Here is a 119,376-nt window from a genome sequence, read left to right on the forward strand (position 1 = left end):
TCCCTTCCCAGCAATCTGAGGTGATTCTTGTGATCCTGGAATCTAAACATGGCATCATTATCATATTCTTGACCAAATGCAGTTCGTACAGGAGGGATGCTAACCTTCTAGATGTTACATGATAGCAGCAGCAAGTAGGAGACCACATATCTTACAGTTTTTATAAATAGGAGGGGACATGTTCACCTTATGGTTTTGAACATTTGGAGTTCTTCCCATTGTCAAGGTGCTGGATAGCACTGGTGACGTTCTGTCTTTCAGACTCTTAAATTTAATGGTGGCCAGCCTGATGTTTTGTCACTCTGCACACTTTTGTCTCTGGGCCAGGGTGTCTGCAATGTTCAGAGTAGGCATTTCAGTGTTAAGGAAAAAAGAAGGGAATACGTGGGTTGTTTACAGCCTTTGTTTCATCTCTCGGCTTTTGGGTGTGATAGAACAGAGGACAAGAGCAGAGAAGAGACGTGAAGAGCAAATCTGATTATGGTGTTCTCTCTGACATATCCAACCACAGAGTCACGTGGCTCCTCTTCTTTTTTTAATTTTAAAGGGAACATGAGTCAATTCACTGTTATTTCAAACAGTTCGACAGAGTTTAAGGTGTTTGGTGTGTTTTATTCCTCCTTCCACAAAAGAAAGGAGTCTGGGGTGATTCCTCGTTCCTGTCAGAGAATGTGTTCCCAGGAAACCCCTCTGGATCCTTCCTGACTGGCCACCTTCTTCCATTTTATGAATGCAGTATGTTTTCTGTGACAGTGCTGCCTCCACTGCTGATGACAAAGCTTTGTGAACTGGACACTACAAGTGCCGGGGACATCTCCTCAGGGTCTTCTGTCTCTGGTTGGTGGTCCCCACCCACAGGCCCTTGCAGGCCTGTCTCCTGCGAAGTCAGTTCTGAGTCTGTCTCTCCACACTGTAGCGGGAGCAATGCCTGGTGTCTGCTCAGGGTCTCGTTGCTTCTCTGGGCCTCCAGGGAGTTCTGATGCGTGGAATTCCTGTGAGCCATGGCACTTTTCTGAGGCTCGTCAAAGCTCAGTGAGAAGGTGACGGTGCCACTGCCAAAGATGACCTTCTGCTTGCACCTGGGCTGTGGCTGCGGCTGTGGCTGTGGCTGCTGCTGGAGGGTCAAGGGTTGCTGTGGATGCTGCTCTTGCTGGGTCAGGGCCAGTGGCTGCTGCTGCTGCTTCTGCCTCTCGGGCTGTGGGAACGGGTCTTCACTGTTGCTCTTGCTGCTGATGGAGGATGAGGGCGTGGAGCCCGTGGAGCCCCCGAGGCTGCTGGACCGCTTGCGGGAGACGTTGCTGCGGCGCAGTGTGGCCCGGGCTGCCACCTTGAAAGCATGAGCAGCAGTGCTGCAGCGCACCTCCTCAATGGTGTTACGGGATGGCTTGAAGAGGATGATGTAGACCTTGTTGAAGAAGATGCAGGCCAGCAAGCCAAAGCTGGCTGCCAGGATAGCAATCACTTCCACGGCAGAGACAAACTTGCCATAGGTGCTGGCGTAGGCTGGAATGAAGGAGATCCAGACGATGAAGAAGATGAGCATGCTGAAGGTGATGAACTTGGCTTCATTGAAGTTCTCTGGCAGCTTCCGGGACTTGAAGGCAAAGAAGAAGCAGATGGCAGCCAGCAGGCAGGTGTAGCCAATCAAGAAGCCCAGTGCCATAAGTGAGCCCTCATGGCATGTGATAAAAATGATCTCATCCTCCAGCTCATGGTTGCGGTAGCTTGAGGGTGGGGCGGTATAGAGCCAGATGACACAGATGACAATCTGCATGAAAGTGCAGAGGAAGACCAGCAGGAACTGCAGGTTGAGCCCCCACCACTTGCGGTGGAAGCTCGTGGGGATTTTGGCTTCGAACACCAGCAGGACACGGTTGGTTTTCACCAGGATGCATGATATGCAGAGGACGAAGCTGATGCCAAAGGCTGGCTGGCGCAGGCGGCATGTCCAGTCCTGGGGCTCACCAATGAAGAACAGGGAGCTAGAGAAGCAGCAGAGCAAGGAGAAGAGGAGGAGGTAGGAGAGCTCTCGGTTGGTGGCCTTGACGATGGGTGTGTTACGGAACTTGATGAAGACACCCAGCACGAAGGCTGTCAGGAAAATCCCCAGCACAGCAAAGAGAGTGAGTGCAATCCCAAAGGGCTCTGTCCAGGACAGAAACTCAATCTCTTTGGCAATGCAGGAAGTGTGGTTTTCATTGGACCAGAAGTCATCGGGGCACTTGTCACAGGCACTTGCATCTATAATTATTTCAGGAAAGAGTTAGATACTGTATGGCATAGACTGTAATTTGTGAGTTTGAGTGTGGTGGTAAGGGTATACAGGTTATTGGATGTGGTCACTTTAACTTTTCTTTGTTGATGAAATAATTGTGATTTTTACATTACAAACACACTGAACTCTGACTTATGTTTAATAATATACTTGTTTAATTTCATGTATTTATAATAGTTCTGTTATTTTTTCCTTTATACACAGTGGGGGGGGGGTCATGCCACATGTTTTCTTTAGCACCACTTGCTGATGGCTTATAGCAGGGAATGATCCATCTTTCCGGACAGGTGGCTACCTACACACTAGGTGTCTAGCATAGTTCATCAACTTTCTATAGTGATATGCACTCAGCCTGACTCATTTTGCATATATGGATGGGCTCTGTGGACATGTCAGAATAGACTTCCTCTTAGAGCAAGGGAGAGTATCCCACACAAAAGACCTTGCCTTCCTTACTCCCTATCTATGCCTTTCCAGTGAACTGCAGACTCATTCAGACAATAGACATTTATTAAGTCTCTTCTATGTCTCAAACAGCATGCAGTTTTGGGGAGTAAAAGGAGCATGGGCTTTCAGTCAGAGATTTGGATGGGAATCATGGCTCTGCCATTTACTAGCTGTGTAGCTTTGGTCAGGCTCCTTAACCTCCCTGAGTCTCAGTTTCATCTCTGAGTCATCTCTGTAATGGAAAAAATAATCCCATTATTGTGGTGAGGATGAAATGAAATAATAACAATAATAATAATTATAGTTAATATTTACAGGGTGCCTCCGATATGTTAGGTAAGGTTTTTATTTAATATTTATCTAGAACTTACCATTTGCTAAACTAACTAACATTAACTCATTTGATTTCCCAAACTCTATAAAATGGGCTTATTTTTCCCATGTTATAGATGAAGAAACCGAGGCACAGGAAAAGCATAAGTAGACAGCAAATGCAATGCCAGACACCCAGCAGGCAATATATCATGGCCTATGAACTCTGTAGTCTGGAACAGACAGAACTTTGTCTGTTCAGGGCTCCTGAGCTGTAAGAAAAGGAATACAATGTTGAAGAGTGGTATCAAAGTAAAAGAAAGATGTCTAAGCTTTTTTGTATTACAAGACATCTAATATTTCTTTTCTATCCCCCTCAGTGCTCGGCCCAATGTGACTTTCAGACATACCTTGTTCAGTGAGACACTGTGCTAAGTACCTGCTCAGCGTAGCCCTTTCAGGGACATCACTGACCCCAGGGCCCCAAAGTGGACAAAGCTTTGCATGGTGTCCATGAGGGCATGTCCCTTTACCTGTTTCATCGCTATATTCCCCATCAGGACACTCCACACACTCAAAGCAGCAAGTGGGCTCCCCCTCAATGATTCCTTTCCTGGTCCCTGCCAGGCAGTCTCGACTGCAGTTGGAAAATGGCACCTGGAGAACCGAGAGCACAAAAGTGAAGGGCTGCAGCTGTGGGATCAGGTTCACAGCTCCTTTGACGTAAGTACAGGGGAGGAGTTTGTGCACAAGGACCAGTACAACAGACTTCAGGCCCATTCCAGACAGAGGAAGCCCCAGAGACCCTTGTTCCTGTTATTTATGAAAAGGAGAGATGTCCATGGGCAAGTGCCTGCACATGTGTGTGCGCGCGCACACACACACACACACACACACACTCACTCATGGGATTCTGGAAAGATTAGTTGTTGTGACTCCACACAGTGACCAAAATCCACTTTAAATAATCCCCTGTTCCATTCCCTCCAAGTCTCAGAATGGGACACCTGTTTACTTTCCATGGAAACAGTAGTTTAAGACAAACTAAAAGATACAGGGATATGGACCTACACACAATAGGACAATTACAAGGGGAGATGCTGAGATGAGAAATTTGTTTGAAAATGAGACTTTGAATTTTGTAGTGAATTGTAATTCCTGCAATTTTATTTTAGGCTTTATAGGGAGACTTATGAGATACTTGTAACCATTCAGCAAGGAAGGCAGGACAGGCATAGAGAGGTCAAAAGTAAATGGATCAGAAAGATATGTCAGGCCATTAATATCCAAAAGAAATCTGCAATAGCTATATTAATTTCAGGTAACAGAGATTTTATTTATTTGTTTATTTCCCTAGTGGACTAAGGGTGCATGGAATTTGATTGAGCATAATCCTTGTTTTTTTTCCCCCATCATTATTTATTCATGTTTCAATCTCTTTTAGTCATTTTTAATGATTACCACCAAAACAAAAGCTTGGACCAGGACAATAACCTACACCTAACTGTATGGTTTCCTCTACCCCTTGCTTCCTCCCCTACCACATATTCATAACCGAGATGACCACTCCGTTTCTATGTTTACCACAGGCAAATAACACTAAACTTTCAAGGAACAGATGAATTTAATCTTACGTAAACTCTGCCAAAGGTTTAAAAAAAAAAAAAAAAGGAACATCTAACTCATTCTTATAAGGGCAGTGTAACCCTGATTCCAAAACTGGACAAGAGCAGTATGAAAACAAAAAAAAAAAAAAAAAGAAAAGAAATTACAGGCTCATCTCACTACTTTGTCTTCAGAAGCATACCTGAGTTGAGAATCTGTGTGCAAGTAATTTATAAAGAAAGTTCTCTCAAGGGAACCAGGAAGAGAATGGAGCAAGTGAGACACAGAAGGGAAGAAGACAACAAGGGTGTGATCTTGAGCAAAGACCCTCAAAGATTAGCTTCTGCCTGATCCCACAGGAGAACCCTGGACTCTAAGTTATTCCTCAGAGCTCTCCTGACCTGAGGAAAAGGGAGCCAGGGCTTTCATACTTCCACACCACTCATTTTTAAGGGTCATCTTAGGGAAATGTAAATTCCTAGGCTCTTCTACCTCTCTGAGCCTGTGGGCAAAGTGGGTTCCATTAGCCTGCTGGTTGTCTCCTGAAAAAGAGTGATGAGTTCTGGTTATTGGAAGGAAAAATACACAGAAGTCTGGAGCTATATACTAAGTATAAGGAATCTGAAAGGATCTGGAAAGAATGTAATGGTTTTTCACCACTTGAAAAAAGATGAAAAGTACCAAAACAATTAACAAACTCAAAGGACATAAGAAACAATATATATCATGATCATGTTGGGTTTATGCCAGGAATGCAAACAAGTTTATCATTAGGAAAATCTATAAATGTCATCCCCTGCCTTAATAAGTTAATGCAGAAAAATCATATGATCATCAATAGATGAAAAAACATTTGATGAAATTCAACACGAACTCATGATTAGAAACTTAACTGAGAAAGGAGTTAGGAAAAAACATCTCTAACTTGTAAAGGGTAATATAGAAAATTCTTAGGTAAACATCATTCTATATGAGAAAATATTGGAAGCATTTCTTTTAAAACAAGAATGCCCACTATCATCACTATTATTAAACATTGTGGAGTTCATAGTTAGTGGAATAAGACAAGAAAAATAAGGGCATAAATATTGGAAATAACTCAATAAAACTTATTATTTGCAGATGATATGATTGTCAACATAGAAAACTTAAAAGAAACAGCAACCAGATTGTTAGAAATAACTGGGGAGCTGCCCGAAACTAAAATGCTAGACTTCTCATATCCAAATTTTGTTAGTTTTTCTTAAAAAGACACTTCACCTTTTGTTTGATTTTGGTTGACTGCCAGATCCTTAAATGGTTGTTTTTGACAGTTTTGTCTCATTTATTGCTTCACCATTTCAGAAGCTCTACTTCTGCCTCATTCCATATGATCATGTCAGATAACATGGAAGAGCTCATGCCATTTTCAAAGTGTCTCTTTAATAAGACTCTTCCCTTCTCCTCCCACCTCTCTGCCTGGTTTGGAGACATCTTAGAAAGTTAAACACAGGGAAAACAATAAAATATTTTTTTTTGTTCTAACAGAAAAGAAATAACTGGTTTGACAAGAAGTTTTTTTAAAAAAAACTCAAATAGAAGATGATTGGCATTATCTTCTAATGAAAGAGGGATAGAAAGGGCAGTATTGGACCTGAGGATTTCTAAGTTTCCTGGGACCCTGGGGAGGGAAAGAAAGGAAAAGAAATAGTGAAGGATGGTACACATTAGCACTCTCAAACATAGTAACACAGTACTCTCAGAGATCTTCTCTCTCCCAAGTCACCAACCCATATATCTTCTAAGAAATTGTCCTTTTGATTTATAAGTCTGTCTTGAGCTATTTGGATGACAGGGAACTAACTCTGAATAGTCCAGGCTCTGCCTTGAATGATGTTTATGTTTGCTTAAATATTTTGCACTAGTTGGGGAAAGTTTTAGGCAAGAAAATTGTTAGCTATTTAGCCAAGGAGTCAAATCTATAAAGAATAACAAATTTTCCAATATAGTAGGTATGGGGCTCAAGTTCTGAGGATTCTCCTCTTTAGTGTACTAAACACTGATAGATTTCACAGAGAACCTTGGCAGTGCACAGTTAGTGAGTTGAAGGAAGTGGACTTACCATTTTTCAAGTCCAGTGGTGAAGCCCAACCCTCTTACCCCCAAGGCCGAACACAATTTCCTGCCCATGGTAGAGCCATCTGTTGTTCTGATGGAGAGCACATACCTCCCTGGAGAACCCACTCCACAGGATTYTCTCCTCATTGATGAAGAGCACATACCTCCCTGGAGAACCCACTCCACAGGATTTTCTCCTCATTGATGAAGAGCCTTTCTCCTTTCTTGGCATAGACGTTGTAATAGCCGACTTCCTTAAACACTATGGAACCATCCTCTGGGGAGAGGTGCCAGTTGATGATGGAATAGTTCCCCATCAGGTCACCACATTCATCGAAAGTCACCTGCTCCCCCATATTGTTGGTAAAGTTTAGGTGCCGTAGGTGCTTCAGGACCTAAAGAGGAATGAAGATTCTGAGTACAAGCCACAAGGCTGCCATGTATGGTTAAATATTTTGGGAAGAGACACTTTTTCTAATTTACACTAAGGTACTTATATGTGTTAGCAACAGCCCTGGTAAGCCATGGGCTTTACTTGGTATTCAAATTGTAACTGGGGGTAGGAAACACTTTCTTGAAGTCAGGCAAATAGTACTGTCACTCCCATTTTTTTGATAGGGAAAGTGAGGCATAGAAATGGAAGTATCTTGTTTAGGGTCACACAGTTAGCAAATGGTGCAAAGCCTGCGTTCGTAACAGCTGTGCTCTGTTGTAACATCATTAGGCTTCTGGCTTTGCTTCCCGTATGCCCCTGACATGGCTTGGAGGAGGCAGTGGACACTCAGCCCCTTTCATGTGGAACATGCCAGGGGTCACTGAGCCACCAAGAGAGATTAAGACACAGTCCTGCTTATGAATGTAGGGATGCTTGCTTCTGCTGCACCTCACAAGTCACAGGGCTTTATCATTCTCTAACTCTGAGCATGTTTCTTCGCTTTTGTAAGGAGAGTGCTGGGCCAGAGAGGCTACAGGGTCTCTACAAACCTTGGTATGGACTTTTTCTATTCTGTGGTTTGGTGGTCCCAGAAGTACATCTAGAAGCACTTCTCCCTTTTTTCATAAAATCCAGCATCTAATTTGACACTGGGAAAAAATTTTGGGTTGAATTTGTCTAGTGGATAGTCTGACTGGGGCCTAGCACCCATTATCCATATTAATGTGCATGACAAACTGAGCTGATTGAGCTAGACCTTGAGTGTTCCACTACTTGAGGGCCACTTTAATGTTCCATTCCATTCCAGAGTTGACACTGGTTTTTAATACATTGGTAATGAGATTATTTTCAAATAAACACTTACTATAAGGAAAATTAAACTGGGAAAACGAGTTACCTGAATTTTCTCAAAACAACTCTGGGACAAGTTTGGGGACAGAGTCTATGGCAGACCACATATGCACACAAACATAGCACCCTGGGTGCCTCACCTAACCTTCTCTGTGTGATTTACTCCTTTAGTGTCCTCATTGCTGTCCTGCTAGACTCTGGCTGCCCTAACTTTTGTCCAGACCTATGGAGGAAAGGGGGTACCTCACTCCTTGCTACCTGTTCTTCTGTTCTGCATCCAGAACTGCTTAGCTATCCTCAAAAAGATGGAGAATGAATCCTACTAAGGATTCATACCACCTGTGTTCTCCAGAGCTTTCCTCAATGGTCATCAATCTTATATTTTTTCCTTCATTTTTACTGAGCTCTTAATCCTGTCTGCAGAGAGGTGCCCCAGATTTGCTCCTTTTTTATATGTTCAGCTCTCCTTCTTTTTCCTCCTTGCTCTTGGAATGATCTGCCCTCCTATAAAGAGTGGTGTCTGTGGTGTCACTTTTGTCTCTACCCCAACACAACTCTGTCCTGACACAGCTTTCTTCCCCTGAGAGGAATATACAGTCCTTCTACTCTGTGAGGCTGACCCTCTTTTGCAGCACTTAGAACCTCATTCCTCCCACCCACCCTGGAACCTTTCTGACATGGTCAGTATATCTGTCTCCATTCCACAATCATTCTCTTCCCACAACCTGCTGGGGATCTCTCATGTCTCAGATGATATATGCTTCAAACTTCTCTAAGTAGCTTCCAAAACCTTCTATACTTTCATCCCACATACCCACCATTACTTTTCAGTGCAAGGGTTTTATCCTAATTGTACAGGGTTCATGGTCATTTCCACAATTGTGCTAACTCTGTCTTTGTTGTGTGTAAAAGGAGATGAAAAGAGTGGAGAGGCAGGGAACTACCTCTTGTTTATACTTCCTATGTGTCAGGCACTGTACTAATGCTTTACACAATATCTCTTTTAATCCTCACAACAACTCTATTATTATCTTTATCTTATAGATGAGGAAACAGGCATAGAGAGGTCAAGAAACTTGCCAGTCAGAAGCTAGGAAGTTCTTGAGCTATGATTGAAATATGAGCTTTTCCTACCACATCATCCTGCCTCTGATATAAATTGTTTAGAGGGTCCATGGCAAGTATTTGTCAGTAATATCTCCTCATTAGATATATTTTTTTAAAAAGCATCACTCTTATTTGAAGAATAATCTTAAAAACATATATAGCGGTAAAGCTAGAGTCTTTAGTATAAATTTACTCTCTATTCAGGTTTAATTCCTTGGTTCTCAATTATGCCAGGCATCAAGCTGCCTTTATCCTTTTTTTCTGTCTATAGGTTCTCTGCAGTGAAACTCTCCAGATGTCAGTGGGTGAATAGGAAAAGGAACAGGGACAATCATTTTATAATTAAATGGTTTTCTTCTACATTGGTCAAATTGGGCAGAAAAGTGACTCAAAGATCATCACTGGCTATAACCCTTTTGCATTTCTATTGGCCTGGGATGGAGATTTCTACCATAATCTTAATTTGAATGAAGGAGCTAATCAAAAACCATTTTCTTAAAGTTTCCACTAAAAAACTCATTTTAAATATAAGGGGAGATTTGTATGCTGTTAGGATGAATCAACAATAAATATTTATAGAGTATCTACTACGTGTTCTGAACTAGGCTGCAGTAGTATAAGGCTTAGTAATATAGTCCTCTTGGAGTTTACAAATGGGTTAGAGAGATAAGGAATAAGACATAAATATTGGAAGAAATAACAAACCATGTGAGATAAAATATAGTTAAGCTCTAACTTATTGGCTATCAGCTCTAAATACAGTTATATTCTGGAGAGATGGAAATTAAAAAGGGCTACTAAAAATCTCAATGCAGGCTTGAGGCATGGTAGAAATTTGGATTGGCAGAGGACAGAAGGAAGGATGGTGTTAAGAACAGTGGGAAAGGCATGGACAAAGATCAAGTTAGGAATAAATATGAAGTGGTATGGGGGCAATAAAGAAACCAGCTTCTTAAAATTTGTGTATGTGCTAGAGAACAAAGGGAAATAAAGTAGATAGGTAAAGAGGAGCTAAGGCACAGAGGCTAGATTTCATAATAAAAGGCATAGGACTAGATAATAATGGGTTGATGAGAATGTAGAGAAATCAGAATCCTCCATACACTGCTGGTGGGGATGTAAAATGGTGCAGACACTTTGGAAAACATTCTGACACTTCTTCAAAAAGTTAAAAATAGAGTTACCACTCAACCCAGAAATTCTACTCTTATGTGCCATCCCAAGAAAAATGAAAACCTATATCCACACAAAAACTTGAACTCAGCTGCAGCAACTTCTTGCAAGACACATCTCTAAAGACAAGGGGAACAAAAGCAAAAATGAACTATTGGGTTCATTGATGAACATTATCAAGATAAAAACTTCTGCACAGTAAAGGAAGCAGTCAACAAAACTAAAAGTCAACCTATGGAATGACAGAAGATATTTGCAAATGACATATCAGATAAAGGGCTGGTATCCAAGATCTATAAAGAACTTATCAAACTCAACATCCAGAAAAACCCAAATAACCCAATCAAGAAATGAGCAGAAGACACGAACAGACATTCTTCCAAAGAAGACATACAAATTGCCAATAGACACATGAAAAAATGCTCCACATCTCTTGTCATCAGAAATACAAATTAAAACCACAATGAGATACCACCTTAAACCAGTTAGAATGGCTAACTAGTGTTAGCCATTAAGTTAGAATGAACAAGACAGGAAACAACAAATGTTGGTGAGGATGTGGAGAAAGGGGAACCACCTTACACTGTTGGTGGGAGTGCAAGCTAATATAGCCACTCTGGAAAACAGTATGGAGGTTCCTCAAGAAGTTAAAAATAGAACTAGCCTATAACCCAGCAATTGAATTACTTAGTACTTACCCCAAAGATACAGATGCAGTGTTCTGAAGGGTACCTGCTCCCCAATGTTCATAGTAGCAATGTCCACAATAGTCAAACTGCAGAAGGAGCCAAGATGTCCTTCAACAGATGAACAGATGTAGTTTATATATACAATGGAATATTACTCAGCCATCAGAAAGGATGAATACCTAACATTTACACTGATGTGGATGGAACAGCAGGGTATTAAATGCTAAGTAAATAAGTCAAAGGATGACAATATTCATATGGTTTCACTCATATGCAGAATATGAGAAATCATGCAGAGGATCACAGGGGAAGGGAGGGAAAATTGAATGAGAAGAAACCAGAGAGAGAGAGAAACTATGAGAGACTCTTGACCCTGAGAAACCAGCTGAGGGTTGTGGTAGGAGAATTGGGTGGTGGGCATTAAGAAGGGCATGGAATGTGATGAACACTAGGCGTTATATGCAAGTGATGAATCATTGAATACTACATCTGAAAATGATGATGTGCTATATGTTGGATAATTGAATTAAAAAAAACTTGAACACAATTGTTTATAGTAGCACTATTCATAATAATCAAAAAGTGGAAACAAGCTAAATGTCCTTCAGTTGGATTAATGGACAAATTATTATATCCATATAATGGTATACTATTCAGCCATAAAAAGGAATGAAGTACTAATATATGCTACAACATGGATGAACCTTGAAAACATGATAAGTCGAAGAAGTCAGTCACACAGACCACATATTTTATGATTCCATTTATATGAAGTGTCCAGAAATATCCAAATATATAGAGACAGAAAGTAGATTTGTTGTTATTTACTAATGGGGGAGTGAAGGGGGTGGAGTGATAGCTAAAGATATGAAGTTTTTTTAATGTGGTGAAAATGTTCTAAATTGATTATGGTTATGGTTGTACAACTCTGCAGATATATTAAAAACCACTTTAATAGGTGAACTGTATGGTATGTGAATTATATCTTTAAAAAGCTGTTTAAAAGAGGACGTATCAAAAGGGATTTCACATATCCAAATATGACTTTCCTGGTGGAGCTGGTATCTAGCAGCAGGTAGAGACCTTGACAACAAGGTAACCTTGAGCATACTTGATGTTGAGAATTTACTAATGAGACATTGCAATTCTAACCTCAAATGGAACAGGGAAAAAAACAGTAGGCAGAAGGTAAGAGCAGTACAAACATCTTATCCAGAAAAGGAAGCACCCAGAATTTTTGTGGCTAGACATTTTATACCTAAGATTAGACACATTTCCTCTAAAGAAGATTTATTCCTTTCTCTATCCCCAGTGTTTTGTAGAGGGCCTGAATTTTAATGGATACTCAAACTATGTCTGTTGAATGTTTGGTTAATAGTATGGGCATTAAACTAATACTGTTGCATTTGTCAGGTAATGTCAAACCATGATGAGGTTTTCACTAGTCTGAGGATAAATAAGAAAAGGTCAACAGTTTCTGTATTAGTTAAAAGAGCAAGTAGGTAGAAAATCAATAAGGATATAAAAGACTTAAATAATACTTGATCAACAGACTTGATCTAATTGAGATTTATAGAACACTGAAGCCGATAACAGTAGAATACACATTCTTTTTAAGGGCACATAAAGTATTTACCAAGATAAACCATATTCTGGATCATAAAGCAAGTTTCCATAAATTTAAAAATATTCAAACCAAGTATATTTTTTGACTCCAGAGGATTTAAATTAGAAATGAACAACAGAAAGATATTTGGAAAATCTAGATACTCAGATACCAGTAACACTCTTCTAAATAACCTATGCATTTGAGAAGGAATGAAAGGAAAGTTAGAATATATTTTTGAATTAAATGAAAATGAAAACATAGAGTATAAAAATTGGGGGGGGGCTACAGCTAATGCAACGTTTAGAGGGAAATTTGTAACACTAAAATTACTATGTTAGAAGAGAAGAAGGGTCTCAAAACAGTGAGAGTTTTTCTTTCCAAGTTAAGAAACTAGAAAAAGAAAAGCAAGGTAAATTCAAATAAAGCAGGAAAAAGGGAATAATAAAGATCAGAGCAAAAATCAGTGAAACAGAAAACAGGAAAATAGAGAGAAAGTCACTAAAACATAAACTGGTTCTTTGGAAGATCTGTAAAATCAGTTGATCTCTACCCAGATAGACCAGAAAAAAAGGAGAAGATGCATAATTCCAAAAAAATAATGAGAGGAGTGAGATCACTAAAGATCTTGCAGATAGTCTGAGAATATTAATAATAATTTCATCACAATAATCTAAATAAATTTATGTCAATATATTTAACAATTGAGATACAGTCTTTGGAAGACACAAACTATCAAAGCTGTCTTCAGAGGTAACCAGAATAGCCCTATAAGTGTTTTTTTTTGGAAGAGAGAGCAAGTATGCATGTGTACATGGAGAGCTGTGGGGGAGGGACAGAGAGAGAGGGGGAGAGAGAGAATTTAAGCATGATCCACACCTAATGAGATCCTAAAACAGGGCTTATCTCATGACCCTGAGATCATGACCTGAGACAAAATCAAGAGTCAGACGCTTAGCTGACTGAGCCAGCCAAGTGCCCCAGCATTATAAGTTTTAAAGAAATTGAATTTACAGTTCAGAATTTTTCCCACAAAGAAAATTGGCCCAAGCTGGCTTCGCTGATGAATTTTGCCACATATTTCAGGAAGAAGTAATACCAATTCCACAGAAACTCTTTCAGAACATTGAAAAGGAGGCAGTACTTGCTAACTCATTCTTTGAAGCCAGTATTACTCAGATACCAAAACCAGATAAAGATAGTACTCAAAAATAAAACTATTGACCAATATCTCTCATGAATGTAGAAGCAAAATTTCTTAACCAAATGTTAACTATCTGCAAAAAGGAAAATACACTGTGACCAAGTAGAGTTTTTCATAGGAATGCAAGGTTGGTTTAACATTTGACTACATTAACATACTACAAAAGGGAAACCATCTGATCATCTCAATAAATATAGAAAAAGAAGTTGATAACATCCAATCTCTATTCCTGATAAACACTCTCCATAATCTAGGAGTAAAAAGGAGCTTTTTGAATCCTATTAAGGACATCTATGAAAAACCTGCAGTTAACATTATGCTTAGTGGTGAGAGAATGAATGTTTTTCCTCTAAGATCAGGATCAAAACAAGAATGTGCATTCTCACTGTGGCTATACATTGTAGCTATAGAATGGAGGTTCTATCCAGTACAGTTGACTGAATTCTGCTGATTCAGACTGAAAAGATAAAGTTCTAAGTTCTATATATAAACAAAAACAAATAAGCAAACAAAAGGACTTTCAAATAAGGTGAAAAGACTTAGGATTCACTTTTTGAAAAACTTCATTGAAGACCATAAAAATTAAGGCTTTTATATAAACAGTTGTAACTTAAACCTGTTTTTAAAAGCAAAATACTTAAAATTATACTATAGGATTAAAAGCCAACACGATTTTTCCCTTTGAGATATAGCTGTAACTTAAGTTCATACATTCTGAATTAAAAAGAAAAACATCCTGGATTTAAAAAAGGGTAAGTCCCCCAAACAACTGTTTCATGTAATATTGATGACAGAGTATGCCAGAAGGTGAAGGGAGCAGCCAACACCTAAAATGTAGGCCTGGCAGTCCCTTAATAGAGAACCAGAATTATTCAATTAGCTGTGGTAAATTAATTCAAACTAATTGCAGGAAGGACAATCCCCCCTTTAAAAATTTAAAAGAAAATGCGAAAATGGATTTTTTTAAAAAGTGTCTTTTCTCCTTTTAAGGAGATTCGTTGGTACAAATCAGGCTAAAAAATTGTTCCTGATTCTTAGGACTCCTGTGTCAATTAAAAATAAGAATAAAATGGCTAAAAAATTGTTCCCAATTCTTAGGACACTTGTGTCAATTAAAAATAAGAATAAAATTTAATTGTTTCTGTATCTTCATGTATCAATAATCCTGTTTGTACTCCTTTTTTATACTCTTAAAATCCTTACTGAAGTGGTATTTTTCCCATCATTTATCTCATTGATAATGAAGAGGTAAATTTCAGCACAAATTTATGAAGTCCGAGTTATTGTGGGGTTTTTTGCAAGAGCATTTTCTGCTAACTTCTTTCAGACCACTCACTTTCTTTTTTCTGTGCCTATGTCTCTATACTGTTTTGTAGTTATCCACTTAACCGCTGTCTTCTCTCAGTGTTTACCATGTCCCATTCTCTTTCTTTCCTTATTTGTTCATTCAACAAGTATTTATTAAGCACCTAATATGGGCCAAACAGGGACTTTTTTAGTGATAAGAGATACAGTTATATTCAAGATGGACAAAGGGATGTTTGGTATTCTCTAATTTGGTCCGTTGTGTCCACTCTTACTTATTTGCACACTGTACTTTGTCTTTGTGTCTCTATATGAATCAGTTTCAGGATGGTGATCTGCTGATCATCCAGGTTTAAGGTATGGACCACTGTCTTCATTGCGAAGCCATTGGCTGATCCAGCAGTCACTTAGGTGCTAGAAAGCCTGTGCCTAGAGGGACAGTTGGGTACATGGTTCTTTTAACAGTGGCGATATTGGTGTTATCAGGGGAACAGACTGCCTAGGGCAGATGTGGGCTTTCTTATTGGCTAGACATATGACTTTGGGCAAATCATTTTGGTTTCTTTTGGTCTTACTTTCCTCACCTCCTCACCTCCGAAAGAATAATACTCAAGACTAATATTTAATACTAACATGAACACTTATGTATAGGTAGTATCCTAAGCACTTTTTACGTATTAACTAGTGTCATCCTAATAATGAACTTATACATTTCATTATCTCCATTTTTCAGGTGAGGAAGATGAGACACAGGCACATTAAGTGACTGCCCAAGGTCATACAACTGTTAAGTAGCAATTGGGATTTAGATCTAGTTAGTTTGGCTCTAGTGTCCAAACTGTCAACTAGATTCTCAATCTATTACATTGTCTATTGCTAGGTACAACAGGTTAACTAGTGTAAAATTTAAGTTGAGAAGATGGGTTTATTTTTAAAATGGGATCATGGAGACAAGTATAATGCTTGTGGCAACGTAAAAGGCCTTAATCGGGAAAGGGGTCTATACAGAATAACATCCGTCTCCATGCATGGCATGAACTTGCCCACTCCAGGGACTTTTCATTGTTTTATATATATATATGTATATATATATATATATGTATATATATATATATTTTTTTAAGATTTTTATTTATTTATTTGTCAGAGAGAGTGAGCACAGGCAGAGAGAGTGGCAGGCAGAGGCAGAGGGAGAAGCAGGCTCCCCGCTGAGCAAGGAGCCCGATGCGGGACTCGATCGGGATCATGACCCGAGCGGAAGGCAGTCGCTCAACCAACTGAGCCACCCAGGCGTCCCTCATTGTTTTATATTTTTAATGAACTATATTGAAGTATAGTTTACATAGGATAAAATATGCCTATTTTAAAAGTAGAGTTCTGGGTTTTGGTAAATACGCCTGTATAACCACCACTGCTATCATCCCCAAAGTTTCCCGGATGTCGCTTCCGAGTTAGTCCCCACCCCCACTTGGAGCCCTAGGCCACTGTGGATCTGTTTTCTTTCTATCATTAGAGAAAGTGGTTCTTTTTTTCTATTGTTAGAGAAAGGATATCATATAAGTATAGTAATAAAAAGAGTATGACTCCTTTTTAAGTCTGGATTTTTTCACTCAACATGATGTTTTGGAGATTTACCTATGTGGTTGTACATTTGCCTTTGAATTTGACATTTTCTCCAAGGAATAGACCCTTTCCAAAAATCCGGCCCATCCTTCAAGGCCTATCTCAGATGATATCTTTTGTTTTTGTCCTTATTTCAAATCCTAACCAGCATGGTATTGTAGTTTCATCCTCATAGGTGGTGTATAAATAAAATCAAGAGTACTGAATTTTTCTAGTCAAAATTGGTACCTTGTCCATTAAGAGTCAATTATTTGTTTTCTAAGTCATATGTCTAAGTCATCTTTTTAGACATCTTTAATGTTTCTTTTAACATGTTGACTTTCAAGTTTTGCCTTTGAACACCTAATTTTCTACATTAATACCTGTGCATAATAGGGAAGATTGAGATGGAAACTGTTTCACCCTTAAAAGCAATATAGGGGATATTTAAAGTGATATTCATTGACCCACAAAAGAGAATATACATTACAAAATAATTTAGGTATTTCCCTCAGAGCACTCTTCTTCTGGAATTTTAAAAGAAAGGACTAATAATTCCATTAAAAAAGAAAATATAAAATTTTACTTGAGATTATAATCGAGTATAGTATGCTTCTAAATTATTTTATTTGGGGAGAAATATGAGGAAAATAAGAATAAATGTAGGGGAAGAGAAAGGAAAACAGTTAGTGGGAAGACTTAAACATAGAAGATAATATACAGACGAAATTGATGGGCTCATAAAACTAAACACTGCGAAAAGGACAAAGTACAACGTGTAAACACTGAGATGGTCATATACTGTCTTTTATGTGGTACTATTTCCATCTTGTGGCCTTTTAGGGTATTTCCTCTCAAGGATTTTAAAGTCAAACTTGCTCATTATAAGCATAAATGGGAACCACCTCTTGGCACATACTCTAATGTTTAATTGAACTAAACCAAAGACTAGAGACTAGAAACCCCCCACTGTCATCTAGGATTCCAGCTCTTACACTTGGCATCAGAGCACAGAGGGAAAATGGGATGGGATGGTACAAAGCACCCCATTCACACAGGGGTGAATGGGGGATGGTTTACACAGATAAAGAGACTATTGTTTCTTGCCCACTTCTTGTACTAAGAGTGTTGGGAAGATCCAGGACCAGTTCCCTTCTCTACTCTCAACCATATTTCCTTATATACCCCCATCTTTTCTGGTTAAAATTCACCCCCCTCTCCAAATCCCAATAGTACTAGCAATTCCTGGAATGATCAATTCCATTTGACTTCTGTTATCACCGTGGTTCTGTCATTATGCATACCTATTTTTTTACTAGTGAACGGTTGGTTTAAGGTGGGGGAAAAGTATGCCTTATGTACAATCATCCTGAGATAAAGAAGAAGGTGGTTCCATATTTCCTTACATAATGTTCCATACAAATTTGATTGTTGGGCAATGTCACACAGGCTTATCCAATCAGAGTCTAGAGTACTTGGATTAGAGTGATTGATTCAAGGATGGGTTGTTGGATTGAACAGTTTTCTGCAAGGCCAAATTAACTAGATTTCTGTTCTTTCTTTCATTTATTCTACACATATTCAGGTGTCAGGTGTTCTGGCCATAGTTCTGAGCAGTACATTAGAGGAGTCAGAGTGAAGAGAGAGAGGAGCAGTGGAGAAGGGCTTGGCGTCTCCAAGGAGGTCAGGAGGGAATTGTATATTGTATGTTCATAAATTATCTGTTAGTGATACTTTAAGGCATATGAATTGATTGACAAATTTTAGGGAGAGCAAAGATCAACAAAAGAAAAAACTTGTGATTGACCCAGTTTAATGAGAAATTTAATTAATAAGAATTTATTTCAGTCAACTGAAGAGTTATAGAAGCTTAAGTTGAGTATATAAATGGCAAAAATGAGGAAGAAGGAGTGGCCATAAAGAGTGTGTGTGGGAGTATGACTTGCAAAGACTTCTAGGAGAAAGTTTTGAAAAAGGGTTAAAAGTTTGTGGTGGACAGTGGATACAGGAAACAAAAATTGATGGCCTTCAGGTGTGGGATATGATCTAAGCAAAAATGCTATAACAAAACCTCATAGATGCTTTTGTGGGGATGTGTCAGGCTGGTTGGCTTATAAGAGAATTGAGAGAGATGGGGGTGGATCTTTGGATGAGATTACGTATGCTGATCAGGTGATAGGTTTTTATGTAGGTCTTCATAATGAGAGTGAATAATTGTGAGTCCATCTCTTGATAGATACAGACATGGCCAATATCTTAAATTCCAGAATGCCCACCAACTGCGTGGGTTCCCAAGGCTTAAAGGAGACTTACAGCAAGTACATGGACGTTTTGGCCAATGACCACATTATTCCTCCCTAGAGCTGTGCCCCTATTTTCCTATCTGTCTTCTCTGCTGGATGAATTGTGCCAGGCTATGTGTGATCCAGGAGTGCACATCTTAACCTGTACTTAACCTGTTGGCCAAGGTGTCTGTGTGATGGCTCTTTATTTTGCCTACTTCGCCTCTCTTTTTTCCTTCCTTTTGGTAACAGCATCCTGATTTCCCCTTGGGGATCCACTCCCCCTCTTACTCTGTTCATATAATTTGAAAGGATTCCACTCCTAGCTTCAGGGATGGATGTGTGATCCTGGACTGTTCAATCAACGTGGGAAATTCTGGGAATTTTACAAGAGATCTTGGGAAGTAAGAGCCTAACAGTAAAGACTTTATGAGCCTGAAGCTACTGTAGAGACTGAAAACTGCTAACCATGGGGAATAAGGAACATAGATAGAGATGAAAACATCTACTTGTATCTGGAATACTTCTCCAGTTTTCAGTATTATGAGCCTCTAATAATATGAGTTTCTTCTGATTAAGCCAATTTGGTTTGGGTTTTCTACTGTATGGAACTAAAACTCTTGACTATAGCCTCCTTCTTACAGTTTTTTTTTTTTTTTCACATATGCCTAAGCTTTGATTTTAACCATCTGGATCTTACTTCCTTGTTTGGAGAGGAGCCATTGAAGAACAGAACTGTCAAATTACTTACTGGAAGCCTCTTCCCCCTTCAACCTCACCTTTGTCCTATAGGCTTTTCAAGGACTGGAGTCTTCCTTTCAGGGGACATGGAAGGGAAGGGAGGAAAGACAACAGTATTTAGTAAAATATTGTCCCTTTATTCCTCCTTTTTAAAACTCCACACTTGAGTGGAGCTTCTCAAGTCTTTTTTGTTTTTGACTGTCATTAGAATTCCTCCTGGCTTTTTTTTTTTTCTTTTCTTTTTTTTGGCCAGAGTACAGGAAGGGGGTGGTGCAGTGTAAGGAAATAAACTTTTAAGTACCTCATAGAGATGACAAAGTTTAGCCAACAATGACATCTGAGTGAGATTTTCTCTATATAAGAAAGACTAAGAAGTACTTGCAGTCCTGGCTCATTCTGTCACCCTAGAGAGTCACTCCTGATCCCATGAGAGCTCTAAAATGACTGACATAGGTTATACATTCTTTGTTTCTTGGTACCTTTTTCCAAGGGTCTGTGGTAGTTGGTAGTTGGTTTCTACATACACAGTTGTTTTAGTTACCATTTAACCTGATAGCTTAATTAGAGGCATAATACTACTATAATAATCACCATCCACTTAGAGCTTGAAAATTTATAAATTGCTTTCACATATGTCATCACATTTCACCTTCAAAAGAACCTTGAGTGGAAAGTAGGCTAAATATTAGGGCCATCTTACAGAGGAAGAGACTGACTTAAAGCATGGCTTGCTAGGGATGATACAGCTAGTAGATTGGGGAGCTGGAGCTGAAGCTGGAGGCTGGGTGATTCAACTCATGTTCAGGAATGTCCCCTTCCCTTCCCCTTAATGATCATGCACTCTCTGATAGGTCAGTCTGGAACTGAGGAAAATACAAAAAGAGTGTAAAATGAGGTTTGGTTGAAAAATCAAGGTATGCAAGACATAACAGCTATGTAGGATTTAAGTCAGCCAAACTTTTATCTTCAGAATTTCTATGAAATGAAAAAGATTATGATGTCTCTTTATGTGTAATTCAAACAAAAAATACAAAATAAGACTAAACCATAAAATAAGTATAGAAATTCCACCTTCAGCTAATCATTTTCTATGATAACCACTTCAGTGTTTCTTTTTGAAATATCCAATATCAAATCTTTTTAAGAAGAATTTTTTTTCCCTATGCCCTTAATTTGCTAGCGTCCTAAACTTAGTTGGCTTACTGGGTGTTCCAGCACATTATATTGTGAATAATATTATGGTAAAAGTAGTGGCTAAACCCAGTAACACTAGTCTTATGTCCCTTAGTACATGGAATATAATAGGTGCTCAATAAATACTTGCTAAAAGGGAACAATATTTGTAATTTAAGCATTTAAAAAATACTTGACACAGTATTAAATCTGTTCCAGAATATTTAAAATCTTTTAGAGGCCATATTCTAGGTATTCTGAACTACTGGACTAAAGAACAGTTGAGTCAAGTCTTTAAACAGATAGTCAAATTAAATGACTATTAATTTTGTGGAAGTCAGTTGCTCAGATGTTTGAAAAGGCAATTTGAATCCAAAGCTATGTATAGCAATGTCATTTAAATACTGCCTTTCTGAGGAAACCACTTTATCTGTCTTGCCTGGATCCACCCAACTCTGCCTTAATACACAGTGAACTGCTATCTGAGTGAAGGATGTACCTGCCAAGCCTCCACCTTCTTGATATCAGCACAGGAACCATTGGTGAAGAGTCCTCTTCCAGGTAAGCATGTGTATATATCTTGTAGGGCATGAGCAATGGAATAGACCGCTAAGTAGACATTGTAGGATATCCGTAAGTGTGTATAATCCATGTAAGGGGTCTCCACACTGCTGATGTTCTCATCCCCTGTGCAAAGAGGTCGGAAGGCAGTGGAACTGTTACTTATCCTGCCACCACCTTCTTCATGACCTCTCATAAAAGTGTCCATGGACAAAGGCCCTTTAGCACCTTCCTGGAGGTGGCAGTTAAATGTTTCTTCCCAAAACTCCTTGGCAAAACCATTGTGGACAGACTTTCTGGGATGGACTTTCTGCAGGAATTCCCGGAAACCTGGGATCTGCCCAGCCTTCAGAGCGAATCCAATAGTGCCTCCAACCACATGGAAGTACTCAGGCATGGCTATCAAGGAAGAGCTGGCCCAGGCCTCACTGGCCAGCCAGATCCTCCCTGTGATATTACGCCGGACAATCTCCTTGATGAGGGGTTCAAGGTCTGGGCCACTGGAGAAAACAACAATGACTTTGGCTGTGGAATTCTGGATCACCTCTACCACTTGCTGGATCTCTTCCTCATCAGAATACTGGGAGATGAGTTCACTGAAGTCGATGCAGATGTCCCTCTCCTCCGCTTCCTCTCGAAACTTCTCAATCCCTGGCCGGCCATAGTCATCATCAGCTGCAATTGTGCCCACCCAGTTCCAGCGGAAATACTCAATAATGTCTGCCATGGCGGTGGCCTGGTGTTCATCATTGGGGATGGTACGGAGGAAGGACTTGAACTGATTCTTGTTGCTGAGGAGTCTGCTGGAGGAGGCATAGCTGACCTGGAAAGAACATATAAGTGAGTGAAGTACCAGTGAATGAGGCTGTGCAGAGGTGGTTTTTTGAACATTCATTAATTTAATTTATCAAACATGCTGTTCATGGTAGATAGGATGAAAGGGTGAAGACAGCCAGTATCTGTTCCTCTCCAGTGTGAGCCCTCAAACATCTTTCAGGGAGCATTCTAATTCCCAGTGGGTGTTTCTTTAGAGCTACCTTCAGAAATGGGTCTGGCCATAAAGTCAACCCAGCAGTAGTGGAATCTACTTATCCTATCAAGGAAAGTCTTCTATACACTGTTTTGTAGTTGCTCCTAACTTCCTCTGTGCTGCCTCATTGGCTATAATGTATCCATGTTCTGATCTAAACGTTTTAACTTCCCCTTCACTATGACGAACACTTTGTCCATGACTCACTTCTGGAAGGAATGAGGTTCCCTGTGGGTTATAAACCCACAGCTCTTCAGAGGAGCTCCAAGGAAGCTCCTCTTTCCTATTCTGCCTAGTTTCTCTCTCCCTCCATTTGTTCTCTTTGGTAATGAAAGAGTGTTTAATATCTCTTGTTCTCTAGTTTTCTAGAGAGGTTTTAAAAGAAGCCAAGTTGAAAAAATTGGGGGGAATGTCCTTTTAATAATTCTTACCAGTTGAAACAATTTGTTTTCTATGTTCAATGTTTTAAAATGAATTTTCCTTTTTTAGATCTTTTCTAAAAATTTAAATTCAATTAGCCAACATCTAGTACACCATTAATTTTTGGTGTAGTGTTCAGTGATTTATTAGTTGCATATAACATCCAGTGCTTATCATGTCATGTGCCCTCCTTGAATTTCCCAATATATACCTTCTTGTCAATGAATAGTTTCTACATCAAAAACATGAAAGACATTGGTGTATGAAAGATCAGAGCCAGGGCACCTGGGTGGCTCAGTCAGTTGAGCGTCCCGCTTGATTTCTGCTAAGGTCACGATCTCAGGGTGGTGAGATTGAGTCCTGTGTCAGGCTCTGTGCTGGACATGGCACCTGCTTAAGATTCTCACTCACCCTCTCCCTCTGCCCAGCCCAGGGCCATCTTTACTAAGGGGGCATGATTTTTCTGATAAGAGCTTTGATTATGGAAGTTATAATAGAAAATCGACATTTTTTCCTTTTATCAGAGTAAGTTCCTTCTTGCTGTTACGAGAGTTCATGACGTATGGGTAGTTAGGTTAAGTAATTTGTTGAGATGTTACTGTTTTTACAGAGCTCTACTTGCAGACATAAACAGCAAGCTTCGGAATCAGATATTTGCAGATGAAAAACCTACTCAGGCATTTTGTAAATTCATCCATTATTATTTAGTTCTTCTTTTGAAAAGTGGATTGATAAGCACTTTAAAAGGATTAAAATTACAAACAAATATATCTACTATGGATATGTTTCTCTTAAAATTAAGATTTATAATATTTGTCCAGTTTTTTAAAAGGAACCAGAAAAGTGGGCAAAAATACTAGTTCATTACTTGTTCTCCCCACCAAAATACAAAACAGAACAAAAAACCCTTAAAAACACACAAAACTTTTTTTTATTGTAAGAGGGGAAAAGTTCATGAATGATTCAGAAAACTTTTAACCACAACTGTTCAGCTGGTCTGCCTATTGCATCCACTTGGTGGCATGAGTGGCATAAGAAATACCCCTGGGCCTCTGCGTCCACCCTGCAGAGAAGCGGTTCCCAACTTGACTGCAGAGAAGGATTACCTTGGGAGCTTTCAAAATTCCTGCCTCCCAGGCTGCTTCTCATGTCACCTAAACCCAGACCTCTGGGGTGTGAGACCCAAGCATAAGCATTTTTAAAGCTTCCCGTGTGATTCCAACATGCAGTCACAGCAGAGAACCACTGCTGTAGATACACTTAACATTGTTTTGACTGAGAATTATTATAGTTTTCACTTTAATAATTCCAATTTAGCTTAAAGTCATCTTTCATCCAGGCCACAAAGAATTTAAACCTTTACTTTGGGTTCTTTATTTATTTGGTGGTGATTATATCTTATGCCTTGTTGGCTACAAGAACTGATTTTGTGTATTTAAAAAAAATTCTGTACAATATGCCAAAATTATAAGATGCATATTTGCATGTTGCCCAGCACATTTACTGATAAGGGCATTGTTGGATCATTTTGCACAAAAGTTATAGTCAGGGCTTCCCCATGGGAAGCACCTTTAATTCCCTGAAGTAAGGATTTGGGAAATGATGACAAGACTTTTTGAGTTGCCACATGTATATAAAAGGATAATGTCTATCACCAAAGAAATGGAGACTCCCAACATATAAATGTGAATTTATGAAAGGTACTCTTACAAATTTTATATATTAGACATTGAAAATGATAAATTCAATTATCATTTATAATTTGATTTAAAAATTGTCATAAATGATGTTACATTTGAGTTGATTCTCCCATCCATGGACATTTAGGTTGTTTCCAATTTTTCACTCTTATAAAATGATGTCATAGATCTGTGAATATTAACATGCAAAAAGGTGTACTTCACAGGGGGAAAATATGCAACTTTGAATAAATGTTTATGATAGCACTTGTTTCAGTGAACTGTTTACTAGTATTTCAAAATACAGACATCTCTCCACCTAGGCTGAGTTCCTGCGGGTGGATACTATTTATTCATATATGTTTTATAAATATTTGTTGAATGAAATAGAATATTTTCCATTTCTAGAATGTGCAAGGTAATGAGTAAGTTCCTGTTCTGTGAGGAAGTATACTCTTCTTCCCCCTGAGCTAAACCCTCAACCAGAAGATAGAGAGGTAGACTTTTAAGGGAATAGGATTAGGGACAGATATTTTGAGTTTGAAAGGTGAGATTTACATCACATGGTCTCATTCCTTTTAGTAAAATCAGAAGAGTGGGCATTCACTGAAGGAAGGGAGTGAAAAGTAAATAACTGAACACTCTGATAAAAAAAAGACAAAGTTTTATACATGGTATTTTTAAAAGAACTTTGGAAGAGTTATGAAGGTTTAGTTGACATGATTGATGTTAGGGTCTCAGAAATCCCAAATGGTCATGGTACAGTGCCCTGACTAATTAAAAGGCCTTCTGTGCTAATGTAAACCAGAGGTAGGAAAATAGCAAGCTGTATGGACAGTGGGCATGGCAGCTCTTTGAGTCCCGATGACAGCTTACCCTGCTGCCCCACCTGAGGGCAGCTTACCCTGCTGCCCCACAGCTTACCCTGCTGCCCTACATGTACCTGGGGGATGTAGAAGAGGCCCAGCAGGTTTGCCACCGCTGTGGAGATGCCCGAGCCAGTTGCTCCCACTACAGCAATAGTAGAGGGGATGTGCTCTGAGCAGTTGCAGAACTCGTCAAGGTTCAGAGAATCAATTTTATTCTGTGCCACAAAACTCAGGGTAGCCTCCAAGGCTTTAGAAACGGTGTTGCAGGTGTCAAATATTCTGTATCCCAGTGTCATGTTGGGAAGAAGGGCTGGGCTGCTGTTGATTTCCTCAATGGCAAATATCATTGCTTGTAACCAACGAAACCCGCGGAAATTGTACCTGGAAGAAAGAAGAAATGGAAGAAAATGGGAGGCTTTCTGGTCAATGCCTTGAGAGTAGGGACTGGGCAAAGCTGCGCTTGAATCATGCATGGCTCTGTTACCCTTTTGTTTTGTGATGTGTTCTTTGAGACTCCGAGACCTCTCTGTAAAATGGGGACAGTGCCTACCTTTTATATGGTGGCTGTGAACATGAGATAATTATGTAAAATTCTCACTCTAGTCCTTACACAGAGGGAGTAATGATAACAAAGATTGTAGTAATAGAATGAATAATTTGTTTCTGCTTCATCCAGCAAAGAATTTGAAGTTGATAATGTGAAGTATTAAAAAATAATACAGATTAAAGAAAGATTAGAGAAAATATAAATAAGATTAGGATTTTAATAGGTTGGAGCCTAAAAATTACTTGAGGTTTGCAGGGTCACAAATTTAGGTTATGAAATTATTGGAGGTTAAAGGGGAAAGGGAAATGATGAGTCTCATCTTTGTAAACTAACAAACATATCTAGAAGGGCTGTTTACAAACTGGTTATTTCTGGGTGGTGGAGGGATGGTTTTAAAAAATGTGGCTTTCCCTTTATTTATATATTCTGTTTTTAAAAATAAGGGTGCATTGCTTTTCAAAGAACATTATTTTAAATAAATATCAAGCAAATTTAACAAAGAGAAGTAGGGTCAGTGACATAGTTTTCATCTCTCGGGATTTGGCCCAGAGTAAGAGCTAGAAGTTTATGTGGAATCAGTGTATCAGTGCCCAAACGAAGAAATGTAACAACTCCGCAGGTTCTTTCTTTATGTGGTAGATTACAGGAACTCAATGACAGGTGGTAAAAAATACAATTTGCTATATACTCCGCTGTATTGTTTAGGTTCCTAACTTTTAATGTGACATTTTCTCCTAGTTATTTTCTTTATGTTTCCATCATTTATTTTTTTAGTTATTTGTTTTAAACCTGCAAAATTAGAGAGGTTATAGACTATTTCTTTACATAAAACAGTTATACTGCTTTTATTGTCTTTCTTAAATATAACTTAAAAAATATAGTATTTCAGGGTTTCTTACTTGATCTTAAGTATGTATGTAGCACACACAAAACTCTGTCCAGTAGGGCACAACAAAGAGGGTATATGTCCACATAGGTTATGTGAGGTATATAATCAATATAATTGAAATTCTGTACTTAGTTTTTCTGTATTCATGAGAAAAATGTGAAAATTTTATCTAATTTTCCAGCTTTCATTAGAAACATGAACAGAAATCCAGTTTTGTTGGAGCAATTGTAGTTTTCATTTTCATTTTCCAGCAAACAGGAAGAGTAGGAAAAAATGCAAGATCCCTTTTGAGCATTGCAAGTCTTAGTGAGAAAGTGGTATTTTCTCTTAAAAGCTGGGTAAAAACTTGGGGTGCATTCCTGGTCTCTGATACCCTTGTGAAGGGAAGTGATACACAGTCCATTCTACTCCGCAGAAGTCAGATCTTGTTTGAAAGAATTGTGCCTAATTCTAGATGCCGTATCATAGTCATGATAAATTAGGGAACATTAGATGGAGGGCAGTGAAAATGGTGAGGGGTCTGGAAATCATGTCATGAAGTAATTGTTCAGAAAACCAAGACTCAGGCACAGAAAAGAAGTGATTCGATGGGACATGATAGCTGTCTTCCAATAACTGAAGAGAGAGTTCAGTGAGACGCTTAGATAGATTCTGTGTTTTCTCCATTGGCGTTAGGGGTATTCTGTGTTAAGCAGCTGGATTGCAGCCTTCTATAAGAAGGACTTCCAAAATCTTGCAGTCTGCATTTTGAAGATGCCTGTATCATATCAACCACTGAAGTTTCTTTCAACTTTAAAATCTTTTTTAATAAAAAGTGAGAGTGAGGCAGCCAGCACTCAGGTATTACTGACTTTCATACCTGGGGCACTTAAGGTAAATGGGAGATTTTACTACTCAGGTTTTCAAGACCTGTAATAAATTTCCATCTAGGTACTTAGTCTTTCATTCAGCAACACTGCTGCTAGATGAATAATGACGATTCATTTATGAAGTGACTGGACACATATCCCCAACAGGCCATGGATTTATATTTTTGACATTCTACTTTTTGAAAAATTTCTTTTAAAAAGGGAATGGAGTGATTTCAGCATGACTACCAATCACCATCTTTAAAAAGAGAGAACCAAGTTTCAAAAAAATTACTTTGGGTTTGGTACAGTTTTTCTACAGTAGAAGAGAGTCTTTGACTTGGCTCATTTCCTTACCTTATACATTCCACAGACTCCGGCCTTGATTTTAGATCTTGATCTTTGGCTGCTACTCCAAAATGAATAGGAAAGAGCCCCCCGAGGATAATGTCCCCTTTCTTCTGGGCTCGTTGGTCAGGCCCATAGGCAGAAGTGCACCAGGTACTTGCCAAAAGGATGAAACAGCAGCTATAAAACGCCATAGTTCTGCTTTCTCTCCAGGGGGAAAACAAGAGTGCTGGTGGTTTGGGGGCCCCTGGAACTTTCCCCCTTGGTGCAGTTCACTCCCTACAGTATGGGCACATGTCTACAGAGTAATTAATAACAGAACGGAGGCTGTGGTGTTTGAATATCCATTTCTGCCTTTGCCTTTGCAGATTACTAGGTGGGTGGTCCTTGGGTCTTTAGAAGCCACATCACGTAAAGGGTGTCTGTGAGGCTTTCTAAAAGAAAAGAGATAAAATGAATTCAGCTAAGCCTAAATCCCGTCTTGTTATGATGACTGCAACTAACATGGCTTAGAATTTCCATTTAGAGAGGCTGATGGGTAACAGGAGGGTAAGGCATGACTGAGAGTCTCATTTTTATAGCACTCTGTGTAAGATACAGAAAACTTTACTTGCCCATATTGGAGGACTGTGTTCAGTTGTGAGGCCACATTTTAAAGAGGTAATTGATAAGCTAAGGCCTCCACTGATGTCATTGCTGGATTTTAATTCATTCATTCTTCTGCGTGAATAATGCATAGAATTTTCTTAGTAGAAGTAGTTCCTTGCATTATTGTTATATAAATGATATTTTATTCAGCACCTATGTTCTTACAGAAAATACAGAATAGTCATATTTAAGTTTAAATTTGGTTTTAAATCAATCAAAAATGTCAGAAAAGGCCATTTTTTAATTCTTTCTTTATTATAGTAGATTCCCATTTTTGTACCTTATCATAGATTTCTGGTTTCAGTTTATAATACTCTGTAAACTTTTGAGGAATGATTCTTGTAGAAGATGCCTATAAATCAAAGGTCAGATTATGTTGATAAGGCTTAACAGCTGGATCTAGGGAAAAGTCCTTCTGCTAGGAAATCTTTGTTCTTCTCTACACCCTATCACCCACTTTCTGGGTCAATTGCCAATTATATGTTCATGTTGGGTAACTATACAGCTTCTTCTGAGGTTCAGGGCCAGTACTGAACTGTCATGTGGCCATCTCCACCTGGATGACAGGTGCTTCCAACTTGGCAGGCTCTAAACTCACCTTTCTCCCAAGGTTGCTGGTTGCTACTTCATTGTTTTTTAATCTCAGCAAATGGTGTACCACCCACAAAGACACAAAATAAGGAGTCATCCCAGCCTTCTCCCTCTTCTCATCATTGCCTTTCATATTCAAACAACCACCAAGTCCTGTGGATTGTGCTTCCTAAATCTCTGAAATCATCTACTCCTTTCTATGTCCAAGGCCATCTTAAGTCTGCCAGCATTTTGTATCTGGATTTCTGCAACTATTTCCTCATAGACTTTCCTGCCTCTAGTTTCATTCCTTTGCAATCTGCTTTTGCAAATCTTTGGATGCTACGGAACATGTGGTTTGGAGCACAGGGTCTGAAGTTAAACCTGGCTTTGAATCATAGTTTCACTGTTTTCTAACATACGACTTTGGTAAAGTCATTTTCTGTGATCTGAATAAATATGCATGAAGGGTCATTAACACAGTGTAACTAGTAAACTCACGGAAAATGCTAGCTGTGATCCAGTTTCACTCTTGGTGGTCTTCTCTTTGAACTCCATGCTCCAGTCATCCCAAAATGCCTTCAGTTCCTCAAGTACACCAGGCTTTTTGTAAAATTCTCAGACCTCACATATGCCATTCCCCCTCTTTTTGGTCCCTCTGGCCCAAACTTTGCCTGGAAAACATCTAATCTTTCAGTTTTTAGGTGCTCATATCCACAGGGTGTAGCTTGGCAAACTGGGGCCTTTGTGTGAATGGAGAAAAGAACTCCTCTGGGCCAGACACAGCCCTACACTGAGGCATCCAGCTTAGGGGTGGAGCACAGCCTGGATTTCCCATGTCACATGCTGCCTCTTGCCCTTTAGGAACCCTACCTCCTCCAATAGCCATTCTAGCAGATGCTGGTCCCCATGTGGAAGGAGTACCCCGACGGACACTCAGCATTCATGGAATTGTCTCCCATAATGTCTGAACTTCTCCATGACCTCATGTCTGAACATCCATGATCCATCCAGAACTACCATAGTTCTCTGACTCCAGTCCTGCATTTAGATTTTTGGCTTCATTTCTTGAACCTTGGTCATGCATTCATTCATACATTTAATAAGTACATGAGTTAAGGACTGGGAATATAAAGGTAACAAATGTATGCATGTTCCCTGCCCTCAGGAACTCCCAGTCCAGTAGGCAGGCACATTGGTATAGGGGATCAGAATTTATCTCAACATTCAGAAGTGAAAAAAAAAATGATAACTTTGGTTTCAAGAACTAAATTCAGCTGTGTTCCCTAGCATTTAGCCATGTCTGCAATAGTAAGTGCTGAATAAATGTTGAATGAATGCATTAAAAAAAAAGTACTTTGGAAGGAGACAAAAACTAGCATTTATTGAACCAGGCATTGTGTCACGTCCTTTAAACATCCAGTGTATTTTAAATTTCACAACTGCAGTACCGACTTTATTTTCTAGATGGGGGAATAGATTCTCCATATATTCAACTTACTCAAGTGAGAAATTCTGGCACTTGAATTAAGAATACCTCAAGAACTAAGAATTTTAAGGAGTCCGGAGTAGTGTACTGAATTAGGAGAGTGAACATTATTACTAATTAAGGTAGGTCACTAAGACCTGTTAAATTTTCCCTGTGAAAGATTAACTACTTGGAGAAGTTTATTAACTTCATTAGTCCGTTCAAAAGAAAATTCATGGTGAGAAGTAATAGATCAAGGAGAGATTTTGGGTCAATTTGTAGCAGTTAACTCCACCAGTCCAATGCAGTCTCCAAACTGCCCTTTTTAGTCCAATTACTAGGGTCTAATTTGTTTGAAAGCTAAGTCATTCTAAATCCTCCCTCTTTCTTTCCTCCAATATCCAACCACTTTGTCCCGCTGACTCTACCGTCTTTCTCCACCCTGTCTTCCCCTTTCGATTGCTATTGCCATTGCTGTTGCTGCCGCCTTTCCCAGACTCCCACTGCCCCCAGTTTCCTTACTGCAAAAGGTTTCTTTTCCTTCTCCCTCAGTCCTGCTGTCATTGATAGTGACAATCAGAGCAGTATCAACTGTGATCATAGCACAGTGAATTAACACTTGGAGTTCATTGTGACTTCAGCTTGCAGGAATCAAAGTACATAAGTCCTTAGTCACTAACACTTCAGTTGCAGTATCTGCAGTAAAGACATCTGATTGTATCCCTCCTGTCTGTACTCCTTTTATGCCACACTAAAATCGTTTTTAGCTTGACATGTGGTTACCTGACATAAAAACCACTTCCCTCAACTTCCTTTATGACCAGTGGGATGTCAGCTGAGGTGCCTGTGGCGGCCTCCAAGAAACTGCTTAAGAGTTTGTGTTTGTCCTTTGTCTTTTCATCCATCTTCCTTCCTTCTGCTGCATCGGAGGTCTAGGTGACAGCTGGAGCCCATCTTGACCCAGGCACCCTATCTTAGGGAATGATGGTGCCATGAGCTGATGATTTCATGGAGCAGAACCTCTGTATGAGACTGTTCCCAGACTTTTACATGACAGATAGAAAATGCTTCTAGCTCGTTTAAGCCATTGTTATTATATTTCTTCTTTCTGTAGCTATATTAAAAGTATCTATCCAAGAGTCTCAAGTGAACCCATTTGTTTTCCTTACTATAAGTTCATTTCATTTAAATCATATACAATCATGTTTGTCCTCCTGTAAAAAAGTATTGTAAACACAAGCTGAAGCTAGTATTTGTTCTTTATCTCAAAGGCAAATATATTTGGAAGAGGAAATGACCCGTGTACCAGCTGGTTTTATGTTTAGAAGGTCCTTGAAATCATGATGAGTGTTTCAGTACTAACAGATGACTGATTGGTGAGTTCCTAATCCAAGAGATGTGGGATGGGAAATCAGGAAGATTGGTCATGGCTCCATAGGTTCATTAATTTGTAAATTATTGATTCATTCAAAAACAGTTACTGAGCCCTGCCACAATGTGTTAAACACTAGGGGATGTGAGGAACCTAGGAGAGAAAGTTGAGATTGTTGCCTTCAAGGTACTCATGGTTTAAAAGGAGATAAAGATACATATTATAAGTAGTGATGCAAATGCTAGGAAGAGGCATGAAGTAGATGTTGTGAAAGTACAGAGGCAGAAGATACCTCAAGGAGAATTAATTCAAAGTGGGGACCAGAAACTTCTTGAGGGTATGGCCTATCTCTTCTCATCCCTGTAGCTTGGCACCAAGTATAATGCCTAGAATTTAATATGTGCTCCACAAATATTTGCTGAAAGAATGAATGAAACATGACCAGTATAAATGAGCAGTTGTCTGGGGGGAATTGTAGGACAGAATAGAGAATGGTCATCCCACAAGACCAAAGGTTCCTGAGGGGAGGATCTTCATCATGATCACAGTTGCCTTCTCAGTACTGAACATGGTACCTGATACTGAAAAGTGTCAATATCTCTTGAACTTGAATTTGTCCAAAAAGTTCCAGAGTCAGGGGTGAATGAACAGAGGATAGAAGGGCAAGGTTAGAAGACAACATTGCAACATTTCGATTTCCATCAAAGTAAAAACCACCTTGGTTCTTGACCCCTTGGCTTTAACATTTCCAGAAATTGTGTAACTCTAGAGAAGAATGATTTTGTCTACATTTCAGCTAGACAAAACCAAAGCATAGACCTCTAAACATAGAACGACTCAGAAATAAATAAATAAAACAATAAATAAATAAAACCACTCAGTAAATTAGAGGCATGACAAGCTCAAAAACTATTAATTTGTTGATTCCTAACATGCAGACATAAATATTCTAGGTTGCCTAGAGAAAAGGTGGTTATGAAACCAAAATTGATTTCCAGTAGAAATCATTTATCTACATACAGTGAATACATTGATTTGTCTGTGATTTATTATACTATAACCTTTGGCCTCTTTTGTCATACTGATCATAAAGAACAGTAACAGTAAGGTGTGAAGCCACCATTGCAGAAAAGGTGAAATGTGTACACTTTAATGAGGGTGAATAGGGAAAAACCTGAGAAAGTTCAACCAATAATCACAAAACCCATGTACCTGGCTCTGGTTACAGCTTTCTTTACCTCTAGCTGAGGACACATCCACAATGTGGGTTTTTATACACACCTGGGGTGCATTTGTTAAAAAATTAGAGACATCTTATCTGTCATCATTAATGTGACCATCCTCAGATCTGTGTCAGACTTCATTCCTTCTGTATTAAAGCAAGGGACATCTTGTTTTAAAATGAGGGCCCTCTTTCAGCACTGGGGGAACACAAGCTGCCGAGTCACACTCGGCTGCCTCCCTCCAGCCTGGCTTGCTGTTCGCCCGCCAGCTGCACAGGTTCTTACCCTCCATCTCCCTGACAACAGGTGTGACTTTTGGAGAGTCCATGCCTCATTTAGTCCTGGTAATGGCTTAATTGAGCTGGAAAAATGCAAGGACAGGAGCGTGATAAAAACCAGCTGAGCTGGGTTCCTATTAGTCATTGGAAAAAGCTATCAAGGAAGGGAGGAGAAAGGATGAACAAGAGTGGGGAGGAACAGCATAGAGTGTCAAGCAAAATAGGGAGAAAGAGCCGAGGCAAAGCAAATAAAGGAGATAAGTAGGAGAGGAAATGAGCATTCATTAATGTTGTACTATGAGCTCTGTGACAACATGGCCTGGTCTTTCCCATTCGTGGCCCTGAATCCAGAAGGACACCATAAATGATTAGGTGAATGAATATATATGTAGGCTGCCCACATCACAGTAAACCATCTTAGGAGTTTATAAAGCTATTTGAAGAAGAAGGAAAAATACAAAAAAGGAAATGGAATGGGAGTTGAGGGAAGGTGAAAAAGTCAAGGTTAAAAAATGATGAGAAATGCTCATTCTCTGCTGTAGTCTTAGAAGTTGAAATGTGTGCTGGCTTTGGGCTTTGACATTGCCGATGCCTGGTTTCCACAACAGGACAGAGTGAGTTCCTGGGGACACAGGCTATGAGTTAGGAAATTTCTTGTCCTCAAATGATTCCCTTCATGTCTTAAGTAAGCTCTGCTGATGGATGTGTGGACACCTATGGGCATAATTAAATGGTTTAGGTGAAAAACAAAGATATGCAACTCATGTCTTTATAAACAAAAATGTCAGAGCTTCAAGTCCTATATGAAAAAAATATTTCTGTGGAATAATGTCCTGGTACTACTTTTCAAAACTGCAAGGAACCCTGATGAGCCAGGTGTTTTTTTAGCCTGGTGTCCCAAGGTATGCTACTACAGTGTCCTCGGGTAAAGTAAGTTTGGGAATTGATGTACATTCTGTGCCACAAGGACACATTTGCCTCCCAAAGGCTTTGAGAAGTCCTGCATTAAAGATAACTTTAACCCACTCATTCTGAAATTTATTTCAGCATGGGACTCTTATTAACAATGCTGTGAAACACAGTCTTGGGAAATGTTAACCTCATGAAAAGCATAATAACCTTCCCTGGGACCTCCCCAGTCTTTCTGGATGCATTTTTGAATGGGGAGGTATGTCCATCCCTCCTGGGCATAGCATTTCTTATAATCATGGGAATGAAATTCCAAAGGGTGGTATTGGAAAGAGCGGGTGGGGTCCAGTCATTCTCTGATCTTGGGCATAGATGTTCCTCCTCTCTTTTCCTGCAGGTTGTTTCCATGGCATTCAACAAGCTTGTACACCAAACCTTTCTCCCTCCCACTTGCAGCAACTCTAAGCTAGAATAGTGTTCCCCTACAATGACCTTTGGAAAATGCAGGGTGTGCTGGTAAACTGGCTCTCTGGAGGCAAAAATAGGGAAAGAAAAGGAAAAAAAATGAAAGAGAAAATGACCTGATTTGTAGTGTTTGCTGAATGTTCCCACCTTGGCAGATTTCAAGCTACTAATGATTTAACAACCAACTTGCAAAAACCCTTGCTGTTTAGCTGTTGGCTCTCACGGGCTGATAGCAGAAGCCTGTTAAAGCACACTGCTGGGACACAGCTCTAAGCAAATGGAAATGCGGTCTTTGGAAAAACTGGCTCCAATTTTATGGGCATTGTCAAATCTTCTCTTTCCTCCTGTTTGCTTCTCTGCTCTGCCTGCTAGGAAGCTGAAGCCAAATTTGAGTTCCAGCTCTAGAGAATATAGAAATCAAAGAGTGCATTTTTGTGTTCTAACATTACTCAACATATTGCTTTTTCTTTCTGTGCTTATTTCATCCCGCTTCCTCACCCTATTAAATCTTTCATTTTTATAAGCAATGATAGGGATATAAACACAGAAACAAATATATATCGGGGGTTCTGCTATGGGGAATAAGAAGTGCCCCTGGGGACGACTGCAGTTAGGAAGAGGGAGTCTGGGAAAGCCATTCTGCCTCAGTAACTGAGTGGGTAGATTTAAGCGGCTGTTTTGGGAGACCAGGTCATTAATCAACACTGGGTGTTGTTATATGCAACTAGTGAATCGTTGAACACTACTTCAAAAACTAATAATGCACTATATTTTGGCTCACTGAACATAATAAAAAAATTAAAAATGGTATACAGAATTTTAGAGGTGGAAGGGACCTGGGAAGAATAACTGGTTCACCCTGAAACCTTCTGACACCTCAATGTTTGGATCATGGTAGCCACTCTTACCTAGTGTGGGAGTTGGAATTCAGAACCCATGGGGAAAACTGTGAGATTCAGCAGCAAAAGGGAAGGGAAGTCATTTTCTTTTTTCCCCTGTTTATCTGGGCACCCAAATGTATCTTAGTAATAGCATTTTAGGTTTTTAGGAGACTAAGCTACTTTCATTTTCAGCATAAAATCTATTATGGGAATTCCTAGAGTTTTGACTGGCCCTTAGGTACATAGAGTTTTATTAATCATAATCCTTGGTTGGTGATACACCCTCATCACTGGTCCATACCTGCTCTGTTTTTATTTATTAAATTATTTTTATTTTTATTCATGGAAATTTTTCTGTTCATTTATCTTTCCCATTATTCTATCAGAGTTTTGGGTTTTTCCCCTCAAAATTTGAGAGTTCTTTATATATTATGGATATTAGTCCTTAAGCTAATATAATACCTTAAGTTGTGGGATATGCTACAGATATTTTCTTTTTTTAAGATTTTATTTATTCATTTGACAGACGGAGAGAGGCAGCGAGAGAGGGAACACAAGCAGGGGGAGTGGGAGAGGGAGAAGCAGGCTTCCCACTGAGTAGGGAGCCCAATGTGGGGCTCGATCCCAGGACTCTGAGATCATGACCTGAGCCAAAGGCAGATGCTTAACTACTGAGCCACCCAGGTGCCCCGTTACAAATATTTTCATCTAATTTGGCAGTTCTTTGACTTTACCATGCAACTTTAAAATACATTTTATGTGGTCAAATTTATGAATTATTTCCCTTATTGTCTCTGGATTTTGAATTAATATTAGAAAGATTTTCCTTACACTGAGTTTATAGAGGAGCTCACCATATTTTTTTCCACTCTAATTTGTTAATTTATTTTCTATCTAATTTTTTTTATTTTACATTTAGTTTCCTGATCAGTGTGGAGTTTATTTCTGTGTTAAATATGAGATATGGGTCTGATTTTACCTTTGTTTCCAAGTGACTACCTAGTTGTGCCAGCAACATTTATTAAAAAGCTTATCTAAAATAAATAAGTAAATAAATAGCCCATCTTTGCTTTGTGGTTGAAGATACCACTTTTATCTATTCTATCCTTTTCTGTATGGCTATTCTTATAGCAGTGGCAGTAGCTGTTTTTGTTTTTAAGTAGGCTCGTGCCCAGCATGAAGCCCAACATGGGGCTTGAACTCATGTACCCTGAGATCAAGACCTACACTGAGACAAGAGTCGCAGTCTTAACCTACTGAACCACACAGGTGCCACAGTAGCACCTTATTTTAATCAGGGGTATTCATAGTACAGTTTATTACCTGGTAGGACTAGTCTATATTTATAGCTTTTATTTCTTAGTGTGTTCTAGGCTATTCCTGCATGCTTGTTCTTCCTTATAAACTTTGGCATCAACTTGTCCAGCTTCATAAAAAAAGCTTGTAGATATTTTTATGGGGATTATATTACATTGACATCTTTATGGTGTTGAGTTGTCTTATCCAAGAACTTCAAGGATGCCTTTCCTTTTGTTTCAAGAGTAATTTCATGTCTTTCAAGAGTGTTTGCTTTCATTGGTTTTGCACATTTTTCTTAAATTTATTCCTAAGTATTTATTTTTGTTGCTATTATAAATGGTGCTTTCTTTACCATTATGTTCTCTAGCTATTATTTGTGTTTATGGAAGCTGTTGACTTTTGTATGTTAGTTACATATGTTGATAACTAACTGAATTCTTTTATTATTTAAATTACTTCCATTGTTCATTGATTCTCTAGTATTGTCTGGAGATTTTTTTATTGAGATAGAATCGACATATAACATTATGTTAGTTTCAGGTGCACAGCATAATGCTTCAATATTTGTGTATATTGTGAAATGATCACCACAAAAAGTCTAGTTGATATCCACCACCACACATAGTTATACATTTTTTTTTCTTGTGATGAAAATTTTTAAAATCTAATCTCTTAGCAACTTTCAAATATACAATGTGGTATTATTAACTATATAGTCACCATGTTGTACATTACATCTGATGACTTACTTTTTTTGTAACTGGAAGTTTATATCTTTTGATCACCTTTACTCACTTTTATTTCTTTATTTTTAAGTTATTTTTAATAATGAATAAGCATCCCAAAGAACATTAGTAGTACCCTCCCTGTAGGTTCCCCTCCTGCATCCTGTGCTCCTATGTCTTTCCCACCAAATAAACCATCATCCTGAACCACACATCCATCATTTCTTTGCTTTCCCCTCCACCCCACCAACCCTGGCTTTAAAAGTTTTTTTTTTTTAAATCATAATGAAGACTGGGAAGATATACATCAAAATGTTGAGTGACTTGTTCTCAGTGGTAGAATTATGGATTTTTCCCATTTTGCTTTTTGTTTTTGAAACTTAAAAAAATGTAAAATTTTTTAAATCAGAAAACATGTTACTGTAAAATGTTATTTAAAAGGTTGGGATAGGCATATTTGAGTTTTCCTTATCCCACACAAATTCATAATAAAAATAGGTTGAATAAAAGTTAAAAAAAAAAAAGGTTGCCTAAGGAAAAAAAGATGGCTATGTAAATAGATATAAACATTAAATATGAAGGAAAAACACTGCAAAAATGATTTTACTATCTAGTCATACTATATATACTTTGAAATATATTTTGAAAAATATGCTTAACCCATAAGCATACTACTTCTTCATTCTTTTTACTTGCATTTTACTTCTTTTTACTTCCATTTTTACATCCATTCCACTTTTTACTTCATATCTCCCATTCTTTTTAAATACAATTTTTACCTTCCTTTTCTCTCTTCTCTGTCTCTCAAACTTCTAATTGAACTATAAGACATCAAGACATATACACCAATCATAAGTGAATTTTCACAATGTAACACATCCATGAAACCAGAATCCAAGAAACTAGGTTGAGAAATAGAACCAGAACCCCAGAGACCTCACTCATGCTTCTTCCTAGTCATTATTCTCATCCAAAGTAACCAGTAGCCTGACCTTTACCATCACAAATCAGTTTTTCATGTTTTTGAACTTTATACACATGGAATTATGTAGTATATACTCTTTTGTGTCTGGCTTCTTTTTTCCAATGTTACGTTTGCAAGATTCATCTATACTGTTTTGTGTAACCATGGTTTGTTTTCTTCTCATTGTCGTATAGCATTTTTATATGACTATATTGCACATAATATCCATTCCCCTGTTATGAACAGTTTTATTTAAGGATATTATTTATTCATTTTGAGAGAGAGTGCACACAAGAAGGGGGAGGGGCCGAGAGAGAGAGAGAGAGAGAGAATCAAGCTGACTCCAGGCTGAGCACAGAGCCCAATGCAGGGCTCGATCCCACAATCCTGAGTCTGTGACCTGACCTGAAATCAAGAGCTGGACGTTTAACAGACTGAGCCGCCCAGATATCCCACAGTTTGGGGTTTTAGTGAGTAGTGCTGCTGTGAACATTATTGAATATGTCTTTTTGAGAAATACGTTGAGTATATGCCTGAAGTGGAATTGCTGGGTCATAGAGTTTGTGTATGTTTAACTTAGTAGGTAATACCAAAAAGTTTTTCAAATAGTTGTAACCAGTTTATCTTACCATCAGCAGTAAATGAGAATTTCCACTGACCCGTATCCTTGCCCACCGGTGATATTGCCAGTCTTTCTCACTCTAGCCATCTCTTGTTTTCCTTTTATATGGTTATGTTGTATTTACATGTATTCCTAAGAAGCATTAAAATTATTTTAATTGTTTAAAACATTTTAAAAGGGCATCATGCTACATGTAATCTTCTGAGACTTTTTTCACTTAATGTTATATTAATAAGATTCAATTATTATGTGTTACTATATAGTTCATCATTTTGACTGCTTTATAATAGCCCATTGTGTGAATATATCACAATTTATTCATGCACTTTCCCACTGGTGGGCATTTGGGCTGTTTCAGTGATAATGACAATTGCTTCCTTCAGGTTTGCTCTTGTCTGTGCAGGAATCATGGAAGAGTTCTGTGAAAATCCCAGCTTCTGTTAGCTTCTTGCAAAATCTAAGGCCCAAAATGACATACTCCCATCATCCTATTTTAAAGAACATTTTGCCTTAAAGTTAACCAAAATCACATATATTTTAAAAATTAGGGCTATTTCCTTTAGCTTACATTATCACTGCAGCAAAAGTCCAGAGGCAGAAAACTCTAATTCATTTAAAGGTGCAATAGAGTTGCCTTCCTTTTTTTCCAGGCTTAACAATCCACATTTCTTTCAAACCTTTCTGCTTAGGGCTATTTCATATTTTTCTAGAAATATATGTTAATATCCTGTGAACTTTTTCTAACCTCTTCATGTCAGTCTTTAGAGTATGCAAATAAAAATGGAACCATGCTTGAGACTGATTTGAGGTTGACAGGCATTGTGTCCCTGCCCTTTTGTGACAGATCTCAGGACATATTTGCTGCCTTTTGTCCACACACTATAATTTGGGTGACTCGCATCAACATTCTGGTCATCTGAGTTCTCCTTGTTTTTCTAATATACATTTGTTTCACAGTCCTGTCAGAATCTATACTGGTATTTTTAAATATCTCCAGATATATCACATTGCAGTTGTTCAAACTGAATTTTATTTCTGAAGAACTATCGCCTCCTGTTACATTCATTTTGAATTTTGTTTCTATTTTTGAAGAAACGTCCCCCTGGTAAGAAATGCCAGGAAATAACTGGCATCTCTAAATCTGTACTTGTTGGAGGATCATGAGTTGTCATTTAAAAACATGGTACATTAAAAACATGGAACATGCTACATTCATTTGCCCCCATGAGAAGACTCTCCACTAGACACCTGAAGCTGTTTTGGAGAAGACAATCTCAAAGTATAGTAACACTTTCCCCAAATAAGGCCACATATGTTTCCACAAGCCTGACTTTGAAGCTGGATTATCCAGCATACCCTCACATTGTGGTGGAAACCCATCTAACTGATTTCCTGCAATGTGGTAAATCTCAGGCAGAAATGTAATATTGAATAGATTCTCATATCTGTCAGGCACTGGGCTGGGGGCAGGACAGTGGGTCTCAAAGTAAAGTCCCTGGACTACCACATCAGCCACAGCATCACCTGGGAAGTTGTTAGAAACAGAAATTCCTGCATCCCACCCCAACCTAGTGAGTTAGATACTCTGGGAGGGGGTCCAGCAATCTGGTTTTAATAAGCTCTATATCCAGTGTATACTCAAGTTTGAGAACTGCTGCTAGACTATTTTAAACAATTCTTTTTTATCTGCATTAGCATAGGTTAGTAGTCTGTTCTTGGCTCTGGAAAATCTGGTTCCTAAGAATAATTCAAAATGAACCTTTTTTCCCCAACATTATAACTTTTTTTTTCTAAGCATAACCTAACAAGGCAGAAATGCATTGGCGCACACACACAGTAGTTTCCTGTCAGTGTCAATTCTTCAGTTTCTCTGAAATTTTTCTCACGTAATAATTGTTAACATCTTACAACACCAGTATTCCAGGAAACATACTTCATAAATCACCGCTCAGTTGCTAGGGTGACTTTCTGCATCTATAAAAAGTATGCATGATTTGTGAACTATAGAAAATGGCCATTAACCACAGATTGGCCACTTCTTGCCTTCTCTCCCAGCCAGGGGATTTACCTATCTAGTGATCCTTCTCTTCTACCTTTCTCTGGCAGAATCTTGGGAGCTCTAATTTTAAACTTTTTTTTTTTTTTTTTACAGATTTTATTTATTTATTTGACAGAGATCACATGTAGGCAGAGAGGAAGGCAGAGAGAGAGGAAGGGAAGCAGGCTCCTCGCTGAGCAGAGAGCCCGATGTGGGGCTCCATCCCAGGACCCTGGGATCATGACCTGAGCAGAAGGCAGAAGCTTTAACCCACTGAGCCACCCAGGCACCCTGGGAGCTCTAATTTTAAACTTAATTCTTTCATTATTAAATTCCTCTTTCAGATTTGCCAAATGGATATATATTCCTCACAACAGGTGTATTAGCTCCAGATAGGAAGGCCCAGGATCCTGTGTACATGTGGCCATTAGAAGTCACTTTCACAGGGACACCAGGGTGGCTCAGTCTGTTAAGTGTCTGCCTCTGGCTCAGGTCACGATCTCAGCATCCTGGGATTGAGCCCTACATTGGGCTCCCTGCTCAGCAGGGAGTCTGCTTCTCCCTCTGCCTCTGGCCCTCCCCCTCCTCCTGCTTGCATGCTCTCTCTCTCAAATAAATAAATAAAATCTTAAAAGAAGAATAGTCACTTTCACAAATCCCCTCTGTCCTGTACCCCCTGTTGTCTTCTGCTCACTCTGTCAGCCCTTCTGGGGGCTCAGAAACACCTCTCCTTCAGAAGCTGTAACGGTCCTGAACATTCAACAGTCTGTGGCTATCCAGTGCACTACCAGTGTCTCTCTGCTTGCTCCTGAGCCTGTGAGAGGCTCCCGAAGACCTATTGGGGTAAGAGGAGGCCACAGAGGCCTTACAAAGATCTCCTTCCACTTTGATGCCTCCATTCCTCTTTTGAAGTGAAATCCTATTTTATTTTGATTTTCTTCTCTCTTCTTTGCCTCTTTTGCTTTCTTTTGTCTTTCTGAAGTTTCCAAAGTGGGTTATAAGACTTCTCCCAATCTCTCTGTTGAGAAATAAGCTCTTTTAAAAGTAATGGTAAAGGTTATTATTTCTGTTCCTATTCAGCTATGCCCATGCGCTGACTATATTAGACCAAGGGGCTAACTGTGGCCAGATTTGGCCCACCTCTTTTGGTAAACATTTTATTTAAATATATGCAGGCCTATTCACTTGCATATTATCTATGGTTGGTTTGGTGCTACAAGGGCAGATCTGAGTGGTTACAACAGACATTGGCCCACAAAGCCTAAAATATTTACTATTTGGTCATTTACACAGAGAGTTTGCTGACCCCTGAAGTAAACTGAACACAGAGAAGACTTCATCTTTGCTACGACAGTAGGCTGAGAGTGTTGGAAATAGTATGTGCCTGGTATGCACGATGGTTTCTGCAAGTTCAAAGGAGCTGATTCCTTTTCAATTAGGACAATTTCAATTCCTTTTCAATGCCTTTTCAATTAGGGCAATGAGTCCAACAGCCTGTTTTGTGACCAGAGAAACAGGGCACTTCTTCTCCCTGGTTGCCATCTGACTCACTCAGGAGACATCAGGGGTCTTGTTTGTTTGCCATTTTCTCACATGAAGAGAATGGAGTGGGTTGTGTGGTGGGGACTCCCCCCAGTGAAAAAACTGTAGCTAAAGATGGGAAGTCCAAGCTGAGACACTGAATCACCAGCAGCAACAATTTTTACCCCCTTTGATGCTGCCAAATGAGTCAGTTCCCTGGGAACCAGCTACCTTCCTATGAAGATGACCTTAAGGGAGGGTATGATTGGTGTGGTTTGGTTGGGAAACAGAAATACCACTACCTCCCATGTAGTCCATGCCTGGTCTTTGCAGGGTGGAGGCCTGAAAGGAGGAGGCCCAGCACTTCAAGTGAGGGAAGAAGTGTTTGCTTTGGAGATCACTTTCATTCTGCTTTTATCATTGATGGATGCAAATTCCTTTGTGAAGCTGTCCTCTTGCATTTCTCTCATTTTCTTCTCCTCCTCATCACAGCTCCACTTCCCAAGACCCTGAAGCTCAGAGTAGGGCTCTTGATGGGAGATTAGAGAACACTGGAAGGGGAGGGGACTTATGTCAATGCCCTGCAGCCAGGCACCACCAGGGCAAGAAGGAAGGGAGGCACCTAAGGTGCAGAATGGGAGAGGCACTGGTTGTGATGGCTGGCCCTTGTCCTGGCCCTTTTGGAGGCACAGCCTTATGGTTGGACAAGTGTGGTTTGTTACTCACTGTGGAGAAGCAGAACTGTGGGTCATCTCAGAGAAGGTAGTAGGAAGAACTACAGGGCTGAGGCTTGTGTGAGGGGAATTTGGGGAGGGCATCTTAGTGACTCTTGTCTAAAGGGAAGGAAGACTAGAGTGAGGCTGAAGCTGCAGTTGTAAAGCTGCAGTAGTCATCTGAGCCAGGATAGGGGGATATTTGGTTGTTTTTGTGGTTTGGATAATGTTAACTTTTTTTTTTTTTTTTTTTTTAATCTGTGCTCAGACATGATTGTGGAGTGCTTTTTTTTCTGTCTCTGTCCTTCACAGTCACAGACTGGTCTTGTTTGATGGTGATGTTCTATGAAGTTGCTTATGTTTGGCAGGAAAACATCAAGGACTTACTGATAGTGCCACCCATCTCCCCAGTATCAGGGGCCAGTTTTCTCTTTCTCACTGACCAGTTAGTCTCACTGACTCACCCTTTCTCACTTCCTTAAAGTCACAAAAGTCACAGGATAGTGGAGCCAGAAAGGACTTTAGGAAGCTATCTAGTTCGAACCTCGCATGTTTAAGTTAAGGAAATGGAAGATCAGAGATGTTGCCTGCCTTGCTAACACAGCCAGTTAGGACTGTCTCTTTCTCTCTTTCTCACACACACACAGCATCACACAGCTGGTTCTGGGACCCATGTTTCTTGACTCCAGGAGCCCTGCATACGCTGGTCCTGCCTCCTTCAGCAGCCTCATTGTAGATGTGGGGACAGCCTATACCACTTTCCTTCCTGTGCTCTAGTCGGCCCAGCCCTTCCCTTCCTCCAACGGGCCAGGTTCTTTATTGTCTCAGGTCCTTCCCACAAACTGTTTCCTCTGCTTCGGGTGCTCTTCCCCCCACTCTGACCTGTATATCCGGCTTAATTCGTTCCTACTCATCCTTCAGGGTTGGCTCAAATTCCATCACCTCTCAAGGAAGCCCCTCCTGCCTCTCTAGGCCTCACTCTTCCTGGTGCTCTCCATCTTCCTAGCATTTCCCTGCTAGTCCCTCTGAATCTCCAGTCAGTCAGGGATATGGTCTTTCACTGCCCTATGCTCTGGACATTGCAGGTCGTCAATAATGAATGGACAATTTACCCCAAGCCTGGTGGAGTTTCCACCACTAGAATTCTTTTTATAGTATAATTAAAAAGGATTCTGAAATCTTTTCTTTGTGCCTCTATACAAACTTAGAGTCTGGTTGCAAGTAACAAATACAACAGGCTAAAGCAAAAATGCTGAGGTGTTGCAATTAGGTAGAGGATGAATTTGATGATCCCATCCCAATGTCGTCCTTCCTGTGATCACTATCTGGACATGCGGGTGTGCTGGAAAGGCCAGCATGAAGCCAGGAGCCCTTCACATCCCTGAACCAGAGAGGTGTCCTGGAGTCTGAAGCTGCTATTGCATCATTATTTAAAATGCTAGAAGACAGTGTAGAGTAGACTATTTGGCAAGAAAAAGGCTATAAAGATGAGATAGTCCAGACCACTTTTTTATATGCCTCTCTCTGAAATGCCGATGCAACTATGTCTGCTCTTCCCAGAAAAAATGCACATCTGCACATAATTCTGTATGTTTCAGGTGTTTCAGATACCCTAAAAGCAAGGTTATATGATTGGAGGTTTTTCTTCCTGTGGAGAGGTACTACTCTCTTACCTCTGTGAAGAGGCAGGGCAAGAATGGAAGCTAAATTTCCTTATTCCCCATCTGCTATCCTTTCCCTTAAAATCAAAATGTTCATGCCATCATGAGAGACAACAGGGCATAACAGTTGAAGGCACAGGCTCTGAATGAACCCAGGGTTCTCATCTCTGCTTTGACAATGACTAGTTGGTGACTTGGAGCAAGCTGTATAATTTTTGTGCTTTTGTTTCCTCTTTTGTAACACAGGAATGATGGTGGGGTTGCTGTAAGGATTACATTAAAATAATCTTGTTATTTTAGCCTAGCACGCAGTCGATGCTTGATAAATGTTACGTCTTAACATGATGATAGCAATGCCGCTCCCCCACCCCGTCCCTCGCCTTACTTTAATTGAGCAGAGAGGTCACTTTGCTGTTTCTCTCTGGTCCCAGAATACACCGGGTTGAGCTCACCCACGGTACAGCTACCTTCAGATAGCAAGTGTATGATGATGCCGCAGGACTGGAGCAGAAAGTCAGACGTGCCACCCAGCAGCTGGGTTAGAGATGCAGTTAGCATCCTGTCCACAGGGTGGATATTAGCTGTGTGACACACTCTTACAGTGGGATCATGATCAGGACGTTTTCTCATGTCTCCCAGGGTGACCATAGGCCAGAGGATGACAGTGTGAAAGCTGCAGAAGTTCTGAGCTAATGGCAAGTAGAACAAGCAAGGAAGGTCCGCTGTAGATCCCAAAGGGAGAGATGGGTTTCAGGTTTCAGCTGCGCAAATCTCTGACGCTTTATGTATGTCTGATAGGTCAGTGCAACAACTTGCAAGTATGTTTGTGGAGAAACCAAGAAAAAGCCTTTTGGCTGGGAAACCCTGCTGGTGACAGAGAACTAGAAGGGGTCAGGAGACCCTGGTTCTAGTCTCGGCTCTGCCACTCCCCCTGATTGAGTTGGGACAGCACCGATTTGGTGAGTCTTGCGGGGCGGAGCCTCAGCAGAGGGCTGGCCACTCTGCCTAACCCCACCCCTCGCCTTCCACGGGTGAGAGGGTCTCCCTCCTCCCTTCGCCCAGCCCCCTGGGCTCAGCAACCGTCCCGGGTTGGGGGGATAGTGGGCTGGAGAGGATGCCCCTCGCGGAAGCCGGCTCCTTTCTCCGCCGTCGGCAGCCCCCTGCCCGTCGCTCCGGCGCAGCTCCCAGCCTTTTCGCCCGCGCGTCCACGCGCCCGCATGGGCCAGGGGCCCGGCTGTGCTGGAGCAGAAAGATCGCAGATCGATTTCCAGCCTCAGCCTGGCCGTGGCGTCAGCAAGGAAGTGAGGTTGTTTTGACTTGTAATGCGTGGAGCTGGGGGAGAGGTCCTCTATGGCCTTGCGCGCTGGCCCCCCCGGCGAGAGGTGACATTGCCTTTGCACTTTCCTGCTCCTGGCAGGGGACTCACGCAAACGGTCGCCCCTACGCGCCTCGGGCCAGTTTGGGGGATCGCTTCCCCAGGCCTTAGGCTCCTTTAGGAGTCATTGATAATTTAAGACCAGAGACACACTCTGAGCAAAATGAATACATAATCGGAATCCAGTAAAATCCAGGCGGCATGTCTATGTTTAGTCTGAATCTGTCATTTACAAACAGGTCAACTGAGGCTCAGGGAGGGGAGACAACTTGCCAAAGGCACATGGCCAGACTTTGGCAGTGCCAGGAATAGAATGTGAATGTTCATTCTGTCACTTCATTGCTTAGGTAAGGAATGGAAGCCGAAATGCAAACAAACCTTATAAACGCACTCCAGTAGGGAAGTAGGAAATTTTGGTTCTAGTGTGCATCCTGATTTTGAGGGTGGGATGGAACTGGGAGAGAGAAATAGAGAGGCTGGCAAAAAAATGTTTAGCAGACTTAAAGTGTATATTTTAAATTTAAGACTGTTCACAATAAAACAAGTATTTGGCATAGATTATCTTCACTGTATTGTGGGATTATTAAATTTTAACAATACTTTCAGAAAAACAGGAGTTTTTCTATCTTGTAGGCCCTTTATTGCACACAGGCAAGGCTGTGTTAATCAACTGTGGTAACCCAAAGGATCTGAGAGTTAGATCATTTATAATAAAATGCTAAATATGTGATTGGGAATTCCAGATAGGATAAGTCAGTGCGTATCTGGGGGGTGTACCAGAGAGGAGTAGGGCATTGGGGGATGGAACATGTAGATGGGGGAGGGAAGGGAGGATACCTGCTGGGGAGTAGAGAGGGTGAAGGCACAGGAGCAGGTAGTTGTGGTCCCCTCTTAGCTTCCCCTCTAACGCTGGTAGCCAGGAGCGCACATTCAGTTCACCCTTGCTAGGGCGGCCTAGCTAATGTCCCTAGATAATGGGGGACAACCCTTATCTCATAGGGTTGTTCTACAGACATACAAGTGTCTGGTACCTCAATTCCCAATAAACAGATGGTATACTGCTCCTGCCCTGTTCTCCTGAGCCTCTTCCTCTCCTCTAAGTGACCAGTCCTTCAGTCCTTTCTGTCTTGGGATCTCAATTCCCACCAGAGATAGATGAGTCTGTATAAGTATCCCATGAGAGATCTGATCTCTATTCGAGAAGACCAGATTCTTTCCTTTACTCTGCACTTGGCAATACTATTCCTTTTTTTCTTTCCTTCTTCCTCCCTTCCTCTCCTCAATTCATCCTTCCCTCCCTCCCCACTGAGTGAGGAGCCCAATGTGGGACTCAATCCCAGGATGCTGGGATCATGACTTGAGCCAAAGTCAGATGCTCAACTGATTGAGCCATGCAGGTATCCCAATACTATTTATTTCTAATAGCAAAAATGGAACTCCATGTCCCACAAGTGAGGATTGGCATGCCAAGATGGTACAATCTCAGAAGACTGTGCAGTCCTTAAAAACAGGTAATAAAACCACCTAAAGGCATATTAAAATTCTCATAATATGCTGTTAAATAAATTAAAAACAAATTTACAGAACAGCATGTACGGTGAAACTAACTGGTTTTAAAAATATGCATAGACATAGAAAGAAAAAATGGAGCATTATTAACATCTCTGTGAGCTAGACAGCGAAGGGATTCCTAGTGTTAGGCCCATAATGCTGAAAACAAACAAACAACCAGAGCCACAACAAGATTACCCGAGATTGAGGGGGTTTAACTGATTCGCCCAATATCACACAGCTGGTAACTGGCCGAAAGTTTCAGCTGGAACCAGATTCCAGATTCCTGATTCAGTGTTCTTCCACTGGACCATTCTAATCCACTCCTTCCTCAGACTGCTGGTGTCCCTTGTAGGTATGTACATTTCAGGAAGGACTTGTTACTTTGAAGTGGTCACATTAACCTGGCCAGAGAGTCATTTAGATGCTAATAGAAAACCGTTTTGTTTTGTTTGCTTTAAGAAATGATACAGTAATGTGCTCAACAGACATCCTCCTTGCTTCCTGAGCCTCTTATGGGCAAGTGGCGTGGGCAAGCTGCCAGGCACCTATGCACACACCCTGGGTACATGGACTATCAGCGCTGGTGGGAACTTTGGGAATCACTTAGCAAATGAGAAAACCAAGGGTCTAGACAAAGTGAATTGTCTTTACCTCCAGCTGGGCGTGGATCCTCCCAAGGGCCTCCATTACCTCTCTGTAGAATCTGTTCTGAAATAATGACGTTGTCTTTTAGAGGCTTTCTCAGAGAGAGCCCAACCTCACTTCAGTCCTAGAAGAAAGTAGCCAGCCCCGTTCTCCTTTTCTCAGCTAATGTGTCTGTGGCAGGAAGAAGAGGTCTGAATCACTGTGGATTCAGGTGTTTGTGTGGAAAATGTGCTAGCTTCATGGATCTAAAAGGAAGTGGGAGAAGATGGGAGTTAAATGACAGATAAGACAGATGTGAGTAAAAGGTATTTTATATTTGCCATAGTTGTTCATTAAGATTCATTGAGTTCAGGGTTCAGTTCTCAAGGTGGCTTAATAAAAACTGCAGAAATAGAGCCTTTTCATACCACCAGCTTCATTCTTCATATTCATTGAATGAAAGGTTAATGAATTCAGAGTTCCCCCTGAACTCCTTTTAGATCCCCATTCTGTACCATGTAGACCATCTAGGTAAAAATTTGCTATGGGCTGAGATGTCCTAAAGCTGTAGGGAGAGGCTGGAGATGTGCTCAACAGATATCCTCCTTGCTTTATAAGACAAGAGAGACTTTATAGCACCAAGATGGCAGCTGGAATGGTGAACTTTGATGATTCTCCAAGGAAGAATATGAGGGGAAAAAAATAATGATAACCTTAGATTCCCAAAATGTTCTTGATCAAATATATAAGGAAACACTGTGTAAAATAAGAGTAAACATGTCTGTTGACTATAGGGCTTATCAGTGCCTTCAATAGCCTAATGTGAATTGTAGAATCTTCAAGAAAAGGACACAGTAAATAAAGTTGAAAGGCAAGACAAATATAATTTCATTCTGTTAATTTTCTTGTTCTTATTGTTTTTCTTCTCCAGGATTTCAAGTTAATAGTGCTGTAAATCCTTGGTATTCTATGATTGTTCTGTTTATTTGCATTTAACTGTGATCATCAGGGATACTGATGGTGACTAACAGGGATGCTGCTTTGGATTTGTCTAGAAATTTTCAGTCTTGTGTCTCGCTGAATTCCCGATAGTTGGAAATAATCAGTACTGTCCGACACTTCACTGGACCTGACTTATTGGCATAAATTGCCAACCTTTCTGTATGTGGCTGGGTAGCATTAACATTGGCTGGGGATTGAGACTGGAAGCAAGGTAGGAAGGAGAGGTCAGATGCCAGCAAGCTCTGATAGGAGACACACTGCTACTCCTTTGGATTGTTACTAGGATGGACCATCCTTTTGTCTTATGTGCTTTGGGTTCAGGTATCTCTTCTATTTCTCTCTCTAATAAAAACATTTTTATTGAGCATAACTTAATGAAGTTCACAAATTATAAAACTACAACTTGGTGAATTTTTACAAAGTTACAACAGCCATATATACACCATCTAGATCAAGACATAGAATATTCCCAGCATACCAGAAGACTCCCTCATGCCTTCTCCCAATTACACCCTCAAATTCTATTCTGATTTCTATCACTCTAGATTAGTTTTGCTTATTCTTTAACTTCGTAGCAAGCATGGAGATGCTTGTTGCTCTGCAGGTTAATGCACCTGGATGTAGCTATTCCTCATGCCCCAACTTCCACACATGTTTATCATGGTTGACCCAATGTGTGTATAACATATGTACATGCAGACAGAGCAGTATGGCAATACTGAACTGAAACTTCTCACAGAATTCTGAATATTTTACATTATGTGCACAACGTTGAGATGGAGAGAAACAGAATGGGATCAGAAAGGCAAGTAGATTCCTAGGGAGGCTTCCCAAAGGCCTCACACTCTAGAGCAAACCAAGTCTTTAAGGTAGGAGCTCCTCTTGTCTAAATCACAAGAAGCTAAACAACATTGAGTTCATAGTATTTGGTATTCTACAATAGAGCTCACATGTCTGCATCATCCACTAAATGTCTCATCAAACTGGTATCATAGATGGTACCTCTTCATCCTTCTAACCTTGAACTGGTGGGTTTGCCACTCTAACCTTCATTGCTGGCCTAGCCCTGACCAAGGTTTTGAACCAGTTCCCACTCCACTCCAGGAAGGCACCGCTTGTACGCATAAGTATTTGTTTGTGCTTGCTGCCTTCATTGTAAGCTCCATGGGGATGAGAGTGTTGTTTCTTTGGTTCACTGTTGAATCTCCAATGGATGGCACAATGCCTTATATGTAGTAAATACTCAATAAATACATGTTGAATGAATAAAATATAAATTGTAAAGCAATCCAAATGGTGAAATTAAATCTGTATATATAAGTAACATTAGCTCATTATTGCTGAGGTATTCTTTTACGTGCCAAAATTTGCTGACAGCATGTCCTGATGTCTTTATAACTTAAGAGTCTATAAATTCAAATCTTTGTATTAATAATAACACCAAAAATACTAGCTAACATTGAGCACTTTTTATGTGTCAGACTGTACTGGCTACATAAATAGTGCCTAAAATTTAGTCCTCCAAGGGTGCCTGGGTGGCTCAGTGGGTTAATCCCCTGCCTTCTGCTCAGGCCATGATCTCAGGGTCCTGGGATAGAGCTCTGCATCGGGCTCTCTGCTCAGCGGGGAGCTTGCTTCCCTCCCTTCTCTCTGCCTGCTGCTCTGCCTACTTGTGATCTCTCTCTCTCTCTCTCTCAAATAAATAAATAAAATCTTAAAAAAATTTAGTCCTCCCAGCCAACTATTAAGATGGTACAGTTATTATGCCCATTTTTGAGGATGTGATAACTATAGTTTTTAGTTTCTTGCCCTTTTTAATGCATCATGGGAACTCCTAACTGTTCTCAGATTCCCTTGTTCTGTGAGAGATAATGTCAAAAAAATATTTCAGGTAAACGATAAATTGACCAGATCCTTTTAAAATTCCAAAACAGGCATCCCAGACTGAGATCATTTACCACTTCCTTTCCCCCAGGCTTCTGAAAGCTAGAAATGCCAGTGGTGGTGATTTAAACAATGTCTCACCAGTTCTTCTCTGATTTCCCTTGCCTATGCTCAGGTACTGGAAAAATCAGGTAAAATGATCATGAGGTCAAGGGCAAGGCAGACTTGAAGGGATAAACCTCCAGCTGAAGGAAACTAGAAGGGAAGAGAATAGTCCTACCCACTTATGTTTTGATGATGTGGCCGTCCATGGAGACTGTGTGTGTAGGAGGTGTGCCCATCAAGAAATAAGATTAATTTGACACACATACTTAAATAATAGTGCCTTACATTTGTACAGGGCTGGACAGTTTGCAAAAGTGCTTTCATGTCCATGATTGAATTAGATTCTCATAACTGCTCATGAAAAGTGGATATTATGAACATCCCATTAAAGATGAGCAAACAGAGGCTCCTCATGGGTAAGGATCGAGGCCCATAGCTTACATGGGACTCAGTCCTGGCTTGGTTCCAGAGCTTATGGTTCCCAAGGCTTCTGCCACCCCATGTACACATTCTGCAAAGACAGCCTCTCAGAGGATAGCTCTTGGAGTTCAGAGCACTTCTGACATGGGTGCCTCTCTGTCCAAGAAAACCAATTACACCTGACTTGGCACCAAAATCTTGTCACTCAGGTAAATCATTACCTTATTCACCAGACTTAGCTGGCTCCTGGCAACTTTGACCTATTTCCAAAAACCAAATAAAAAACTTTCTCAAAGGTGGAAACTTTGTCAATTGACAAACTGATGAAATTCAAAAGAATGGCGTAGAGAAATTATTGGAATTTACACCAAATATTATGATGGACCTTGAGGTGTTTGAAAAACCTTTCAATTTTTGTTCTTGTCTGAATTACTTGAAATCTCTATAATAAGCCATGTTTTGCTTTAATGAGAAACAATAGAAACAGATTTCTTAAAGAAAAATGTTGAAAGCAAATATAGTGAAATATTAGCAGCTATTTCTAACCTGTAAATATAAATGATTGTCATTTGTGTGCAAGTGTGTTTTCCTGCACCCAAATCCCCCCAAATCTTTTGAGCAATAGAACCCTCATGCAATAAGTGGAAAGCCTTTCAAGGGGCTTTACTTAAAAGGAGACCACATTAATTTGTGCACACACCGGTATGTTGATTTAAAATAAATTTGTAGGTCATTTTATGCCTCATTCATAGCCCAACTGTTAGTTGGGACTTTGGCTACTCTTGGAGTCAGGGGGCTTTAATCATAGCATGGCTCAGCTTTCTCATATGTTTGGTCAAAGACTCTCTATCCATCTGTTATTCAGGGTAGTGAGGTGGCCATATTTGGGAGAATAGCAAAGGCAAGGATAAACCTACTTCCTTTCTACCCTCCCCCTTAGTGGTCCAGAAAACTCTGGTTTATGTCCTTCCAGGGGCAAATATTAGTCTCTTGGTGATGCATTCCACAATCCTGAGGTTAATAAATGACTTAGAAGAAACGCAAGACTTTGGTGTGACCCTTAGTCCAGTCATTGAAAAAATACTGTGCTATGGGTGCTTTTAAACAAAGAACTGACCTTACTGCTCTGTTGTCATGTGTCCAGTTAGGGTACATGGTCTTTTCTTTGTTATTTTCACTCCAAGGACTCCTTAACAGCCAAAAGAGATTTTATTTGGCTAAATTCTCACCATTAGAGTCCAGACTATAAAGCATTCCTGTACAATCCAAGTACAGAGTGAATGACAACTGAGTTTACCTGAATAGTAGTACATCTTTCTCTGTTGGGCCAGAGTTGGGACTTAGATGTGCTCAGCATGTGTCATTTGATGATCTTAATGTTCCCAGTCCACTCTCACCCCTTTTGTCTAGTCCACTATCTCCCTGGGGTTTTTGAACATACTGAACTAAAAGAGAACAGTAAGGTTGTGTCTGCATCCTCTTTTCTTAGTCATCCAAGTGAGAGATTGGAGAACTTGATTCTCTTCCAGCTCTGAAATTGCTTGTCTGTACCCCCTTTTAAGATACCATAAAATTACTGTAGCATATTTTTAGAGAAGTTCTGAAGAAAACATTTTTTTTAGAAGCCAGCGCAAATCAAAGACTTTAATGAGCAAAGTAGTCCCCATTAAAGACTCTTAAAAGGATCTTTAAGTGAATACTGTAGGCAGAAAAAAAGAGAGCAGAGTCATAAAGTAGAATCGACAAACCTAAAAGAGCAACTGAAAGAATCTGGTAAATGAAAGTTCAGAGGGACAAAAGAATAAGTAAATAGTATACTACAACAACAAATATGCAAGTACTTCTAAGAGTCACCTTGGAGTTTTCAAGAAGAGGGGATAACACAGGGTCAAGTGTTGAGGAGCTAAATGTGTAGAAAATGCACTGATAAAGGTCCAGGGCAGTTGGCAGAATTTGGCTAAGAGAAGGAAGCACATGGAAGAAATGAGAAAGGTATCTTCAAGTGGAGGGCTTGCACCTCTTAGAAACCACAGCTGAAATAGTCAGGAACCAGCTTGTGCAAGTCATCTTAAATTATCTTTGACCTCTCTTTGCTATGGTTGTCCAACTGATGGATAAGAAAATGAGTGTTGAGGGGCCCCTGGGTGGGTCTGGGTGGGTTAAAGCCTCCACTACCTGGGTGGCTCAGTGGGTTAAAGCCTCTGCTTTCGGCTCAGGTCATGATCCCAGGGTCCTGGGATCGAGCCCCGCATCGGGCTCTCTGCTCAGCAAGGAGCCTGCTTTCCTTCCTCTCTCTCTGCCTGCCTCTCTGCCTACCTGTGATCTCTGTCAAATAAATTTAAAAAAAATTAAAAAAAAAAAAGAAAATGAGTGTTGATTTGAGTAATTTAGATAGGTGTTTTGATACTGGCTAAGCAACTATACTCCTATAGTAAGAAAAAAGATAGAAGGAGTCTATAGTGTTTATAGCCAATATATGAGTCACAGGGTCATGTGACTACTAAAGCAGTGGGTTGTTAACAAGGACCAGGAGGACCAAGAACCCTATCATACCTACCCTTGGCCTACACTTGCTATGCCACACGGTGTTCAGGTATGTATATTTCAGTCTTAGAGAAGGGGATCCAGATAAGCTGGCTTCTGTCCAGAGAAGGCAAATAGGACAATAAAAGCTTGAAAATGAAGTGATGGGGCATTTGGGTGACTCAGTCGGATAAGCTTCTAATCCCTGGTTTCTGCTCAGATCCTGATCTCAGGGTCATGCAATGGAACCCTGTGTTGTCAGGCCCTGAGCTTGGTGGGGAGTCTGCTTGTCCTTCTCCCTCTGCTCCCCCTGAAATCATGCTCTTTCTTTCTCTCTAATAAATGAATAAATTCTTTAAAAAAAAAAAGGAAATAAAATGAAACCATGAGGAGCAAACAGTTGTGGGAACTAACACTGATTGTTGGGAGAAAAGAACTCTTAGTTGGGACATGAATGGAGTCTTCAGGATGCTGAAAGAGGTCTTGGATTTTTTCTCGGTGGGTACAAAGAATAGGACTGGACAGAGAGGCAGATATTCCAGGGAGACAGATTTTGGTGTGAAGTAAGAAAGAATTTTCTAACTATCAAAACTTTACAAGCTATAAACCTAGTAGGTTTATACCTACTAGGCATGGGAAAAGTTTCCTATTACAACTGTTAGGACAATGCCGCAATGGAAATATGCCTCCCAAAGTGAGGGTGTGAAAGTGATTAGGAAGAGGCTGGAGGAGCCGGTGTGAGGGAAGCAGAGGGGACACCGGGCCATGGGTGAGTGTGGACAGATGATCTCCATGTCCCACTTGAAGAATCTACAATGCTAAGAACTACCTTGAATTTATACTGCACCTTTCTTTCTTAGAAATTAAAGTGTTTTTACTTCTAGCCTCACAAGAGCAATGAATCACAGAGTAATGAAACAACTTGCTTAAAAATTGTTTGAACTAATTTGGGATAAAAATCCTTCATAGGGATATAATTCTCAATGGTTTTTATACACGTATACACATGAAACTACTTGAGTTTACCTAGAGGCAACATGCTACATATATCCAAGGCAAGCTTTTCAGATTTTGTAGGGTAAATATGGAGATACTGATTTATATGTTTTAATATGTAAATAAGTTGAATCAAAGAGTCCTAATGCCAAATATGTAAAATAAAGTAAATGAATACATTTACTCACATTGACTTTTGGTTAGTCACTCCTGCCGTATGGGCCCAACAAGTGAGGACCATCTGTGTGATTCCTTCTAGCTATGAGATGTTGTACACTAACTATCAAAGCCAGAGACAGCTTTCAAACATGATGTCCCAGAGAGCCAGCTAGCCCTTTACAGGAAGTTGGCTGGCAGCAGGTATCGAAGGGGAGTGGAGAACTTACACCCTTCCTATTTTTTATCAGTCGCTTATTTACACTGTAGGTGAGTAAAAACCCAGTATCAATAAGCATCATTTGATTCTAGTCCTATGTGCAGTTAGTCTTTGGCTCTCTCTGGCACCTCTGGTATTGTTTTCCCTCCACTAGGGCAATGAATCCAACTTCTTCCTTTTCCCTGTCCCACCCCTGCCACTTCACTGGCCCCAAGTCCAAGTAAAAGTGTCTCTGGTAGGGACTGCATCTCCTGAAGTAATGAACATGACTTTAAGGCTTGTCTGCTTGAGGTACCTTACATTTTCTTAGTTACTTTAAAAATAAACCAGTTTATCTGCTTAAATCTGTTACTTCCTGGGGCTTAGGTTTCTGATTTATCCAGCACTTACTATCTTAGTTGGCAGGGGCCCACCTCTTTGTGGAACAGATCTTAGCAAAGAATTTTCACTTAAATGGCCATCCCATCACTGCCCTTCCCAAAAGCTATGCAGGTCTCACTGTCTTCCTTCCCCTCCATGTCCTTTGTTGGATGCAGACTGAATAATCAGCACCCCATGATTTATTTGTTTATTTGTGGTCTCCTTCATACTTTCCTATGAGTTCTTTCAATGTTCTGTCCCAAATCTCCCATTTCCTCCTGTGTTTCCCCCTTCTTTCATTTCTCCCATGTTTGGACTGACCATCTGTCATCCTCCAGTCATGGAGTCCAGGGCTGGTATTCACGGTTACAGTCTGCCTCTTTCTTTCTCAAGCACTTTAATAATTTTGTTTCCTTGTCTCTTGATGGTCACTGTTGAGATGTTTTAAGGAGATGGTATTAGGACAGTGTTTTGTTTTTGTTTTTAAGTAGGCTTCATGCCCAAGTTAGGTTTGAATTTACAATGCTGAGATCCAGACATGCGTTCAGACCAAGACCAAGATATGAGCTGAGATTGACAGTTGGATGCTTAACCAACTGAGTCACCCAGGTGCCCCAGGACAGTGTTTTCTAGGTGTGGTGCATGGACCTTCAACATCAGCATTACCTGGGAACTTCTTAGAAATGCAAATTCTCAGGCCCCACTCCAGGCCTGCTGAGTCATAAACTTTGGAGTGGGGCCCACCAACATTTGATTCTGATACTCATCCACTGCATTAGGAAGTGGTTTTGGCTGGGACTCAGAACTACTCAAATCCTGCCCTCAAGGTCTCAGAGGAAAACGTTTGTACAGAGAATATAGGGCTTTGGCTCCAAACCCCAATGTCAAATTCTAGTGGGCCACATAGAAAATCCTTTTACTATACTACATTAGCCTAAGTAATCTAAAGCTAAGGCATATGATTTTGCCTCTTGTTCCAAGTCTAAACTTGAGTTGAAGTCTTCCTAATCAAGTATGAAAAAAGTGTGCTCCAATATAGAAGGCATCTCTGTGCTAGAGATGTCCAACACTGTATATAATGATGAAATGTTAAAAGCCATCCTTTTAAAAATTAGAAACAAGATAAGGATGTCCCATCATCATTTCTCTTTAACATTTTCTCAGAGGTTTTAGACAGTTTAGTAATATAATAGGAATGTATTGGAAATGTAAGATTTAGAAAAGAAAGATAAAAGTATCAATTATAGACAATATGACAATCTTAGAATCTACATACATATAACTAGAATTCATAAGAGAATTTGGCAAAGTTGCCAGTTATATAGTAGATAAAAGCCAATTGCATTTCTATTAATTATCAATAACAAATATATACTTTATAAATAGATACTATTTATAATAGAAAAAAGTAGTTTCTTCAGAAGAGAATGAACTAAAGATGTGCAAGAACTTTTTGGAGAAAATTTCACATTATTGAAAGACGCTGAAGAAAATCTAAATAAATTGAGATCTCTCCTGTATTCATGGAAGACTCAATATTGTTATCATGTCAGTTCTTCCCAGATTGATATATAGCTTCACTACATTCTAATTAAAATCTCAACAGATATGTGTGTGTGTGTTGCATGTACACACCTTGACAAACTGCTTCTATAATTTATATGGATGAACAAAGGCCTAAAATAGTCAATAGTCCCAAAGAAGAAGAAAGGGGAAGGGAAGCTCATCTTACCAGCTGGCCAAAACAATATTATGCTGGAATTATTGAGATAGTTGATAATGGCAGGGAAGACAAATAGCATAGAACAGAGAACACAGAAAGAGACTCATGGATACACAGAACCTTGATAATTAAGATGATATTGTATTGGTGGGAGATGGGAGTGGACCGTACCTAAAAAGTGTTGAGACAACTAGTTACCTGTGTGGAAAGAGTGAATTTGGACCTGTACTCAGATCATACACAAAAATCAACTGCAAATGTCTTGAGGTTTAGGTGTGATAGGCAAAGGATGCAAGGCAGCTGAGTCCCACATACCCACCCCTCCTCCCACCCTCACCTGTACTCCTACTTCCTCTGCCACTAATAAACCCCACTCATTCCGAGTTTCCAGGCAGGCAGGTGCACAGTTGAATCTCAAGCCAGAGTAACCTTGAACTCGTGGAATCTTTTAATAAATGAAAGCAAATCCTGCCACCATGATGCAGCTCAATACCATGTAAATCCACTTTTTAAAAAATGTGACCTTCTTTGCCATTTTTAAGACAAGATTTCCATTAATAAGCCATTCCATTTTCCATTAATAAAGTTTACGGTTTGCACAAAAAAATTTTTAGAAGAAAATGTCGAATGTCTTATAACCCAAGTATGGAAAGATTTCTTAAGGAAGTTTAAAAAAATACAAATAATACAAGAAAGATGACAAATTAACTTTAGTTAATGTAGTTTTAGTTAATGTAGTTTAGCTACATTAAACTAAGAACTGCTCATAAAAAGATCCTGTAAAGTGAAAAGACAGGCTGCAAACAGGAAGGGAATAGTTGCAGCAATGTAACTGAAAAAGGAGTAGTAGTCAGAATGTACAACATTCCTATTGAAAGGAAAATAGAAGCCTCCCAATGGAAAAGCAATGGGCAAAAGACATGAACAGGCATTTCTGAGGGAAAACTTATGAATAGACAAGGAAAGAAATACATACACATTGGTAATCAAATTAAAACCATAGGGGAGCCTGGGTGGCTCAATGGGTTAAAGCCTCTGCCTTTGGCTCAGGTCATGATCCCGGGGTCCTGGGATTGAGACCCGCATCAGGCTCTCTACTCAGCAGGGATCCTGCTTCCCCGTCCCCCCCCCACCTCTCTTTCTGCTTGCCTCTCTGCCTACTTGTGATCTCTGTCAAATAAATAAATAAAATCTTAAAAAAATTTAAAACCATAACAATTTGGCAACCACTCAACTATTGGCAAGGATGTAGATAAATGATAACTCTCATACAATAATTGTGGACGTTTAAGTTGGTAAAATCACTTTGGAAGTCTATTTCACATTGTCTAGGAACCATGAAGATGTGCATACCCTAAACCTAGTATTTTTATCCCTAGGTAGAATGAACTAGAGACTCTTGCAGCATATGTGCCAAGGAGTCATGTACAAAACTGTTTATAACATTTTAAAAATAACACCAGAGAACTGCAAATACCAACTGCTGATCAACAGGAGAATAGATAAACTTTGTTACCCCCTTAGAGTGAAATTCTATACAGCAGTGAAAATGGATGAAGCACAGCTATAGTCATTAACATGGATTACTCTCACAAATATAATATTTTTAGAAGTACACATTAAAGTATGCAAATAGCATGATTCTATTTATACAAAATTCAAAACAATGCAAATTGAACAATAGTGTTAAGGGATACAATGTGTCTCTGATATAATATATATACTAAAAAGCCACTCATTTTGTAAAACCATGCATTAACAATAACAGAGATTATGGACTATTTTCCTCTGGAAAATAGAGAAAAAAATTCCAGATAACTTTGTAAACAGAATATTAATAAAACCAATAAAAATCCTAGTAAAAACATTAGCATAGTTAGAAGACATATTACATTCTTAGTAAATAAAGATGTCTGCAAATATTAGAATTAATCTTACAGAAAAGAGGAAAATAGCTTCTTAGAAGGCTGAAGGAAGGTTGAGGAAGCTGATTTGGGACAAAGATTCTAAAGCCTGAAGTTCAGGAAGAACTGTGTAATAAACATTTCCTAGACAGGTGCAAGCACTTCCCAGACAGAGTGAGGCTAAAATGAGCCAAGAGAAGAACTTGGGGTGGGTAAGTTTTGTGTACAGAAATTCTCAGCTTGCTGCATTCAGCCTTGTGAGCATACTTTACAGTTAGCTACTACTCCTTAGTAGTACAGAACATATATGTGGGGAGAAAAATATTATATAAACAATGTGACTTTTGTGTATATTGACATAATTCCCCTTTTTACTCATTGCATATGAACTAGTGTGCATTAAAGTAACACAAGTTATAGCATAATCAACTGAACATACACCTATATTCCATAAAATTATTAGGTAAGAGAATGTGAAATACAAATTCCTTCCTTTTTGGAGGAAGGAACAGGATGGGTCTGATTAGAGGCACAGAAGGGTTCCAAAGGATTAATTTTCTTAAACTGATTATTTTATTATTACTCTTTAAACCATACATGTATATTACATAGTTCTAGTATGAATGACATACTTCATAATTAATCAAGCAATGTTTGATATTTTCACTGTAAAATGTTAGGAAAATATAAAAGGAAGAATCAAAAATTGAAGTTAGTTTTGTAATGTACTAAGAAAAGAAACTAGGGTTCTTTTTGGTTTAAAAGCAATATTTACTAACTGAAATATATATAAGCAATGTACAAAGGTATAAAGAAGACATCAAAATAAACAAAATTAAAAATCACCCGAAGAGTCCATCACCAGGAGCCCTCCTTCTGGTGACTATAAATACACATACATGTATAATTTTATAGAAAGGGATTATATTATACATTCTGGACTGCAACCCAGTTTTTTTTTTTCATTCAACAAATGTGTTTGTTTCCATAAATAAGTAACAATCATATTTAACAGCTTCATAGTGATTAATGGTGTAACCAGTCATCTATTGCAGGGCATTTAAGATATTTCTTCTTTTTCTCCTATTACAAACAATATTTCAGTTAACTTATCTTTAAATACTTCTTTAACACTTGTCTGATTATCTCTTTAGGATTAATTCCTAGAGGTGGAAATACTGTGTCATGAGCTTTTTTGGCCAAGGATGATTTGCTCTTTTCAAAGATTACTTGCTTTAAAAAAATAAAAAAAACACCCAATATACACATTTTTTAAAATACAGAGAGTGCTAGCTGATGTTTTGTTTTAGTATTTTGTTTTCTAAGGTTAAACTAGTCCTTCTACAATTGATTATGCTCTAAAGAAGAAGGCACGATTCAGAAAGCTCCACATCCCCTTCAGGAGCCTGAGTGGTGAACTTGTTTTAAAAATATCTGAAAAAACACTTCAGAGAAGGTCCAAATGAAAGGCTGAAATGATTAGACTAAGGATTACCAGCTAAATGGAGGATATAAATAGATGAGAGACAGATAGATACATTCTCTAGAAGCAGAAATGGGGACTGGTAAACGGTCAATGAAGGAAGTCAGCAGATAGATGATCAAAGCGATGAGAGCAGAAAGAAAGCAAGAATGGGAGGTGCTTTCCAAAGACACCCTGAGACCTGAAAGAAGGGGAGACAATGTGATAAGTATAGGAGATGTATATGAGTCAGCGGCAAGAGGCAGTTGGGAGGTGTCTCTTGGTTAGGAAACCAAGGTGCCCTGAGTCTAAGAAAAAAACAAATGAAAACCTGCATTAAGAAAAAAAAGTTATTAAGGAAGCTGAGAAGATGGAACTCAACGGTCTGTAGAAAAGGTTTTTGTGGAGGAAATTATAAATATAAAAAGAGCACTGGCAAATATGAACCACAGTCAAAGATCTTGTAATAAAAGAAAAAGAGTGAAATTTTCTTCACAGTGTAAGTGAAGGTGAGGAAAGGTGGTGGCTGGCTCCTGCTTTACAGGAGACATAAGGGTTGCCGGGCACAGAACCAGGCAACAGAAGGAAGGGGAGACAGCATTTAGTTCATTTAGACCAGGAAAAGGATTTGGTTCAAACAAGCTATAAATTTGCTACCTGAACCACAAGGTACAAAATACCAGACAAGAGCTTAGCTTCATGCAAACATTTCCAGCACATACGATCAGCAGCCCAGCTCAGCCCTGCACGGGGGATGGGCCAAAAGAACAATGAGAGACTATGGACTCTGAAAAACAATCTGAAGGGTTTGAAGAGGTTGGGGTGTGGGAGGTTGGGGGAACCAGGTGGTGGGTATTAGAGAGGGCACGGATTGCATGGAGCACTGGGTGTGGTACAAAAACAAAGAATACTGTTATGCTGAAAATAAATTTAAAAAAAAGATAAAAAAAAAAAAGACAATCCAAGAAGTCTTTAGCATAAAAACACAGAACAGAGGGAATGAGCAAGATGCAGTTCCAAAGACTCCATGTCTTCAGACAACACACGGGCATTTTTTCTAATTAAAGAAGGAAAATAAATTTTAAAAAACGTCAGTGTCAGTTTAAAAAGTACACAGATAAAAGAAGAAAATAAAAATTAGTCTGAATTCTATTCCATTAATCTCACAACTCTTCACATTTTTTAATATATATTACATATCTGTGTCTCTAGCTCTGTGTCATTTCTCTTTGACTCTATTGTGTCATATCTGTTTTTATAAAAATGGATGTAATCTGAAATCCTATATCATGAAACTATATCATGAACACATTTATATGCCACTGAATGTTCTCTTTTTCCAAATAATTTATAATGACTACTTGGTATTTCATTACCTCTGTGTATCACAGTTAATTCCCTTCTGTTGGACCTGGAACATATTTCAAATTTTTCGTATTTTGAATATTGCCTCCCTAACCTTCCTTAGGGTTAAACCTTAGCACATATTAATTATTCTTTCCTTAGTATAAATTCAGGCATGGGAATTGCTAGATTAAAAGAAAAGAACATTTTAAAAGCTTATAATATTGTTGCCAAATTGCCTTCAAATAAGGGTGTTTCCATTTATACTGTCATGGTAATACACAAGAGAGCTTTTTGCAAAATCATCATATTTTTTGAAGAATGGAACAAAACTCCCCAAAACTAAATTTTGACTATGGACTTTGGAATTATGTGACATAGGTTTGAATCTAGGCTGTTCTACTAACTGGCCATGAGACCTCAGGCAAGCCATTTAACCTCACTAAACCTCAGTTTTTTCATTGTATTGGGATAATACCTAACTAAAGTTTTTGATGGCATTAAACAAAACAAGTTATAAAAATGCTCAGCACAATGTCTAATACATTATGAACACTAAAGAAACAGTAAATGGTATTCCTTAGAATTTTTTTTTCTTATGGTTTCATATTGAAAGCTACCAACAATAGCACATGGAATGAGGCACCACAGAGAAGGAATTCAGATTACAAGGGATATTAAAGGAAAGCATCAGGGCTACCACGAAACCGCCTCATTAATGTGGGTCAGAAAAAAGCCTTCTTCAATTAGAAAATGAACGGACTCTACAGTTATGTCCTAGTGGTGTCATTTTAGCATCATAGCTGCACCAGGCTACAACACAAACAAATGAGCACTCTCCTACTGATGGACAGGGAGGAACGAAAGCACCATGGGAAAGCTTATCCCTTTGTTAGGAGGCCCCAGCTGCTCAGCAGACCCCTCCTTACAAGGAGATAATGACAAGTTCTGGGAAAATTACAAAAGGAAGATTTTAAGCCCTGACATGTGTAAGCTGTCCTAGCGGGTTGATACCACCACTCAAGCAATAACAGGAATAGTGACCTCAAAAAGAAGGAGGGAGGCAGGCATGGAAAGAGGAAGGGAAGGAAAGGAGAAGGGAGGGGAGAAAATAACCAAAGTGTGCAGACCAAATGAATGAGTCCCACCATACTGACCTAATAGATTTCATTGGGGGGAAGTAGCTCCACAGATGTACAAACTGGGAGCAGGCAGTTGAGAACTCCTGACACACTTGGGTAAAGACGTTCAATGAAGGATGCAGAATGAAATTAGGAAGTAAATAATGGAAATGGAATTTGAGGAAATATGGAAGGAGAGGAGGGTGTCTGGAAACCCTCAAAAAGAACCAGGTGTTACAGGGCATTGCTAGTGCTTCTCTGCCAAACACAGGGTCTCATAGAAAAGTTCCTTCTCATGATACTGTAGAACAACAGGGTAGACACTAACAAGTCACCCATAGCTGCAACACAAGGGAGGGGAAAAAGGGTTAAGGTTGGCTTATTTTTTGACTTCTTGTTGATGTGTCTTGATTTCACCAAATTAGGAAGGGATAAGGTAGAGATGGGGGATAGGAAAGGAGAAGAATAGGAAGGGGGGTGTGGGTAAGGGAAGCAATTAGTCCCCACAATGGCTACTCCACAAGGGATCCAAAGATGCAGGAGATGGGCCCTGCTTTTGAGTAGTTTCAAATTCAGTAGAAAGACAAAAATCCCTTAATATGAAAATGCAAACACATATGATAAATGTCAGGTAGGAACATAAGATGTGGTGGGTTTTTGGCTGTGGGCAGGTGTAGCTGAGAAAGCTTCCTGGTATAGAAGGCCTGGATGGGATCTGGATAGATGATGATGGGAGAGGAGGTTCTCGACTGGGGACTTGGCAGGAACTAGGCAGCTGAGGCAGAAGCCATGTTGACTGGAGACCTGGTGACATGTACCACCAGGGACAGGACAGTGAAATGGAAAGGGTTTGGGCTTTGGGGCCAAGAGGACTTGTTCTTCTCACTTACTAGGAGTCTAGTACCTCAGTTTTCTCACCTCTAAAATGAGGATGGTTGAAAGGATGAAAAAAAAATACTATGAATTAAGCACTACACAGTTACTGGAGCATCATAAGTGCTTGGAAAGTGATAGAAAATTTTAGTATATGACTACTTCTGGAGATAAAAGCACAGCATAGGAAGGAGAGGATAGGAGAACAGTAACATAAAAAACAAGTTGAAGATTTCCAGAAATGTAAATGTTCAAATAAGAAACGTACAATGTAAAGGGTGATTAAAAATTAAAGACGAAATGGATCCGAGCAGGGCTACCTAAAGTGTGGTCCATGGATCAGCATCCCCAGTATCACCTTGGGAACTGGTGAGAATTACAGACATTTGGCTCTACTCCAGAGCTACTTCATCAGAATTTCTGGGGGGTGGAACTCAGCAATCTACATGTGAAGAATATTTCCATCCTTAAAGTTTAAAAGTCCTGGGCTGGAGGAATTAGAAAAATTTCTTGGCCAAGAGATTGGCTCAAAGTAGATACACCTGATTCCAGTTAACTTTGACCTTAAAGTTAATCTTTCCACAAGCCCATGATGGTTATTATTTTATAAAGAACTTTAGAGACTCTGCATGGAATGTAAAACTATGGGAAATGATTAAGATAGATGATAGTTACAGAATATGGGTATAGTAAGTGGGATTAGGTTATGTCAGTTTATGTCAGTTCATTTATGCTTTGTTGGTAATAAAGTTATAAAAAAAACATTAGCCCCAAAGGTTTTCAGGGCTTTTCAGGGCCTTGAGGATTTTGGAGTTGTAAATGATATTGATTCATTTAAGCCATAAAACAAGCCTATGTGGTAGGTACCCTTGTCATCCTCTTTGTGTAGAGGAGAAAAGTAAGGCATGGAGAAGTTTCCAAGGTTACATGCTAATATGTGGCAGAGCCAGAATTTGAACCCAGGTGGTGTGACTCTAGAATCCATGTTTTTAGCTGCTAGACTATGTTGCTTTCCCCCGCCCCCAACTATAACTGATATAACCATTCCCTTTCTATTGGACATATAGGTTGTCTCTAGCATTTCACTTTCATAAATAAACGCTATAGAGGACCTCTTCAGATATAAGACTCTAACCATAATCCTGATATTTTGTTTAGGATGGAGTCCTAGAAACTGAAATCCTTGGTCAAGGTCCACAAAAATTTTAAGACAATTGTTTTCCAGATAATGTGTTACGAGGGTAGCCATTTCATCCCACTCCACCTATATTATCTTTAAAGTCTTAGTATCTTTAATAAACAAACTAGCATACCATTTTTAAAAATTCTTATTTCTTTTATTCATGTAAAGTTAAAATATTTGTATATACTCACCAACCACATGCTTTTCTTTATTTGAAAACTGTTAAATCCTTTGCCCACTTTTTTGAAGCCACAGTTTCAATGTTCTTTCTATTAAATTCTATGTGCTCTTTAGATACTGAAACTTTAAACCTTTTGGCATATATGGCCTGATTTGTTTTAGTTTGCTTTCCTTTTAATTATGACTTTTATACATAGTATTTTAAATGTTTAAGTAATAAAATCTATTAATATTTTCCTTCATGATTCTCTGCTACTTTCACACTTAAAAAGAATTTCCTCATCCCCATAAAAAATCCTTTTTTCCTCCTCACACCTCCAAAAAGAAACTTTCCAAATTTCAAGTTTAGCTTGAAGTTGCAATTTGAGGGAGTATATTTACAGTAAGAAGTTCATTTCTTCAGAAAGCTATAAGAGCTATGTGTGTTCACTTTTGTTAATAGATATCCGTGGAGTTGAGTTCCATGAAACCTGCATACAATCAAGAGACAGTCAGCTAGTGGGAAGAGTCGAGGGCTAGAAATAAATGTACTCAGGAGCGTTAATCCTCTCTGTTATCTATAGTCATGTTTCCTCTGGTAAGTCATTCCACCTTTCAGTGCCCTGTTTTTCTCATTTGTAAGATGATGATGCCTATCTTGTGCATCTCCCTTATTGACCTCCTGAGATGTTCTGAGGATCATATGAGTTAATATTAGGAAAGTGCTTTATCACCACTGAGTGCTATAGCAGTCTACATCTTGAGATTCGTTCCTTCATTCAGCTCCTCCGGTGGACTCTGGAGTTTCAATACAGAATAAGACCTGTTGTCTGTGCTGGATAAGGTTGAACAATGTGTGTTAGCTCTTTTAGGTCTTTTAACAACCAATGGGTGGGCGAAATGAGGTGGGTGAAATGGGTGAAGGGCTTCAAAAGGTAAAAATGTCCAGTTATAAAAATAAGTTACAGGGATGTCATGAACAGCATGGTGACTGTAGTGCATATTTGAAAGTTGCTAAGAGAGTAGATCTTAGTTATCATCACAAGAAAAAAATTGTTCATGGTGATGGATATTAACTAGACTTATTGTGGTGATCATTTTGCAATATATGCAAATATCAAATCATTATGTTGTGTACTTGAAACTAATATAATATATGTCAATTATAACTCAATAAAAAAGCCAATGAAGTAGGTGATATTAATAATCCCAGTTTATAGATAAGGAAACTGGAGCACAGAGAGGTTAAATAACTCACCCAAGGTCACACAGCTAGAAAGCTGTAGAGCTGGGACACAGGCCCAGGCAGTATAACTCCAAAGTCTGGACTTTAAGCCACGAGGCTGTGCTGCTTCCCAAAAGATGAAGGTAATAATTAGATAACTGCAGAGTGAAACTTTATTTGGAATATTTTCATTTTTAAGAATAAAGAAAGAGAAGGCCATATGGACTCCTCACTACCTTTATCTCTTGAACTCTCCATTCACAAACAGTGCAAAAGGGCTCCCTTGGATAGGGGTTTGCAGTATAGGAAGGAGCAGACTAGGATCCTGACCTGAAGGAGCTCTGATGGACTGTGGGTCTGAAGCTGTGGTAAAGAACCTTGGTCTGATGGTTACACTCTCACTGGCTCTCTCTGATCAGCTGGCACGTCCCCTCCTCTCCCTACCCATCCTCTCCCACAAGGGCTACCAGACTGGAGATCTGGGTATCAAGACTGGCCTATCTTTTCTTATACACTAACAATGAAAATACAGAAAGGGAAATTAGAGAATCGATTCCATTTACTATAGCACCATGAACCATAAGATACCTGGGAATAAACCTAACCAAAGAGGTAAAGGAACTGTACTCAAGAACTACAGAACACTCATGAAAGAAATTGAAGAAGACACAAAAAGATGGAAGACCATTCCATGCTCTTGGATCGGAAGAATAAACATTGTTAAAATGTCTATACTGCCTAGAGCAATCTATACTTTTAATGCCATTCCGATCAAAATTCCACCAGTATTTTTCAAAGAGCTGGAGCAAATAATCCAAAAATTTGTATGGAATCAGAATAGACCCCGAATCGCTAAGGAAATGTTGAAAAACAAAAATAAAACTGGGGGCATCACGTTACCTGATTTCAAGGTTTACTACAAAGCTGTGATCACCAAGACAGCATGGTACTGGCATAAAAACAGACACATAGACCAGTGGAACAAAGTAGAGAGCCCAGATATGGACCCTCAACTCTGTGGTCAAATAATCTTCGACAAAACAGGAAAAAATATACAGTGGAAAAAAGACAGTCTCTTCAATAAATGGTGCTGGGAAAACTGGACAGCAATATGTAGAAGAATGAAACGCGACCATTCTCTTACACCGTACACAAAGATAAACTCGAAATGGATAAAAGACCTCAACGTGAGATAGGAATCCATCAGAATCCTAGAGGAGAACATAGGCAGTAACCTCTTCGACATCAGCCACAGCAACTTCTTTTAAGATATGTCTCCAAAGGCAAAGGAAACAAAAGCGAAGATGAACTTTTGGGACTTCATCAAGATCAAAAGCTTCTGCACAGCAAAGGAAACAGTTAACAAAACAAAGAGGCAACCCATGGAATGGGAGAAGATATTTGCAAATGACAGTACAGACAAAAGGTTGATATCCAGGATCTATAAAGAACTCCTCAAATTCAACACACACAAAATAGACAATCATATTAAAAAATGGGCAGAAGATATGAACAGACACTTCTCCAATGAAGACATACAAATGGCTATACATGAAAAAATGTTCATCATCACTAGCCATCAGGAAGATTCAAATTAAAACCACATTGAGATACCACCTTACACCAGTTAGAATGGCAAAAATTAGCAAGACAGGAAACAACGTGTGTTGGAGAGGATGTGGAGAAAGGGGAACCCTCTTACACTGTTCGTGGGAATGCAAGTTGGTGCAGCCACTTTGGAGAACAGTGTGGAGATTCCTCAAGAAATTAAAAATAGAGCTTCCCTATGACCCTGCAATTGCACTACTGGGTATTTACCCCAAAGATACAGATGTAGTGAAAAGAAGGGCCATCTGTACCCCAATGTTTATAGCAGCAATGGCCACGGTTGCCAAACTGTGGAAAGAACCAAGATGCCCTTCAACGGATGAATGGATAAGAAAGATGTGGTCCATATACACTATGGAGTATTATGCCTCCATCAGAAAGGATGAATACCCAACTTTTGTAGCAACATGGACAGGACTGGAAGAGATTATGCTAAGTGAAATAAGTCAAGCAGAAAGAGTCAATTATCATATGGTTTCACTTATTTGTGAGGCATAACAAATAGCATGGAGGACAAGGGGAGATGGAGAGGAGAAGGGAGTTGAGGGAAATTGGAAGGGGAGGTGAACCATGAGAGACTATTTGGACTCTGAAAAACAATCTGAAGGTTTTGAAGGGGCGGGGAGTGGGAGGTTGGGGGAACCAGGTGGTGGGTATTAGAGAGGGCACAGATTGCATGGAGCACTGGGTGTGGTGCAAAAACAATGAATACTGTTACACTGAAAAGAAATTAAAAAAAAAAAAAAAGACTGGCCTATCTGAGTGTGTAGAGCTAACTGAATGCTTGACATGCAGCTGGAGCTCAACCAATGCTGTGGAACTAAACTAAAGGCTTATGTTGAAATATAGAAAATTTAGAAGGACCAAATGGAGGACATGATAATTTTTTCAACCATCAACTTCCATTAAGAGGAGAAAAACAACTTTTTTCCTAAGGACAACAGCTCACAATTATTGTTGGGGGGTGGGGGAAACAATAACAGTGTCTTGGAGCCTGCTTCTTTCTTTCTACATGAAAAACAGCAAGTAAACAAGAAACATGCTTGTTAGGAACTCCACCAACAAAAGACATGGGAGGAAGAAGTCAAGTCACTTCATTTTCTTACTGTTAGTAATTTTGCTTGTATGCATGCATGTGAAAGACTTGTTGAAAGAGTAGCTAAAATTAGTTTTCTCCCTGCAGGTATCACATTACCTTTGCCCCCATCATACCGATAAGCATTTCCCGAGGGTGGAGGAAAACAGGTTTCCACCCCAGTTCCTAGGGAAAAAAATCAATTATATATGAGAAACACATAAAAGCCAATTAATTCAGGTTACTTAACCTAAGAAATCATCATTCTTCCTGCTTTGTCAGTGTAAGGAAAGATCTCGGACAGGAGCTGAGCCAAAGGATGTGGACCAGTCAAGCAGCTACCATATGCCAGGCATTGTGGTAAGCACTTTCCCTATATAGTTCATGTAAACCTCACAACTACCCTTTCAAGGAGACATTACCTCCATTTTACAGATATCTAAAGGAATATCCCCCAGTAAAAACTGGGGCTCAGAGAGGTGAGGTATGTTGCCCAAAGTCACAGAGATGGACAGTCCACTTTCATCCAAATTCTAGACCGTCTAGGGCAGAGGCAGACCTTATTTTTCCTCATTTTACACTTTACCACCTCACTCATTGGCCCTGCCTAATTATAATGTCTGTACATTTCTGTGGCTTCAAGTAATGATACAGTTGTTCAAGCAAGTGAATCCAACATTCAGTCAGCATTTCCTAGGATCCACGTTTGGGGGAAACAGGCACAAAATTCCCAGCAGTGGTTCACCAAGCACTACCACACACATCTGGATAATTTTCCATCTTATGAAATGGATGATGTGGTTAGCAAGACTACATTGCATTATAAAATAGGGATGATCTAAATCCCCTAATTCTCACTGGCTTTAACAGAGGCACCTTAGCTTGTGCATATTGAATTGTGAGAGGGCATTTGAGAAAAAAAAGAGAAAAAATTCAATCAGGTTAGTGTCAGGCAAGAGTGAAAAACAAAACTACCAGGCTTGAGTGAGTGTTGTATGTGCCACTTTATGACAGTGGCAAATGGATGAGATCTAATGTTCACTCACCTTGAACTAAAAGCCTCCCAGATATGAGAGAGACAGACAGAGAGAGAGAGAGAGAGAGAGATAATGGCTTTTATTTGTTCTGGATCAACTAAGCCTTCCTGATATTATTTTATGTTGTACCATTGAAGTTGTCAAGGAGTCTTCTCAATTACAAAAACAGGTTTTCTTTTTTTGTTTTTTGTTTGTTTGTTTGTTTGTTTTGGTTCCAATCATTAAGTCCTCTGCACAGAAGCACATCCTAGATACCTGATCCCTAGTCCTTGTGGACACCTGGTTTCCTTTTGTTATCCTAAAGTCATTTAGATGACAAAACCAAAAAAATGACAGACTAGAATCCTACTCCCCACAAGTAATGAGTAATTGAGTTTTGTGGACTTTACCTTGAAGACATCTCAAGGTTTGGTTCCTTTTCTCCATGGCCACTGCCAGGGCCACCATGGTTCAGGCTATCATCATCATCATCTGAATGGGTATAATTTCTGTAAGTGGTTTCTCTGTTCCAAACTTGTCCCCCCTTTAACTCAGCATCCTTATGCAGCCAGAATGATTATGGTCTAAATAAAAATGCTCATTAAGTCACTCCTCTACTTAAAACCCTGTAGTGGCTTCCTTTGTGTTAGGATAAATAATGAAAAAAAAAAAGCACACCAATAATAACTAGATGCATAATCTGTGCTGGGTACTACATGATTTATCCTTAGTTCTTGCAGGAACCCAATAAGGGAGGTGCAGCCTTCATTACCATTACTTATTGAGATCAAGTTACTTAACCAAGCCTCACAGCTAGAAAGTGACAGAGCTGTGACTCAAACTTGGGTCTGTGTGCTTTCACTGTGCATATTTTAAAACCTGCATTTATCCATGTGATGGCACGCCGGTTCTCCGTGACCTGGTCTGCTCACTACTCCAGCCTCATCCCTTCATGAGCCCCTTTTTGCTCTTTATGCTTCAGCTCTTTGAGCCACTTGCATGTCCTGGACCTTGGCATGCTGTTCCACACTTTGTTTTGGTTTGTTTTTCCACACAAATCCCTTCTTTTATAATGTCCTCTTTCCTCTTTCCTTTGTTTATCTTGAGGAATGTCTCGTCTTTCAAGATTCATCTCAAGTGTTAACTCATCCATGAACCTTTCCTCAACTCCTCCTCTCCTTGGTGAAATAGACCCCTCGGCTCCCTGTGTATCACGTTCCCTAATTATGCTTTAGTTATGGCAACTACAGTGCTTTCCCATCCTTACATGAGTAAGCATAAGTCCCCCGTCTTAAACTTCTATGAATTCCTTAAATGCTGGGACTATGTCTTACTAATCCATTTTATCGATAGTATCTAGCACAGTGCTGGGCATATAGAAGATTTACAGCAAATATTGTTGGATGAATGAAAATATTTGTTCGCATGTGAAGTATGTTGCTTGGTCAGAGCACCCCACGTTAATACATTGTGAAATTTATATTGCTTTTACTTAGAGCATCAATGCAATTAGTAATTGTTTTTCTTTACTAAAGGACTGAATATGAAACTCTGAAGAGGTACTTGCAGCTTTAGAGTAACTGAACATTTTGACATCCTGCCAATTACAGCAGTGGATAAGAGTGGAGAGAAGATATTGTAGTCTATCTGCCACACTTCTTTTCACTGGGAAAGTGATAACAATGAGTTGTCATGTACAAGTCAAATTTGGTATGGCAGATACATGCATATCTACCTTAGCAATGGGAATATAGATGATTCATATTTGAACCACAATGCACATATTTTATTATGCATAGTAAAATAAACTGATAAGAATGAAATTAAACAGTTCATTTAAAAGCAAGAATAACAGCAATGGAAAACCATGGCCAACTCAAGACAGCACAGATGATACTGTGACAGCAAGGAATCCTTTTCCAGATTTTCAGAAATGCTAGTTCTACATGTATGCACATGCTGTATGGCAAACACTACGTGGCAGCCAGACTTCTTGATTACTAGCAGCCAAATGCAATTTCTAGCTGATACATTCTGCTCCTATCTCAAAACCATATATATCTTCAATATTTCCACCTCCTCTGGAATCTCAGCTGAAGGGAAACCTCCTTGAGAAACCCTTCCTTGGTCTTGCAGTACAATCTGTATACACCCTCAAAGAACTTTATTTCTTTACTTTAGGGAACTTATTTTATGTTTGTAATTACAAATTCAATACTTTGTTATTTTATTAACAGTTGTCTCCCTGAAGCATCTGTAAGCTCCAGGAGATCAGAGATCTTCCCTCATTTTTTCACCATTTTTTCCTCCAGTGACTGACACATAGCCAGGCACTCTATAAACATTATGAATGAATGAATGAATGAATGAATGAATGAATCATTGTCATGTTCTCTTAAGAATTATACCTGATTCCTTATGAGACTCAAGCTGGTAGTCAATTCATTCCTCCTCATTATTTCCCTGCTCTACCACAAGGATCAGTCCTTATTTTCAAATCTACTCCCTTACTAACCTCCATTCAAAAAGGCTTCTTATGGGGCACCTGGGTGGCTCAGTGGATTAAGCCTTTGCCCTCAGCTCAGGTTATGATCTCAGGGTCCTGGGATCGAGCCCCATATTGGGCTCTCTGCTCAGCGGGGAGCCTCCTTCCCCCACTCTCTCTGCCTGCCTCTCTGCCTGTTTGTGATCTCTGTCAAATAAATAAATAAAATCTTTAAAAAAAAAAAAAAGGCTTCTTAAAAGTGGCAGCTTCTCCCCAACCTGAACTTTCTGACACATGTGGGATCCAGGTCTAGGTAATGCAACATGAATAAAATGAGCAAAATAAAGGAAATGTAGTGACTTAGAGTACTTATTAGGGTATTTTCTTTACTTTTTATTATTATTATTTTTTTTAAATATTTTATTTGACAGACAAGAGATTATTTGTCAGAGATTACAAGGAGGCAGAGAGGCAGGCAGAGGGAGAGGAGGAAGCAGGCTCCCCGCTGAGCAGAGAGCCTGACGTGGGACTCGATCCCAGGACCTTAGGATCATGACCTGAGCTGAAGGCAGAGGCTTTAATCTACTGAGCCACCCAGGCGCCCATTTACTTATTATTTTTAAAAAGATTTATATATTTATTTCAGAGAGAAGAGAGAGCAGGATGGAGGGGGAGAGGGAGAGAGAGAGAGGGTCTTAAGAAGACACTGTCCAGGGCACCAGGGTGGCTCAATGGGTTAAAGCCTCTGCCTTTGGTTCAGGTCAGGATCCCAGAGTCCTGCATTCAAACCCCGAATAGGGCTCTCTGCTCACAGGGAGCCTGCTTCCTCCTCTCTCTCTCTGCCTGCCTCTCTGCCTGCTTGTGATCTCTGTCTGTCAAATAAATAAATAAAATCTTAAAAAAAAAAAAAGAAGAAGACACTGCCCTGAGCACAGAGCCTGACTAGGGGTTCCATCCCACAACACTGAGATCATAACCTAACCTGAAACCAAGACTCGACCACTTAACTGACTGTGCCACCCAGATGCCCCCTATTAGGTTATTTTAAACATTATGTAACTCCTAAAAAAACCTATTAATTCTTAAAAATAATTTAAACTACTTCTATTTTGTCATATAGATAAAAATGGGTTTATTTGTTGATTTTTTTTTTCATTTCTCAATATATTTTGGCCTTGCCTAGTAAAAGCGTTGGAACAGAGTTGATTGTGCTGATTGTTAGCAAGAAGTTACGCCACATGTGCGGTCTCATAGCAAAATTATCTGGAGATTATTCCTAAATGACAGGGCCCTATGCTTCAGGATTCTTCTCTTCTCAAGAATCTTGGCCTGCTCCTCCCTTCCTACTTCTGTGTTCCTCTCTAACCCTTCTTCTACATCTCTCCCCACCACCTCCCCACCTCCGTTGTCTGCCACAAAGCTATGTCCCTGAGCCCCCTCACAAGTATAAAACATCCTATCTTTTGAGGTTCTTTCAGAGGAAGAATCCTCTGCCTGCCACTCTGTTGGGCCTGGGTGGAGAAGGGAGAAGCTACTCAGAGCCATAATTGGCAAAATTGTGTTTTCAGGAATAGGAACTCCTGAGGTGTTAATTCCTGGAAATCAAGTGCATTTTAGGAAATACCCTTCATCAATTCCCCTCAGTACCAGACTCTACTTAAGTCACACTTGGAAATTCTAGTTTAAGGGAAAGAACATAGTTTAGCCCTCATCATGGACTCTTCCCTAAGGCTGGGAGAGTTAAGGAAAGTAAATGAAGTGTCCTCTCAGTAGTGGGCTCCCTGCCCCCAAAGGGCTACCCCAGTGAAAGACTTTGAAGACAGCAGGGGCTGTGCCAGTGGGGAACACTGGCGATTACGAGATGCAGGCAGTGGCAGTGATGTCATTTTCTTCTGGTACTTTCTTTAGGCAGGAGGTGGGATAAAGACTCAAAAGGAGGGGACAGAGCAAGAATAAGAAAGGACATGAGTAAAAAAAAATAAGCTACAAAGTGGAAGACAATATTTTTGCAATATTTGATTTTAAAAACCAGGTGCATGTGTTATCTGTTAAAATTACAGTTTTAAAATAACCTAAAAAATAATAAAAGACCCCTTACTGTCTGGTACCTTTTATTTTTTCTCCACAGGGAATGTGGCAGCTGGTGATCAGGTCTGACACCCTAATTTGGTGCCACAGAGGCAGTGTCCTCAAGGCACCTGGAGGCTTTGGCTAAGGAGGCTGGATGCTGACACGGTGGCCCACCCTTTCCATTGCGAACATACTAGAAAGCTGCCCGGTCCCTTGTTAAGACACAGGGAAAGGGAGTTCTTTCTGACAACGCCACAGGCAGAAACAAGGCGCAGGCATAGCACACTACCCACAGCCCGTGTCTTGGTACGCACTCCCGTTCAACCGAAAGGGCGACCCCCAGCAGCTTCTGCGGGTAACTGAACAGTCGGTCCTCTGCCTGGAAGTCTTTGGTCTTGACTTCCCTCAAGCCACGCACCCGGTGTTCCTGGAGCTGAGCTGCTCCGACGGGTGCCCTTCGTTTGTTCCGGAGCCCATGCGGTCCCTGGACCCCGCCACTGCCCATCCTGCATTGTGGCACTTTCCGCCCGCCCCCCTCGCGTACCTTGGTCCTACCTGCAGCCCTGGCCCGGGCTCCCTCACCACGGGCAGCGTTGGCCTGTTGGCTGTGGATCTACACGAAGATGGGCAGGAATTTGAGCTCAGGACGCCAGGTGGGCCCAGCTCCCACGGTCTCGGTCAAGGTCTCGGAGAGGCGCCAGCTGTCGGGGCGGCCACCGCAGCCCCCGCAGACCCTCTGGGCAGCCGCCGCGGCTCCGGCCTCCGAGCTCCGCCCCTCTCCCGCTCCCCGCCCGCCTGCCCCCTGGGGATCCCAGACCGCGGAGCCCAGCTCCCTTCGGAGCCCACTCTCCCGCTGCTCCGTAACCTCGCACCCCTGGTAACCCCAGCACCCTCACGGTCTTCCCAGCCCAGATCCAGCTGCGCTAACTCCTCTGGAGCCCAGCGCCCAGGGCGCCTCTTCTTTCTCCCGGGGGTCACCCGTTGGGTCTGGCTCCCGAGAACAGCGGGTCCCACGCTCAGGTCCTCCCCTGTCCTCTCCGCACCAGGAATTTCCCGGACCCCAGATCCTGCTCCCGCAGTCGGAGAGAACCCCTTCCCTCCTCCTCGAAAATGGAAAGAGGCTTTAAGACGTTGGGGGCTTGCGACTCCACCAACGTTCTCTGTGCCAACAGTGGGAAACTTTTTTTTTTTCTTTTTTTGGTAAAAGGCCAGAGAGCCACAGTAAAATAAATACAAATCCCATGCCCAAACTCTTACTCATTCTGCAAGACTCGGGTCAAGCGCTGCGTACGCTGCGAGACTTTCTCGGTGCTCGAAAACAGCTCCCTCCTTGCTTCTGTCCAAGCTCTTGCTCCGTAGGACTCGCCGTCCGGCTCGGCCAGATGCAGGCACCTGTAGCTTGTGGTTTCCTGCACCGATCCGACCTTGCGCTCCTCATAGACGGGGACCGATGCCTTGCTCATTCCAGTGCCGGGCGCCTGGCATAGCGCCCGCCACCTATCAGACGCTCGAATATTTTTTCAGTAGGAAAAATTAATTTCTTTTGTAGAAAACCCGTGTTTTTCTTTTTATTCTCAAACAACACATACCCCTTTGGGTGGGCAGTTTGCTAGCATCTATAAAGAATGACAAAAATTATTATACCTTTGATGCAGTAATTTCATTCTTGGGGAAATTTCCAAAACAAAATAATGTTTATGTGTAGATGTTTGTAGCAAGATTATTATCTTTCTCCATAAATTAATGGTAATAAAAAACACAAAAAGCAAACAAACAAAGCCAAACTGTCAACAATAGGAAATCGGTTAAATAAATTATGGGAGGATAACTTAATGAGATATTGCACAATCCTTAAAATGAAAAACATCAAGGCATGTGTGCCTCAAAATGTTTTTAGAACAAGAGGGGAATAGTTATTTTTAAAGGAAAAGATGAAGTAACATGGTGAAGTGTTTACAAAATAACATTAAGCCAAAAGAGTAAAAAGTTGCATAGTTACTAAGCTTAACAACTTCAAGTAAAAACATCAAATTTCTTCTCTGTAAAATGGGGCTAACACCTTGAGGGATTCTTGGAGTATTAAATGTAGTTAAGTATTTGGGGAAAATGCCGGATACGTAGTAGTCACTCCACAAAAAGTTTCCATTTTCTTGGTTCAAAGGAGCAGAGACTCAATGTAGTCTCTCAAATACATCCTCATCACAGCCAAGTTCTGCCCTTTGACTTACTTCCCCTCGAAGGCAGCATAAGGGGAGTTGCATAAATGTTCAAGCACCAGGATAAAGTGAAGAGGAGAATCTAGTTAATAAGAATAAATGCCAAGCCCTCCTTCAGGCCCAAATGCCCAGCAATGCAAGTTCACAGTGGGGGATTTGGCTCAGCAGGCGTCCATATCAAGATGTCTGGAAGATTGTAGTTGGCTTCAAGCACAATGTAGTCAGTGCCCAAAAGCTGAAATAATTCCCCCCCAAAACTGAATGACACTGCAGCCTTGGGCTGAATTAATACTTTTCTGTGATCAACTCACACCTGGGCATAACGTTTAAATGTCTTTAATTAAGAAAGTATCACTCTGAAGAGCTTTTATTACATTTTAAAGAAGAAGAAACTGAAGCTTACAGCAGTTAGGAGGTGGCAGAAGCATGACCTGAAATCTGAGTAGTTTGACCAAAGCCAAGGTGTTTGACCCCTTTGCCAGTGAGTTCCAGTGTGTACATCTCCCTCTGGGGATGTAGTAGATGGCTTTGAGTGGTATACAGGTGAGGAAGTTAAATAACAGTGGATCACATGGTGAAAGAAGTTCTGTCCTTTTCAGTTCTCTAGATTCTACGGATTATGCCTAAAGAAGAACAATCGATTTTTGTGATTCTTTTTCTTTACACCTCTCTAACAATTGCTAATCTGTTTTTAACAAAGAGAAAGCCTGCCTCAGGCTCAACACCTTTGCTAGGCAACAGTTCCTAAGTAGAATTTAATATCATTGCTTTTGCTTCCTTCTGATATTGTTCCTTACACTGTTAATTTCTGACTGATAAAGGTTTTCCACTTACAAGATGTTGTAGCTTTCATTTAAGGTAAGTTTACTTACCTAAGAAAATTGGGTAACTTCAAAGAAAGGTATTAAAGAATGAATAAGACCAGTGATATTTGGATATGGCAGAAATGGCCAAATGATGAAGGTGGTACACAGATGCCTAACCTTTGGGAAATACTGCCTCACACTCCATTATGACCAGTGGATGAAAGGTATGGTGGGACAGCTTTCAGTTCAAAATGAACGGAAACTTTCTGACAATCAGAGCTGGGTGAGAAGATTTCAAAGGGCTGCCATGGCAGTATTTACCACATTGCCCTCCCTCCAGGAACTGAAACGGAATTTAGATGCCTGCTTGTCACTAGTGATGACATGGGAAGGCAAACATACTAGATAGTCTATAAACTCTGACGTTCCTGCCAACCAGGAGAATCTGAGATTCTTGACAGCAGAGCTTCCCAGAGACTTGACCACTGGAAAAACTGCATTTTGAAAAAAGTCACATCAACTCCCATTTAGGACAAATTCCCAAAGAAGGGTTCCAGGTGAACTTTGAGCAACAGCAGCACCAATGTGACAATGTATTATTATGAAACACTGGTAGATTACTCTGAAGGTAATTGCTTTGAAAGAGATAGCATTTGGGGGAGGGGGTTTGAAAATGTTAGGGTGTTTGTTTACAATTCGATCATTTGCTCTTTAACTGCACTTTCTTCTGGTATAGTCTGTATTCATAATGATTTCCAAAGGCCAGGAGGACAAGGCATCTCTTCCTTCTTTCAAATATCAGTATCTGCCAGTCTCATGCTTGTGTGGTGTCTGCTTGCCCCAAAGCAGCTGTCTCTGCTGTTCATTTTGACCCATTTTGACAAGTATAAAAATGTGTATGTGTGAAAAAGGTACACAGCACTTAAAAAGTTACTTTGGTGTAGGAAATTTACTTTACAACTGTATGGGCTAAAAATTCATCAAGTACAGGATCACGATCAGACTGCCTTAAAGCTCCAGAGTATTTGGTACTTGGAATATCTTTAGAAGTCACTGGAGCCTTTTGCCTCTAAAGGCAAGAATCCTGTTAGGATCTTATATGACAGGGAAGCTAGAAGGAAAAGAGCAAACAGATGGAATGAGTAACTGCCTCCATTAGAATAACTGCTTTCAGAGAAGCTCATTCAATAGACAGCTCTTAGGTTAGAAAGTTAAAGGCTTCCCTGAAAGACCTCTGTTTCCCTCTCATTCCATACCCAATCCATCTACAAGTCATGCTGGCTCTAATTTCAAAATACAGCCAGAATCAACCTCTTTTCTCCACCTCCAGCACTGCCAGCTTCATCTAAGCCAGTGTCCCTTAGAAAACCTCCTAATTTTTCCTGCATCCTTCCTTGCGTCTCTGCAATCTGTTCTTCCCTTGGCAACTGGAAGAATACGTTTGACACAACTTGGATTATGTCATTTCTTTGTTCAAAACCCTGTCTGTAATGACTTCCTATCTCACTCAGACTAAAATCCAGTAAAATTCATGGCCCAGAAAAGCCAGCGTCATCTGGCTATTTCTCTGATCTCATCTCCTATAATCCTCCTTAGCTCCCATACACTGGTTTCCTTGTTGGGTTTTGAATGTGCGCAGCAGATCCTGCCTCAGAGACTTTCATTTACTTTTCCCAGTCTGGAACATTCTTTTTGATCTCTATTCGAGTGTTACCTTTTCAGAGATGACTTCCTCTGGGATTCCTATCCCCTAAGAGCATAGTACTTTTTTCTCTCCACATCATCCGTTTCTTTATTCTGCTTTACCATTTTTTAGGGTATTGTGAACTTTATATATGGCTTGAGGGAAATAAAGTTGAAGGGGGAAAGGTGAGGGGGTCAGAGAAGTTGGAGCAAATCGCAGCCCAGAACACAACTTAAAAATGAATATGTAATACTCTGTTCTTTACAAACACGTAGGAATCTAGCTGCCATGAATTTCTCCTTGGCTGTTTTTCCTCCTGGATTCCTAGTTTCCTGTCTTATTGCTAGAGGATGTTCTCACACTCTCATTTCTAGCCCATGTCCTCTTTTCACCCTGATCCCTCTTAAGATGCGCTAAGAAACTCAGATGGGGCCTAATCATTTTGTTTTTGTTTTATTGAAGTAGAACACATGTTTAGAAATATGTACAACTTGACCAGCACTTGTACCTTTTTCCATTTGGTAAAAACCCCAGAAAGTAACCATTGTCCTGATTTATAACACCATATTTATATTTATATTAATGGACTCATTGAGTAAATACTCTTTTATATTTAACTTTTTTCACTCAACAACTTGTGACATTCAACCATATTGTGCAGTACTTTGTTCCTTTTCATTGCTGTGGAGTATTCTCATATGGCTGTATCACAATTTATTGTTCCACTTTACTTGATGGGCATTGAGTTGTTTCAAGTTTTTAGCTATTACAAATGATGCTGTCATGGATATTTTATGGTGTACATGTGCTTGCATTTCTGTTGAGCAATATATCAGAGTAGAATTACTGGGTTAATAAGATAACTAAGAACTCTCACTTACTACTGGTGGAAATAGAAACTACTCTGACCACTTTAGAACATTCTTTGACAATCTCTTCTGACACTAAACATTTGCATACCTTTTATAGTCTAGTTCTTTGCAATTATTGATATGAAAAATGTCTCTTCCAATTTTGTGGTTTGCCTTTTAATGAACAAGAGTTTTATTTATTTTTTTTTTAAAGATTTTATTTATTTATTTGTCAGAGACAGAGGGAGAGAGAGTGAGCGAGCACAGGCAGACAGAGAGGCAGGCAGAGGCAGAAGGAGAAGCAGGCTCCCCGCCGAGCAAGGAGCCCGATGCGGGACTCAATCCCAGGACGCTGGGATCATGACCTGAGCCGAAGGCAGCCGCTTAACCAACTGAGCCACCCAGGCGTCCTAAGAGTTTTATTTTTAATGTGGTCTTTTCCTGGTACTCCTGGATGGCTCAGTTGGTTAAATGTCTGCCTTCGGTTCAGGTCATGACCCAGGGTCCTGGGATCAAATCCTACATCTGGCTCCTTGCTCAGTGGGGAGTCTGCTTCTCCCTTTCCCTGCTGCTCCTCCTGCTTGTGTGCTCTCTCTCTCTTTCTGACAGATAAATAAATAAAATCTTCAAAGAAAATGTAGTCTTTTCCTTTATGGTTAGTGTGTTTGGTCCTGCTTAAGAAAGCTTTGCCTACACCAAGTCTTGAATATATTCTCCAATGTTATCTCTGGAAGCCTTGTTGTTTTCCTTTTACTTTAAGATCTATGATCCTCTTGGAATTAAATTTTTTATGGTCAACTTTCTTTTTTTCCCCAATAAATATCCAATTGACTTGGCACTATTACTGAAAAGATCAACATTTCCCTTCTGTTCTGTGTGTCATTTTTGTTATAAAATACCCAATTAAGTGTGGGTCTGTTTCTGGACTCTCTATTGTATCCCATTATGTATTTGCTTATTGTTTTGATGAGATCCAAAATGCCTTTTTTTATTGTGGCTTTATAGTAAGTTTTGAAATTTGGTAAAGTTCTCTAAGTTTATTCCTCTCTAAGATCGTGTGGGTGGCTATCGCTCCTTTGTATTTCCATATACATTTTAGAATCAAGTTGTCAACACACACACACACAAACATACACACAGCTCTAGATTTTTTACTGGAATTACACTGAATTTATAGATCAATTTGGGGGAGAATTAACATCTCATAGACTTGCAATCCATAAACATGAATACTCTCCTACTTATTTAAGTCTTCTTTAATTACTCTCATTAATAACTTAGAGTTTTCTGTGTATAAGTTTTACACAAATTTTCCTAGATTTATTCCTAAGCATTTGAGGGAATCCTTTATTTTTAAAGATTTATTTATTTAATTTTTAGAGAAGGAGTAGGTGAGCAAGTCGGGGGGAGGGACAGAAGGAGAGGAAGAAAATCTTCCAGCAGGCTCCCCGCTAAGTGCAGAGCTCCCGGTGGGGTTCGATCCCAGAACCCTGAGATCATGACCTGACCTGAAATCAAGAATTGGCTACTTAACCTGCTGAGACACCCAGGCACCTCTTGATGGTTTTTGATACAATTGTATCTGGCATCATTTTAAAATTTCATTTTTAATTGGTTGTCACTGATACTTTGCTTTATTTATCTTCTTAGGATACATTATCACCTCATCACCTGACGTATTTGTGTGTTATTGTCTATCTCTCTTATAAAATGTAAACTCTTTGGGGCACCTGGGTGGCTCAGTGGGTTAAGCCTCTGCCTTCAGCTCAGGTCATAATCTCAGGGTCCTGGGATCAAGCCCCGCATTGGGCTCTCTGCTCAGCAGGGAGCCTGCCTGCCCCCCCTGCTCTCTCTCTGCCTGCTTCTCTGCCTACTTGTGATTTCTGTCTGTCAAATAAATAAAATTTAAAAAAAAATAAATAAAATGTAAACTCTTTGATAATAGAGATTTTGATCACTACTTTATTCCCAGTGCCTCAAACAATTCCTGGCATATAATAGGTGCCATAAATATTTGTTGAGTTGAATTGACTTATATCAAACTGACATCTAGCAATTCATACTTCCTTCCTCTGGACAATACAGAATAAGTCTTTTTTTTTAAAAAAGATTTTATTTACTCACTTAGAGAGCGAGAGAGAGCACAAGCAGGGGCAGAAACAAAGGGAGAAGGAGAAACAGACTCTCTGCTGAGCTGGGGCTAGATCCTAGGACCTGGAGATCATAACCTGAGCAAAAGACATACATACACTTAACCATCTGAACCATCCAAGCATCCCTAACAAGTCTTCTTCTAGTATGGGCTGGCTTTTCAGTTATTCCGCAGCAGCACTCCCTTCTCTGAGCTATGTGCTTCAATTCCTTTAGCAGTTCCTCAAAGACAGGTTTTAAGACTCTCTCATATTGTCTTCTTTCCTTAGTATGAGCTCTAGTTTGCTAAAGTTCTCTTTCAGTCTGGGCTCCCAGACTGATTTGACTGATGAATATGGTAAATTTAGAATATTACTTGCCTGAGTTGGCTCTTTCTAAAATTTTCTCTCTCACAGTATTGATGCACAATAAGATTGTGGTCAAACAATATCTCCAACCATTCTCTGAAACTAATATTACACTATATGTCAACTAACTGGAAAAGAAATACTAAGTGTAGTCCTTTAGGTTTAAATGAAAAGACACCAGACAGTAACTCAAACCCACATGAAGAAATAAAAAGCACAGTAAAGGTAATTACAAAGATAAATAAAAGAGAGGATATACATGTACTTTTTGTTTGTAACCTTAAAATAAGCCTCAATTGGGGTGTCTGGGTGGCTCAGTGGGTTAAGCCTCTGCTTTTGGCTCAGGACATGATCTCAGGGTCCTGGGATCGAGCCCCGCATCAGGCTCTCTGCTCAGCAGGGAGCCTGCTTCCCACCCCCACCCGCCTACTTGTGATCTCTCTCTCTCTCTGTCAAATAAATAAATAAAATCTTAAAAAAAATAAGTCTCAATTAATTTAAAAGGATTGAAATAATACAAACCATGCTTTCTGGCCACAGTGGAATGAAATTAGAAATTAATTACATGAAGAAATTTGGGAATTCATAAATATGTAGAAATTAAAACACACTCTTAAATAACAACTATGCCAAAGGAAAAGTTATAAGCTAGATTAGAAATTTTTTGAGATGAAAAACACACCAAACTTATGGGATGCAAGTAAACTAGTGCTTAGAAATTTATAGCTGCAAACATCTATATGGAAAAGAATGAAAGATCTTAAGTCAATAATCTAGTCTTCCATCAAAAGAAACAAACAGAAAAAGATGGAAAATCTAAACACATAGCTAGCAGAAGGCAGGAAAAAAGTACTAGAGTAGAAATAAGTGAAAAAGAGAATAGAAAACTAATAAAATCAATGAATCAATAAATAAAAAATTTAGTTCTTTGAAAAGACCAACAAAATTAACAAATCTTTAGCTAGGTTAACTAGAAAAAAGAAACTACAGATTACTAAAATAAAGGAATGAAAGAGGTGCATAACTACTTACTTTACAAAAATAAAAAGCATTACAAGATAATATAATGAAAAGTTATATGTCAACAAATTAGAGAATCATACATTAAAGTGAAAGACTAGTTCTTTGGGTAAAGAACAAGGTGAGTATGTCTGCTCTACCACTTCTATTCAACATTGTACTGGAGAGTTTAACAAGGGTGTTTAGGCAAGAAAAATAAATTTAAAAAGTCCATGTTAGGAAGAAAAAAATAAAACTATCTTATGACTTTATATAAAAACAAAATTAAGAAATCTGTAAAAATTTTTAGAATGAATAAATGAGTTCAGCAAGGTTGAAGAATACATAATCAATAGGCAAAATCAGATATGTTCCTATACACAAAATATGAACAATCTGAAAATGAAATTAAGAAAAAATTTCACTTTTTCAATAGGATCAAAAAAAAGAGAAATACTTAGCATAAATTTCAGCAAAACAAGTGTACTCTGAAAATAACAAAACAGTTGAAAAAATTAAAGAAAACCTCAATACATAGAAAGACACCTCATGTTCATAATTCAGAAGAGCTAATATTATTAGGTGAGCCTGATGGTGGGTATTAAGGTGGACACATATTGTATGGAGCACTTGGTGTGGTGCATAAACAATGAATCTTGGAACACTGAAAATAAAATAAAGTTAAAAAAAAGATGGTAATACTCCCCAAATTGGTCTACAGAGTCAATGTAATCCTTATCAGAATCCTAGCTGAATTTTTATAGAAATTTATGAGTTGATTCTAAAATTCATATGGAATTGCAAGTCACTAAGATAGCCAAAACAATTTTGAAAAAGAAGAACAAAGTTGAAGACTCACATTTTTTAGAATTTCAAAACCTACTACAAAACTATGGTCATCAAGATCATGAACTAACTACTGGCATAAGAATAGACATACAAATCAATGGAATAGAATGGAGAGTTCAGAAAATAACCCCATGAATCTGTGGCCAACAGTTTTTTTTCTTTTTCAGTTTTTTATTTAAATGCTGGTTAGTTAACATACAGTGTAGTGTTAGTTTGCATCTATAGAATTTAGTGATTCATTGCTTACATACAACATCCAGTGCTCATCACACGTGCTCTCCTTAATATCCATCACCCATTAACCCATCTCCCTGCCCACCTATCCTTCCAATAGAGTCTGTTCTCTGGTTTGCCTCTCCTTTTCCCCTTATGTTCATCTGTTTTGTTTCTCAAATTCTACATGTGAGTGGAATCATATGGTATTTGTCTTTCTCTGGGTGATTTATTTTGCTTAGTATAATACTCTAGCTCCATCTGTGTTATTGCAAATGGCAAGATTTCTCTCCTTTTTATGGTTGAGTAATACTCCATTGTGTGTGTGTGTGTGTGCGTGTGTGTGTGTGTAACATATTTTCTTTATCCATTCATCAGTTGATGGACATTTTGGTTCTTTCCATAATTTGCCTGTTGTAGATAATGCCATAAACACTGGGGGTACACATATCCCTTTAAATCAGTATTTTTGTATCCTTTGGGTAAATATTCTCCTTCTGGGTAAATACCTAGTAGTCAACTGATTTTTGACAAGGGTGCCAAGACCATTCAGTGGGTCTTCTTTTTAAAATTTAATTTAATTTAATTTTTCACTGTTCCAAGATTCATTGTTCATGCACCACACTCAGTGCTCCATGCAATACGTGCCCTCCTTAATAGCTGCCACCAGGCTCATGGAACCCCCTACCCTTTGCCCCTCCAAAACCCTCAGTTTGTTTCTCAGAGTCCACAGTCTCCCATGGTTCATGTCTCCCTCCAATTTCCCCCAACTCACTTCTCATCTCCTTCTTCCAATGTCCTCTGTGTTATTCCTAGTGCTCTACAAATAAGTGAAACCATATGATAATTGACTCTCTCTGCTTGACTTATTTCACTCAGCATAATCTCCTCCAGTCCCATCCATATTGATACAAAAGTTGGGTATTCATCCTTTCTGATGGAGGCATAATACTCCATTGTATATATGGACCACATCTTCTTTATCCATTCGTCTGTTGAAGGGCATTTTGGTTCTTTCCACAGTTTGGCAACGGTGGCCATTGCTGCTATGAACACTGGGGTACAGATGGCCCTTCCTTTCAATACATCAGTATCTTTGGGGTAAATACCCAGTAGTACAATTGCAGGGTCATAGGGTAGCTTTATTTTTAATTTCTTAAGGAATCTCCACACTGTTTTCCAAAGTGGCTGCCCCAACTTGCATTCCCACCAACAGCGTAAGAGAGTTCCCCTTTCTCCACATCCTCTCCCATACTTGTTGTTTACTGTCTTGTCAATTTTGGCCATTCTAACTGGTGTAAGGTGGTATCTCAATGTGGTTTTGATTTGAATCTCCCTGATGGCTAATGATGGTGAACATTTTTTTGTGTGTCTGTTAGCCATTTGTATGTCTTCTTTGAAGAAGTATCTGTTCATGTCTTCAGCCCATTCTTTTGATGTGTTTATCTGTTTTTTGAGGATTGAGTTTGAGAAGTTCTTTATAGATCTTGGATATAAGCCTTTTGTCTGTATTGTCATTTGTGAATATCTTCTCCCATTCCGTGGATTGCCTCTTTGTTTTGTTGACTGTTTCCTTTGCTGTGCAGAAGCTTTTGATCTTGATGAAGTCCCAAAATTCATTTTTGCTTGTTTCCTTTGCCTTTGGAGACATGTCTTGAAAGAAGTTGCTGTGGCCTATGTCAAAGAGGTTACTGCCTATGTTCTCCTCTAGGATTTTGATAGATTCCTGCCTCACGTTGAGGTCTTTTATGGTATAAAAGAATGGTCGAGTTTCATTCTTCTGCATATAGCTGTCCAATTTTCCCAGCACCATTTATTGAAGAGACTTGTCTTTTTTCCACTGTATATTTTTTCCTGATTTTTCAAAGATTATTTGACCATAGAGTTGCAGGTCCATATCTGGGCTCTCTACTCTGTTCCACTGGTCTATGTGTCTATTTTTGTGCAAGTACCATGCTGTCTTGGTGATCACAACTTTGTAGTAAAGCTTGAAATCAGGCAACAGTGACGCCCCTTGTTTTGTTTCTCTTTTTCAACATTTCCTTAGCAATTCGGGGTCTCTTCTAGTTCCATACAAATTTTAGGATTATTTGTTCCAGTACTTTGAAAAATGCCGGTGGAATTTTGATTGGGATAACATTGAAAGTAAAGATTGCTCTGGGCAGTATAGACATTTTAACGATGGTTATTTTTCTAATCCACGAGCATGGAAAGCTTTTCCATCTTTTTGTGTCTTCAATTTCTTTCATGAGTGTTCTGTAGTTCCATGAGTACTGATCCTTTACCTCTTTAGCTAGGTTTAAGCATAATCTTTTTTTTTTTTAAAGATTTTATTTATTTATTTGACAGAGATCGCAAGTAGGCAGAGAGGCAGGCAGAGAGAGAGAGAGGAGGAAGCAGGCTCCCTGCTGAGCAGAGAGCCCAATGCGGGACTCAATCCTAGGACCCTGAGATCATGAGCTGAGTCGAAGGCAGAGGCTTAACCCACTGAGCCACCCAGGTGCCCAAGAATAGTCTTCTTAATAAATGCTGCTGAGGGGCGTCTCATTTTGAAACACAGTTTGGCAATTCCTCAAAATGTTAGAGAGTTATCATATGATCTAGTACTTCCAAGTATGTTTAATTGTATATACCTATAGCCTACGTATATGCCCAAGAGAATTGAAAACATATGTCCACCAAAAACTTACATATAAATATTCATAGCAGCATTATCATAATAATCAAAAGTGGAAACACCCCAAATATCCATCAGCTGATGTATCGTTAAATAACATACGGTATCTCCAATTAATGGAGTTTGACATAAAATGGAGTTCAGTTCTGATAACATTCTGCAACATAGATGAGCACTGAAATCATTATAGTAAGTGAAAGAAGCCAGACACAAATGGCCATGCATTGTGTAATTCAACTTATATGAAATGTCCAGGCAAATCCATAAGGCATAAGGTAGATTAGTACTTGCCAGGGGCTATGTGGAAGAAAGAAGTGATGAATGACTATTAATGGATATGGAGCTTCCATTAGGCGTAATAAAATTCTTCTGGAATTAGTGATGATCAGTGCAAAACTCTGTGAATATACTAAATATCACTGAATTATACACTTTAGAAAGATGGACTTTATGGCATGTGAATTTTATCTCAATAAACTTGTAAAAAGATAAGACAAAGTGAAAAATTTGAAGATATCAATAAAAATAGACCAGAAAAGTAGTCCAATAAATAAATAAATGGAGATTGACTCACCATATAACAGCCCCCAAGGCCATCTACACTCACACACCTGTTTCCCCATTCCCTGCCCAATTGTCTGCAGGATTCTCTTGTGTCTGCCTCTTTCTGAGTTTATCCGCTCTGCAGACTGCCTCTCTACTCTTTCCTGGCTTCTACCATTTCTTTCAGCATCTGTGGTCCTCTCTTCCTTGTGCTTCATTTCACATAGGCACCATCCTTCTTCCTCCATTCCCCAAAGTCTGCAGGAATACTAAGGTGATTGTCTATATTGGATTCTGACTGAGGAGTTAGGGAGCTCTGAGGAGAATTTGAAAGTAACACTGAGAGAAAAAAAAAAGCATCAGAAGAATGTACAAGAGAACTAGTTGTTCTCTTCCCTTAATAGAATTACATGCTAACTGTTGAAATAGTAACTTGTTTTCCTTTCCTGGTGAAAACATAATATGGGGCGCCTGGGTGGCTCAGTGGGTTAAGCCTTTGCCTTCGGCTCAGGTCATGATCTCAGGGTCCTGGGATGGAGGCCCGCATCAGGCTCTCTGCTCAGCGGGGAGCCTGCTTTCTCCTCTCTCTCTCTATGCCTGCCTTTCTGCATACTTGTCATCTCTCTCTCTCTGTTTCAAATAAATAAATAAAATCTTTAAAAAAAAAGAAAAAATAATATGAACTGTTGAACTGAGGAAATATATGATGGTTTTAATCACACATGCCTACTCTTGTTAGTGGGGCTGCCAAGACGTCTGTAATCTGAGGTTGAGCTTAAGTTCAGTGAGAAGGATTAGTGCTGCTGTCTGCCTCTGCTTAGTATTATCAATCTGTGATTAAATAGGGTCAGATATGGAGCCCATTTCCACAAACAAGAGAGGAAATCAAATTCTCTAGCCTTAGTGTAGGGACAACTTGTGCTGTCCCAGAAGCACATTAAACAATGTAAAACAAAATTGTGCTTTCCTGTGAGATGGTGCTGCCCTCATATCCGTATGCTTGGAAGATAGATGAATCATGGCCCTGTGCCCTGGTCAGCCATGTCCACAGGCTGCTGCCGGGAGTCAAGAGCAGGGCAGGAAATGACTCTGAGTTGCTTACCACAGTTTGATGCTAGAGAGGAAAGCCACCAATGTCTTCAGGATATTTAAAGGGGGGATGCAATCTTATTAAGCTCCTGTTAATAAGCCCAACTTCCTTATTTATCAGGATAATGTGGTCTGGGATTAGAGAGAAAGCCTAGTCTTTAGTTTTCAGGAAATAATCTTTTTTTTTTTTCTGTTTTACCGAACAGCTATAAGCCCATGATTCACCATTTTACTGTCACAGGATTGACCTTAACTATAATGTATCAAACTCATATCTGAGTGTTTAATTTTGTCTCCATTCTTGATTTATAAAATTGTTGCCAGCTGATTACTAAGAAACCCATAATTATAAATATCAAACTTCCTTTCCAAAGAGTAGCTTTGGTTCTTTTGAGAAGAAAAATTCTGACCTTATTTTTCTTTGTGGTAGGAGCAAATCTCCTTGAATTTTAGATGATTTATTGATTAGGTCCATCAAATTTTCTAAGGTGAACTTTACCCTTTCAGGTGGGGAGCCCTGCAGACTCTCTCTCCTTCCCTGAGAATACCTTCTCTTTCTGTGCCACAGACTGGTTTGGGACCAAGTGTAGTTCCAAGAGAGTCTCCTTATACCCCAGGTACCAGGGCCTTAACAACAAAGTTTCCTGTAGAACTTAAGTTTCCATTAAATACTCAGGGAGGCAGCCAGAGGTGGTGACCTTGCAGACAGCTCCTGCCCCATCTTCTGACAGTTCATGATTTGCCATTTTGTAGCTACGGAGCTGAAGCTGGTGACAGAACAAAGAAGATAATTTCTGCTGCTTCATGGGGAAAGTTAAAACATATGAGCTGACCAAAGACCACCAGGATGTGGGCTAGAACTCTGGTCAGGAAAGAGGTGTAGGGCCTGGGACTGTGTCAGTGGTCTTCTTGTAAAACTAAATCCATGCAACTGTTAGTGGTTTGGAGAGTCTACATTATGTGAATGGAAGTCTTGGTTCTTGGATTCTCCATGAAAGATTTACATGAGGATCCATGCTTGAATAAAGACAGCCAGAAGGAAAGTAGTAAGCACAAAGCAGTTTATTAAGGACAGTACACCCCCAAGAAGGGAAAGAGGGCAGGCCCCTCAGGTGTGCCCTGAGGCTACAGGGGTCTTTTCCTTTTATGTGAGCTGGGTCTTGGGTCAAGGAGAGTGGTCTCTAATGAAGGGCTTCCAAACATTTGGCACATTTTTCTCACAAGTTGGGAGGGGAAGTTTTTGACCCTACAAGGTTTATACCAGAACAGTCATGGCAGCATTCCCTATGGTGGGACTAAAATCACAGTGCATGTGCATTATAATGAGTCTATGGGTTATACTGAGGCAGAAATAGAAGGGTACGGTGCTTGTACTGCATAGGTGGCTCTTGGTATGTTAGTCCTGGGGCCTTGGAAGCTGAAAGGACAGGATGTTGAGGGGTCTTAAAAGCCACAAAGTCAGGATGCTGTGCCCCCAGTCTTCTAATGTGCAACCTATTTATCGGTGTTCTTGCCTGCAGCTCATGTCTAACTAACTGCCTACTCTACCACAACCTTATATGTTGAGCAGGTGGTTGGCAAAGCTCCTCTAGTCAGTTTGAGTTTTCATTTTAGCTCAGCTAGACTAAGAATGTTTATAATCATTACCCAGTGTTATTTATTTATTTATTTATTTATTTAAATAAAGAATGCAAATTGTTCTGTTTCTGTGACCATGTCCACCTAAGGAGGTGGAAGATAGGTCAAGCAAAGCACCTCGCCTAGGTAAATGGAAAAAGTATTTTCCTTTCCGTGCTTGGGGGGCTTAGCTGGGTGAATGTGTCTTGGAGTATCTTTGTGTCACTCTTTGTAGATCTGATCACCAGACCTCTGAAAGCCTCTGTGGGGCTGCAGATACCACCTACTCATTTATCTTAGAGATGTAACCTCACTATTTGAGGGGGGCTTCAATAATAAAAGTACATCTCATAGAACAACCAAACATTTATTGAGCATTTAATAAGTGCTCGGCATGGATCTGGATGCTGAAAAAATTACTATAAAATTATAATGCCTATCATATGTTAAGTATCAAAACCCCCTAGAAGGCCCATTATTATTCACATTTTATGATGAGGAATTGAGCTCAAAATGAATAAGACTTAACAGTCTCCCTAAGACCATGTTGCTGGTGGAACAGAGATTTGACGGTAAATGCCCTTAGCTCAAGGAAGACACTGGTAGGAAATTTCCTGTCATTTTAGGACTTCTTTAAAAATCCTGAAACCTTGAGAATTTAACGGTTTATTTTCCAAACTCTGGTGTTAGGGAAATGTGGATTCATTGACTGCATGTTTGGTTTTCTGTTTTTTCACAGTCTAAATATTTAGGTTTGGTTTTGTCATGAGATCTCTATTACAGTGAGGGTTTCTCAAGGCACAGGAGGTATTTATGTGCCACTGTTCCAAACAGTACTCAAAATGTACTTTTATTTACTTCTCTATCTGTTTGCTCATCTAAGCACAGAGTATTTTATCTGGATCAGGTTCATCTGACAACTCCAGGGTGATTTTTCCACCCCTACATGCTCCAAATCCCTTACGCTAGGAGTTTTATTTTTCTGTCACCTCTTCATTGGCTCAGTTTTCTCAGAACTTTGTTTCTCAGAGCTAGACTGACTCATGCCATGCTAGGTCAGCAGGGAAGCCAGGGGAAAGAGAAGCCAAGTCAGATTTGGGTGTATCCCTATTAGGGATGATGGCTCAGAGAGGAATAGTGTCAGACAAAAGATGAGTTGGTAGCCGAGGAATAGCCACAAGTATCAGACAATTAGAATAAATCATGATGCGAGCTTTCGTGAAAGTAAAAGAGGCACAGTGGAAACTCCAACACCCATTTCCTCTCCCAATATTTTGTTCTTCTCTTTCATCATATTTACTACAATATGAATGAGTGTGCATGTTTAAGTACCTCCTAAATGTATGTTCTTTCTACTAGACTGTGAGCTCCATGAGGGCAGGGGTCTTGTCTGCTTTATTCACTACTGTATATCCAAGTTTATTCATCCACTGTGCCTGAAACATAGTAAGTACTCAGTGTTAATTGAATGAATGAATGAATGACAACCATTTTATTTTGAGAAGGATCAAGAATTGCATCTCACAGTAGATGAATTGTAGAAATGTTTAACAACAAATTAGATATAGGTAAAGATATAATTAGTGAATTACAAGATAGAGTAGGAAAAAATGTCTAGAGGAAAAAACCCTGGAGAACACAGACAAAAAGTTAAGAGGCAAGGAGGATAGTATGGGAAGACCTGAATAAATTAATCAGAACTCTAGTAAGAGAAGAAAGAGAAATTTGGAAAAGCAATATATGAAGAAATAATGGATCAAAATTTATTGGAAATGAAAAAAGAAGTATCAATACAGCAATTTAAGAAGCTTAATGAAACCCAAGAAACATAAATAAAAAGAAATCCTATACCTAGACGCATCATAATGAAACTTCAGAATTCCAAAGATAAAGAGATTTTAAAAGAAGCCAGAAAGGGAAAAAAAAAATAGATTGCTTTCAAAGGAGTGACAGATTATCAGTTGACTTCTCCATATAACAAGGAGAGCTACAAAACAGTGGGTAATATCTTCATTGGACTTTAAAAAAATTGCTAACATAGAATTTTATATCTGTTAAGAATAAGGGTTAGTAATCAAAACAGAGTTTTTCAGCAGCAAACTCTCACTGACAGAAGGCATATTGCATATGCTTTAGATAGACCGAAAATGATCCTAGAGGGATACTTAGAAGGAATGCCTAGAGTTTAAGGAGAAATAAAGAACAGTAAAAGTAGTAAACATGTGGGTAAATAGACTATATAAAACAGTAATGATGTCTATGGTATTAAAAAAAAAGAAAAGATATGATTAAAGTACATAAACAATAATTTGTAAGTTGGAAGGGGTTTAAATGGTATTAAAAGTGTAGTTGGGCCTTGTATTTTCCAAGAGGAAATGGTAATTAATTGTACACTTTGAGAATTTTGTATTTTTTTGTTTATTTTTAATTTTTAAAATTTAATTAATTTTTAATTTTGTTATTTTTATAGAAATCTTTAAAATAATGGAAACAAAATATTTAATTTCACACTTAGTAGAGAATAAAAGTAGAATACTGGAAAATACTTAATCTAAGAGAAGGCAAGAAAGGAGAGAAAAATTCACATAGAACAGGTGGAACAAATAAAAAACACCAAAAAAGTGATATATTTAAGCAAAATATATCAACAATTACAATCAATAAAATAATAATTGATAAGCTGGATTTATAAAAACTAAGAATAGATGTTTAGACACATCTATAACATAAAGACACTAAGAGATATCTTAAAAGGATGAAAAAAGATACAGTATGCAAATACTAACCAACAAATGTGGTATAGTTAATTACATAACACAAAGTATACTTAAAGACAAAAAGAATTACCATATGTAGTGAGAATCACTCTATAACAATAAAAGGCTTAATTCACTAGGAAAACATTACAATTTAAAATTTACAATGCATCTGATTATATAGCCTCAAAATATACAAAGCAAAAATTGACAGAATTATAAGAAATGGAAAAATTCACAGCTATCAGGGGAGAGTTAAAAAGTTTCTCTCAGTAGTTGATAGGATAACAATACAAAAAAAGATCAGTAAGGATTTAAATGATTTTACTACATTAATGGATTTGACACAAGGAATTTATATAGGACACTGTACCCAACAACTACAAAAGTACTTCCATTTCAAACTCAAAAGGAACAAACTAAAAAATTTGACAACATACTGAGCTATAAAGAACAACAACAAAAAAATCACAGACTAGGAATCATGCAGCTCATGTTCTCTGATTATGATGTAAAATTAATCTAAAAATTGGTAAAAACAAAGCAACAAAACCAAAAAACCCCTAGAAAATCCCTAAATATTTAGATAATGAGAAGTACATTTAAAAGTAACCCATGAGTTATATAAGAAATCACAATAGAATTTAGAAAATATCTTGAACTGAACAATAATATAAATGCTGCATGGCATAGTATTGGGATATAATTAAAGCAGTTTTTAGATGGAATTTATAGCCTTATGTAAATAGATCAGAAAGAAAATCACCTGAAGATCAATGGATGAATTCTCTATTTAAAGAAGTTAGAAAAAGCATGACAAACTAAGCCAAAAGAAAGTAGAAGGAAAGAAATAACAAATATAAAAGCAAAAATGAATGAAGTAGGAAACAATATAAAATAGGAAGGATCAACAAAGCCAAAAGGTAGTTTGTTGGAAAGACTAATAAAATCAACAAATCTCTGGTGACATTGAGTTCATGTATGGGAGAAAGGTTGGCATGGAAAGAGAGAAAGGGAAAATAAAGGTACAAATAATTAATATTAGGAATAACAAAGGAGCCATCACTACAGATCTTGCACACATCAATAATCACACCAAGAAGATTTTATAAATAATTTTATGCCAATAAATTTGAAAAGTTACATAGATTGGACGATTTCCCAGAAAAATATAGCAAACAAAACTGATTCAAAGAGAAAAAGTAAACTTGAATAGTGCTATACTACTAAAGAAATGGAATCAGTAGTCAAAATCTCCTTACAGGAAACTCCTGGCACAGATGGCTTTACCAGCAAGGTCTGTCAAACATTCTAAATAGAAATAATTCTAGGGACTCCTGGGTGGCTAACTTGGTTAAGCTTCTGCCTTTGGCTCAGGTCATGATCCCAGAGTCCTGCGATTGAGCTCCATATGAGGCTCCTTGCTCAAGGGGGAGTCTGCTTCTCCCTCTGCTTGCCACTCCCCCTGCTTGTGCTCTCTCTCTCTCTGACAAATAAATAAATAAAATATAAAAAAAAAAAACCACACAACAACAACAACAAAAAGAAATAATTCTAGTATGAGACAAACTCTTAGAAAATAGAAAAGGAGGGGTGCCTGGGTGGCTCAGTGGGTTAAGCTGCTGCCTTTGGCTCAGGTCATGATCTCAGGGTCCTGGGATCGAGTCCCACATCAGGCTCTCTGCTCAGCGGGGAGCCTGTTTTCCTCTCTCTGCCTGCCTCTATGCCTACTTGTGATCTCTCTCTCTGTAAAATAAATAAATAAAATCTTTAAAAAAAATTAAAAAAAAGAAAATAGAAAAGGAGTAACATTTCTCTAACTCATTTTTGGAAACTAATATACTTTTGATACAAAAACTGGACTAGCACTAGAACACTGGAGAGGAAAGGAAAATTACCAGACACCTGACTCATGAAAATGGGTACAAAAATCTGAAGCCAAATATTTAGCAAGCCAAATCTAGTCATATATAAAAAAGATCAAGACTAAATTGCATTATCCCAGAAATATAAAATCAAATAACTTTGGAAATACTATGAACATAATTAACCACATTAATGGAATGATACAGAAAAATTGTATTATTGTCCCAAAGGATACAGAAAACCATTTGATAACATTAAATATCCATTTATAATTATAGGATAAAAAAATCTCTTAAACTAAGAATAAAAATATATTTAAGCTGATAATGAATCTGTACAAAAACCTACGGCAAACATTCTTAATGGTGAAACACTAGAGAGCATCTCCTTTGAGATAAAAAATAAAACAATGCCTGCTAATTAGAATGCCTTCTAATCAGTGTTGTACTGAAAATCCTAGGAAATACAGTAAGGCAAGGAAAGAAATAGATGGTATAAAGATTGGAAAGGAAATAAAAATATTACTAGTCTCGGATGAAATGACTGTGTAAGTAGAAAACCTCAAAGAATCTACAGATAAATTAGTAGAATTAACAAGAGCATTTACGGAGTTTTCTGGATACAAAAATCAATGTGCAAAAATAAATTGTAGTTCTCGATAATGGCAACAGTTCATTAGACATGAAAGAAAACTAAAAATATCACATTAAGTGCCAAGGATCATTTCTATCAAAAGATGGGCAAATGAGCATGGCTACCATGAAGAAAATGTAAGTATTTTATTGAAAGACAGCAAAGAAGACATAAGTGATTGGAGAGTTCTACCATATTCATAGGATAGAAAACATGATTTTGTGAAGATGTCCATTCTTTACAAATTGATTCATAAATTTAATGTAGTAACAGTCAAAATTCAAAAAGATCTATTTGTGGAATTTGGTAAGCAAATTTTAAAACATATATGAAAGTGCTAATGGCTAAGACTAGTCAAGATAGAAAGTGGAATAACTTGTTTACTAGACTTTAGCTTAAGACTTCTTGGTAAGCCCTAACCAGACAGTGTGGTGGTATTGGTGTAAGGATGGAAAAATAGATAAATAGCTAAAACAGATATCCCCCCAACAAATCCATGCATATCTGGACAAGTGACTTATGACAGAGGTAGTATATCAGAGCAGTGGAGAAAGGGTGGATTTTTTTAGTAAACAATGCTGGGAATATTGGGTATCCAAATTGAAGAAAAAATTATTTGGGATATATACTCCGTATGATACAAAAAAATAAATTGTAGATAGTACTTACATGTGAAAGGAAAAGACAAAAATATTTTAGAGGATAACACAGGAGGAGAATATCTTCATGATTTGCATGTAGGGACTGATTTCTTAAGATATAAAAAGTATTGATCATGAAGGAAAAGATTGATGCTTTTGTCTACATTAAAATGAGGAACTTCTGTTACTCAGAAGGTACAATAAAAAGAATGAAAAGACAAGTTATGGAAGAGGAGAGGATATTTGTAACATATAAACTAATAGAAAAACTCACTAGTAATCAAGATATATAAAGAACTTCTATGAATCAAAAAGAAAAAGTTAGATCTAATATAAAAACTGTATAAATGGGTACCTCATAATACAGCAAAATTTAATTAGCCAATAAGAATATGAAATAATGTAATAAGGGAAATGCAAATTAAAACCAACCAACCACAAATGAAATGTCATCACACACCCACTAGATTGGCAAGAGTTAAATGGACTGACACCACCAAGATTTGACAAGGATATAGAGTAGGGAAAACTGTCATATATGTTGGTGGGAATTTAAATTGGAATGACAAATTTGGAAGATGTTGGCTTTATCTAATAAAATAGAAACTAACCATGGCCCAGGACCTATGTATAAACCCTGGAGACACTTTTTCACAGGTGCACCAGGTCATGTGTGCGAGAAAGTCAACAATGGTATTTTCCATAACAGCTGTACTTGGGAAAAATTCAACTGTCCATCAAGATTAAGTAGATTTTTCAAAACAGTGCTGAGTCAAAAAAGCCAGTCACAAAGGAATAATACATACTAGTTATAGAATCACTGTTGTACACCTGAAACTAATCTACCATTGTATGTCAACTATACTTCCATAAAATGTTTTAATTAAAAATGAAGAATACATATTGTATGGTTTCATTTATGTAAAATTCTTGAAAATCAACCTGTCATCTGTAGAACAATCTATAATGACAAAAAGCAGATCAGTGGTTGTCTGGGGGCCAGGATGGAGGGAAGAGTGGACTGCAAAGGACATTAGGAATCTTTTGGGAAATGTTCTGAATTTTGGTTTTGGCAGCAGCATCATGGGTGTATAAATATGTCAAACCCATCTAATTATACATTTTTTAAGCTTTATTTATTTATTTTGGAGAAGAGGGCAGGGAGAGGCAGAGGGAGAGAGATACTTTAGCAGACCCTGCACTGAGTGTAGAGCCCCACACAGGGCTCCATCTGATGACCCTGAGAGATCACAACCTGAGCCAAAACCAAGAGCCAAATGCTCAACTGACTGTACTACCCAGGAGCCCCTAAATATGCATTTTTATATGGGTACAATTTTTAAGGTTTGCAAATTGATTTAAATAATAATGGACAAACAAACTATAGCATCAGGGCTGGCCACATCATTTGCCAGGTCCAGTGCCAGATGAAAACGTGGGCACCTTCCGAAAGCAAGAAGAATGCTTTTCCCTTTCTTCTGTGGTTTCTCTCAACTTGTCATGGTGGTTATGATTTGCTCTCTAATATATGCTTTACTGGATTCAGGGACATTCATGGAGCAAGTACAGATCCTCTGGTGCAGGCACAAAACCCACCAACTGCTGGGTTACTCTTCCCACCAGCTTCCAGAACTGGCCCCCCAAATTGAGGCAGTCCTCTCACTTTCTAATCCACAAAGTACTGAAACTTCCTGAATCAACTGCCTGAAAGTGCTAGGTTCCTGGAAATAGGTGGATGAGAGGTTCGTCTCCATCACGTTACCTCTAAATTCACCATGGCATTCCCAGCCTAGAGGAATGATTGCCACCATACTCCACCCCCTTCCCACACCCAGATACTGTAGGACACTCTCCTGACCCTCTCTGGGCCCTTGCCCAGACCTTTCATAGGGTGTTAACCATTGCTGAATGAGGCTGGGCCAGGAAGCCTGCGAAGACTGGGGTTGGGAGTGGTTGGCTGAAACCTACTCCAGGAAGATGGCAGGAGGTAGGATCATTCTTGAGCCAAGACTTCAAGCCTGCACCACATGCTGCATTGTTCCATCAAACTTCCCTTACAAAACTAAAATTCAAAGATAAAATTATTAAACCAAGAACAGGTCCCGCTGAGTGTGAGAGCCTGTATGACTACCCTGGTTACATGTACCACAAAGCAGACCTTGTATAGGATATTCATACAATGGAATAACATGGAGCACACTCGTGATACATATGAATCTCACAAACATAATATAGAATGAAGGAAATTAATCACACCTAAAAACTGTAGAGTATAATTTTATTTATATAAAAGTTGGAAACTGACGGAAACTAAATTATGTTGTTTAGGGTACATCATAGGCTATAAAATAATAAATCAAACAAGAAAATTTTATCACAAAGATAAAGATTACCTCCAGATGTGGGGTGATGGTGGGCTTGTGACCTCAGTTTTCTTATCTGTTCTGATCCTTTTTGGTTACATATGTTAAACAGGACCTCTGAGGGTGGCCCATTTCCTTGCCCCGAGGGGTACCATTTTTAGGAGTCATCTCTAGGGATCAGTGAGGTCCTCTACCTACTGTTCCAGTCTTGCTGCCCATCACATTAATTACACCCATTACCTCTGAGGTTTAAGAGCTGCCCCTGCCCTCTAATATTCCAACCTTCTGAGGCTTTCTCCATACTTTGCCATCACAGTTCTGACACCTCTACTTCATTTACAATGGGCCATGTTTTTCTCCAATCTTCAAGTGCCATTTCAGTAATATATTAGAAGTTGTCACACAGGATCCTCTTAGGCCATGTGTTAAATCCTTTGTCTAGATTTTCATTCCTCCTCCCTTTATCCAGCACCTCAGGATTCACTCCCAGGAATACTTTCCCAGTTCATGCCAGTACATGCCAGCCAGGTCCTTAGCTCTTTTGGTATAGTTTCTCTCTTGTTCCTTTAGCAAGCGTCAGACTTCCCAGTCAGGTTTTACCTAGCCCTGGTATTAATGATGCGTCCCGTAGCCAGATGGAAGTGGGGGCAGACCATGAAGAGGGCAAGAATTGCCTTAAAAATAGGATTGCCAGTAGTGCCTGGGTGGCTCAGTCAGTTAAACGTCCTGCTCTTGGTTTTGGCTCAGGTCGTGATCTCATTGGTCATGACATTGAGCACCGCTTCAGGCTCTTGGGCTGGATGTGGAGCCTGCTTGATGATTTTCTCCCTCTGCCCCTCCCACCCCAAATGAATAAATAAATCTTGACAAAAAATGGTGTTGCCAGCTTTAGCAAGTAACAATACAGGATATAGGAGACTGGGATACTAAAAGATTATTCACTATTTATCTGAAATTCTATTTATCTGAAATTCAAATTCAAGAGCATTTTGCATCTTATCTGGCAACTCTACTTGTAAAGCACTACCTCCTCGAGATCTCCTTATAGCCTTTAAGCAGCAGGAGAGCAGTATCTTTCAACAGGGGAGACAGCTGGTCAGTTCTATAGGCCTAGAGTGTCAGACAATTTGAAGTTCTTGATATAGCCTCAGCCTAGTCTCCAGCCATGTCTCCCCTCCAGCTGTAGGAAACAGAGTGTCTCTTTACATGTTGTCAAAGAGATACTCTGACGTTTCTACTGTTTAAAATTGTTCATTAATAAAATTGTGATTTTTCTCTCTGCAAAGAATTAGTGAGTTCCAAGAGCTGATTCCACAGTACTTTCTTGCAGTCACTATTGCTCCCATACCCCTCAACTGCCTGAGACAGTGGATCCTAAACATGTCAGCACATTGACATCACCTGGAAGCTTCTAAAAAGATTGGTGCCTGTGTCCTTCCTCCCAGGAAATTGTGATGTAATTCTCTTTTATGTGGTCTGGACTTAGGAATTTTTTAGAGATTCTAGGTGACTTTAATGCTAGGACATTGTACCAGTTAATGCATCTTCTTGGGTCTGGATCCCATAATAGCTCACTGCAGGTAAGTTTCAATAATCTACTGCCACAGCATCCAGGCAGTATCAAAACCTAGTTCTCATTGTTATCCAGCTGGTCAATAACTGAACTACAGAAACTCACCTTCAGTTTCTACTTTCTAGAACTGTTCCGGGTAGCAACTGTTTTAAGTAGGGTTCCCTGAAGACAGGCATTCTTATCCATATAACTTGCAGAGAATGCTCTCAGAAAAAGAGAGGAAGGCAGAAATGAGGCAGGAATAAAAACCAGCAAGAATGTGGTCCTAGCTGGAAACTAACTACAGGATCTAATCCTATGGGAAGCTCCTCCTGTAGAGTTAGCACTGTCTTGAGGCAATGGGGACCGACCTTTTGTCCCCTTACATCAGTTAATCATTGACTGAGGTCTGTCCCCAGAGGGGATGGTGGAGGGCTGGCAATAGCTTCTTAGCTGGGGCCAGGACTAGGGTGAGGGGAGCAGGGTAAAATTTGAAGGATGGCAAAGAGTCAGTAATGAAGATGAACACCATTTTAACGCAACATTTTAAGTTAATCAAAATTAATTCAAAATCATAATGAATAAAATCAAATTTCAAAGATAGAATTAGGGGAGGAAGTTCTTACTTGGCCAAGGGCAAGTCTCAGAGGAGAGAAGGCAGTTTATGGGTTGTTTAGCGTCAACATTCACAGCTCCAGGGGGATGGGTGCATTGTCCAGATAAGGGAAACTGGATGGGCACCAACACCCATTACACCACTTCTTCCCCATATAACATTATACTGTATTCCAGTTTGAGTTGACTCCACTCCCCTGGGATTTTTGGGAGGGAGAAGAGAGCAATACTTGGACCTATTTAATAAAGTCAGAAATCCCCGGCCATGGTGATTGGTTCAGGGATGAACTTGTGACCCAAACAAACCCAATCAACATTCTCTCAAGAATATTTCTGCTGTGGCCAGACAGCAGAAGCTGGAACTTCTTGTGACCATCTTTCCTAGCTGTATTGAAAGAATCTTCCTATGATAGGAGAGGAGGTCAAAATGCAAAGAAAATCCAAGCCAAAAGGAAGCAGAAGTGAGGATGGGAGTAGCTTGAAGATATTGATTGTACCTTTGGACTCAGCTTGAACTAAGACTTTCCATTCTGTGATATATCAATTAAGAATTGAAAGTCTGACTTAAGAAATAAGTGGAAATAACCAAGATGCCCTTCAACGGATGAATGGATAAAGAAAATGTGGTCCATATACACTATGGAGTATTATGCCTCCATCAGAAAGGATGAATACCCAACTTTTGTAGCAACATGGATAGGACTGGAAGAGATTATGATGAGTGAAATAAGTCAAGCAGAGAGAGTAATTATCATATGGTTTCACTTATTTGTGGAGCAAAACAAATAACATGGAGGACAAAGGGAGATGGAGAGAAGGGAGTTGGGGGAAATTGGAAGGGGAGGTGAACCATGAGAGACTATGGACTCTGAAAAACAACCTGAGGGTCTTCAAGGGGTGGGGGCTGGGAGGTTGGGGGAACCAGGTAGTGGGTATTAGGGAGGGCACGTATTGCATGGAGCACTGGGTGTGGTGCAAAAAACAATGAATAATGTTACGCTGAAAAGAAATTAAAAAAAAAGAAATAAAAGCAACTTGAGGGATAAGAAAGGGTGGGAGGAGAGAAGAAGAGGGAGGGAGAGAGAAAAACTATTGGCTCACTTAACCAAAGGTGTGGCTGGAAACAGGGTCTGCATGACATCACTATGATCTAGCCATCTCTTGGATCTGCTTTCTTGGGACTGGCTCCATCTTCAGCTTAAGCATGAATCAAACAATAAGCTGGGGGAGAAATACTCTCGTTTCCTCAAAATCCCTTTTGAGGGTACACTTTTGGCAGTAGTTCCATGATACCTAGATACTCTTCTCTGAATTCTTTAGAAATTATTTCATAGTATTCTCAGTTTTCTTTGCCAATTCTGTCCTCATGATCACTTATACCTGTCTCTTAATGTAGAACTACACCTCCCCATCCTGTCCCCAAACAGTAAAATACTTGTTCATTGCTGCGCTCATACTTTTCCCCCCTTTTCTAAATTCAGATACTACCTTACTTCACCATGATTTCCTTCTGGTGTTCCCTTCTCAAACAAGTTCTTAAACTACTGCAAGATGATGCAGCCTTTCTTTCTTCTTCCCAAGGTGGTTAACATAGTGCCAGACATATGGTATGCTCAGTAAATAGCTATGATAATGATGATGACGGTGATGACAATGATAGCAATGATGCAACATCCCTTCCTTACATTGTTTTGGGATGATTTGACCAAACCAATGTTTAAGACCCCAAAGCAATGTTTTCTTTATAACTTACCTGTACTTCTGCTACAAATAAGCTACATCTAGTAAGTTCTGAATATAAGCAATTACTCAAGAAGAAATTCTTAAAATTTTCATTGACATGTCACCTTGTTTCTATAAGTCTTGCTACAATTTTTTTTTTTTCTAGTCAAGACTCTTTGAAGCCTACGGACACTGACAGATGTTAATATGCATGCCTGGTTTCAGCACAGGAATAGAATTTATTTTTAGCATTAAAAAAAGCATTCTTTTTTTTTCTTTCTAAATTGACAATGCGAGTCTCAAACTCTGAGATTATGACTCTAAAAGGATTCAACAAATAAATTGAAAAGTAGAGGAAAAAGTAAATCAGTAAAGAAACCCACCATGTTTTGATTGTTTGGGTTTGTTTTTTTGGGTTGTTTTTTTTTTATTTTTTTTTTTTTTAATGGAATAGACTTGATGTTTTCCCATCAAGTGGATACAGTTCAACTGTTCTACAAAGGTTGTGAGGCTTGAAGCCTAAGGGCACATACTTGATGTGTGCAGTTAAAAAGTGGCAGGTGGACTGGTGAAAACAGCATGTGACTAGTTTGTGTTGCCAGTCAGCATGGCAAACCTACTCTGGCATGTTCTAATAAGAACCTTCAGGTATATGCTGTGAGTTGCAAATATGAACCTGAAGAGTTCATACCGATTATTTGGTAGCCAGTGCTCTGGAAGCAAAGAGCCTCTGCTTCCTGCTCCAGGTCTTTTGTGTCTCGTTTCTGAAATTACTTTTGCTCGATCCCCGTACTGGATCTGTGAAATAGAAAAGGATCTTTTCATCTCAGTGACTATATCAAAGACTGTGATTTATATATTTATTAATTTTTTTGGAAAGATAACAGTATTATTACTGGATATTTAAAGTTTCCATTTTATTAAAGAATCTAGGCCTTTTTCCTTCCTTAAATTTTAATTCTAGTATAGTTAACATACAGTGTTAAATCAGTTGCAGGTGTACAATAGAGTGACAACATTTCCATATGTTATTCAATGCTTATCAAGGTAAGTATATTCTTTTTTTTCCCATTTTATTTTGCTTTATTTCTTTTCAGTGTTCTAAAATTCATTGTTTATGCACCACACCCAGTACTCCATGCAATAGGTAAGTGTACTCTTAATCTCCTTCACCTATTTCATCCCTTCCCTATCTCCCCTCTGGTAATCCATCTATTCTCTATAGTTAAGGGTTTGTTTTTTGGTTTGTCTCTCTTTTTTCCCTCTGTTCATTTGTTTTTTAAATTCCACATATGAGTGAACTCATGTATTTGTCTTTCTCTGATTGGCCAATTTCATTTAACATTACCCTCTCTAGCTCCATCCATGTCATTGCAAATGACAAGATTTATTCATTTTTATGGCTCAATAATATTCCATTACATATAATAGAATATTATATAGTGGAATATATATCTATATATCTCACATCTTCTTTATTCATCCATTCATGGACATGGGCTGCTTCCATTATTTGGCAATTGTAAATAATGCTGCAATAAATAAGCATCCATCTTTTTGAATTAGTATTTTCATCCAGTAGTGGAATTACTGGATCATATGGTAGATCTACTTTTAATTTTTTGTGGAACTTCCATACTGTTTTCCACAGTGACTATACCAGTTAACAGTTTTCATTCTCACCAACAATGCATGAGTGTTCTTTTCTCTCTACATCCTCACCAACTTGCTTCTTGTGTTTTGGATTTTAGCCATTCTGACAGGTGTGGGGCGATATATCATTGTAGTTTTTTTTTTAAGATTTTATTTATTTATTTGACAGAGATCACAAGTAGACAGAGAGGCAGGTGGGGCGGGGGGAAGAAGGCTCCCTACTGAGCAGAGAGTCCGATGTGGGGCTTAATCCCAGAACCCTGGGATCATGACCTGAGCCGAAGGCAGAGGCTTTAACCCACTGAGCCACCCAGGTGCCCCACTCATTGTAGTTTTGATTTGTATTTCCCTGATGATGAGTGATGTTGAACATCCTTTCATGTGTCTGTTGGTCATCTGTATGTCTTCTTTGGAGAAATGTCTGTTCATATCTTATGCCTATTTTGGAAAAAAGATTTTATTTATTTACTTGAGAAAGAGAGAGTGGAGAGAGGGACAGAGGGAGAGGGAGAGTGAAAATCTAAAGAAGACTCCACCCTGTGTGCAGAGCACAACATGGGGCTCGAACTCACGACCCTGAGATTGTGACCTGAGCTGAAATCAAGAGTCAGATACTTAATGCAATGAGCCACCCAGGTGTCCCTCTTCTGCCCATTTTTAAATTGGATTTTTTTTTTTTTTGGTGTTGAGTTTTAGAAGTTCTATATTTTGATACTAATGCTTTATCACATACATCATTTGCAAATATATTCTCATTCCATAGGTTGTCTTTTAGTTTTGTTGATTGTTTCCTTCACTGTGCAGAAGTTTTATATTTTGATGTAGTCCCAATAGTTTAATTGCTTTTTATATTTTTTCCATGTCTAATAGACTATTAGGACAATTTAGTGACTTTTTACTTTGTACTCAGTAAACACAGTGTGCAATCTCAGGAGCAGTGTTATACAATCAGATCATGGGAAAAGAAGCCACTTTGCCTCATGCAGTGGGTAGGAGTAAACTGGCACTACCGCCACGGTGGAGAGCACCTTTCTGAAATAACTTCATATATATTTTTAAAGGGCTTCTTTTCACAATAAAACATTTAAGAAGCAGTAAGTACTCTAATCTTTGTCATGTTACACTTGTTTATAAAAAATACTACATTGTTCTTGTGTATATGTGAATAAGGAACAATGTAAATGGTGCCAGGATGAAGAAGGCACGGGTACTTAGTTTTGTCTGAAGACATCATTAGTAAACAGACTTGACCCAAGCCACAGCATCTATTGTTCCCCCAACTCTGTGATTCTGACTTAGACTTTATAAGTGTAGGGTCCTACAAAAACTGAGATGTATTCTCCTCATTCACTTAAGAAAATTTATTGATTGCTATAGCAGAAGTGTAGGTTAATAGAAAATAATTTGAGAAGTGGGAAATCTTATGTACTTTATAAGATGTGTAAACTACTGATTCTGATCTCTTTGCCATTTCATTCATTATCTGTGCCTTTTATCCTTAATGCTTGTTAACGCACTATTTGCAGACAAATATTTTCTTAGGAAATGTATAAGGAACAGACAAGAATAACTGCTCACATAATTAGAAGTGTCTTATTACATGCTAGCAAACTTAAAGTGTAGCAAGGCTCAGAAATGTTGCTGTAAACAGAAAGTTTTCCTTTCCTATTCGTTTTAGCCTTGCCACCACCCTACCCATCTCTGAGTGAGTCTTGCTTTCTGTTTCCACATCTCTCTAGACCCTGCTTCTCAATTCCTGTGGTATCCAGTTTCCACCTCCCACGAGGGCCAAGAACTATTTGAGTTCTAAGCTCTAAAATTATATGATTCCATGAAATGAGAGGTTTTACTTAAGTTAATGAGGATGTCTACTAAAATTAAGGAGTAGATACAGGGCACACCTTTACCTCCTGTGTAGGGCCTTGTGACTATAATCCTGCTTCCGGTTGGCTGGGAAGATCTGATCTGGTGTGACTGCTTTGAAATAATGGGCTCAGAAGGCTGAGATGGGTCAAGGGATGATTATCCTGGGTGGCCAGAGGCAGCTTTTTTAGGGAGTGAATCCAAGCCATACTTAAAGTGAGGAAACTAAGATTTTAACCTGGGAGAAAGAAATGATTGTCAGGTCTAAGTGGTATGGAAAGGACAGGAGGCAATCGGGTGGTCAAAAGCCAAATCTAGGATGATTGGGAGAAGTTGGCATGTAGAGCATGAAACTACCCGGACCGAGTGGTTTAAGACTAAAGGTATGTGTAACAAAATAACACTTGCTTATTTGGTGGCTTGAATTCGTCCTGGGAAACTTGCAGTTCCTCCGTGTATTGGCCAATGACCAGAATCATGGAGCTTGGTAAGGAAGGAACGTTTTAGGATAGGAATGAATTATTGCTGGAAAGGGTATTCTGTGATCCAAGGATATGTGTCGTCATTAGGTATATGGCTCAGCAGTGGCAGTGGTATTTGAGCCAGGCTTTAATGATGAACAAGAGTCCAATAAACAGAGGAAGATGAGGAGAAATATTCCAGAGATACAGAATAGCATAAATGGAAACAGCCTGGATAATATAGGGTGTATTTCAGAAATTATTAGTAGCTAAATCTGGCAGTATCATGGTTTTCCAATATGATGAGAAGAAGGGAAAAATAAAATTGGTAAAGAGTTGAGTTAGTTTCAAGACACATTGTTGATGATTTGGATATTAGACTGAAAGCACTCAATGGTAGAGTCCTAGAATAGTGGAGTTCCAGGTACAATGGTAGATTAAATACACACATCTAATTCCATTACTTCTGAAATTCCACTAAAATTAAAGAAAAATTATTCTTTAAATTTAAGTGGAAAAATTTAACAGTACAAGAAGAGGAAAGGAGACGACAGTTTGGAATCTGAAAAATAGATGGATGAGTGATAACTAACTTAATAAGGCTGGAGAGCCAAGTCTTATCTCTCCATACAGAAACCCAAAAAACAATCCAGTTTACACTCCAGAATCATCAAAAGCCTCAGGAACTGGCAGGATTGAGAACAAATTGAGGGTGAAGTTTGGGTGGAAAGATAAGGGCCAAAATAAGGAAGACTGGGTAAAATTTGTTTGATAGTAAGTTAGAGCTGAGCTCTCCTTTCTCACTCCATGCCACTGGGTAACTGCCCTCTCCCACCCTGGCAGAAGACTAGAGTCTCATTCTCTGGAAAGCGTAAAGCAGAAAGTGTTTCAACTGGGAAATATCTCACACATTTGAGGATGAAGTTGCCATACTGAAAGCATATAGATTAAGTACATTTATTCATACTGAATAAAGCCTGCAGAAACCCCACCACTATCACATGTGCGCGCACACACACACACACACACACACACACATCTCTTTTCTTTCACTCAGCTCCCAAAGTGCTGACAGCCAAACTACTATCTTCCAGGCAAAATATTGGAAAACTACCAGCTGAAGAGGAAAGATTTAAATATGGTTTCCCAGCCAAGGCTCACCTAGGTTCCTTTACTCTAATGCTAAAGTTAACAAGTTCATCCACAGACTTAGATCCTCCAAACAAATTTTTAATTCCTTACTCTTAATCATGATCAGACACTCAAGCATCGTCAGGCATCTGAGGAATCCTCCAACATGGATGATAGAGACCAAAGCAAACAAACTGCAAGAAACAACCTGGAGGACACAGAGATAAGGTAGGAGAAATAGACTTACACAACCTATCATTAACATCTTCAGAGAGTCAAAAGATGATATGCAACAATTAAGAACAGACTCTTTGCAGAAACATTCAGAGAACAAAAAAGAGCTCTTTAAAATTAAAATATGATAGCAGAATACAACAGAAGGTGTGGAAGATAAGCTTGAGGAAATCTTTAAGAAATAGAACAAAAGACAGAAAGATGGAAAAGAGGAGAGAAAGATAAGAAAATGGGAAGATCAGTCTAGGAGATCTGATATTGGAATCCATGTCTTAGAATGAGAGACCAGTGAAATACAGGAGAAAAATTAATCAGCAAAATAATTCAGGAAAAATTCCCTAGAGTGAAGGACATACATTTTCAGATACAAAGGCCACCTCAGTGTAAATCACAGTAGATGAATAGGCATATCATTACAAAATTTAAGAACATTGAACATAGAGAGAAGATCTTAAAAGCTCCCACATAAGAAGATAAGGAGTCAGAATTTCTATAGCTTTCTCAAGAACAACTCTAGAAACTAGAAACAGTGGAAATAATTTCCAATCAAAAATTCCATATTAAGACAAATGGTTAATTAAGTGGGAAAGCAGGATAAAGACATTTTCAGATACACAAAATCTCATTAAATTAATTTCCCATATGTTCTTCTTCACAAAGTTACTGGCATACTGTACCAGCAAAGTGAGGGAGTAAATAAAGAAAGACAAAAAAAATGATACACAGGAAATGGGAGATCCAGTTCAGGGTGACTGTTGTTGACCAGAACTAGGGTATAATTTGTTCAAATTGGAGAGGCTTAAAAATTTGTGTCTAAAGGGATGGCCAGGTGGCTTAGCTGGTTAAGCATCCGACTCTAAGTTTCTGCTTGGGTCATGATCTCAGGGTTGTGAAATTGAGCCCCGTGTTGGGCTCCTGTGCTGGGTTTGGAGCCAGCTTGAGATTTGCTCTTTCCCTCTGCCCCTTCCCCCGGGCCCTCCCCCCACTGCTTGCACATGTTCTCTCTTTAAAAAAATGTGTCTAAGAATAGTGCAAGGCTCCACATCTGTAAGTATTTTTTCTTATGGAGTGAACAGGCAGACATGGTGAAAGCCAACGAATTTTATTTTTATTATAAGATGCACAATAATGCTGGTATATGGGTGAGACTAAAAACTGATACAATAATGTTTTTATTTTTTTTTTTTAATTTTTTTTTTTATAATTTTATTTTTTTTAAACATATATATAAATATATTTTTCCCCCAGGGGTACAGGTCTGTGAATCTCCACGTTTACAAACTTCACAGCACTCACCATAGCACATACCCTACCCAATGTCCATAACACCCCCTCTCCCAACCCCCCTCTGCCCAGCAACCCTCAGTTTGTTTTGTGAGATTAAGAGTCACTTATGGTTTGTCTCCCTCCCAATCCCAACTTGTTTCATTTACTCTTCTCCTACCACATTAACCCCCCATGTTGCATCTCCTCTCCCTCATATCAGGGAGATCATATGATAGTTGTCTTTCTCTGATTGACTTATTTCGCTAAGCATGATACCCTCTAGTTCCATCCACGTCGTCGCAAATGGCAAGATTTCATTTCTTTTGATGGCTGCATAGTATTCCATTGTGTATATATACCACATCTTCTTTATCCATTCGTCTGTTGATGGACATCTAGGTTCTTTCCATAGTTTGGCTATTGTAGACATTGCTGCTATAAACATTCGGGTGCACGTGCCCCTTCGGATCACTACGTTTGTATCTTTAGGGTAAATACCCAGCAGTGCAATTGCTGGGTCATAGGGTAGTTCTATTTTCAACATTTTGAGGAACCTCCATGCTGTTTTCCAGAGTGGTTGCACCAGCTTGCATTCCCACCAACAGTGTAGGAGGGTTCCCCTTTCTCCGCATCCTCGCCAGCATCTGTCATTTCCGGGCTTGTTCATTTTAGCCATTCTGACTGGTGTGAGGTGGTATCTCATTGTGGTTTTGATTTGTATTTCCCTGATGCCGAGTGATATGGAGCACTTTTTCATGTGTCTGTTGGCCATCTGGATGTCTTCTTTGCAGAAATGTCTGTTCATGTCTTCTGCCCATTTCTTGATTGGATTATTTGTTCTTTGGGTGTTGAGTTTGCTAAGTTCTTTATAGATTTTGGACACTAGCCCTTTATCTGATATGTCGTTTGCAAATATCTTCTCCCATTCTGTCAGTTGTCTTTTGGTTTTGTGAACTGTTTCCTTTGCTGTGCAAAAGCTTTTGATCTTGATAAAATCCCAATAGTTCATTTTTGCCCTTGCTTCCCTTGCCTTTGGCGATGTTCCTAGGAAGATGTTGCTGCGGCTGAGGTCAAAGAGGTTGCTGCCTGTGTTCTCCTCAAGGATGTTGATGGATTCCTTTCTCACATTGAGGTCCTTCATCCATTTTGAGTCTATTTTCGTGTGTGGTGTAAGGAAATGATCCAATTTCATTTTTCTGCATGTGGCTGTCCAATTTTCCCAACACCATTTATTGAAGAGGCTGTCTTTTTTCCATTGGACATTCTTTCCTGCTTTGTCGAAGATTAGTTGACCATAGAGTTGAGGGTCTATTTCTGGGCTCTCTATTCTGTTCCATTGATCTATGTGTCTGTTTTTGTGCCAGTACCATGCTGTCTTGATGATGACAGCTTTGTAATAGAGTTTGAAGTCCGGAATTGTGATGCCACCAACTCTGGCTTTCTTTTTCAATATTCCTTTGGCTATTCGCGGTCTTTTCTGGTTCCATATAAATTTTAGGATTATTTGTTCCATTTCTTTGAAAAAAATGGATGGTACTTTGATAGGAATTGCATTAAATGTGTAGATTGCTTTAGGTAGCATAGACATTTTCACAATATTTATTCTTCCAATCCAGGAGCATGGAACATTTTTCCATTTCTTTGTGTCTTCCTCAATTTCTTTCATGAGTACTTTATAGTTTTCTGTGTATAGATTCTTAGTCTCTTTGGTTAGGTTTATTCCTAGGTATCTTATAGTTTTGGGTGCAATTGTAAATGGGATGGACTCCTTAATTTCTCTTTCTTCTGTCTTGTTGGTGTAGAGAAATGCGACTGATTTCTGTGCATTGATTTTATATCCTGACACATTACTGAATTCCTGTACAAGTTCTAGCAGTTTTGGAATGGAGTCTTTTGGGTTTTCCACATATAGTATCATATCATCTGCGAAGAGTGATAGTTTGACTTCTTCTTTGCCAATTTGGATGCCTTTAATTTCTTTTTGTTGTCTGATTGCTGAGGCTAGGACATCTAGTACTATGTTGAATAGCAGTGGTGATAACGGACATCCCTGCCGTGTTCCTGACCTTAGCGGAAAAGCTTTCAGTTTTTCTCCATTGAGAATGATATTTGCGATGGGTTTTTCATAGATGGCTTTGATAATATTGAGGTATGTGCCCTCTATCCCTACACTTTGAAGAGTTTTGATCAGGAAGGGATGCTGTACTTTGTCAAATGCTTTTTCAGCATCTATGGAGAGTATCATATGGTTCCTGTTTTTTCTTTTATTAATGTGTTGTATCACATTGATTGATTTGCGGATGTTGAACCAACCTTGCAGCCCTGGAATAAATCCCACTTGGTCGTGGTGAATAATCCTTTTAATGTACTGTTGAATCCTATTGGCTAGTATTTTGGTGAGAATTTTTGCATCTGTGTTCATCAAGGATATTGGTCTGTAGTTCTCTTTTTTGATGGGATCCTTGTCTGGTTTGGGGATCAAGGTGATGCTGGCCTCATAAAATGAGTTTGGAAGTTTTCCTTCCATTTCTATTTTTTGGAACAGTCTCAGGAGAATAGGAATTAGTTCTTCTTTAAATGTTTGGTAGAATTCCCCCGGGAAGCCATCTGGCCCTGGGCTTTTGTTTGTTTGGAGATTTTTGATGACTGTTTCAATCTCCTTACTGGTTATGGGTCTGTTCAGGCTTTCTATTTCTTCCTGGTTCAGTTGTGGTAGTTTATATGTCTCTAGGAATGCATCCATTTCTTCCAGATTGTCAAATTTGTTGGCATAGAGTTGCTCATAATATGTTCTTATAATTGTCTGTATTTCTTTGGTGTTAGTTGTGATCTCTCCTCTTTCATTCATGATTTTATTTATTTGGGTCCTTTCTCTTTTCTTTTTGATAAGTCTGGCCAGGGGTTTATCAATCTTATTAATTCTTTCAAAGAACCAGCTCCTAGTTTCGTTGATTTGTTCTATTGTTTTTTTGGTTTCTATTTCATTGATTTCTGCTCTGATCTTTATGATTTCTCTTCTCCTGCTGGGTTTAGGGTTTCTTTCTTGTTCTTTCTCCAGCTCCTTTAGGTGTAGGGTTAGGTTGTGTACCTGAGACCTTTCTTGTTTCTTGAGAAAGGCTTGTACCGCTATATATTTTCCTCTCAGGACTGCCTTTGTTGTGTCCCACAGATTTTGAACTGTTGTATTTTCATTATCATTTGTTTCCATGAATTTTTTCAATTCTTCTTTAATTTCCTGGTTGACCCATTCATTCTTTAGAAGGATGCTGTTTAGTCGCCATATATTTGGGTTCTTTCCAAATTTCCTCTTGTGATTGAGTTCTAGCTTCAGAGCATTGTGGTCTGAAAATATGCAGGGAATGATCCCAATTTTTTGATAACAGTTAAGACCTGATTTAGAACCAAGGATGTGATCTATTCTGGAGAATGTTCCATGTGCACTAGAGAAGAATGTGTATTCTGTTGCTTTGGGATGAAATGTTCTGAATATATCTGTGATGTCCATCTGGTCCAGGGTGTCATTTAAGGCCTTTATTTCCTTGTTGATCTTTTGCTTGGATGATCTGTCCATTTCAGTGAGGGGAGTGTTAAAGTCCCCTACTATTATTGTATGATTGTCGATGTGTTTCTTTGATTTTGTTATTAATTGGTTTATATAGTTGGCTGCTCCCACGTTAGGGGCATAGATATTTACAATTGTTAGATCTTCTTGTTGGACAGATCCTTTGAGTATGATATAGTGTCCATCTTCATCTCTTATTATAGTCTTTGGTTTAAAATCTAAGTGATCTGATATAAGGATTGCCACTCCTGCTTTCTTCTGATGTCCATTAGCATGGTAAATTCTTTTCCACCCCCTCACTTTAAATCTGAAAGTGTCTTCGGGTTTCAAATGAGTTTCTTGTAGGCAACATATAGATGGGTTTTGTTTTTTTATCCATTCTGATACCCTGTGTCTTTTGATTGGGGCATTTAGCCCATTAACATTCAGGGTAACTATTGAGAGATATGAATTTAGTGCCATTGTATTGCCTGTAAGGTGACGGTTATTGTATATTGTCTCTGTTCCTTTCTGATCTACTACTTTTAGGGTCTCTCTTTGCTTACAGGACCCCTTTCAATATTTCCTGTAGAGCTGGTTTGGTGTTTGCAAATTCTTTCAGTTTTTGTTTGTCCTGGAAGCTTTTAATCTCTCCTTCTATTTTCAATGATAGCCTAGCTGGATATAGTATTCTTGGCTGCATGTTTTTCTCATTTAGTACTCTGAATATATCATGCCAGCTCTTTCTGGCCTGCCAGGTCTCTGTGGATAAGTCTGCTGCCAATCTAATATTTTTACCATTGTATGTTACAGACTTCTTCTCCCGGGCTGCTTTCAGGATTTTCTCTTTGTCACTAAGACTTGTAAATTTGACTATTAGGTGATGGGGTGTGGACCTATTCTTATTGATTTTGAGTGGGGTTCTCTGAACCTCCTGGATTTTGATGCTTGTTCCCTTTGCCATATTAGGGAAATTCTCTCCAATAATTCTCTCCAATATACCTTCTGCTCCCCTCTCTCTTTCTTCTTCTTCTGGAATCCCAATTATTCTAATGTTGTTTCGTCTTATGGTGTCACTTATCTCTCAAATTCTGCCCTCGTGGTCCAGTAGTTGTTTGTCCCTCTTTTGTTCAGCTTCCTTATTCTCTGTCATTTGGTCTTCTATATCGCTAATTCTTTCTTCTGCCTCATTTATCCTAGCAGTGAGAGCCTCCATTTTTGATTGCACCTCATTAATAGCTTTTTTTAATTTCAACTTGATTAGATTTTAGTTCTTTTATTTCTCCAGAAAGGGCTTTTATATCTCCCGAGAGGGTTTCTCTAATATCTTCCATGCCTTTTTCGAGCCCGGCTAGAACCTTGAGAATAGTCATTCTGAACTCTAAATCTGACATATTACCAATGTCTGTATTGATTAGGTCCTTAGCCTTTGGTACTGCCTCTTGTTCTTTTTTTTGTGGTGAATTTTTCCGCCTTGTCATTTTGTCCAGATAAGAGTATATGAAGGAGTAAGTAAAATACTAAAAGGGTGGCAACAACCCCAGGAAAATATGCTTTAGCCAAATCAGAAGAGATCCCAAATCGTGAGGGGGGGGGGAAGGGGATAAAAAGAGGTTCAGAAAGAAAAAAAAAAAGAAAAGAAAAAAGAAACAAATAAAAAAAGAAAACCAATAATGAAAAAATATAAAAAGGAAAAAATATATATATATTAGATACACTAGTTAAAAAACGTTAAAAAAGAAAAGGGTAAAAGTTTAAAAAAATTTAGCAGAAGAAGAGAAAAAAATTGAAAAAAAAAAATTAAATTAACTGCAAGGCTAAAGAATCATGGGGAGAAAGCCATGAGTTCCGTGCTTTGCTTTCTCCTCCTCTGGATTTCCGCTGCTCTCCTTGGTATTGAAACTGCACTCCTCGTACGTGAACTTGGTCCTGGCTGGGTTTCTTGTTGATCTTCTGGGGGAGGGGCCTGTTGTAGTGATTCTCAAGTGTCTTTGCCCCAGGCGGAGTTGCACCGCCCTTACCAGGGGCCGGGCTGAGTAATCCGCTCGGGTTTGCTTTCGGGAGCTTTTGTTCCCTGAGCGCTTTCCGTAGAGTCCGGAGGACGGGAATGAAGATGGCGGCCTCCCAGTCTCCAGCCCGGAGGAGCCGAGAGCTCGGGGTCCCACTCCTCAGTGCGCCCTCAGGGAACAGCGTCCAATTACTCCCGTCTGCCTGGCCTCCGGCCGCGCTCCAAGCTCACCGAGCCTGCGACCGGTTCAAGGTAAGCCCGAGCTGTGAGCTCACTCCTCGGCTCCGTCTCTGTAGCCGGCTTCCCTGTTCTAATACCTGCGAGCTCTGCGACACTCAGACACCCCGATCCTTCTGTGACCCTGCGGGACCTGAGGCCACACTGGCCCCGCGTGGGCTTCACCCCAGTTAAGCCTCTGGAGCGATGTCCCTCAGCGGAACAGACTTTTAAAAGTCCCGATTTTGTGCTCCGTTGCTCCGCCGCTTGCCGGGAGCCGGCCCCTCCCCCCGGGGTCTATCTTCCCGTCCCTTTGGATTCACTTCTCCGCCAGTCCTACCTTTCAGAAAGTGGTTGATTTTCTGTTTCTAGAATTGCTGTTCTTCTTCTCTTCGATCTCCCGTTGGATTTGTAGGTGTTTGCAATCTTTAGATAAGCTATCTAGCTGATCTCCCGCAACCTGAAGTAGTCTCAGCTGCTACTTCTCCGCCATCTTGACTCCTCCCCCTCCCAATAATGTTTTTAATATGAAGGATTATATTGAAGGCTGGTTTCTCTCTTGTCTTAGCAGAAGTCTTATGTTTAGGCTGTTTAGTTAGGTGTAGAATAAAACCAAATCTACCTGAATGAGGGAGAAAATGTGTACATGCACACACACATTTATCTATGTATATGTATATATGTATGTTCACTATTTTTATGTATGTATATGTACACACACACACACACACACACACACACACACAGAGGCATAGTGTGTCTATGGAAAGATACATAAGAACCTGGAGATCATAGCTGCCTCTGTGTGGTTAGGGAAAAGGAATGTGAGGTGACCTTTTTTCTTCACATTTACCTGCTTGTTCCTTTTGATGATTTGGACAGAAGGGCAGGATAAGAGAGACAGTACACTGGGATCAGTTGGGTAGCGATAGCCATGCTCTTATACTCTTATAATGAGGAAATAAGGACCCAAATGACAAAAGAAACTGTAGTTGCTGAAGTCAGAGGAATATTTGCTCGGTCTTGTGATAACCAAATGTGGCAGGGAGGTGGGGTGGCAGTGGGTCCTGAGGGAGTGGTTGGAGGGGAGTAGTCGGAGATGACTCTTTGCTTTCTAGCCCAAGTTAACAAATGTAAGAACAGTGAGTGGATGAAACTGACTTCAGAATGTCAGAGGGAAGAGGGTGGATTGCAAAAGAGTAAGTGGTAGGGGTGGAGGGGGATGAGTTGGAGGCAGCAGTTGTAGTTCCCTTTCCCCCTGAGCACAAACTCATTTATTTATTTATTTATTTATTTATTTATTTATTTTGGTTTGCCAGTTCTTCTTTAATGATGAATATAAAAACTTTTCACATCTAAACTTTCAGCATGGCAAGTAGTTTCTTCTTAAATTTATTGTCTTAAAGTCCTTTTAGTTTCTCAACCCTTTGGGAAGAGTGGGAGATATATGATTAAAATTTCCCTATCTACACAAATTTTACTGTGTTCTTTTTTTAATTTAAATTCAACTAATTAACGTATAATGTATTATTAGTTTCAGAGGTAGAGGTCAGTGATTCATCAGTCTTATATAATACCCAGTGCTCATTACATCATGTGCCAAAAACTCATTTCTATTGACCATATCATGTGCCTTATCACCCACAGCTTCTGGAAAACTCAGTGATGCATTCTCTGGAGGCACCACCTCAGAGGGCTGGTGGTGGGGACTGCAGTGCAGGATGTGGTGTAGGCACTTAATCTGCAACCAGCCAAAGTGTTGTCTCTTCTATGGCTGGGAAACAAAGGGGTAGAAAGAGTGAGGCTTTTGCAAATCTTTCCCCAGCTCTGTCACTTACTAAGTTAGTGACCTTGGGTTAATCACTTTGACCTGTCCATGTCTAGGTTTCCTCATCAGCGAAATGATCATACTATCCCCATACCTGCATTACAGGGTCATTGTGAGGAATAAATGGGATAATGAGTTTAATAGTTTAGAAGAGTCCCTGATACAAGGTGAGTACTAGGAATGTTAACTTTAATAACCTTTCTTGGCTTTTCTTTTCCCAGATTTAGAACATAGAAAATCTAGAGAATTTAACATACAAAGGAGGGATGTTTTTGCCAGAAGCACATTATGTTTCATTCAGTCTTTGAACAAATAGCTTTGAAGTACTCTTAGGTGCCCAAGGATTCATTGGTAAAGAAATTAGATACCTTGGTGCCCTCACAGAGCCTGGAGTTTTCTTTTTTCCAGAATTTTCCTGGGTCTTCTCACATGCCATATATATGCGCTACATGTAGCAATATATGTTAAGTGCATGCTATATGCTAAGTGCATATATATATATATATATATATATATATACATGTATTTACTTTTAGTTCAGGTATAATAGGCATATAACATTCTATGAATTTTAAGTGTACCACATAATAATTTGATATATGTGTATATTGTGAAATGATCGACACAGTAAGTTTAGATAACATCCATCACCACACATAGGTACAAACTTTTTTTTTCTTATGATGAGAACTTTTAAGATTTACTTTTTTGGCAACTTTAGAAATATACAGTATAGTTATATGCATTCATTTTATAATCAAGGTATTTTAAAGAATATTTTACATTAAGCTTTTGTTTAATGCACATATGAGAACATAATTTAAAATTATAGAATTTAAAAAGTTACAAACTGAAAAGCAAGTATCGCTTTCTTAACTCCAAATTTCTCAGTTATCTCCAGAAAGAACCTCCTTTGTTTTTTTATGTCTCATAACTAAGATAAACATTTAGAATCATATAAGCCCCTCTTTCTTATGTAATAGGTAAGGGAAAAGGGAAGAAGAGAGGGTTTGGGATGAGCCAGAGGCCTCTTGCCAAGGTAACCAGAGAATGAGGCTTCCATGGAG

The 119,376-nt window shown here is 39.3% G+C and overlaps 1 protein-coding gene across 2 annotated transcripts; it reads right to left on the reverse strand.

The window, feature by feature from the left end:
• Window positions 1-496: 496 nt before the first annotated feature.
• On the reverse strand, window positions 497-77,238 carry CASR (calcium sensing receptor). Of its 2 annotated transcripts, none has more exons than XM_032869535.1 (7): window positions 77,176-77,238; window positions 28,104-28,528; window positions 25,537-25,843; window positions 21,403-22,287; window positions 6,901-7,131; window positions 3,568-3,691; window positions 497-2,241 (listed from the first exon to the last, which is right to left on the reverse strand). In XM_032869535.1, exons 2-7 carry the CDS (start codon window positions 28,286-28,288, stop codon window positions 725-727), a joined length of 3,249 nt encoding a protein of 1,082 aa, XP_032725426.1. In that variant the 5' UTR covers window positions 28,289-28,528; window positions 77,176-77,238; the 3' UTR covers window positions 497-724. The 2 variants fall into 2 exon arrangements, with proteins under 2 accessions (XP_032725426.1, XP_032725427.1); XM_032869536.1 differs by lacking the exon at window positions 77,176-77,238 and adding an exon at window positions 34,680-34,690.
• Between the last annotated feature and the right edge of the window lie 42,138 nt (window positions 77,239-119,376).

Source organism: Lontra canadensis, unplaced genomic scaffold (assembly GCF_010015895.1).
Source record: "Lontra canadensis isolate GAN:19392208 unplaced genomic scaffold, GSC_riverotter_1.0 scaffold38, whole genome shotgun sequence".
Taxonomy (NCBI): domain Eukaryota; kingdom Metazoa; phylum Chordata; class Mammalia; order Carnivora; family Mustelidae; genus Lontra; species Lontra canadensis.

Coding starts and splice junctions, on each gene's coding strand:
- CASR (XM_032869535.1), bottom strand. CDS start 28,288: ATGGCGTTTTATAGCTGCTGTTTCATCCTTTTGGCAAGTACCTGGTGC. Junction 3,692..6,900: donor GGAGTGGGTTCTCCAGGGAG/GTATGTGCTCTT, acceptor TCGGTTCTCCAG/GTGCCATTTTCCAACTGCAG. Junction 2,242..3,567: donor GGAATATAGCGATGAAACAG/GTAAAGGGACAT, acceptor AAATAATTATAG/ATGCAAGTGCCTGTGACAAG.